Source organism: Eurosta solidaginis, chromosome 1 (genome assembly GCF_040869045.1).
Source record: "Eurosta solidaginis isolate ZX-2024a chromosome 1, ASM4086904v1, whole genome shotgun sequence".
In the NCBI taxonomy this organism is placed as follows: domain Eukaryota; kingdom Metazoa; phylum Arthropoda; class Insecta; order Diptera; family Tephritidae; genus Eurosta; species Eurosta solidaginis.
Window position 1 is genome coordinate 204,281,373 of NC_090319.1, and position 144,179 is coordinate 204,425,551.

The following is a 144,179-nucleotide window of genomic DNA, read 5'->3' on the forward strand; positions in this document are numbered from 1 at the left end:
TATGGCCTAGAAAAGTTACTTCGGAACGAAGGAAATTTCATTTGTTGGGATTTAACTTTAAATTAAACTTTCTACAGGTCTCAAAAACTTTTTCTAAATTCTGAAGGTGGTGTGACTCACTACACCAAATGACGATAACGTCGTTAATATACATGAAAGCCTGATTTGGCGAAATGCCTGAAAATGCTATTGATATCATGCGGGAAGAATATTTTGGTGCTATATTTAACCCGAAAGGTAAAACTTTCCAACGAAAAGCTCCTGGATCTGTACTGAAGGAAATTAGGTCTCTAGATTTAGGGTGAAGGGGTATTTGGTGAAAACCAAAAAAAAATCTATAGTTGAAAGGTATTTGGCTCTGCCAAATTGTCGAGCATGTCATCTATACGTGCTAGTGGAAATTTGCCGGCTATAAGCTTTATATTGACTGCTCGGAAATCTACACACATACGATACGACTTTTTGCCTGTTGGATCTTTTTTCGGTATCAAAATTAAATGACTGTTATAATTTGAAAAATTAGTTTCGATTAAATCATTCTGTAAAAGTTTTCCGAATTGTCTATTTATTTCTTCGCGTTGTGTGTATGGCAAACGGTAATTTTTAATATAGACAGGAGATTTGTCAGTTAATCTAAGTTTTTCTTCGTAGAAATTATTAAGCTTAATTAAGTGGGTTTTTAACGTAAAAATATCAGAATATTTCAAACATAAATCAATCTTTTTAGACGGGATTTGTTTTGCTAAAATTGATTTAAGCTCTTCTATGCGTATTGAATCGATAGGTGTATCATTTATGCGATAGACATTGAAGTTTTTTATGTCTTAAGTTTGAACATTGAAATTTTTTACGTACTTGACCTCGTCGGTGGTGTTGATAACTCTTGTAATAGGATTTTTTCTATCAACGATACATTTTGCTGTGAAAACACCGTTGCACAGTTCATGCGAATCTACAAAAACTGGCCTTGTCGAATTTTTCATACTGAAAACACGAAAAACTTCACATCTTGGTAGAATTACAAGTGTATTTGTTGAAATGCTATGCAAAATTGAAATATTTACATTTCCTGTCCTTTGTCCGAATGTAATTGTGTCATCAGCGTAATTGATTTATTTGTTTTTAGAGTCTTTCCCTATTATACCGTCCGAAGGAGAATATTGAAGGTGCCATTGACCACGTGAAGAGTCAGAGGAAAAATTTATTTGATGCGATTATACTTGTATTAACTGTTCCTAATGTTGTTACCGTGTCTGTTGTTACGCCTGTTATATTTATTACCTTACTTTCGTCTACGATTACATCGTTTGCCAAACTAGAAATTTTTATTAATGAAATGTTTGCCTGAGAGTTTACTAGAAAAGAACATATTTTACGAAAATCGCTACAAGCGACTTTGACGAAATCGGAAAATTTTCAATTTAGACAATATATTGAATGAGAAGTATGTAGTTGTTGCCTCTATTGTAATTGCGATTATTGCATCTGTTAGAATTGTTATTTCGTAAATTTGTAATATTGTGTTGTCTATTTGTGTTACCGTTAAATCGAAAATTACTATTGCTGTTATATCTGAAATTACAGTTGCCTCTGGAATTTACACGGAAATTACTATATCTTATCGGACGTAACCGAAACGCTAACACCTGCTTTTTTTAATTTCATGTTCTCGCTCTATAATAATAACGTCCTTTGAATCTTTGAAGTTTGTTGACGCAAGGATTGATTTCACCATATCTGACCTACTATTTAATCTGCAAACGCTAATGGTTTGCTCAACCGCCATCTCATGGGCTTTTGCCTGCGTCATACCCTCAATGATTAGAGAGCGCTCTAGCGAGTCGGAAACCTCTTCTACCTGCTTGGAAAATTCTGAAAAATTATTATTGGTTACTCGTAAGGCTGTAATTTTACCCGCGACAACTTTCGATATGTCTGGCCTAATTTTACTACATAGCGCTTCTTTAATTTGGCTGACTGATGCTATATGCGTTGGTACGGCTTCGCGAGCTTTGCCTTCGAGCTTTGATTTTATAAAAGCGATAAAAGTATTGGTTAACGTTTCATCGGATAGCTCTTCTATTAGGTTAATTTTATCAATAAAAGAGGCAAGTGATAACGGGTCGCCGCTGTAATTTTCTCGCATAATCGAGGCACAAGTACTAATAAAAGATTTCTTTTGCTCAGCTGTAGCCATTTTTGTATTGCTAATGTTTAAATTGGAACTAGACGTTAAGTTAAAATTTGAATCAGAGTCTGAATTAGAATGAGAAGTTGGAATTTGTGATGAATTGGTTGGAGTGTCAAATCCTAAAAACTCTTAAAGGAAGGAACATCTAGGCTTAGGAGATTTTATTGTGGCATTTGAAGAATGTGAAAAACTATCGGAATCTGACATATATAGGGAAGTGAGGCGAGAAATTTAACTAACGTTGTATTTTTAGAAAAAAATATGTGAAATCTAATTTGAATGGAAGGGTATTAGATTATACCGGTATTTGTTGAAAAAAAAATGATTTTACTTAGCTGTATGTGTTTCTGAAAGCTTGTAGAGGTTATAATTACACAATTGGTTAGCGAATACTTATTAGTTAGTGAATTTTATTGGAATGCAAAAGTTAGTAATTAGTTAATGAAAAGAAAGGTTCAAAAATATTGACTTTACGCTTTTGTTGTCCGCAAATCCAAACCCAATGATTGGAATTAGCTGAAAACTTTTCATGCAAAACGGGAAGAGAGAATTGGAATTCACATGCAATTTAAAAGATGTTGAATATTGCTTACGAATATATTTATTGAAATATAAGAATTTTTAATTGTACTGAAAGTGAAAGATTTGAATTTGAAATGTATGGCAAAAATTATAATTTTAATTGAATTTAAATCAAGAATTATAGAATGACAAATATTTTTGTGTCGGTTTTAAAGGGACGCACCGCTTTTATCAAAATTGTATGGTTGTATTTTTATAGATACGGGCGCACCGCATCTTTTCAAACTTGTAATATAAATGTCCTCGGACGTACCGGGATTAAAAAATTATGTCATATTTATACACGGACGCACCGCTTTATGAAAAAGTAGAAATTTTTTTTGTATTTCTTTGATGTAGCCCACTGTAGGGAAGAGTGGGACTAAAGCCAACAAATTTTATTAAAATGGTTAATTATTAATTTTGGCAACTTTTTGAAATGACCAAGTAATAAAGCTTACAAATTTTCCGTTTTTTTCCGACCCTGTCCCACAGTGCCTACCTGTAAACTTACGCATATACCTATGTGTGAAAAGAAAAAAAAAATTTTTATAAGTAATTTTTTGAAAATTTGAAAAATGAATATAATGTAAAATGTATCTACATTTTAGTAAGTAATATAGTAGATTTCGAAAATTGGAAAAAAAAGTTAATATGATACTATGAAAATTATGTATTATAGAAATAGAAATGATATTTATTTTCGCACACTGTGCGCCATTCCGAGTGCCGCTTACTGTACCGCTGCTTGTTGCTCTGCTGCTGCGGTTGAAGTTCTGCTGCTGCGCTTGATGTTCTGCTGCTGTTTGATGGCGTCACCCTTCTCCGTTAATTTATGGTTGTTCCGTTATGGTGGTGGCGTGGCTATTGCCGTTTTTACTAATTATTTTGGTACAGTATCAGTTTTGATTCTATAGTTCAAAATTTCAGTTTTTTGTATTATTTCTGCTGCCGTTTAGTTTGTATTTTATTACAGTTTGCATTTTCTTATTATTTCTGTCTTTAATTTAGTATTATTGTTATTATATTTAGCATTATTTTTATTTTTATTTTTTTTCTTTTTTATGTATTCTCAAAAATTTTCACTCATCTTTTTCCTTCACTAGCCACGGCCAAAAAATCCACCACCACTGCCATATTTTTGTTGATTTCATGAAATTTTTTTTCTGTAGCTTTTCAATGTTTTAATATTTTTTGTAGATTTTCTGAGTTTTTAATTTTTTTGTAATGGTTTTTAAATTTTTGTAATTTTTTTGCAAATTTTTCTAAATTTTTGTTTTTTTGTTGTTGATTTTATACGTTTTTTGTAGATGTGGTTTTAATTTTTTGTATTTTTTGTAAGTTTTAATTTTAAAATTTTTTTTGTAACTTTCTTGTACATAGCCCTCACTAGGGTAGGCACCTTGTCGTTGGTGTGAGGGCTTACCCGAACTCCATAGCGCCCGACTATGAGGCGGAGCTGTTTAGGACTGACATCTACGCCGTTTCGCCTCATAGGAGGGCGGCGGGATGTCGGTGACCAAGAACTGCCAACCCCCTAATCCAGGGTGTTATGCGGACCGTGCCTATTGGACGATTTGCAGCCAGGGGATAAATTCGGCTGTATTCGAACGGAGCCTTCCCGATACCGGGCCATCTCGGGAAGTATTTATGGCCTTACCGCAGTAAGGGGCGCTGCTGTGGCGGACGGTTCTTTCCCCGTATATAATACTGGACCGCTGAGCCCGCCTTGTCGGGCAGGTGGTCGTACGACCAAGATGAACAACTCATTACCTGAATGTAATAAGGAGGATGTAAAGAGGAGGACTGAGTCGCAATCCAAGGACGACAAATACGAATTAAGCGATGCGTCGGACTCGGGGAGCGAGAGTAGTGCTGATTCAATGAACTCCGTGTTGGAGAAGCACACAAATGAAAACGGAGTAGAAGAGTGGAGAAGGGTACGGAGCAGAGGAAGTAAAAGAGCTCTCTCGCAGTACCGTGCAGCACTAAGAATTGTACAACGCTTGGGAGCAGTGGTCGACCCAACAGAAGTGGAGATCGAGCGCTTGGAATGGGCCCATGAAGCGGTAGAAGTAGGTCGAAGGCAGTTCAAAAGGTTTGCTGCGAGAAACCCTCGGTTCTGCAACCGGTACGAGGAGGAAGAAGCGTCGAATGGCAGAATGAAGAGGCAACGTTCGGCAGAAGGCGACAAGCCTGCTTTCAAGAGGCAGAAAGGACCCAGTCCTAGAGCCGCGAGGCAGGGCAGTCGCATAGACAAGACAAGTAGGCCCAAAGCTGTAAGACAGATGGGTTCCAATAGCGAGGTAGCAACTACCTCGAAAGCTGCCAGTCAGAGGGAAGTTCCAACTACGGAAGTAGGAGATAAGCCAAAGGGAGATAACGCTAAGACTCCGGCTTTCTCGGAGGCGCTAAAGGGAGTTAACGCGAAGACTCCGGTGTTCTCGGAGGTTCTAAAGGGAGATAACACTAAGACTCCTGCTTTTCCCGAGAAGATGAGTGATGTGGCAAAGCAGTCACTGACTGTGGCGCTGGTTGATCGTAGCAGTCCGTTCGGACAAATGACTACTGAAAGGTGGAGATCTGTGGAAAGGGAGCTTATTAGCTTAATGCTTAAGATGATGCGGGAACAACCAAGTAAGCCCCTTCCAACCTTTGATTCGGGGGGATGGTATAATGGTGTGAAGATGATAGCGTGCGACAACATCGCGAGCTTGCGGTGGCTGGAGGAAGTCGTTCCAAACCTCCAAAGGCAAGGCACGAACGCGCGGTTTGAGGTGGTGGATAAAGCGCAAATCCCCACGGTACCAAAAGTTAAGGTATGGATACCATGCGTGATGAAGTCGGAGGATACACTGCGACTTCTGCAGAATCAGAATCCGAACATACCGACACAGGATTGGAAGGTACTTACTGTATCTCGGCCTACCGAGGATGGTCAGTTCTACATCTTCCAAATAAACAAGCAGGCGGAGGATATTTTGTACACGCAGCTTGGCAAAATGTCCTTTGGCACTGGCAAAATTTACATGCGACTCAGGAAAAGAAGTCCCGAGGATAAAAATCCTAACACGCTGGAAGTGGGCGAAGTCGAAAAGGACCTCAGAAGCCTAAGGGAAAAAAGACAGGTGGAGGTCCCCGACGTCACCACGAACGTGCTAGAAGAGGACCAACCGCTAAATGGTGCTGTGACTCGCACAGAGGAACACACGGCACAACATTCACGAGGGGCTGAAGGGGGCCTCGAATACTCTAAACCAAAAGGGCAAGAGGAGGACGACGACGTCAAGACGAAGGTGCTGGAGGGGGACAAACAGCCCAATGGTGCTGCGAGTCCTACAGATAAACCTCCAACACAGTAAAGTGGCGTCGAGCGAACTCCTCCTAACCCTTGAGGAGGGTTCGTTTGACGTGGCGCTGATCCAGGAGCCGTGGCTCTCATCGGGAGGAAAGGTTTCTGGACTTAGCGCGCGCGGATTTGGCGTTTACTACGCACAAACGGAAGGACGGGTGCGAGCTGTAGTAATGGTAAGGAAACAGCTGCATTCATATATGCTGCCTAATTACACCACCGAGGATCTCGTAGCGGTGGCCGTTGAGCAAAAGAATAAGCAGGCATTTATCGTGGCGTCCTGCTACATGGCCCATGCTGCGGAGGTTCCACCGATGGAGTGCAAAAGGCTAGTACAGGAGGAAGGGCGCAAAGGGCGGTTGGTCATAGGCGCAGATGCAAATGCGCACCACAATGCGTGGGGAGGAGCAGATACGAACGAGAGAGGCGAATCTCTATTTTGTTACATCCTGCAAACCAATTTGCAGATAGCCAACAGGGGAAATGTTCCTACATACATTGGTCCAACATCCAGCAATGTTCTGGATATTACATTGAGCTCCGAGCGTGATATATCAAGGTATGATTGGATGGTTCTCGATAGACCATCCTTCTCCGACCATGCGTATATAAGCTTCAGCATCCCACTAAAGAGGGTAGAGAAGGGAGGAACCTTTAGAAACCCTAGGGCAACGAATTGGACTAAATTCCAGAAACATGTAGAAACGAAACTGGGACAACCCAAAGAGGTTGCTAATGTAGAGGAACTGGAGGAGTCGAATGAATTCCTAACAAGGACGCTTATGACTGCGTATAACAAAGCTTGCCCTCTAAGAAGATTCAGAGGAAAAGCAAAGCCGCCATGGTGGAGCAATGAGCTGAGTCTTCTAAGAAGACAGGTAAAAGAAATGTTTAAACTCGCAAAGACCGCGGAAAGCGAAGCGTGTCGGGACGAGTACAGGGATCTACTGAGGATCTACAAGCGTGAAATTACCAGGGCGAAGAGAAACTCATGGAAAAGTTTCTGTACGGACATAGAGTGCTCCAGTGAAACAGCACGGTTGAAAAAAGTCCTAGCAAAGGGAAACATAGTCCAGGGACTAATAAAGAAAGAGAACGGGGAATGGTCACGTGATAGTGAGGAATCCCTTGAGGTGCTTCTCGATACACATTTCCCATCGGGAGACGGTTTAGAAGAACCAGCAGACATCACTCACACTTCGATCACGGAGCTAGTGGTGCCGGGCTTGGTGACCGATACCAAGATCGAGTGGGCAGTGAAGACGTTTTCTAAGTTTAAATCGCCGGGCCCAGATGGTATATTCCCGGCCATGCTACAATTCTCAAGCAGGGCGGTCGTGGAATGGCTTAAAATAATATTCGATGGGTGCATAAGACTGAATCATGTTCCGCACTCTTGGAGAACTGCTCGTGTAGCTTTTCTACCAAAGGCGGGGAAGATCGGTCACGTGTATCCCAAAGACTATAGACCCATTAGCTTAACATCATTTCTGCTCAAAACCTTTGAGAGGCTGATAGATGTGTGCATAAAGTCCAACGTGGATGGAAAGCTGCTCTCCACAACACAGCATGCGTACACCAAAGGCAAGTCGGTAGACACCGCATTGCATAGGGTGGTAATAAGCATAGAGAAATCCCTGGAATATAAGGAGTATGCTCTAGGAGTATTCTTGGACATTGCCGGGGCTTTCAATAATGTTGCAAAATGGGCGATTATGGATGGTCTTAATTACATTAAAGTACATCCTGCCTTAATCAGATGGATCGGCTGCATGTTAAATTGCAGAAAGATTACATCACAATGGGGATTGTACGAGGCCACGAAATCAGTGGACAGGGGCACGCCGCAGGGAGGGGTGCTATCACCTCTGCTGTGGACACTGGTCATCAACCAACTGCTCAGGCAATTCGATGAGGGACCCGTAAAACTTACGGCTTACGCAGATGACGTTGCAATTGTCATAAGTGGAAAATGCCTTCCAACGATTAGTTCTTTGATGGATCGGGCGCTTCGGGATATTCATACCTGGGCATCTAATGTCGGGCTGAAAGTCAATGCGGAGAAGACGGATATGGTCTTGTTTACAAAGAGGTACAAGGTCCCAAATTGGACCAGGCCTAAGTTAGGAGCGGTGACCTTACAGGAGAAACCTTGCACAAAATATCTAGGAATCATCCTAGACAGTAAGCTGTCATGGAAGCTCAACGTGGAGGAGAGGGTCAAGAAGGCCTCAACGGCACTCTATGCATGTAAAAGAATGCTGGGGTGTACGTGGGGCCTATCGCCCTCTCTTTCTCATTGGGTTTTTACAGCGATTGTAAGCCCTATTCTATACTATGGAGTTCTTGTTTGGTGGAAAGCCACACAAAAAACAACATACCTCAAAAAATTAGAGGGGGTATGCAGACTATCGATGCTTTGCATTACGGGAGCCCTGAAAACAACCCCGACGGCTGCACTGTATGCCATTCTGCACATTCCACCTGTAGACCTGGTAGCAAAGAACAAAGCATTAACGACCGCAACCAGGCTCGGTGCTTCGGGGCAGCTTGAGCGCCGACCATATGGCCATAGTAGTATAGCGTCCTCAGTCACAAGACGAACAGACTACATGATTCCCTACCTGCACTTTGAGGGAGATCTTAAGGCCACAATAGAGGTGGACGGTTGGCGCAAGGGTGCGCAAATGGCGGACGAGGCGATACATGTGTTCACCGATGGTTCCAAAATAGTGGAAGGAGTAGGGTCTGCGGTATACTGCGCTGATCCGGAATTAAGCAGATCCTACAGGCTGCCGGATTACTGTAGCGTTTTCCAAGCGGAAATATTAGCCGTAACCAAAGCAGTAGAAACCCTGGAAGAGAATAGCTTAAGCTGCAACCGTGTTAACTTTTATATTGACAGTCAAGCAGCAATTAAGGCAATAATCTCGCATAGCACAGCATCTAAATGCGTGTTAGAGTGTAAGCAGTCTCTGGAGAGAATCGGGACAGGGAGAAGCATACATCTATATTGGGTCCCAGGGCATATGGGAATAGATGGGAATGAAAAAGCGGACGAATTAGCTAAAAAGGGCGCATCCCTTGAAGCTTGCTCCGTAGACGTCCCAATTAGATTGGGCGAGATTAAGCGAAGGCGAGAGGTGCACATGATCGACCAAGCAGAAAAGGCGTGGGTTCAAGCGCGGGGCTGTAAAGTGTCGAAGATTATGTGTAGGTCTTACAACCTTAGACTAACACAGTTGCTTCTATCATTAAAAAGAGAGGACTGTAGACTCATGACGGGTATTCTGACTGGACACTGCCTTCTGGCGTCACATGCCTTTAAATTAGGCTTGGTCAGTGATAGCAGGTGTAGGAAGTGCGGGTTGGAGGAGGAAACGATCGAGCACGTTCTGTGCTCGTGCCCTGCACTTGCCAGGCTAAGACTCCAGCTATTAGGAGTGATACAGCTGTCAGATCTAGAAGCAGCAAGTGGCTTAAGTCCTAGGAAGCTTCTAGTATTTGCCAAGAGGACGGAGTTATTTTATAACATAGGTCCTGGTTTTTGATAGGGTTTTTCAGTTTGGTCGTTAAAACAAACTTCTGGTAACACTACGGACTCAATCAGTCTATGTGAGGTCCTCATGGACCGGCCAGTTCAACCTACCTACCTTCTTGTACATATGTAATTTTGTTAATTATTCATTTTTTTTTTATATACAATTTTTTTTGTGTGGGTTTTTTTCTCCCCTTGGGGGCTTCGGCCCACGGTCGACATAGCTAGCGCTCTGATTCGCTCACACACTAAACACGCGCTCCTTTCAACTTCTTGTGTATCAATTGTTTCTTCGTTCAAATAATTCAGATTTGGTTTAGTTTTCAAAGTATATTGTTTTCTTTATTTAAACCTTCTGTTCTTATGCACTTTTAGTTCGTTACAACTTTTATTATTATGCATTTACAAAACTTTCTTTTCTAGTTCTTTGTTTAATAAACTTTATTTACAGCTTTCTAGTTTACTTTCTGGTACAGTGTACTTTTTAATATAATTGTGATTTTGGCGACCTCTTAATTAATTACTTATTTTGTTTAAAGCTGGCTTCAGGTCAAATTGAGTAAATCACAATATGCTTAAGTTTGTTTACCAATATATTTCGGCTACTCTTCCGGTAACCGTCTTCAGGGCGTAACTATTGACAAAATCAAAACAAAATAAAATAAAACATTGTCAATTGCACATATTAAAAATTATAAAATTGAACAAAATATATGTACATACATTGCATTTATTTACACGTCTGCTCTGTCTGACGTGGAGCTGTGTACTGTCTTGTTGGAAAGTAAATATTTGTAGCTGTGCGCGCAGCTCGCTATATCTGTCTTATAATTGAGCCTAATGTTTGTATCTTTGTCGACGATATGTAACATTTCTAGAGTGAAACGTTTGCTATAATGTTGTTCTTGCTGGAGAATCTTTGTTTCTTCAAAATTTGGTATATGTGCTCTCATTTTACAGTGCATCATGAGTGCTGTTTTTTGATTCATTACATTATGGCAATGTTTTAAATCCGACTTGTGTTGGGCAAGTCTACTTTTCAATTTTTGATTGCTTGTTCCTACATAAACACTATGACAAGGCTCATTGTTTTTACCTCCTTTGCATGGAATTTCATAAACTACGTTACTTTTTTCCATTTCGGGTATTTCAGATTTTGTTTTGTTGAAAAAGTTTTTCAAGGTATTTATGGGTTTGTGTGCTATTTTAATATTTTCTTTATTGTAACAATCTGACGTCGCGAGTCGTTCAGAGAGTTGAGGTACATAAATAACTGATTTGAAAATTACTGGGTTTTCGGATTTTTGCTTTTGGTTTTGATTTTTTGATTTATTTAATAAGCTTTTAATAGTTTTATCGGGGAAAGTTATGCCTTAGTAATACAAATATTTCTTTTTCTATTTGGTTGTGGTACATCTCATCTGAACTTTGTAACATCCTTCGAATACAGCCCATTGCTGTATTTCGTATCATCGCCTTTGCGTGTTTAGAAAAAAAGTTGACGATTCGTCCTGATGCCGTCGGTTTATTGTACCACTTTAATTTGAGTACATTTCCATACTTGTTTATCATTGAATCCAGATAAGGTAATTTTCCGTCTTGTTCTAGTTCTATGGTGAATTGTATACTTTTGTTGAAAGAGTTTAGCGCGTTTAAAGTGTTTTGTACCTCCTTTGCACTTACTATTGCAAACAAGTCATTGACATACTTTAATTTAAGCAATCTTGGTTTGCATCCCAATTTTTCCATTGTGTTTTCCAAAAGTTTTTCCATTATTATGTCTGCAATCACTGGCGAAGCAGGTGATCCCATTGGCATGCCTTTTATTTGCGTATATATAGTGTCGTTGTATTTAAAATATCTACTTTCCTGAATACAGAATTTTACTATTTCCATAAATAATTGCTTTGGTATCATTGTGTGTTCTTGTATTATTGTCCATTTTTATACTCAGTTGAGCAGAGCTCACAGAGTATATTAACTTTGATTGGATAACGGTTGGTTGTACAGGTATAAAGGAATCGAGATAGATATAGACTTCCATATATCAAAATCATCAGTATCGAAAAAAAATTCGATTGAGCCATGTCCGCCCGTCCGTCCGTCCGTCTGTCCGTTAACACGATAACTTGAGTAAATTTTGAGGTATCTTGCTGAAATTTGGTATGTAGGTTCCTGGGCACTCATCTCAGATCGCTGTTTAAAATGAACGATATCGGACAATAACCACGCCCACTTTTTCGATATCGAAAATTTCGAAAAATCGTAAAAGTGCGATAATTCATTACCAAATACGGATTAAGCGATGAAACTTATTAGGTGAGTTGAACTTATGACGCAGAATAGAAAACTAGTAAAAGTTTGGACAATGGGCGTGGCACCGCCCACTTTTAAAAGAAGGTAATTTAGAAGTTTTGCAAGCTGTAATTTGGCAGTCGTTGAAGATATCATGATGAAATTTGGCAGGAACGTTACTCTTATTACTATATGTCTGCTTAATAAAAATTAGCAAAATCGCAGAACGACCACGCCCACTTTTAAACAAAAATTTTTTAATTCAAATTTTAAAAGAAAAGTTAATATCTTTACAGTATATAAGTAAATTATGTCAACATTCAACTCCAGTAATGATATGTTGCAACAAAATACAAAAATAAAAGAAAATTTCAAAATGGGTGTGGCTCCGCCCTTTTCCATTTAATATGCCTAGGATACTTTTAATGCCATAAGTCGAACAAAAATTGACCAATCCTTGTGAAATTTGGTAGAGGCTTAGATTCTAGGGCGATAACTGTTTTCTGTGAAAAAGGGCGAAATCGGTTAAAGCCACGTCCAGTTTTTATACACAGTCGACCGCCTGTCCTTCCGCTCGGCCGTTAACACGATAACTTGAGCAAAAATCGATATATCTTTACTAAACTCAGTTCACGTACTTATCTGAACTCACTTTGTATTGGTGTAAAAAATGGCCGAAATCCGACTATGACCACGCCCACTTTTTCGATATCGAAAATTACGAAAAATGAAAAAAATGCCATAATTATATACCAAATACGAAAAAAGGGATGAAACATGGTAATTGTATTGGTCTGTTGACGCAAAATTAACTTTAGAAAAAAACTTGGTGAAATGGGTGTTGTGTGACACCTACCATATTAAGTAGAAGAAAATGAAAAAGTTTTGCAGGGCGAAATCAAAAGCTCTTCGAATCTTGGAAGGAATACTGTTCGTGGTATTACATATATAAATAAATTAACGGTACCCGACAGATGATGTTCTGGATCACCCTGGTCCACATTTTGGTCGATATCTCGAAAACGCCTTCACATATACAACTAAGGCCCACGCCCTTTTAAAATACTCATTAACACCTTTCGTTTGATATCCATATTGTACAAACGCATTCTAGAGTCAACCCTGGTCCACTTTTATAACGATATTCCGAAAAGGCGGCCACCTATAGAACTAAGGCCCACTCCCTTTTAAAATACTCATTAACACCTTTCATTTGATACCCATATAGTACAAACAAATTCTATATTCACCCCTGGTCCACCTTTATGGCGATATCTCGAAAAGGCGTCCACATATAGAAATAAGGCCCAAGCCCTCTTAAAATTCTCATTAACACCTTTCATTTGATACTCATATCGTACGAACAAATTCTAGAGTCACCCCTGGTCCATCTTTATGGCGATATCTCGAAAAGGCGTCCATCTATAGAACTTAGGCCCACGCCCTTTTAAAATTATCATTAACACATTTCATTTGATACTCATATCGTACAAACAAATTCTAGAGTCACCCCTGGTCCATCTTTATGGCGATATCTCGAAAAGGCGTCCATCTATAGAACTTAGGCCCACGCCCTTTTAAAATACTCATTAATATCTTTCATTTGATACCCATATCGTACAAACAAATTCTAGATTCTAGAAATAAGGCCCAAGCCCTCTTAAAATTCTCATTAACACCTTTCATTTGATACTCATATCGTACGAACAAATTCTAGAGTCACCCCTGGTCCATCTTTATGGCGATATCTCGAAAAGGCGTCCATCTATAGAACTTAGGCCCACGCCCTTTTAAAATTATCATTAACACATTTCATTTGATACTCATATCGTACAAACAAATTCTAGAGTCACCCCTGGTCCATCTTTATGGCGATATCTCGAAAAGGCGTCCACCTATAGAACTTAGGCCCACTCCCTTTTAAAATTATCATTAACACATTTCATTTGATACTCATACCGTACAAACAAATTCTAGAGTCACCCCTGGTCCATCTTTATGGCGATATCTCGAAAAGGCGTCCATCTATAGAACTTAGGCCCACGCCCTTTTAAAATACTCATTAATACCTTTCATTTGATACCCATATCGTACAAAATAAATTCTAGAGTCACCCCTGGTTAACCTTTATGGCGATATCTCGAAAAGGCGTCCACCTATAGAACTAAGGCCCACTTCCTTTTAAAATACTCATTTACACCTTTCATTTGATGCCCATATCGTACAAACAAATTCTAGAGTCAGGCCTGGTCCACCTTTATGGCGATATCCCTAAATGGCGTCCATCTATAGAACTATGGCCCACTTGCTCTTAAAATACTCTTTAATACCTTCCATTTGATACACATGTCATACAAACACATTCCAGGGTTACCCTAGGTTCTTTTTACAACATGGTGATTTTCCCTTACTTTGTCTCCACAGCTCTCAACTGAGTATGTAATGTTCGGTTACACCCGAACTTAGCCTTCCTTACTTGTTCTAAAATAACGTCAAGTGCTAATTGTATAGGTATACTCGGGAATAGGGAAATAACGTCAAATGGTATAAGTTTTTCGTCATTTTTTCATTATATTCGTCAATTTCCATTGCCACCGTTTTTTTACTTTGCCCGATGTTAAAATTTTTATGTTTTTATTTTTGCTAAGAAAATTTCGTGTTTGCTCCACTGTGTCTGTTATTGTTCTATCTATTGCACTTTGCCGATGTGTTCTCGTGTGGTTTTTTATAAGCCACGAGAATTTCGTGCGGGCATCTTCTTGCTGCTCTTTGTTGTTAAGAGTTTGTATCAGTTCCTCTCCATCCTAAAATAAATAGAAAAATAGAAGAAGCAACAACAAAATTAAAAGAACAATTAAGCGAAAAAGATTTACATGAGTTTATGGAAAGCGAAGAAAAAATCGGTAAAAAACTAGCAACAACGATAAAAAACCGACAAATTGTGAAATATGAGAAGCTACGAACCAAACGAAATTCATTTTTTACCAACAACAACAAACAAAAAGAGTGGTTTATAAATACAACGAAAGTAGAGATTCCACATGACGTAAAACCATTGTTAGCAAAGGGACCAAAGTTTGCTCTACCAGTGGACAACAAGAGCTTTCCTCTCTTCAAATATATAGCGGATGGAGAGGAACTGATACAAACTCTTAACAACAAAGAGCAGCAAGAAGATGCCCGCACGAAATTCTCGTGGCTTATAAAAAACTACACGAGAACACATCGGCAAAGTGGAATAGATAGAACAATAACAGACACGGTGGAGCAAACACGAAATTTTCTTAGCAAAAATAAAAAATATAAAAATTTTAACATCGGACAAAGGTAAAAAAACGGTGGCAATGGAAATTGACGAATATAATGAAAAAATGACAAATATTTTAAATGACAAAAATACGTATAGAATTCTAAATAAAGATCCCACATCACGATTACAAGCCAGAACAATAATCTAGTCGAAAAGCTGTTTAAAAGGGAACTTATAACAAAGGCCGAAAGAAGCAAACTTACATCTAATACGTCGTTACCGCCCAGAATTTATGGCTTACCCAAAACACATAAGGAAGGATTACCACTTAGACCGATATGTTCGGCAATCTTATCGCCATCTTACGGATTATGTAAATATATTACGGATATACTCAAAAATGTAACAGCGAACTCCATATATAGCACACTAGATTTTAAAGAAAGAGTAAACAACGCCTACATAGGTGATGACGAAAAACTTATATCATTTGACGTTATTTCCATATTCCCGAGTATACCTATACAATTAGAACTTGGCGTTATTTTAGAAAAATGGACAATAATACAAGGACACACAATGATACCAAAGCAATTATTTATGGAAATAGTAAAATTCTGTATTCAGGAAAGTAGATATTTTAAATACAACGACACTATATATATGCAAATAAAAGGCATACCAATAGGATCACCTGCTTCGCCAGTGATTGCAGACATAATAATGGAAAAACTTTTGGAACACACAATGGAAAAATTGGGATGCAAACCAAGATTGCTTACAAAGTATGTTGATGACTTGTTTGCAATAGTAAGTGAAAAGGAGGTACAAAACACTTTAAACGCGCTAAACTCTTTCAACAAAAGTATACAATTCACCATAGAACTAGAACAAGACGGAAAATTACCTTATCTGGATTCAATGATAAACAAGTATGGAAATGTACTCAAATTAAAGTGGTACAATAAACCGACGGCATCAGGACGAATCGTCAACTTTTTTCTAAACACCCAAAGGCGATGATACGAAATACAGCAATGGGCTGTATTCGAAGGATGTTACAAAGTTCAGATGAGATGTACCACAACCAAATAGAAAAAGAAATATTTATATTACTAAGGAATAACGATTTCCCCGATAAAACTATTAAAAGCTTATTAAATAAATCAAAACATCAAAACCAAAAGCAAAAATCCGAAAACCCAGTAATTTTCAAATCAGTTATTTATGTACCTCAACTCTCTGAACGACTCGCGACGTCAGATTGTTACAATAAAGAAAATATTAAAATAGCACACAAACCCATAAATACCTTGAAAAACTTTTTCAACAAAACAAAATCTAAAATACCCGAAATGGAAAAAAGTAACGTAGTTTATGAAATTCCATGCAAAGGAGGTTAAAACAATGAGCCTTGCATTGTGTTTATGTAGGAACAAGCAAACAAAAATTGAAAAGTAGACTTGCCCAACACAAGTCGGATTTAATACATTGCCATAATGTAATGAATCAAAAAACAGCACTCATGATGCACTGTAAAATGAGAGCACATACACCAAATTTTGAAGAAACAAAGATTATCCAGCAAGAACAACATTATAGCAAACGTTTCACTCTAGAAATGTTATATATCGTCGACAAAGATACAAACATTAGGCTCAATTATAAGACAGATATAGTGAGCTGCGCGCACAGCTACAAATATTTACTTTCCAACAAGACAGTACACAGCTCCACGTCAGACAGAGCAGACGTGTAAATAAATGCAATGTATGTACATATATTTTGTTCAATTTTATAATTTTTAATATGTGCAATTGACAATGTTTTATTTTATTTTGTTTTGATTTTGTCAATAGTTACGCCCTGAAGACGGTTACCGGAAGAATAGCCGAAATATATTGGTAGTAAAACTTAAGCATATTGTGTTTTACTCAATTTGACCAGAAGCCAGCTTTAAACAAAATAAGTAATTAATTAAGAGGTCGCCAAAATCACAATTATATAAAAACGGAAGGCACGCCGTAGGCATATAACAAATTACAATGGGATATGCAAGTATAAAAACCAACTATGACAACACCAAAACAACAATCAACAAACTTCAAGCAACATCCAAAAAATTGGTAAAAATTAAGTGTAATACAAAGTTCCTTTTACAATGTAGAAAGTCTAAGCTAATTCCGAGTTTCATAAAAAATTCAGATAAATGTTATAAATTATTTGTATCTGACCGTGACACATACCCTGACATAGAAAAACTTCTACAACAACACACACATTACTATGAAACAAAAATATTAAACTTACTAATCAAACATAAACATAATGCAATGAGAGAACTAAATAGAACAAGTAAGGAAGGCTAAGTTCGGGTGCAACCGAACATTACATACTCAGTTGAGAGCTATGGAGACAAAATAAGGGAAATCACCATGTAGGAAAATGGACCTAGGGTAACCCTGGAATGTGGTTGTATGACATGTGTATCAAATGGAAGGTATTAAAGAGTATTTTAAGAGAGAGTAGGCCATAGTTCTATTGATGGACGCCATTTAGGGATATCGCCATAAAGGTGGACCAGGGCTGACTCTAGAATTTGTTTGTACGATATGGGTATCAAATGAAAGGTGTTACTGAGCATTTTAAGAGGGAGTGGGCCTTAGGTCTATCGGTGGACGCCTTTTCGAGATATCGCCATTAAGGTGGACTAGGGGTGACTCTAGAATGTGTTTGTACGATATGGGTATCAAATGAAAGGTGGTAATGAGTATTTTAAAAGGGAATGGGCTTTAGTTCTATAGGTGAACGCCTTTTCGAGAAATCGCCATAAAGGTGGACCAGGGGTGACTCTAGAATATGTTTGTACGATATGGGTATCGAATGAAAGCTGTTAATGAGTATTTTGAAAAAGAGTGATCATTAGTTCCATAGGTCGACGCCGTTTCGAGATATCGCCATATCAAACGAAAGGTGTTACTGAGCATTTTAAGAGGGAGTGGGCATGAGGTCTATAGGTGGACGCCTTTTCGAGATATCGTCATTAGGGTGGGCAGGGGTGACTCTAGAATGTGTTTGTACGATATGGGTATCAAACGAAAGGTGTTACTGAGCATTTTAAGAGGGAGTGGGCATTAGGTCTATAGGTGGACGCCTTTTCGAGAAATCGCCATTAGGGTGGGCCAGGGGTGACTCTAGAATGTTTGTACGATATGGGTATCAAACGAAAGGTGTTACTGAGCATTTTAAGAGGGAGTGGGCATTAGGTCTATAGGTGGACGCCTTTTCGAGATATCGCCATTAGGGTGGGCCAGAGGTGACTCTAGAATGTGTTTGTACGATATGGGTATCAAATGAAAGGTGGTAATGAGTATTTTAAAAGGGAGTAATCCTTAGTTCAATAGGTGGTCGCCTTTTCGAGATATCGCCATAAAGGTGGACCAAGGGTGACTCTAGAATGTTTGTACGATATGGGTATCAAACGAAAGGTGTTACTGAGCATTTCAAGAGAGAGTGGGCATTAGGTCTATAGGTGGACGCCTTTTCGAGATATCGCCATTAAGGTGGGCCAGAGGTGACTCTAGAATGTTTGTACGATATGGGTATGAAACGAAAGGTGTTACTGAGCATTTTAAGAGGGAGTGGACATTAGGTCTATAGGTGGACGCCTTTTCGAGATATCGCCATTAGGGTGGGCCAGGGGTGACTCTAGAATGTTTGTACGATATGGGTATCGAACGAAAGGTGTTACTGAGCATTTTAAGAGGGAGTGGACATTAGGTCTATAGGTGGACGCCTTTTCGAGATACCGCCATTAGGGTGGGCCAGGGGTGACTCTAGAATGTTTGTACGATATGGGTATCAAACGAAAGGTGTTACTGAGCATTTTAATAGGGAGTGGGCATTAGGTCTATAGGTGGACGCCTTTTCGAGATATCGCTATTAGGGTGGGCCAGGGGTGACTCTAGAATGTTTGTACGATATGGGTATCAAACGAAAGGTGTTACTGAGCATTTTAATAGGGGGTGGGCATTAGGTCTATAGGTGGACGCCTTTTCGAGATATCGCCATTAGGGTGGGCCAGGGGTGACTCTAGAATGTGTTTGTACGATATGGATATCAAATTAAAGGTATTAATGAGGGTTTTAAAAGCGAGTGGCCCTTAGATGTATATGTGAAGGCGTTCTCGGGATATCGACCAAAATGTGGACCAGGTGATCCAGAAAATCATCTGTCGGGTACTGCTAATTTATTTATATATGGAATACCACTAACAGTATTCCTGCCAAGATTCCAAGGGCTGTTGATTTCGCCTTGTAGAACTTTTTCATTTTCTTCTACTTAATATGGTAGGTGTCACACCCATTTTACAAAGTTTTTTCCAAAGTTATATTTTGCGTCAATAAACCAATCCAGTTACAATGTTTCATCCCTTTTTTCGTATTTGGTATAGAATTATGGCATTTTTTTATTTTTCGTAATTCGTAATTTTCGGATTTCGGCCATTTTTTATATCGAGATAAAGTGAGTTCAGATAAGTACGTGTGCTAAGTTTAGTAAAGATATATCGATTTTTGCTCAAGTTATTGTGTTAACGGCCGAGCGGAAGGACAGACGGTGGACTGTGTATAAAAACTGGGCGTGGCTTCAACCGATTTCGCCCTTTTTCACAGAAAACAGTTACCGTCCTAGGAGCCAAGCCTCTACCAAATTTCACAAGGATTGGTTAATTTTTGTTCGACTTATGGCATTAAAAGCATCCTAGACAAATTAAATGAAAAAGGGCGGAGCCACGCCCATTTTGAAATTTTCTTTTATTTTTGTAATTTGTTGCACCACATCATTACTGGAGTTGAATGTTGGCATAATTTACTTATATGCTGTAAAGATATTAACTCTTCTTTTAAAATTTGAATTTAAAAAAATTTTTTTTTAAAAAGTGGGCGTGGTCGGTCTCCGATTTTGCTAATTTTTATTAAGCAGACATAAAGTAATAAGGGTAATGTTCCTGCCAAATTTCATCATGATATCTTTAACGACTGCCAAATTACAGCTTGCAAAACTTCTAAATTACCTTCATTTAAAAGTGGGCGGTGCCACGCCCAATGGCCAAAATTTTACTAGTTTTCTATTCTGCGTCATAAGCTCAACTCATCTACCATGTTTCATCGCTTAATGCGTATTTGGTAATGAATTATCCCACTTTTTTGATTTTTCGAAATTTTCGATATCGAAAAATTGGGCGTGGTTATTGTCCGATATCGTTCATTTTAAATAGCGATCTGAGATGAGTGCCCAGGAACATATATACCAAATTTCATGAAGATACCTCAAAATTTACTCAAGTTATCGTGTTAACGGACAGACGGACGGACGGACGGACGACTGTGTATAAAAACTGGGCGTGGCATCAACCGATTTCGCCCATTTTCACAGAAAACAGTTAAAGTCGTAAAATCTACTCCCCCACCAAATTTCAAAAGGATTGGTTAATTTTTGTTCGACTTATGGCGTTAAAAGTATCCTAGACAAATTAAATGAAAAAGGTCGGAGCCACGCCCATTTTGAAATTTTCTTTTATTTTTGTATTTTGTTGCACCATATCATTACTGGAGTTGAATGTTGACAGAATTTACTTATATACTGTAAAGATATTAAATTTTTTGTAAAAATTTTACTTTAAAAAAAATTTTTTTTTAAAAGTGGGCGTGGTCCTTCCCCGATTTTGCTAATTTTTATGAAGCGTACATATAGTAATAGTAGTAACGTTCCTGACAAATTTCATCATGATATCTTCAACGACTGCCAAATTACACCTTGCAAAAATTTTAAATTACCTTCTTTTAAAAGTGGGCGGTGCCACGCCCATTGTCCAAAATTTTACTAATTTTCTATTCTGCGTCATAAATTCAACCCATCTACCAAGTTTCGTCGCTTTATCGGTCTTTTGTAATGAATTATCGCACTTTTTCGGTTTTTCGAAATTTTCGATATCGAAAAAGTGGGCGTGGTTATAGTCCGATATCGTTCATTTTAAATAGCGATCTGAGATGAGTGCTCAGGAACCTACATACCAAATTTCATCAAGATACCTCAAAATTTACTCAAGTTATCGTGTTAACGGACGGACGGACGGACATGGCTCAATCAAATTTTTTTTCGATCCTGATTATTTTGATATATGGAAGTCTATATCTATCTCGATTCCTTTATATATGTACAACCAACCGTTATCCAATCAAACTTAATATACTCTGTGAGCTCTGCTCAACTGAGTATAAAAATAGAAGAAGCAACAACAAAATTAAAAGAACAATTAAGCTAAGAAGATTTCCATGAGTTTATGGAAAGCGAAGAAAAAATCGGTAAAAAACTAGCAACAAGGATAAAAAACCGACAAAGTGTGAAATATGAGAAGCTACGAACCAAACGAAATTCATTTTTTACCAACAACAACAAACAAAAAGAGTGGTTTATAAATACAACGAAAGTAGAGATTCCACATGACGTAAAAGCATTGTTAGCAAAGGGACCAAAGTTTGGTCTACCAGTGGACAACAAGAGCTTTCCTCTCTTCAAATATATAGCGGATGGAGAGGAACTGATACAAACTCTTAACAACAAAGAGCAGCAAGAAGATGCCCGCAAGAAATTCTCGTGGCTTATAAAAAACCACACGAGAACACATCGGCAAAGTGCAATAGATAGAACAATAACAGACACAGTGGAGCAAACACGAAATTTTCTTATCAAAAATAAAAACATAAAAATTTTAACATCGGACAAAGGTAAGGTGGCAATGGAAATTGACGAATATAATGAAAAAATTACAAATATTTTAAATGACAAAAATACGTATAGAATTCTAAATAAAGATCCCACATCACGATTACAAGCCAGGAACAATAATCTAGTCGAAAAGCTGTTTAAAAGGGAACTTATAACAAAGGCCGAAAGAAGCAAACTTACATCTAATACGTCGTTACCGCCCAGAATTTATGGCTTACCCAAAACACATAAGGAAGAATTACCACTTAGACCGATATGTTCGGCAATCGGATCGCCATCGTACGGATTATGTAAATATATTACGGATATACTCAAAAATGTAACAGCGAACTCCATATATAATATACGAAACACACTAGATTTTAAAGAAAGAGTAAACAATGCCTACATAGGGGATGACGAAAAACGTATATCATTTGACGTTATTTCCCTATTCCCGAGTATACCTATACAATTAGCACTTGACGTTATTTTAGAAAAATGGACAATAATACAAGAACACACAATGATACCAAAGCAATTATTTATGGAAATAGTAAAATTCTGTATTCAGGAAAGTAGATATTTTAAATACAGCGCCACTATATATACGAAAATAAAAGGCATGTCAATGGGATCACCTGCTTCGCCAGTGATTGCAGACATAATAATGGAAAAACTTTTGGAAAACACAATTGAAAAATTGGGATGCAAACCAAGATTGCTTACAAAGTATGTCGATGACTTGTTTGCAATAATAAGTGAAAAGGAGGTACAAAAAACTGTAAACGCGCTAAACTCTTTCAACAAAATATACAATTCACCATAGAACTAGAACAAGATGTAAAATTACCTTATCTGGATTCAATGATAAACAAGTATGGAAATGTACTCAAATTAAAGTGGTACAATAAACCGACGGCATCAGGACGAATCGTTAACTTTTTTTCTAAACACCCAAAGGCGATGATACGAAATACAGCAATGGGCTGTATTCGAAGGATGTTACAAAGTTCAGATGAGATGTACCACAACCAAATAGAAAAAGAAATATTTGTATTACTTAGGAATAACGATTTCCCCGATAAAACTATTAAAAGCTTATTAAATAAATCAAAACATCAAAACCAAAACAAAAATCCGAAAACCCAGTAATTTTCAAATCAGTTATTTATGTACCTCAACTCTCTGAACGACTCGCGACGTCAGATTGTTACAATAAAGAAAATATTAAAATAGCACACAAACCCATAAATACCGTGAAAAACTTTTTCAACAAAACAAAATATAAAATACCCGAAATGGAAAAAAGTAACGTAGTTTATGAAATTTCATGCAAAGGAGGTAAAAACAATGAGCCTTACCATAGTGTTTATGTAGGAACAAGCAAACAAAAATTGAAAAGTAGACTTGCCCAACACAAGTCGGATTTAAAACATTGCCATAATGTAATGAATCAAAAAACAGTACTCATGATGCACTGTAAAATGAGAGCACATACACCAAATTTTGAAGAAACAAAGATTCTCCAGCAAGAACAACATTATAGCAAACGTTTAACTCTAGAAATATTACATATCGTCGACAAAGATACAAACATTAGGCTCAATTATAAGACAGATATAGTGAACTGCGCGCACAGCTACAAATATTTACTTTCCAGCAAGACAGTACCAAGCTCCACGTCAGACAGAGCAGACGTGTAAATAAATGCAATGTATGTACATATATTTTGTTCAATTTTATAATTTTTAATATGTGCAATTGACAATGTTTTATTTTATTTTGTTTTGGTTTTGTCAATAGTTAGGCCCTGAAGACGGTTACCGGAAGAGTAGCCGAAATATATTGGTAGTAAAACTTAAGCATATTGTGTTTTACTCAATTTGACCTGAAGCCAGCTTTAAACAAAATAAGTGTTGTTTTTAATTTTATAGCTTTCTACTACTTTTAATTACTTACTTACTTACTTAATTGGCGCTTAACCGTCTAAACGGTTATGGCCGTCGAACAACGCGCGCCAGTCGCTCCTTCGCTCCGCCAACCGGCGCCAATTGGTCACACCAAGGGAGTTTAAATCGTTTTTAACTTTTAATTACTTTTGCCTTTTTAAAGTGCGCGTGTCAATCAGGTGTCGGTTCACTTAAAACTGCCTAATGCCGCTAACTCAACTCTATAGCTAGGCGCCTTTTCTTTAGGTTGCTTAGCAACGAAATTCATGGTGGAGTCGAGTAACGGCAGAATCAACCAATCAGAAATTCTCCGCGTTATTCGACTGCAACATTTTCACTGATGCCAAGTGCATGTGATGAATGGTTGCATCTTGGAGTTTTCCAAAGAGGGGAGTTGCCAGCTTCAATTTAATATGACACTGCAAAAGGCCACGAGCCTAAGGGGTTAATTTCCATTGCCTATGCATGTACCTTCTTTTCCATAACAGCAAATAAGCACTAGAAAGAGTAAAATGGGTTTTAATTCTTCTACCGCGCTCATTACTGTCATAAATATATAAATTGAATAACAAATAATTACACGTGTTTAATACATAACATAAATATTTAAAATTCGTGTTTGAATTTAACATTGGCGACCCTCGAGATTTAAGTTTGTTTTAATAGCGAATCGATAACAAAAATTACTAAGTTGGTAAATTCAGATCGAAAAATACGCGCCGCGAAACTGTAAAAGTACGCCGGCTTTCATATTTCTGTAAATACGCTAAAACATTCCTAAAAATTGTGGATAAGTTTCTAAAAAGAAACTAAATTATATAAATAAAATTAAAAACCTAAGATCTGGAAGCCTACCTGGCAAGTTAGGGCCACTCTATAGCTGTACATGCCTAACAACAAATTAGCCATCAGGGCACCTTCGGCAACTACAACGGCAGCAAGTTCCTCTCAGCATAACCTTCAACAACCTTCCGTATGATCGACGCGAAAATAGCTAAATTAAAAGTAAAACGTACTACAGCTATTGGGCAACAACAACGCGTAAAAGAATTCGTTGACAAAAATTTAGCCAATGCATCGGTGGAGGAACTTGATACCAGATTGCAGGCACTAGAAAAATACTTCGCAGACTTTCTTCAAACTATTCAAGGACATTTAGAGGAGTTGGAAAATAGTGATACAGAGGCGGTACGTCCAACATATGAAGAACTCTATTTTCATTCCGACCAAAATTAATGACTGAAATAAGTACCATCACGCTCAAAACTAAAGGTCTGACTGGGAGATGATCAGAAGGCATCCTTCCATGGTAAGTCACTCAAGCTGCCTGAAATTCCTGTGCCTACATTTTCAGGAGATTACACCCACTGGCTCTCATATTACGAAGCGTTCTCGGCGCTGGTACATCGCAATGCGGCGCTTGATGACATCACCCGTTTCCATTATTTACGTTCCTCCTTACGAGTTGCCGCTCTTCGCCGAATCCAGTCAATGGAAGTCACTGCTGACAACTACAGTGTTGCGCTCAAGCTACTGGTGTATCGATATGAACGACGTAATATCATCGTACGGGAGCATATAAGACAACTTTTCAACATACCCTCTATTGCGGCAAAGGTTGGCGCAATTGTTTTGCGGGACTTAATTGACTCGGTAAGTATCCAATTAGGAGCCTTATCATCACTGGGGAGACCAGTAGAGCATTGGGATGACTTGTTTATTGAGTTAGTATTATTGAAGCTTGACAATGTCACCCTTGAAAAATGGAATGATGAGTGCTCAACTGACCGGCTTCCTACCCTAAATGAGCTTTTACAATTTATCGAAAAACATTGTACTAATTTGGAAGAACGGTCATCAGTTCAGAGGCCAAAAATGCTTTCCAACCCAACTCCAAATTCGTCTAAGTGCTCAGCACAAGTTCGCTTGACGCAGCAGCGATCAACTTTTGCTGCTACGGGGACAGCAAGCCTACAGCGGGAGTGCACATGTTGCAATGGCACAAACCATATCATTTATCGCTGCCGAAAATGTCTTGGTTTAAGCCCAAAAGAGCATTGTGATGTTATCCAACAGCGAAATTTATGCAATAACTGCCCTAAAATGGATCATACCCTTTTGAACTGTCACTCCCAAAGATGCAGAGCCTGTAGAAACAGCCACCACTCTTTACTGCATAACAACCAATGCTCCGTAAATGCAATCCCTGCTAACAATCCGGCTCATTGCAGCACTTCTAAAAATGATTGACAATTAACTTCAGCCAACATTCCACTTGCTGAAAATAAATGGAGTAGTGACAGCGCAATGACAACTAAACTCAATGTGTATACCTCTCAACCAATTTCGCTCAATAGCAGCCTCCCTGTAAATGGTTCTAAATCTTCGCACATACTTGCAAATTTATAATTCTTCTGGGTACCACACTCATTCATCTGGTTAATAAATGGAATGCCAGTAATTTTCCGAGCATTGCTAGACTCTGGATCTCAGCTAAATTTTGTATCAGAGCGCCTCGCTGTCCAGCTAGGCATAAAACGCCAGCTAACCGACGTCGAAATATGCGGCGTTGGTGAAAATAACACCACGGCTCGTTACTATCACCACAACATTAAAATCCAACACATCTTCGTTGTCAGCTGACCTCAAATTTTTGATACTACCACGCATTGGCGGGTATCATCCCGAAATTAATTTTGATATAACCCGATGGAATATTCCAGTTGACTTACAACTAGCTGATCCTACATTTTTTAAATCCCGAAAATTTGACGTGTTACTGGGTGCTGAAATATACCATGATTTATTAATCAACGAACAGATTCGGTTGACTGAGGATTTACCTCTTCTTCATAACACGAAGCTCGGCTGGATATTTACTGGACGACTAGCTACAACAACAAAGCAAAGTTTTCAGTGCAGTAAAGTCACCTCGCCATCGGTGGCATCGTTAGAAAATTTGATTCGCCAATTTTGGGAAATCGAGGCGCACACAAACAACACTAAGGTGATAACGGCAGAAGAGAGACTCTATGAGTCCCACTTTTGTCAACAGTGGCACGAACGGAGACAGGTAGATTTATCGCTCGACCACCATTCCGCGAGCCGCCAATGTCATTAGGTAACTCGTTTACAGTAGCGAAACGCCGCTTTGCCTCTTTAGAACGTAGATTCGTAGAGAGCCTTTAGTAAGAGAGCAATATTCTCAGTTCATGCGTGAGTATGAATCTTTAAATCACACGACTAAAATTGGAGATGCTAGCAACAGTATTCTAATTAAATGTTGTTATCTATTGCACCATTGCGTTTTAAAGGCCGAAAGTTCATCTACGAAATTGCGCGTCGTATTAGACCGTCAGCAAAAACAACTTCAAATGTCTCACTTAATGATATTTTAATGACCGGCCCCACAGTCCAGGCTGACCTGTTTTCAGTTATTATACGCTTTAGAACATATCGATATGTCTTTACAATAGACATCAGTAAAATGTACAGGCAAATCTAAGTTGATCCTGAAGACCGTCCATACCAGCTTATACTATGGAGGGAAAATCCACTAGATCCACTCGGAGGTTATCAGTTAAACACCGTCACTTACGGAACCTCTGCTGCAACATATTTAGCCACGTGTTGTCTAACGAAATTTGCTGAAGAAAATTCAGAAAAATACGCCTCAGCTTCTGCCGCATTATTGCCAGAAACATACGTCGATGACATTATGACCGGTTCAAATAATTTAGCGCAAGCTGCAACTCTCTTCTCAGATCTCCAACGACTGCTTGGATCAGCTGAATTTGATTTACGCAAATACTGCTCTAATACGCCTGTGCTGCTAAAACAAATTCCAGAAAACCACAAGGAACCATTTGTGCGAATCGGTGACAACGATGTTGTGAAAATATTAGTTTTAATCTGGCATCCGACCGCTGATGCGTTCTCATAACATTTTGCCTTTACTCGGCCAGAAATAACAACCAAGCGAACAGTACTATCCAATCTAGGGAAAATATTTGAACCCTCGGATTAATTGGGCCCATCGTAGTGCTAGGAAAGATTTTCATGCAGCAAATTTGGAAACTCCGTATTTCTTGGGATCAACCCTTGTCAGATGATTACAACCGGCGATGGAGGAATTATGTACAGCAACTAGAAAGCCTGAATTCGTTACAAATTCCCAGACATATACTGTCCCCAGCGGAAAGCGATTCGGTCCAGCTACATTCTTTCTCCGATAGCAGTGAAGCAGCCTATGGTGCTTGCTGTTATTTGCGCAGCATTGATGCTAATAACGAAGTCACTGTCAAATTAATATGCTCTTAATCGCGGGTAGCACCAGCATCATCAACATCTAATGCAAAGTTAGAGCTGCAAGCATATGTGTTAATGGTAAACTGGTTGAGCGCCTGCAAAACATTTTTCCCATGCCCATAAAAAAATATTTCTACACCGACTATAAAATCGTGCTGGCTTGGATAGCAACGCCTTCAAACACATGGACAACATTCGTCGCAAATCGAGTGGCGAAAATCCCAGAACTAACACGCCCAGAAGAATGGTCCTACGTAAACACCAAGAAAAATTCGGCAGATATCATATTTCGCGGTATTCTAACGGAAGAATTTTTACATTCAACACTTTGGAACAATGGTCCAGAATTTCTACACGTAGCGGAGTTGATCCGTCAAGACCAACCTCAAGTACATCAGCTTGACGAAGTCCGCGAGTGTCGACCTAACAATCTTGTGCTGCTATCAGCAAAGACAGAGTACAGCGACTTAACAACTAATATACAGCATAATATGTCGCTGCATCGGCTCGAACGAATTACTGCCTACTGTTTTCGATTTGTCAATAATGCCCGAACGTCAGCAGACGAACGCGTTAAAGGTCCATTAACCATACATGAGTTGAAAGCGGCACTTACAGCTTTAATTCTCAATACCCAGCGCAGTTATCTTGCTTCGGAATACAATTCGTTACCAAAAAATATTGCTGTAGAAAAGTCTAGCCGAACCCGAAGTTTGGAAAATGTTTTTAGTTCTTCTACCGCGCTCATTACTGTGTACACGCAAATAATAAACTCAATAAAGAATAATAACACGTTTGTGACTACATAGCATAAATATCGAAATTCGTCTTTGAATTTAACAACCTTAAAGGATTTTCCCGCGGTCCCTTCTCGGGCGTCAATTAAAGGACCTTTGATGCTTTCACTAAAGCCAACGCGCTCCAGACAAAATAAAAAGATTTAAGTTAGGTTAGGTTGAACTGACTGGCCCTCTTGGTAAATACTATAAGCTTCCTCGGACTTAAGCCACTTGCTGCTTCTAGATCTGACAGCTGTATCACTGCAAGTGCAGGGCACGAGAACAGAACGTGTTCGATGTAACGCCAGAAGGCAGTGTCCAGTCAGAATACCGTCAGGAGTATACAGTCCTCTCTTTTTAATGATAGAAGCGCTTGAACGCTAGTTCATCCGCTTTTTCATTCCCATCTATTCCCATATGCCCTGGGACCAATACATATGTATGCTTTTCCCTGTCCCGATTCTCTCCAGAGACTACTTACACTCTAACACGCATTTAGATGCTGTGTTATGCGAGCCTGTTGCTTTATTTGCTGCTTGACTGTCAATATTAAAGTTAACATGGTTGCAGCTTAAGCTATTCTCTTCCAGGGTTTCTACTGCTTTGGTTGCGGTTAATATTTGCGCTTGGAAAATACTAAGTAATCCAGCAGCCTGAGGGATCTGTTTATTTCCGGCTCAACACAGTATACCGCAGAACCTACTCCTTCCACTACTTTGGAACCATCTATGTACACATGTATCGCCTGGACCGCCATTTGAGCACACTTGCGCCAACCGTCCACCTCTATTGTGGCCTTAAGATTTCCCTCGAAGCGCAGATATGGAATCAGGTAGACCGTTCTTCTTGTGATTGATGATGCTATACTACTATGACCCTATGGTCGGCGCTGAAGCTGCCCCGAGGCACCGAGCCTGGTTGCAGTTGTTAACGTTATGTTCTTTGCTACCAGGTCTACAGGTGGAATGTGCAGAATGGCATACAGTGCAGCCTTCGGGTTGTTTTCAGGACTCCCGTAATGCTAAGCATTGATAGTCTGCATACCCCTCTAATTTTTTGAGGTAGGTTGTTTTTTGTATGGCTTTCCACCAAACAAGAACTCCGTAGTATAGAAAAGGGCTTACAATCGCTGTAAAAAGCCTAACGTACACCCCAGCATTCTTTTACATGCACAAAGTGCCGTTGAGGCCTTCTTCACCTTCTACTCCACGTTGAGCTTCCATGACACCTTACTGTATAGGATGATTCCTAGATATTTTGTGCAAGGTTTCTCCTGTAGGGGCACCCCTCCTAAATTAGGCCTGGTCCAATTTGGAACCTTGTACCTCTTTGTAAAGAAGACCATATCCGTCTTCTCCGCGTTGACTTTCAACCCGACAATAGATGCCTAGGTATGAATATCCCGAAGCGCCCGATCGACCAAAGAGCTAATCGTTGGAAGGCACTTTCCACTTATGACAATTTCAACGTCATCTGCGTAAGCCGTAAGTTTTAGGGGACCCTCATCGTCGCCTGAGCAGTTGGTTGATGACCAGCGTCCACAGCAGAGACGATAGAACCCTTTTGTGGCCTCATACAACCCCCATTGTGACGTAGTCTTCCTGCAATGAAACACGCAACAGATCCATCTGGTTAAGAAGAAGAAGATTTAAGTGTTAGTACAAATAGCTTTATTGAGTGATTCATTAACTAGCTTATAAATTAACCGGTCTAAGTAACAAGGATCCCCAACAGCAACTGCCCAAGCGCTTCTCTTTTGGCAGATTGCACAAGAAACCTCAGCTGCGGCGGTAGCGGCGCAACCCTTATGCAAGTGTCTTTGAATGCCACAGGTGAGAATGCTGCAGCGCGTGCCACCATCGATGGTAAACAAATGTGCTGACGTTGCGGCGCATGTGTTGATCAAACTTGCGAATGGCATGACTAGGCAGTGGCTGAGCGTGTTAACTTGTATAATTAAATTTTTGAAACTCAACTTTTTACTTCTGTCCATCTTTGTATTATCCGTCCCAAGGACATAAACAAAACAAAAAGTGATAAACTATTGTTTTTTCTCGTCATTGGCACAAATAAATATACGAACAAATTCGCCGATTGGACACTGTTTTTTTTAATTACATTAACACAGCACTGCACTTTAAATTCCATTAAATAATTAATCATCACATATGTGTATAAAAACAAAATAACTCCCACCTTGTTGTTTTTGATAAAAATCGCGTATTAAATTATAAGGTAAATATAGTAGCGATTTGCAATCGCATTAATAAAAACAAGTGCAAGAAAAACGAAATAAAAAAAATAAAAAGCATGGCGAATTTGCATACCTACATGCATTATAGTGAAGGATGGTGAGCGAGTGCTGAAAATCGCGGAATTAAGATAGGAAATACCGGAACGGCAAAAGGAGTGTAAATAGAAGTGAAATATTGAAATAAATTTTTTTTTTACTATTTTCAACTTTTTTCCAAATATTTAGCACGCTCTGTGGAGCACGCCAAAAACAGGTTCTGAGTCTGGTGCTGAGGGAAGCGTTAGGTCTCGGTTGTGAAGTCTTACCATTGTGAGCTATCGTCACTGGTTAGCGAGGACGATGAAATAGACTGTGAGAGAAAAGACTCTTATTGAGAAGCACAGGAAGGTAGTAGGAAAGCTCAAGGCAACTAACGCTGCTTAAAATGACGGCCGGAAAGCGCCAGACGATCATGGCAAGGACGTAATCTTCGACTACCCCTCAGGTCTACAAGTAGCCATCATTGACAAAATCAACCCTGATGGGAAGATAACGCCGTAAAGGTGCTTGCTTGTAGAGGGCAAACTAATGAAAAGGATGCTCTAGGCTGACAGCGAAGAGAAGGACGTCAAGGCCGTTGGCTGCTGCAACAAGAAATCTCTGGATTTCTTAACGAAGGCAGTCCACGGCTTGGGCGCTCTTTGGCCGCAAGCACAGTTGGAGGTGATCCCTCGCTCCAGTTTACCCCTTCGTCCGGTGGTCTCAGTGTGGATGCCACCTCCAGTAATGGCAACGGAATCCATACTAAAACTACTGGGCAAACAGAACAAGGAACTAAAGGAAGAGCAATGGCAGGTGGTCTCGATGACCCTCTCCAAAAGGAGGGTGGGCAGGGACCTACTGATCGAAATTAATCAAACGTCGCTGCAAGCCATAAATAGACCTAATGGGGTCGTTAGTTTTGGGCTGGGCTCCCTTGAAGTTTTTGTGCCGATTGGCAGGCCAGATTCAGCAACGGGAGAAGCTCGCAGTGGTAGAGATTAATTTGCAGCACTCAGCTTCCGCCTCGTTCGACCTAACAAAATTCTTTGCAGAAAACGGGGTGGACATAGCTCTAATCCAAGAACCCTGCCTGGTTAGGGACAGGGTTTGCGGATTAGGGCTAGACGGCTACCGTCTACATGCACCAAAAGCGGGTAAAATTAGATCATGCTCAGAAAAATTCTATTCTATTTATCTCTACACAGCACTGCAACGGAGACCGTGAGATCCTTTATAGTCATAAGCATTGAAAATTGCAAATGACCTACTAATGGCACGAATAGCTTCACGTCAGTTAAAGCATTGTGGAGTTGAACCTCACCGATTGTCGTCATTCGAACCATCAATATATTTGGAATTAAACCAATACCTGAATTGATCGACTGCAAGTTAATTGCACGCAAACCCTGTGGCACAAGGATCTAAGCAAAAGGGTTGCCTTTTGACTAATGTTATCTATGACGTTTTTCACATCAGTTTTGTGGAACTTTTTTCCACTTTCGGTAACAATAGCTATACTTCCGTTATCGGAGACAGTTTCTTCTTTATAAAAAGGCTTTTGTTTTGCCTTTATTTGTTTGTTGGCAATCAGCGACTTTTCTCCTGTTTTAAAGGAAAGCGGTGTTGTGCGTTTAGCGTTCAACCTAGCATTTCTGATCTCCTGTTATTTTCCTAATAAGAATTTTATATCATCCATAGTTTTTTCTCGGAAATTCACCAATTCCTGATAGCTAATTATTCAGGTACGGTTGAGGAATACATCCGCTGGCTTTCGTTTCATGACCGAGTGGACAGTATTGTTATCCCTGTCTACTGCTATAGAAATACGTCCTTTTGGAGTAAGTCTGTTATAGTCAACCAGCGGTATATCTCTGTCAACGTTGAGTGCACTCAACCTGACCGTTACTTTTGCTTCGCTATGTGGGACTTTGGTAAAACTCTATGCCAAGTGATCGAATATAATTTAAAACAAGGGGAGTCAAAAATCCCTTTTCGTTGTCCATAACTAATATTTTTGGAACGGAGAAATAGTGCGGGAGATCAGAACGCTTTCTTCGGAGGTGGACGGAAAAGCTTGGAAAATTTCTTGAATTTACCAATCACAATAAGATACTTTCTGGTTTCTATTTCGAAGAGGTGGATTTCGCATGAATAACTCGATATTGAAGTAAATTGGAGGAACGGTTTTTCCGGATGCCTTTCGTACTTGTTTGTCTTACAAGTATCACACGCCTAACGTAATCTCTGATTTGCCTGGCCATTGAGGGAAAATAAAATTGTTCGAGTAATTGTGCTTTATTCTCTCGGGGATTTCTGTGGGCTCGCTGTGTCCCCTCTCTATTATTTCGTTAACCGTGTGAGGAACCGTAACATCGTCCACCAGCCTCTGGGTTATTCTAATGCGGTATCTTTGGAAGTCGTTAACGAATACTCCTTGTAGTGTAGCGAGGAGCATCTCAAGAATTTTTGTCTCATTATCACATTTATGTTGAGGCACTTTCATAAAATAGTAACCAATGCGGCGGTACCCGATTCAGGAAATGACACATGGTGTCTGCTAGTCCACGGGATTTAAGTTTGTTTAATAGCGAATCTTTATAAAAAATATATTAAGTCGGTAAATTCAGATCGCAAAATACGCCCCGGTTTTTTCATAATTTTGTAAAAACGCTAAGACATTCTTAAAGATTGTGGACAAGTTTCTAAAAAGAAACAAAATCACAAAAATTAAAATAAATATCACTAAGAGCTGGAAGCCCAATTGTAAAGTTAGGGACACTCTATAGCAGTACATGCCTAACAACAAATTAGTCATCAGGTCACCTTCGGCAACTATAACAGCAGCAAGTTCCTCTCAGCATAACTTTCAACTACATTCAGTATAACAAACGTGAAAATAGCTAAATTAAAAATAAAACGTACTACAGCTATTGTGAAACAAAAACGCGTAAAAGAATTCGCTGACAAATATTTAGCCAATGCATCGGTGGAGGAACTTGATACCAGATTGCAGGCAGAAAAAAACTTCGCAGAGTTTCAAAATATTCGAGGACATTTAGAGGAGTTGGAAAATAGTGACACAGATGCGGTACGTCCAACATATGAAGAACCCTATTTCCCATTACGACCAAAATTAATGACTGCAATAAGCACCATCAAGCTCAAAACTAAAGGCCTGACTGGGGGAGATGATCAGAAGGCATCCTTCCTAAGTCACTCAAGCTGGCGGAAATTCCTGTGCCTACATTTTCAGGAGATTACACCAACTGGCTATCATATTACGAAACATTATCGGCGCTGGTGCATCACAATGAGGCGATTGATGACATCACTCGTTTCAATTATTTACGTTCCTCATTAAGAGATGGCGTTCTTGACCGAATCCAGTCAATGGAAGTCACTGCTGACAACTACAGCGTTGTGCTCAAGCTACTGGTGGATCGATATGAACGAAGTAATATCATCGTACAGGAAAATATATGACAACTTGTCAATATGGCTTCTATTGTGGCAAAGGTTGGCCTAATTGCGACTTAATTGACTCGGTAAGTATCGAATTAACAGCTTTATCGTCATAGTATTATTGAAGCTTGACAATGTCACCTTTGAAAAATGGAATGATGAATGTCCAACTGACCGGCGTCCTACCCTCAATGAGCTTTTAAAATGTCAGAAAACGTTGTACTCATTTGGAAGAACGGTCATCAGTTCAGCGGCCAAAAACACTTTCCAACACACCACCAAATTCTTCTAAGGGCCCAGCACAAGTTCGCTCAACTCAACAGCGATCATCTTTGGCTGCTACGGGGACTGCAAGGCCGCAGCGGGACTGCACATATTGCAATGGCACAGACTATATCATTTATCCCTGCCAAAAATTTCTTGGTCTAAGCCCAAAAGAGCGTTGTGATGTTGTCCAACAGCGAAATTTATGCAATAACTGCCTTAAAACGGGTCATACAGATCTGAACTGTGACTCCCAAAGATGCAGATCCTGTAAAAATAGCCACCACAGTTTACTGCATAACAACCAATGCTCCGTAAATGCAATCCCTGCTAACAATCCGGTTCATTGCAGCACTTCTAAAAATGATTGACAATTAACTTCTGCCATTTCAGATGAAAAAGGCTCTACGAATATCGCACCTACCAACATTCCACTTGCTGAAAATAAATCTAGTGGTGATAGCGCAACGACAAATAAAATCAATGTGTAATGAATTTTTCCGGTCAATTTATTTAAAAAAAAATAAAAATAAATGTAAGGTGCGATAACCTCTGAAGAGATCTAAGGCCGTGCTTCTCTTCCAATTTGCGTCGTGCTCCTCTTGATTTTCCCTACAAATTGGCCGGACGGGACCTACATGTTTTATGCCGACTCCGAACGGCATCTGCAAGGCAGATAAAGTTTCACTGAGAGCTTTTCATGGCAGAAATACACCCGGAGCGCTTGCCAAACACTGCCGAGGGGCGACCCTGCTTAGAAAAATCTTCTTCTAATTTAGAAACCTTATTTTTAAAATTTTGATGTTGCTTTGCCCGGAGTGCGAAACCAGAGCATACGGTGTGGTAGGCGGAGCACGCTACTATCACACCACGGTGGCCAATTTATTTATAGAAGTAAATTTTGGTTAGGCTTTTTGACCAATGTATATTAGATGCAAAATAAATGTGTTTACCTTTCAACAAATTTCGCTCAATAGCAGCTTCCAACTCTTCAGCACATACTTGCATATTTACGGTTATACCAGCTACAACACTCATTCATCTGGTTAATAAATGGGGAATGCCATTATTGGCCAGCATTGCTAGACTCTACTCTGGGTCTTACCTAAATTTTGTATCAGAGCGCCTCGCTGTCCAGTTAGGCATACAACGCCAGCTAAACGGCGTCGAAATATGCCGCGTTGGTGAAAATAACATTACGGCTCGTAAATCTACCACCACAACATTAAATTGCAACACGTCTTCGTATTCAGCTGACCTAACCTTTTTGATACTACCACGCATGGGCGGATATCATCCAGAAATTAATTTTGATATAACCCGATGGAATATTCCAGCTGACTTACAACTAGCTGATCCTAAATTTTTTAAATCCCGAAAATTTGACGTGTTACTGGGTTCTGAAATATATCATGATTTATTGATCAACGAAAAGATTCGGTTGACTGAGGATTTACCTCTTCTTCATAACACGAAGCTCGGCTGGATAGTTACTGGAAAACTATCAACAACAACATAGCAAAGATTCCAGTACAGTGAAGTCACCTCAGCATCGGTGGCGTCGTTAAACAGTTTGATTCGTCAATTTCGGGAAATCGAGGCGCACACAAACAACACTAAGGTTATGACGGCAGAAGAGAGACTCAGAGTCAGAGTCGCATTTTTTGTCAACAGTAGCATGAACGGAGGCAGATAGATTTATCGTTCGACTACCATTTCGCGAGCCACCAATGTCATTCGGTAACTTATTCACAGTAGCGAAAGGCCGCTTTGCCTTGTCGGAACAGAGATTGGCTAAAGAGCCTTTAGTAAGAGAACAATATTCTCATTTCATGCGTAGGTATGAATCTTTAAATCAAATGACTAAAATTGGAAATGCCAGCAACAGTACGCTAAATAAATGCGGTTATCTACCGCACCATTGCATTATAAAAGCCGAAAGATCATCTACGAAATTGCGCGTCATGTTTGACGCGTCAGCGAAAACAACTTCAAATGTGTCACTCAATGATATTTTAATGACCGGCCCCACCGTTCAGGCTGACCTGTTTACAGTTATTACACGCTTTCGAATATATCGATATGTCTTTACGCAGGCATCAGTAAAATGTACAGGCAAATATTGGTTGATCCTGACCTGCACCATATTTAACCACACGTTGTCTCACGAAATAAGCTGAAGAAAAATTAAGAAAACTAGTATCGCCTGTGGTCGAAATTCGACCAATTTGTATTTTTTTCAATTCTCGATTCAGTCAAGTTGCATTTAAATAATAATAAACTAATTTGAAATAAAAGAATATATAATAAAATAAACTAAGAAATAAAATAGATTAGTATAAAAGACAATATAAAAAATTTAATGTTATATTTTTGTAGCAAATTTATTATTTTTTGTTCAGTATAAGACGTACTTTATCTAAAGTGAGAATTAAATCTGCAAATGCAAAAACATTCTCGGGCAAATTTGCAATTAATTGTTAAAAATAAATTTAGTTAGTTTCAACAAAAGTTAACTCAATATTTGTGATTTCATGTTTTTTTGAAAGCAACTAAAACAAAAAACAAAGAATATGTTAAATAAAGACCTATGTATTTACGTTTAAATAAAATTTGTCCATTTGTTTGTTTGTTTTTTGTGCGCTAACAATTATTTTGGAACATTTTTTTTAGGATTTTGGTACAGACCAATATAGGTAAGTGGTAACAGTGGGGAAACAATATTTTATTCGAACTAAAAATGAGTGAGTGAGTAGTTCTCTCGCCGTTTGGTGCCTGCGAGCATTTACAGTTTTGAAATGGGAAAAAGCCGTTATGGTGCCGGTTGCCGTTTTGACTTAAATTCGAAAACGTTTTTGGGACGGTTTTTTCGTTTCATATACAACGAGAAATTTTCCGATTCAACCAAGTCGTTTTATTCCGTATTGAAAATTTATAAAGTAGGGCCCATGTGTACAGTTTCAACTTTTGTGAAGTTTTTCAGCCAAAAATTTTACATTTTCGAATTAATGTAATGGACATATTATGATCGAACAAAGTTAACCTAATAGTAAATATAGTAGAGTAATATACGGCCTATGCAATATTTCGACCTAAAATCGAAAACGTTTTTGGGTCGTTTTTTTCATTTAATATACAACGTGAAATTTTCCGATTCAATCAAGTTGCATTTAAATAATAATAAACTAAGTTGAAATAAAAGATAATATAATAAAATAAAATAAGAAATATCAAAATAAATTAGCATAAAGACAATATACAAATTTTAATGTAATATCTTTGTAGCAAATTTATCTATTTATTGTTCAGTATAAGATGTGCTATATCTAAAATGAGCATAAAATCTGGAAATGCAAAAAACATTTGGGTCAAATTTGCAATTAATTGTTATAAATAAATAAATTTAGTGAGTTTGAACAAAAGTTGACTCATTATTTCTGATTAAATTTTTTTTTAAAGCAAATAAAATGAAAAACAAAGAACCTGAAATAAAGACCTATGCTTTTACGTGTAAGTAAAATTTGTCCAAAAAATAGGCCGGTTACGTTATTACTTCTCTTTAAAGTTTTTTGTGCGCTAACAATTATTTTAGAACAATTTTTTTAAGGATTTTGGTACAGACCAATATAGGTAATTGGCAACAATGGGAAACAATATTTTATTTGAACTGAAAATGAGCGAAGCAGTAGTTCCCTCACCGTTTGGCGTGTACAAATATATAAATATGTAGATATGAAACATTTGAGCAACGCGACAGTTGAGCATTTGGAGCTATGTACTCTGGGGGGTTTGTGAACATAATGCGTCCTACAAATGGCAATTTCAATAGTTGCACAGATTTTCGAATTTACAAAAAACTTTTTCTATTAAATATAAACAAATAGAGTAATATTTGTTAACAAAAATATGCATATGCACTGCGGCTGATCAATACGAATCGATTCATATAAATTTTATATGATTTTACGTATGCTAAGTATGCGAAACAGCCAGGCAATTGATTGTATGCAAATTTTGTTAGCGTATTAATATATAGATACCCCTCAGCTTCTGCCGCATTATTGTCAGAAATATATGTCGATGATATTATGACCGGCTCAAATAATTTAGCGCAAGCCGCAACTCTCTTGTCAGATCTCTAATGACAGCTTGGATTAGCTGAATTTGATTTACGCAAATGCTGCTCTAATACGCCGATTCTGCTAAAACAAATTCCAGAAAACCACAAGAAACCATTTATGCGAATCGGCGATAACGAAGTTGTGAAAACATTAGGTTTAATCTGCCATCAGACCGCTGATACATTCTCATACCATTTGGCATTCGGCCAGATATAACAACCAAGCGAACAGTACTCTCCAATCTAGAGAAAATATTTGACCCCCTCGGATTTATTGGGCCCATCGTAGTGCTAGGAAAAATTTTCATGCAGCAACTTTGGAAAGCATAGTGTACATGAACTTTTATTTTCTAATAGCGATGAAAACATCAATATACACTACCTTAACATTCTAAGTCTTAGAAATAAGTTAAATAACTTAGAAATCCTTATTAAGGAAAATAGTGAAAATAAAGTCATTCATGTCATAGCTCTCAGTGAAATATGGATATATGAGAACGAGAATCCTTATTATAATTTAAAAGAATATAACTCATATTTTTCGAACCGTAGCTTAAACAGAGCTGGCGGATGTTTAATTTATGTGCATAAAAGTATTGCTTCAAGTAGCATCAACTGAGTTTGAATCAAGTAACTTTCTAGTAGTCAAACTAATAAAATTAGACATTAATATCGCGTGCATCTATCGATTTTGCTCTTCTAATAATAAAAAACCACACTGCTCAAATTACGTGTTTATGCTTTATTTTCCTTAAGTGAAGTAACATATAAAATTATAAAAAGTGAAGTGCTAAGTAGATAGCTGTAAGTATGTACATCTTAATATGTTGAAAAGTAACCGGTTCAGGATTACAACACGAATAGATCGTACCTTTAAATGCAACTCTACATCTTATTACTCCTTTGATGTATTGTATTTCTTATGCACAATATTCTTTTAGTCTTTCAATAAACTCAATTATAATAAAACGTGTTCTATTAATTACGCTCCAAGGACCTATCCCCAACATTGGTTATGGGCCCAGGACACAATCCGCGAAAGTAATTAAGACGTTTATAAATAAATTAAAACGGGTGTGTCGCGTTTTAAAGAAAGTTATACGCAGAAATGAACTCGCTATATCAAATTGAGAAGCTCGATGAAAAGAATTTTGACTCATGGCGGGTACAAATGAAAAGTGTCCTAATACATGCCGAACTATGGCACATAGTGAGTGAAAAAGGTGTAAAGCCTGAAAATGATGCATCCGAGTGGGAAGAGCTTGATGAGAAGGCTTTGGCCACAATTACTCTTAGTGTAAAAGCGTCGCAACTCAACCACATAAAGCAAAGCAAAACATCAACTGAAGCGTGGAAGGCTCTCGAAAATTTGCATCAACCAAGTGGACCTGTACACAAGGTGTCGTTATATAAGAAGCTTCTCGGTATGAAGCTAAGTGACAGCGAAAATATGTCTAAATATTTAAATGACTTTACATGCGTTGTAGAAAAATTAACCGAAGTCGGAATTGAAATTAAAGACGAATTAGTTACAATAATTCTACTGTCAAGTCTACCAAAGCAGTACGAACATTTTGTTGTTGCGATGGAGACAAGAGACACGTTGCCGACATTGACCAATTTGAAAGTCAAACTTCTAGAAGAGTTCGAGCGAAAGAAACAGACAAAACGCGGTGCAGCTGAATCTGAAGGAGAATCGCAAGCCTTTGCTTTGTGGTCAAAGAATGCAGAAAAAGGGGAAACTTCAACGAATAAGAGAAATAGAAATATGCAAAATGTCAAATGCTATAAGTGTGGGCAGCGCGGCCATTACGCTGCAAACTGCAAACTGAAATCCAATAAGAACGATCAGAGAGCAACGAAGAGAAATGAGCATTCATTTACGATGTTAGCAGCAGCAGAAGCTAGTGCGTTTGATAACTCGACTTGGCTTCTTGACAGCGGCGCGACAGCGCATATGTGTTGCAACAAAAATTTTTTTATTTCACTCAAACATCACAAAGAGAAAATTAGTCTAGCGGGAGACAATTTCATTTACGCAGAAGGTGTGGGTGAAGTGCGAATTAGATATAAAGAGAGTGATATTATTCTACACAATGTTTTGTTTGTGCCAAATATGGGCAGTAATTTTATATCCGTCGCTAGAGCTGTAGAAAATGGTCTACAGATAATGTTTGATAAACATAGCGCAAAAATAATTAGCAAAAATGAAATAGTGTTGAGCGCCATGAAGGTAAACAAACTTTTTGTATTTCGATGCAGTAGCAAAAGCAATAGCAAAAGAAATAGCAACAAATGTTTTTATTCTTCAAATGAAAAAGCAATTTCGTGGCACGAGCGATATGGACATTTGAACTATGGTAGTTTACAAGAATTAATAAATAAAGACATGGTGCGCGGAATTGACAAAATGACGTTCGCTAAAGACATTGAGTGCGAAGTATGTGCACGGAGCAAAATAAACGTAAAGCCTTTTCCGAAGAGTACGGAAAACCGAGCAAAAGAAATTTTAGAATTAGTACACACAGATGTGTGTGGCCCATTTCGTACAAAATCGCTTTGGTGGTGCGCGTTATTTCTTAAAATCCAGGCGCATGTTTGTTTATTTTCTTAAGTCTAAAGAAGAAGTCTTAGAAAAATTTAAAATGTTTTCAAATTTGGTAGAGCGCCAGACTGGAAAATGAATTAAAGTAATTCGGAGCGTTAATGGACGTGAGTTCGTAAATAAAGAGTTTGATAAATATTTAAATGAGAGTGGCATAAAACGACAGCTGACAGTGCCGTATACGCCGCAGCAGAACGGGGTCGATGAGAGGGCCAACCGTACCATAGTTGAGATGGCACGTACCATGTTGATTCAGAGTGGGCTTCACGAGTGTTTATGGGCAGAGGCAGTAAATACTGCAGTATTTCTGCGAAACAGATCGCCTACAAAGGCATTAAATAATATGACGCCTTACGAGGCTTGGTCTGGGCGAAAGCCAGCTGTAATTTTTTAAGAGTGTTCGGCTCAGAAGCAATTGCGTTGAATCAAGTAAACAAAAGTAAATTCAAGCCTAAAGGAAAGAAGTAAGTTATGGTAGGTTATTCACTAACGTCGAAAGCGTATCGCTTATATGATTCAGAACAGCGCATGATAGTAGAGAAACGCGATGTAAAGTTTTTACCGATGAATAAAAATGAATTGGTAGATTTTTCTGATCTCTTATCCACTGAAAATCGTGAACACATTACTAAAGTTAAATCATCTAAAGTATTGAGTGAAGATGAAGCAAACGACAGCGACGATTTGTTTGAAGAGGTGAAGACGTCTGATTCAGACAGCGACTACCAAGATAGTTTTTGTGAAACTCCGACCAAGGAGGAAGAATCTCCTGCGCAAATTGGTCGGGGTAGGCCGAAGTTTGTACGTACTGGAAAGCCTCGGTGCCCACGAAAAGTATATAATTCGGTAAATATGATGCAAAGTGCGTGCGAAATTGAAATTCCTCAAACGGTGAAAGAAGCTGAAAGCTACGAGCTTAAGGAAGAAAGGGCAAAGGCGATGAAAGTCGAATATGATGCTTTGGTGCGAAACCAAACGTGGCAGTTAGTTGACTTACCAACTGGCGAAAAGACAATCGGGTGTAAATGGGTTTTCACCGCAAAGAACGACAAAAATGGTTGCGTTGAACGATTTAAGACGCGTTTAGTCGCAAAGGGCTGTAGCCAACAATTCGGTGTAAATTACACTGAGACATTTTCTCCGGTAGTACGTTACGCTACAATTCGTATGGTGTTGGCATTAGCGGCAGAGCTCAAAATGTACACTCATCAAATGGATGTTTGTAGCGCATACCTTAACAGCTAGCTTACTGACGTAGTATATATGCAGCAACCTGAATGCTTTACCGATAAACAATTTCCTGATCGAGTACTGAAGCTCAATAAAGCCATATATGGACTGAAACAATCCGGAAGAGAGTGGAACCAAAAATTGGATGAAGTTTTAAGGAGAATTGGGTTCGAGGCATGTAATAATGAGCGTTGTTTATACAGAATGGGTAACCAAGGTGGTTTAACTCTCATTGCTGTATATGTAGATGACTTGATCATTAGCTCCCAAAGTAAAGATGATCTCTTGGCGATTAAATCACAGATATCAACCAGTTTTGAGTGCGTCGATAAAGGTCCCATTTCGTATTTCTTAGGAATGGAGATCACTAGAGAAGGCGAGACGGGAAACATCTCAGTTGGGCAATCACTGTATATGAGAGAGATTTTAGAAAAATACAGTTGACAAGCTGTCGAGAAGCGAAGACACCGTTAGACGCAGGTTTTCAAATAGGATGCACTAGTGAGTCGTGTGCTAAAGTAGATGTTACAAGTTACCAATCAGCAATCGGTGCATTAATGTATCTCGCTATTTGTACAAGGCCAGATATATTGCATTCAATTTCTAAGCTGGCACAGCGAAATCAAAATCCGCATAAAGAGGACGAATCTAGTATCAAGCATATTTTAAGATACCTGGCAAGGACTGAAGACTAGAAACTAGTATACCGTTGTACTGGCAAACCTATAGAGGGATTCGTAGATGCCGATTGGGGCAGCAATACTCTCGACCGTAAATCGTACACGGGGTATGTATTCTTCATGGGTGGTAGTGTATTCTCGTGGGAAAGTAAGCGACAAAACAGCGTAGCCCTCAGCAGCACAGAGGCAGAGTACATCGCATTGGCATCAGCTGCAAAAGAAGCAGTGTATTTACGAAGTCTTATGAAAGATATTGGCGTATGTGATTCTGGTAATCCAATTGTGGTTTACGGCGATAATTTAAGTGCACAGCTATTAGCGAAAAACCTGGTTTATCACTCACGAAGCAAGCACATAGATATTAAATATCCTTTCGTTAGAGAAGCAATTAATAATAATCAAATCGAAGTTAAATATACTTGCACTAATGAGATGATTGCTGATGTGCTTACAAAGAATTTAAATAAAACTAAACATGAGAAGTTTGTAAAATTGGTAGGTTTGAGTTCAAAGCATATGTAAATGACCTACTCGTGTTGAGGAAGAGTGTTGAAAAGTAACCGGTTCAGGATTACAACACGAATAGATCGTACCTTTAAATGCAACTCTACATCTTATTACTCCTTTGATGTATTGTATTTCTTATGCACAATATTCTTTTAGTCTTTCAATAAACTCAATTATAATAAAACGAGTTCTATTAATTACGCTCCAAGGACCTATCCCCAACATAATATAAGAGTGAGCAAAATAATTTGCAATGCTCTATAACATTGAGTACAGGATTGACTTCAAATGCCGGTAAATATATAAGTTGTTCTTATGTTACAATTAATGCATGGTCACAGTAGTGCGTAAAGAAATTAAATGCATAGATGGGCACTCTCACCCAACAGATGCGATAAATTATATTCAATATGTTTATGCTAACGGATATTTTTGCTTGAATATTTTGACGAGTGATATGTATACTAGAAAAAGCGAGTCCGGTGGAACAATTATTGCCCATATACTTTCGGATAAATAGATAAAAACTTTGTCTTTAGATGAAAACCCTATTTCAGATCACAGACTTATTTCCCTAGTTGTATGTAAAAGTAAGGAAAAAATACTATGCTGGATAAACCCGTCATTAAAATCTTTGACTACAATAAATTTGAAGAAACTGATTTGATCATGATTCAATTACTACAGGTTTGTTCTCCAATGAAGACAGAGCATTATGTGATTGGGAAATGAAATGATTGGGAGTGTCAAATCCCAAGTTTAAAAATATGAACGAGTTGCTTTTACAAAGTAATGAAAAAGGTGAATAATTTAATCCCTCTCAGTGAAAATTTTAGTAGAAAAGTATTTTTAGCAGTATATTAGTAGTGATAATAAATATGAAAATGCCAACAGGTTTTGGGAAAATAATTCTATTTCTACTAAATATTTCGTGAATTGATATAGAGTTATGTTGGTTTGGGCATTTTTTCAGAATTTGTTTGAAGGATACCGTACATCAGAATTTTATTCAAAAATACGCTATCTCAAAATTTGTTTGTAAAACTCCCTATCTCAGCATAACTTCAATGCATTTTGACATAAGGACATAAGAGGGAGTTAGTAAAATCATTCTAAGATAAGGCGTTCTTCTGACCTAATTCTGATATAGCGCGTTTTTGTGACAAATCCTGAAATGGGAAAATTTTGAAAAGTATTTTGATATAGGACGATTTCGAACTGGCAGCCGGCATGGTGTGATACTCTACTCAGTAGCCGCATTTAGGCACTTAGCGATCTTTCAACCGCAGCGTTCATGGTCTCGAGACTACTACTACTACTAGCTCCAACAGCGCTACAATTGGACTTCAAGGGATGATTCCTTACTATAGCGAAGCTATACCCTTTCCCCATCGAACATTGAAAATACTGAAGTATATTTCAAGGAGAGCGGCATGTTCAGTAGCAGCAATGCTCCTTCAGAATCTATTTTTTCTTGCTTGTTTATTAATATAGTAATATATGTAATATATGTAATATATGTAATATATATAGTAATATTAGATTGAAATTCATTTACATACATATTCTGTCAAACAATATCACTATATCAGGCCCCGAGCCTAACGGGTTAATTTTCATTGCTTGTACATGTACCTTCTTTTCCATAACAGCAAATAAGCAGTAGAAAAGTAAAATGAGTTTTAGTTCTTCTACCGCGCTCATGTGTATAAATAAATAAATTGCTTAAAGAATAATTACACGTTTTTAATACATAACGTAAATATTGAAAATTCCTGTTTGAATTTTACATCCTTTTTTCGGTAAGCACAGTGGTATTTCCTTTGTCCGCTCTCGTTTTGACAATATTATTATACTCAGCGTGCTTTGCACACAGAGTATATAAACTTTGATTGGATAACGGTTGGTTGTACAGGTATAAAGGAATCGAGATAGATATAGACTTCCATATATCAAAATTATCAGTATCGAAAAAATAATTTGATTGAGCCATGTCCGTCCCTCCGTCCGTCCGTTAGCACGATAACTTTAGTAAATATTGAGATATCTTCACCAAATTTGGTACAGTACCTTATCTGGACCCAGAAAAGATTGGTATTGAAAATGAGCGAAATCGGATGATAACCACTCCCACTTTTTATATATATAAAATTTTGGAAAACACAAAAACGTGATAATTTAGTAAATAATACACATTACTTACTTAATTTGCGCTTAACCGTCTAAACGGTTACGGCCCTCCAACAAGGCACGCCAGTCGCTCCTTCGCCTCGCCAACCGGTGCCAATTGGTCACACCAAGGGAGTTTAAATCGTTTTCCACCTGGTCCTTCCAACGTAGTGGGGGCTGCCCTCTACCTCTGCTTCCAAAGGCGGGTTCCGATAGAAACACTTTCTTGGCCGGAGCATCATCTTTCATTCGCACAACATGGCCTAGCCAGCGCAGCCGCTGCGTTTTAATTCGCTGGACTATGTTGATGTCTGCGTATAGCTCGTACAGCTCATCATTAAATCTTCTTCGGTACTCGCCATCGCCAAACCCGTAGAGGTCCATAAATATTTCGAAGAACTTTTCCCTCGAACACTCCCAAAGCCGCTTCACCTGCTATTGTCATGGTCCATGCTTCTTCCATATTGCAGAACGGGTACGATAAGTGACTTGTAGAGTATGATTTTCGTTCGCCGAAAGAGGACTTTACTTTTTGGCAAGATTGATTCTTCGCTGGATTTCAGTGCTGATGTTGTTGCTAGTGTTGATGCTGGTTCCCAAATAAACTAAGTCTTTTACTATTTCGAAATTATGGCTGCCAACAGTAGCGTGGTTGCCAAGGCGCGTATGCGCTGACTCTTTGCTCGATGATAGCAGGTACTTCGTTTTGTCCTCATTCATCATCAAACCCACCTTTACCGCTTCTTTTTCCAGTTTGGAGTAAGCAGAATTAACAGCGAGGGTGTTTAGGCCGATGATATCAATGTCATCAGCATATGCCAGTAATTGCACGCTTTTATAGTATATTTTTCCAGTGCGGTTAAGTTCTGCAGCTAGTATAATTTTCTCCAGCATCAAATTAAAGAAATCGCACGATAGGGGGTCGCCCTGTCTGAAACCTCGTTTAGTTTGGAACGGCTCGGAGAGGCCCTTCCCAATTCTAACTGAGCTGATGGTGTTGCTCAACGTCATTTTGCACAGCCATATAAGTTTTGCGGGGAAACCAAATTCAGACATAGCGGCATATAGGCAGCTCCTTTTTGTGCTGTCGAAGGCGGCTTTAAAGTCGACGAAGAGGTGATGTGTGTCGATTCTCTTTTCACGGTTTTTTTTTTTTTCAAGAAATGGCGTATTGTGAAAATCTGGTCGATGGTAGACTTACCAGGTCTGAAGCCGCACTGATAAGGTCTAATCAGCCGGTTCAAGGTGGGCTTCAATCTTTCGCACAATTCACTTGAAAGGACCTTATATGCGATATTAAGAAAGCTGGTACCACGATAGTTGGTGCATTTCGCAGTATCCCCCTTGTTGTCGACTGGGCAAAGAACACTTAGATCCCAACCGTCGGGCATGCACTCGTCCGCCCATATTTTGCTAAGAAGCTGCTGCATGCGCCTTACCTACTCCTCGCCGCCGTACTTGAATAGCTCCGAAGGCAATCCATTAGCGCCCACGGCCTTGTTTTTTTCAATCTGGTTATTGCTATTCTAACTTCGTCATACCCGGTGGGGGGGGGGGACATATATTCCATCATCATCGATTGCGGGATTGGGTTCTTCATCTCTGCGCGGTGAAATGCTGCTTCCATTTAGGAGAAAAGAGAAATATTCCCTCCATAATCTAAGCACTCTTTGGACATCAGTTACAAGGTCGCCGTTTTCGTTCTTACAGGAGTTTGCCCCGGCCTTAAAACCTTTCGTCTGTCTTCGTATTTTTTGGTAAAATTTTCAGGCGTTATTCCTGGTGGCTAGCAGCTCAAGCTCCTCGCACGCACGCCTTTCTGCTTCTGCTTTTTGCTTCCTGAAAAGGCGTCTCGCTTCCCTTTTCAACTCATGATAGCGTTCACACGCTCCTCTTGTCGCGCTCGCTTTTAACGTATGCCTGTAGGCAGCGTCTTTTCTTTCGGTTGCAACGCATTCTTCATCGTACCAGTTGTTTTTTAGTATCCGCCGGTAACCAATTTTTTCCTCGGCGGCAGTACGAAGTGGTTTGGAGATATGCTCCCACTGCTCCTTTATTCCTTCAGGATGAGTTGTGCTCTCACAGAGCAGGTGTGAGTGTCGAGTTGCGAAATCATTGGCAGTCTGTTGTGATTGAAGCTTTTCTACGTCTACTTTTCCTTGTGTTTTTTGATCCTTGGTTTTAGCCGCGTTGAGGCGGGTGCGCATAAATAATACACCTAGAATGTTGAAATTTGACATGTGGACTGATATTGAGACTTTTGAAAAAAATTTGGAAACATTTTTTAAAATGGGCGTGGCACCGCCCACTTGTGATAAAATCAATTTTACAAATATTATTAATCATAAATCTAGAATCGTAAAACCTATCGTAACAAAATTCGGCAGAGAAGTTGCCTTTACTTAAGGAATGTTTTGAAGAAAAATTAACGAAATCGGTTGAGGACCACGCCCAATTTTATATAAAAGATTTTTAAAAGGGTCGTGGACGAATAGAATAAGCTATATCTTTGCAAAAAAGAGCTGTATATCAATGATATTTAATTTACCAAGTGGATTTATAACAGTAAATAGGAAAATTTTTAATTAAAAAAATGGGCGTGGCACCGCCCCTTTTATGACAAAGCAATTTTCTATGTTTCGTGAGCCATAACTCGAAGAAAAATTAACGGATCGTAATAAAATTGGGTAGACAAATTTTCCCTATAGCAGGAAATATTTCTAGAAAAATGGACGGGATCGGGTAAAGACGACGCCAATTTTATATAAAAGATTTTTAAAAGGGTCGTAGACGAAAATAATAAGCTATATCTAAGCGAAAGAGATCTTTGTGTTAATAGAATTTTACTTTCTAAATTGAATTATAACACTGAATTGGAAAACACTAAAATTTTTGAAAATGTGTGTGGCACCGCCTCTTTTATGACTAAGCAATTTTCTATGTTTCGGGAGCCATAACTCGAAGAAAAATTAACATATCGTAATGAAATTGTGTACACACATTTTCCTTATAGCAGAAAATGTTTCTAGTAAAAATGGATGGGATCGGTTAAAGACCACGGCAACCTAGATATAAAACAAGTTTAAAAGGGTCGTAGACGAGAATAATAAGCTATAAGTTAGCAAAAAATAGTTCTGAATCAATGATATTTCACTTATCAAGTTTTATTGTAAGAGGAAATGGGGAGACATTTTTTTAAACGGGCGGTGCCACGTGTTATGTAGAAAAGTAATTTATCTGAAATGAAATGTACAATTGAAGCTCAAGCTGAGTATATAATGTTCGGTTACACCCGAACTTAGACACCTTTACTTGTTTTCCTTAGTTTATGCTGTAGATTCTTTATTGTTTTCTCTTCTGCATTAGCTTTTTTCCTTCCTGTGCTTTCACCTCCTTTTTATTATTTCCCTGTACATGTGTCTTGCGTGCTCCTGTGGTATCAATTATATTGCGATCTCCGCGTCTACAATCGCCTGCTCCGTTTTTCTTATTTTATTTCGGTCCATGATATTGTGCTTCAGGCCCTTTTCGAGAAGTTGTGCCTCTTCGTTGGTAATGGCCACTGTTGTGAGGTTAACGAACTTGCCATGAAACTGGTGAGTTTTTTTGGTTTTGGTTATACTCTCGTCGTCCTGCCAGCTTATCCAATTTCCGGTTCAGCGACCTGTATTTTTATTGCAGTTCCTGATCGACTTCTGTCTTTATGCAGTCGAAACATTCCATTAATGCAGTCGTACGTAGTTGTTCTGCCAATCTTAAATGGATAGAAAGTAACTCGGCATTTACCTCATCTTTCTTGGTATATTATTTTCAAACGCATATTTTAAAAAGTCTCTGTCCGCTTTTCTTACTGTTTTCCTTCTAGATTTGGTATTTACCTTTTTTGCTATTTGAGCGAATTTTGGTGTAAAATTCAATTCCAGGCATTATTTAATGAAACAAATGCTCGCCTTTGTTTTATTTGTTTTCAGTAGGCGTCGCTTGTAAACTGTCAGTAGTCCGTTCGTGTTCAAGTTAAAAGCCTGACAAGCATTAACTGACTTATTTTTTTTTTTTTGTTGATTTTCCGACAGGGTGGATAAATGATGTATATTGGAACGATGTCAAATTTGGTTTGGAGACAAACCGGTTTCGGCGTTGTGCCATCAGCAGTGTCGATTTTCGTTCTGATCTGTTGTTGTCGTTTGTCTTGTATTTATATTTCGTGGGTACATGAGCAGGTATCGTCAAAATTTATGGTTGTGTATATTTGTGTGTATGTGCTGTGTGTTCATTCAGAACCGAGGGTGGTTTTTACTGATCGATTTGTGTGGCAGACTGAGGCTTGTTGCTTGTTGTGGATTTGTTGCTTTGGTGCGTTTATTGTTTTGTGTTTGTCTGTTGTACCTGTGTCATTACTTTCTTTCTTGTTAACAAGTTTTAAAGGCTTGCCAGAAATTGTGTTTATCTGTTCGTTTATTATTCTACCGTAGAATGTTTTCTGTTTGCAGATTTTCATCTTTTCGAGTACGTTGAGACGTCGGTCTTTTGCTTGTATGTGAAGGACCCTAACTGTTTTATTGATGTTTGCTGGGGAACATCCATTTTCGACCATGTGAGTCGAAAAGTTAACTCCGGTATAATGTTTGGATTCCGTGTTTTCTTGTTGTAATCTGTAATGTGTTCTCTGAACCTCATTCTTATTTGCCGCCCTGTTTGGCCTATGTAATTGTGTTGGCATCCACAGGTAAGTTTGTATATGCCATGGCTCCTAAACGGATCCTCCGAGTTAGTGTTAGTTCTTAGTTTTCGCCCTAGATTGTTCGAAGATTTAAACGCTCTGTTAATGCTGCATTTTTTAAAGAAGTTTTCCTTTTCGTTATTTCTTTTTGATTCTCCATGCGTCCTTCTGAGCTTATCTACTAGTGCTTTTTTATATTATTTGTTTGCAGCAATGTTATATATTACTTCAAATTCTCTCTTATATGCTTCTTGTGTAAGAGGTGTGCTTTAAAGTCTATGTACCAAATGTCTTAATGCTGCATATTTATGCTGTTGGGGGTGATTTGAGGTGTTATGTATTTTTGTGTCGGTGGCCGTTGGTTTTCTATATATTGTAACGAATTTAGGGAAATTGCGCTTATTCCAAATCCTCTACTAACGTTCGAATCACTAAATTCTTGAATAAATAACTCCGCTATTCAATAATTCAAAATTACCTTTACTAAAGTACTTCACAATAACGCTTCTACTTCTCAATATATAGCGTGTTTAAATAAAACTGATTGCTGAATCTCAGCTTTACCTCCTTTTATATTCTGTGATTTCCTCGTTCGCATACTTCTAGGAGTTTCTATTTCTAGACTTTACTACTCGTTTACCAGCTATAAATTTCTCAGCTATAACTACAGATACACGATATTTATAGCTCCTCGCATAGCCAATGCGCGTGTATATGTGGGTGATACTTCCACAGATCATAGCCTACTCTTGGGAGTATCTCAGATATATGCATGTGTTTGTGCGTTGCTATCCGCTGCTTGTATGGACATATGTATAGACATAATGATTTAAGTCACTGCTTAGTATTGGCTTAGAGATGATAGTATCCCGTAGTGTTGCTAATATTCGTCACACTGCCCTCCACCTAAGTCTGATCGTCCTATCAGACAAATCTCTCGATCTAAACGCTGCCAGCCTTTCCAAATGAACCACCTTCATTTTGGTTCGTGGTTTGCCAATGGTTTGTTTGCGGTATACTACATCGCTGATCCGTTTTACAACTTTGTATGGACCTTCCAATTAGACTGCAATTTCGGGGACAAACCTTTTTTGTTGTGGGTTGTATAACAGCACCAAATCACCAAAAACCTTCCGAATCAATTGCTATACCGTATCTGGCTTTCATCTTGTCACTCATAATCTTTGCTCGTTGCCTTATAAGATCGTGTATCACTCTCAGCTCTTCTTCCAAGACACCGGTGGATTTCTTGGCATTTCTCTCCGCATCAGCATCTATCTCAAACTTCAAGTAAACTGACAGTCGAAGGTCATTGCCAAAAATTACCTTTGCGGGAGTTTGGCCCGTTGTCTCATGCACTGCCGATCGGCAAGCCATCAAGAATAATGATATGTGTGTATCTCACTCCTTATGGTACTTGTCTACTACTTTCCCTAAATGCTCCTCCAAGGTTCTATTGAAACGTCCCACCATACCATCGGACTGAGGATGCAATGCATTTGTCCGTGTTTTTCGTATGCCCAATGGTTTACACATTTCTTGGAACACAGCTGATTCGAAATTCCTGCCTTGGTCAGAATGTAACTCTATTGGTGCACCATACCTTGCAGCCCAATTGTTTATAAATACTTCTGCTACTGTTTCCGTTTCTTGATTTGGGATTGGGTATACCTCGGGCCATTTGCTTAAATAATCCATAACCACCAGTACATATTTGTTTCCGCAGTTGCTAATAGGAAATGGACCTGCGACATCCATAGCGATCCTTTCCAATGGCGCACCTGCGTTATATTGCTTCATCTGGCCATGACTTCGGGTTTTGGGCCCTTTCGCTCTGCTGCAATTCATTTTCGACCATGTGGGTCGAAAATTTTATGTTTGGATTCCGTGTTTTTTTGTTGTAATCTGTAATCTGTTCTCTGAACCTCATTCTTATTTGCCGCCATGTTTGGCCTATGTAATTATGTTACGCTATGTTAATGCTGTATTTTTTAAAGAAGTTTTCCTTTTCGTTATTTCTTTTTGATTCTCCATGCGTCCTTCTGAACTTATCTACTAGTGCTTTTTTATATTCGTTGTTTGCAGCAATGTTATATATTACTTCAATTTCTCTCTTATATGCTTCTTGTGTAAGAGGTGTGCTTTAAAGTCTATGTACCAAATGTCTTAATGCTGGATTTTTATGCTGTTGGGGGTGATTTGAGGTGTTATGTATTTTGGTGTCGGTGGCCGTTGGTTTTCTATATATTGTAACGAATTTAGGGAAATTGCGCTTATTCCAAATCCTCTACTAACGTTCGAATCACTAAATTCTTGAATAAATAACTCCGCTATTCAATAATTCAAAATTACCTTTATTTAAGTACTTCACAATAACGCTTCTACTTCTCAATATATAGCGTGTTTAAATCAAACTTATTGCTGAATCTCAGCTTTACCTCCTTTTATATTCTGTGATTTCCTCGTTCGCATACTTCTAGGCGTTTCTATATCTAGACTTCACTACTCGTTTACCAGCTATAAATTTCTCAGCTATAACTACAGATGCACGATATTTATAGCTTCTCGCATAGCCAATGCGCGTGTATATGTGGGTGATACTTCCACAGATCATAGCCTACTTTTGGGAGTATCTCAGATATATGCATGTGTTTGTGCGTTGCTATCCGCTGCTTGTATGGACATATGTATAGACATAATGATTGAAATCACTGCTTAGTATTGGCTTAGAGATGATAGTATCCCGTAGTGTTGCTAATATTCGTCACACTGCCCTCCACCTAAGTCTGATCGTCCTGATCAGACAAATCTCTTGATCTAAACGCTGCCAGCCTTTCCAAATGAACCACTTTCATTTTGGTTCGTGGTTTGCCAATGGTTTGTATGCGGTATACTACATCGTTGATCCGTTTTACAACTTTGTATGGGCCTTCCCAATTAGACTGCAATTTCGGGGACAAACCTTTTTTGTTGTGGGTTGTATAACAGCACCAAATCACTAAAAACATTCCGAATCAATTGCTTTACCGTATCTGGCTTTCATCTTGCCACTCATAATCTTTGCTCGTTGCCTTACAAGATCGCGTATTTCTCTCAGCTCTTCTTCCAAGACACCAGTGGATTTCTTGGCATTTCTCTCCGCATCAGCATCTATCTCAAACTTCAAGTCAACTGACAATCGAAGGTCATTGCCAAAAATTACCTTTGCGGTAGTTTGGCCCGTTGTCTCATGCACTGCCGATCGGTAAGCCATCAAGAATAATGATATGTGTGTATCTCACTCCTTATGGTACTTGTCTACTACTTTCCCTAAATGCTCCTCCAAGGTTCTATTGAAACGTCCCGCCATACCATCGGACTGAGGATGCAATGCATTTGTCCGTGTTTTTCGTATGCCCAATGATTTACACATTTCTTGGAACACAGCTGATTCGAAATTCCTGCCTTGGTCAGAATGTAACTCTATTGGTGCACCATACCTTGTTTATAAATACTTCTGCTACTGTTTCCGTTTCTTGATTTGGGATTGGGTATACCTCTGGCCATTTTCTTAAATAATCCATAACCACCAGTACATATTTGTTTCCGCAGTTGATAATAGGAAATGGACCTGCGACATCCATAGCGATCCTTTCCAATGGCGCACCTGCGTTATATTGCTTCATCTGGCCATGACTTCGGGTTTTGGGCCCTTTCGCTCTGCTGCAATTCTCGCAGTTCGCAATCCACTCAGTGACCGTCTGACGGCAACCAGCGCAATAGAATCTCTGTTGAATCTTCTCGAGCGTCTTCATGATTCCAAGATGACCTACGCTGGGACCATTATACAGCTCACTGAGCACGTCAGAAATCCTATTTATTAGAACAACTATCAGTTTCTTCTTGCATTGACCATCCTCACTTTCCCATACTCGATGCAAGCAACCGGATATCAATTCTAAACTGTTGCACTGTGCCCAATATAACTTCGCAATGGGACTCTCTGCTTACATCTCCTCTCTATTTGCTCTTTCGTTTCGTTTGAGCCCTTGCATAACATGTGACAGATCAGTATCTTCTAGCTGACACTTCCCTTGTTGTTCCTTGTCCCATTCATCCGTACATGTTATAGTCATTAGCCGGACATCTATTATTTCTTCTTTAGCCTCGGCCTTTGAACAGTGCTTGCATTCCAAACTACATGGTCTTCGTGACATTGCATCAGCATTTCCATGGGTACTACCTTTTCGATGCTCAATGGAAAAGCAATAGTTTGTAGTCACTCGATCCACCGTGCCAATTGTCCTTCCGGATTACGGAACTGCAGAAGCCATTTCAACGCTGCGTGATCTGTCCTGACGCGGAATCGCTGGCCCTAGAGGTATTTGTGAAAATGCTTAATGCACTCTACCAATGCCAACGCAGTAGTTCCTCTCTGGTTTTCCAATTGAACGGCTGTAATATGCAACTACCTTCCCCTGTCCATCGACCAGTTGTGATAAAACGCTTTCTCGCCTCCTATAGCATATCCACTCGCATCTGTATATAGAATAAATGTTGCTCCTAGAATCGGATATGCCAACATTGGGGCAGTGCACAAACGCTCCTTCAATGTTTGGAAAGCCACCTCTTGCTCCTTCTTCCATTCAAAAGCTTTATTTTTCCTTGTAAACTCATGGAGACAATGGGCTACGCTGGAAAAGTTTGTTACAAATCGGCTGTAGTATGTGCACAGCCCAAGGAAACTTCTCAATTCATGCAGGTTCAGTGGTCTTGGCTAATCCTTTACTGCCTCTATCTTTTCATTCGCAGTACAGATGCCTTTTGTTGTTACCTTGTGACCTAAATAATTTACTTCCTTTTTAAACAGCGAACACTTTTTGGGAGTTAATTTTTGGACCAGCGCCAGCTATTTTCTGGAAAACTTTCTCTAAGTTTTTAAGATGTTCATCAAAGTTCTTGTCTAATACGATCATGTCGTCCAGTTACACCAAGCATGTTTTCCAATATAGTCCTTTCAATACCTGATCCATGAGTCTCTAGAAAGTAGCTGGCGCATTACATAGTCCAAAGGGCATTACTGTAAATTGCCAAAGACCATCACCGACACTGAAGGCTGTTTTCTCTTTGTCTTCCTCCTTTACTTCGACTTGCCAGTAGCCGCTTTTTAAGTCCAGTGTGGAAAACCATTTCGTACCAGATAGGGAATCCAGAGTATCGTCAGTTCTTCTCAATGGGTAGCTATCCTTTTTAGTAACGTCGTTCAACTTTCGATAGTCCACGCAAAACCTCATTTTTCCATCCTTCTTCTTCACAATACCACAGGTGAGCTCCATGGACTACACTGAACCAAAAATCGTACGCTATATTAATAAAAATGATTTATTAATTGATTGTACATAGTCACAATTAACATTTTATTGTCTGTATTAAATATTTATTAAATATCTATAAATGCATTTATTATTTTTAATAACGGTTATCAAAAAAGTTAATTAAAAATTTCTGTGACGTATTCTCTTACAGTATTTCGGTTGAAATACGTTTTAATAAATTATTTATTGTCAGAATTAAATATTTATTGAATATCCAAAAAAATTTAAAGGACTTAAGAATATTACAATTAATATCTTTATTGTTATCATAAATAGCGTAAGTATAAGTAAGTGTTCCAATAAATCTTTAACTGTGACAATAAGTAGTTCATTAAATGTAATTAATTTCCTTATTAAATCAAATTAACACGCGGTAATGACGAACAATAAGAATAATTCGCTTCCCAAGGCAGTTGGTTCTATGTACCGGAGCGACTCGGGATTTTTCCTCACCAAGGACTGTCATTTCATTGTAACCCCATTTAATTTGTTACGTTATTTGTTTAAGAATAATTCTTCAGTGAAAAGCGAACAAAGCAGCAGTCATCAAAAAAAAAAAAAAAAATGAAATTAAAGTGACAAATTAAATAAAAAAGTTTAAAGTTAAATAAAAATTGAAGCCATAATTTTAATTATAATAATAAATAAAACAAATAATAATAAAAAAAAGCAATTTTTTCCTAGAACATAAAATGATTTGTTTCAAATGTGCAAAAAAAATTTATTTCATGTGCTCTTCTTTTTCGGCATTTTAAGACTTTTCATGGCTTAAATTATTTTAACGAAATTCGTTGTGCACAGCCATCATTTGGGCAATATTTTGATAATTTTTCTACATTTAAAAGGCATCTCTTAAAGAACATTATTCAATAATGAAATTTTAAATCAAAGTAAATTATTATGCGATTATTCCGTTATACATATGAAAATAAAGAATACCTATGTATGACTTATCTTGTTTGGTTGATTTTCCGACAGGGTGGATAAATGATGTATATTGGAACGATTTTCTGTCATCCCTTGTCAAATTTGGTTTTGAGACAAACCGGTTTCGGCGTTGTGCCATCGTCAGTGTCGATTTTCGTTCTGATCTGTAGTTCTCGTTTGTCCTGTATTTATAGTTCGTAGGTATATGAGCAGGTATTGTCAAATTGATGCTTGTCTATATTTAGTTATGTGTATGTGCTGTGTGTTCATTCAGAACCGAGGGTGGTTTACTAATCGATTTGTGTGGCTGACTGGGGTAGGTAGAAATCTGTGATTTTAGTCGTTTGACCTTCTTTGTCGGTTTTTTGTTTTGGTGTGTTAATTGTTTTCTGTTTATTTGTTGTTGTGTGTTTGTCTGTTGTACCTGTGTGATTAAGTTGTTTCCTGTAAACAAGTTTGAAAGCCTCGAATATTGTGTCAGATATTGTGTTTATCTGTTCGTTTATTATTCTACCGTCGAATATTTTCTGTTTGTAGATTTCCATGTTTTCGAGTACGTTGAGACGTCGGCCCTTTTCCTGTATGTGAAGAACCCTAACTGTTTTATTGATCTTTGCTGGGGAGCATTCATTCTCGACCATGTGATTCGCGAAGTTAGACTCGGGTATAATCTTTGGATTTCGTATTTTTTTGTTGTAATCTCTAATATGTTCTCTGAACCTCGTTCTTATTTGCCGTCCTGTTTGTCATATGTAACTATGCTGGCATCCGCAGATAAGCTTGTATACGCCGTGGCTGCTAAACGGATCTGAGTTAATGTTAGTTCTTAGTTTTCGCCCTAGATTGTTCGATGTTTTGAATGCTGTGTTAATGTTATATTTTTTAAAGAAGTTTGCCAATTTATATCTTGCTTTTCCAGTATATGTCATAGTCGTCCTGCTATTATTTTCCTTTTCATTATTTCTTTTTGGTTCTCCATTTGTCCTTCTGAGCTTATCTACTAGTGCTTTTTTATATCCGTTGTTTGCAGCGATATTATATATGACCTCAAGTTCTCTCTTATATGCCTCTTGTGTAAGCGGCGTTCTTTCAAGTCTATGTACCAAGTGCCTTAATGCTGCATTTTTATGCTGTTGAGGGTGATTTGAGGTATTGTGTATTATTGTATCGGTGGCCGTTGACTTTCTATATATGTCATAGTTAAATCTTTTGGCTTCTTTATCAATATTTATCGTGAGGTCTAGATAGTTGATTCCTCCGTCTTTTTCGGTTTCCATTGTAAATTTTATATTTCCGTGCTGCTTGTTGAGGTACTCCAGTACACGCTCTTCGTTATTAGTAGTTAAAACGCATATTATGTCATCCACGTATCTAGGATAAAATGACACGCCTAATTTGGACTTCAGCTCCTGTATGTACTTTTCTTCCAGATTTTGCATGAACACTTCCATAAGAACTGCTGATGTGGGGCTTCCCATTCCAAGACCGTTTGTTGTCTATATATTTTGTTGTTGAATTGAAAATAGTTTTGACGTAAAGTGGTTCTTAGCGTATTTGTGATTTGCATACTTTTCACTTTGTTTTTTGTGTTATGAACTATTGTTGAGCTAACTATGTCCAAAGTCTCCGATAGTGGTATAGATGGGTATAAATCTTTTATGTCAAAAGATACCAATTTGCTGTTTCTTGTTAGCTCTACGGTCTCGAGTCTCTCTATTAGTTCTGTTGTGTTAGCTATTGCATATTCGTTCCTTAGCTCCAGAGTATCTATCAATATCGTTTTTAAATATTTGGACAGTTTGTAACATGGTGCCGATTTAAAATTAATGATGGGCCTTATTGGCGTGTTCGGCTTGTGGATTTTTGGTAGCGCAACCAGTGGAGGAGCCGAAGGGTTCATTTGGACCTATCTATGTGCCATGTTAGAATCTACTATATTGGTTGCATTCTTTATAGCAACTTTGATTTGTTTTTGGTATTCATCTGTGGGATCCTCTCTCATTCTACGAAATTTCATTTCTTCTATGAGATCCTCGGTTTTGGATATATATTGCTCTTTTTCGATTAGCACAGTGGTGTTTCCTTTGTCCGCTTTCGTTGTGACAATATTGTTTTTCCTTAGTTTATGCCGTAGATTCTTTATTGTTTTCTCCTCTGTATTCGATTTTTGTCCTTCCTGTGCTTTCACCTCCTTTTTTATGATTTCCCTGCACATGTGTCTTGCGTGCTCCTGTTCTTCCTGTGGTATCAATGATATTGCGATCTCCGCATCTACAATCGCTTGCTCCGTTTTTCTTACTGTATTCTGGTCCATGATATTGTGCTTCAGGCCCTTTTCGAGAAGTTGTGCCCCTTCCTTGGTAATGGCCACTGTTGTGAGGTTAACAAACTTGTCATGAAACTGGTGAGTGTTTTGAGTTTGGTTACCCTCTCGTCGTCCTGCCAGCTTGTCCAATTTTCGGTTCAGCGACCTGTATTTTTGTTGTAGTTCCTGATCGAATGAACACACAGCACATACACATAACTAAATATACACAAGCATCAATTTGACAATACCTGCTCATATACCTACGAACTATAAATACAGGACAAACGACAACAACAGATCAGAACGAAAATCGACACTGACGATGGCACAACGCCGAAACCGGTTTGTCTCAAAACCAAATTTGACAAGGGATGACGGAAAATCGTTCCAATATACATCAATACCTATTTATCTATTTTTTTAGACCAAGGCATTACTGTTGAGGTAGTAAAAGTTATTAAGGTTTGTCATTTGGAAAAGCTGTTGGGTGATTTCAATTTGGGTATGTGTTTCGCCCAGTGCACAGATCCGAAATAGGTTCTCCATATACCTCACTATCTCCTGCAGTATCCAGGCAATGCTCACTGAGCTCAACTACAGAACCTGAGATTGAAGGTGGTTCCAAAATACAGTCCGTAGCTTTATCTACAATTTTGAGCAGCAGTAAAAAAGCACAACAATTAGAGAGGAACACCGCACCACATTAATAACGGTTATTGCTGGATATTTCGATCAACAAAACATACACCTCTCCTTATCAGGTACATATATTCTGGAGCGGGGAAAAATACAAACATTTCCATCTGAGAAACTGGTATGGAAATTATTCAGTATTAAATACAGTTAATATTTTTTTTCGTAGGATTTTTATCGAACTGGTAAACGCGGAAGAATTTATAATAAGCACGCAAATGTTAAGGCTAACTCAAAGCAGCTGTATATGACTACCAAAATACCTGCAGAGGGTAGTAAAGGTGATGGTCGCTGCAAAATGTTAGGTTAATTATAAACAATCATTAATGGTATTTTGTTTTTATAATACTGAAACTGATATGTATAATTTTTTAAAACCTGAAGAAAATGCAGAAATTGTAAAAAACACAATAAAGCACGACACTTTATCTGCCGAAGAATTTGAGAGATATTAGAAGGCATGCAGCAAACACAGGCTGTGCAATATTAAAACTGCAGCAACCTCCATCGGTGTTTGAAAGTTGGCCGGAATACAAATTGCCATCCGGATATAGACTGGTAAGTAGCGTTGCCAAATGTTCCGTATTGGCCGGGATATCCGTATTTTTCACAAATTTTAAATTTTCCCGCCGGGAAATGCTATGTCCACGCATTTTCAAAATATCAAAATTCATAAATTACAATCTGCTACGAAACTTGGTCATATTTGCGGCTTCGATTGTATTCAGCTCATTAGCATATTGCATGCAACTCTGTAAAGAAGAAAAATTCATCCCTACTGTGGTTCTGAATATTGTCAATGTTTGATATTTCGCACACCTAAATATTCATTTTGCATGGGGAAGTGTTGTGTTTTAAAATAACGTTTGAAAAATGAATCCTAGAATATTGAATTGGAATTAAATGATTGATTTCGGGGTTTTTTACTTGTGGTTTTGCGGACATTTTGGCTTGTGCTCGAGAAGAAATTGTAAGCTCTTTATAAAACAGCCACTGACCGATTAAATGGATGTCGAGAAGCTCGCGAGCCTTACGAGTAAATCTAGATTCGAGAATATGGCGAGAAGGCGAGACTCGCGAGAAATCGTAAGCTCTAATTGTTAGCCCATTTCATAAAAATATTTGTTATAAATAAAAGAGTATAAATAGTTTAATTCTATCTAAAAATTATTTCGCCGAATGAGCAACCCATACAAATATATATGTAGGTGTTTCTTATTTTTCAAATGTCCCGGTAAATTTTTAAAAATCCCGGGAATTTGGCTCAATTTTGGGGTTTGTCCCGGGAACCCGAAATAAAAATCTGGCAACCCTACTGGTAAGAGTTTTTATTATATTATTTCTTTGTCATTGAATGAATATTTTTCTAATAATTTATTTGATTTTATATTATAGATTGAGATAGACTTTACAGTCCTTTTTCCGGCAGCGTCTTCGATTTTAAATACTTGGGACCAACAAAAGTTGTATGCCGTATTCATGTCAGAGGGCCATTTAAATAACAAGACTATCAAAGATATGCTGAGCGACATCGAAAACTTGAATAAAAGCAATAGTAACCATCGCCGTTTGTAAAACTTACAATTTTTCTCTAATATCAATTACAAAAACCATTGTATAAAGCAATATGAGCAAAGCTCGCTAATTAAATACATATGATCATATTGATATAATAGTAACAGCGGAAGTATTAAAAACAAATACTGTAAAAATCCGAACAAATGTTACTAAGCTTTCAAAAAAGCACGCCTAAAAATCATATCCACACCATTAGGAATAAACTACATACAGAGTGTATGTGCCTACATGGTGATCAAAAGGAATATAAACATAAAAGGGCGCCCTCGCATCAATGTCTTGGCCGGGCCACAGCTCAGGGATGGTGCCGGTCAAGATTTAATGTAGAAAAGAAGAAAAAGTTTGGTATTAGAATTTTAATTAAATATAATATCTTTATTCGAAATAAAGATTGTGCACAAAAATTAATTATATATATATTTTTATGTTACCTTTTGGTTGAAGCTGGAAACTGCGGCGGGATACGTCCTTTCTCCTTGATGTGTGAAAACAAGTGAAGTAAAAGAACATAACAGGTCAATACCGCTTGCCAGTCAAACTGTTTATTTATTCCAGCGATGTTCATTTGTATGGTTAACATAAACAATTTGACTGGCACTGTCAACCAATATAAGAAAAATGCGAGGGCGCCCTTTTATGTTTTGAGTTTGGGCTGTTGGCCTAAACATGCCGGCCCCCTTGCGATACGCAAGATTTAATTGGACATTTTCCGCCGCTGGTTCGCAGTTTAAATTAAATTAAATTAAGCTTAAAATTATTTTCAGCTCAGGTTCCGTTTGAATTACCTAAAGTCGAAAATTGAAGAAAAACAAATAATAGATGTACATGGTTCAATTTCAGTGGCACATTCATTTTTATTTCATGTATGTATGTATAAAATATGTCATTGCTTATGGATATGCATAAGCAGTATTCAAAATTAATTTTTTGTAGAAAAAATATGTAGGTATTTACAATTCATCAAGGCACTCGTTGGAGGTAGGTGGAATGCAGGTGATTCCACTCTCCTTGCGGCGCGACTTTGATGCGCTTGCTGCTTGCGTCGATTCTTTTTGTCTTTTCCATTGTAGCTATTTTTGGGCGGTTGGAAAGTTTGCATTTCCAATCCGCTTGCGATCACCTCATGCGGAAATAGAAGACGAAAACGGCGCAGTTGGAAAGTTTTCATTTCCAATCCGCTCGTAGAAGGTGGGTGGAATGCAGGTGATTCCACTCCACCTGAGGTCTCCGGACGGAAAGCAGACGTTTCCGCTGCAGAGGACTCTGCTTCGACCTCCAATGCGTTAATGGAGAGGGTGTCGCTTTCCTCATCGGTTTTGTCGACGTAGCGAGCGCATTTCGGTTGGCGAGCAATTCTGATAAGGTAAATGTGAACTTCACCTTATAAGGGGTTGTTGGTGGAAGCAGGGTAAAGCTGGTGATATATAAAACCGCTATGGATGTATCGTATTGTAGAATAATTGATATTCATTTGTTTTGCAAATGATACCCTCGGACCCCCAAGACAGAAACAACGCCAACCCAAACATTAACAGAAAAGATTTTCATGTCTAGTTTATACATTTCCAAGCATTTATAGCATTTTTTTTGATTACTAACTGGTTTCTCAAAAATGTAAATGTCTACGTCATGCTTTTCCGTCTGTGACGCATGTAGCCTTACGGATAATTGATGATGTGTCAACACCCTTATGCTACCGTTCTAGTGAATCGATGGTTTGCAATATCGATGTATTGCATATTTCACTAACTTCAGTTCCGGATTAATTAATGAAACGAAAAGAAAAAAAAAAAACGTGCGGGAGTGAATTCTTTCTTAAAATTGTAGTTTTAATTAGTGCGTTTGCTGGCGAGTAATGTAAATCGCGGGCATTTAACTTTTCCGTCGTTAATTTGTCGTTAGTGAAGTATTTTTGTGAAACAAAATATACATATGTGTATATATAAAATAAATAAATGTAAGGCGCAATAACCTCCGAAGAGATCTAAGGCCGAGCTTCTCTTCCAATTTGCGTCGTGCTCCTCTTGATTTTCCCTACAAATTGGCCGGACGGGACCTACATGTTTTATGCCGACTCCGAACGGCATCTGCAAGGCAGATGAGTTTTCACTGAGAGCTTTTCATGGCAGAAATACACCCGGAGCGCTTGCCAAACACTGCCGAGGGGCGACCCCGCTTAGAAAAATTTTCTTATAATTGAAAAACATTATTTCTAAAATTTTGATGTTGCTTTGCCCGGGAGTTGAACCCAGGGCATACGGTGTGATAGGCGGAGCACACTACCATCACACCACGGTGGCCGCAAGGTCAAGCACACAAAAAAACCTCCACCAAAGCAGAGTAACTGGCATAGTGAAAAGTGTGTGATTGTGTTTTTTTTGTTTTTTGCAACGATCCGCAATAAAATTATGCGATCGTGGAGTGACAACATACATATGTAGTAGGGTGTGCAGGCTTTTTTTTATTGTGAAAGAAAAAAAAAAATTTTTTTTCAAGTGTTGGCTTTTGCTTCGAAAAGCAAAAACTTAATTGCAATATGTTGCATTAGGGTGAGCCGAGCAATCCGAAATTACTCCTGTTTTTTTTTTATTAGAAAATTTTTTGTTCTTTGTTTTGTATTTAAACTTTTTACTTCGAAAAGTAAAAAGGAATTGTGCTATGTGCCGTGCATTATATTAGGGTGTCCTTAATTGAAAAAATTTTATTTCCGTAATTTTTTTTTTGTTACTTATTTTATTTTTGTTTTTATTTTTATTTCGATAAAAACGGGTGTATGCAATGGAATTGGCAGCGATTTTGTTGCCTTTGCCATTGTACTATCCTTTTTTTCGTTTCCTCGCAACAAAAATAAAAAATTATGTTTATGTGAGCACCCTTATATATAATGCATTAGGCAAAAAGAACAAAGGAAATATTTATTTGAGGGAAATTTCATGATGTAATATGTGGTTTGCGAAAGCCCGAACTTTTTTTTTTGATTGCTTAAGTAGACCCGAAATTTTTTTCTTTCATGATTCCATGCAGTCCAATGCACATAGTCATTGTGTATATACCTGTGCAAATGTTTTCGGTGGCGACTACCTGATAACCTCAATTTGTAGTGAGTGTGTAAAAATCGCATTAAAAAATTGAAAACTTAATTATAAAAAGTGTTCATTAATTCTAGAAAAATATTGTTGCTTTTATAAATGAAAATCCCCACCCATGTGCGCAAGCATGTATGTACATGTACATATGTAATATTAGGCTGCATCAAAAAAAATAAATTTCTGTTTCCACTATGAGTTTGTTGAAGTTGCTTCGTTTTGGTTAGGAGAAGTTTTGATGTTGTGTGGAGATTTTGTAACTCCAATTGTAGCGTTACTGCTGAAGATTAGGGTCTGACTTGTTTTCGGTTTCCGCGGTATAGGGTGGTAGTAATATTAGTTTGACAAGTGGTCTTGTTACTTGCCCCCTTTCAGTTCTTATGTCCACAACGCGCACCCGGTTGTCTGAACCAGGGTGTAACCTTATCACAAGCCCCAATCTCCATTCGTTGGGAGGAAGATTGTCTTCCCGTATAACCACCATATCTCCGACTTGCATATTTGATTTAGGATGCTTCCATTTTATCCGTATTATGATTTCCATCTTCTGCAGAAGTTTTGATGTAATGCCTTGAGTTTCTGCCAGCGATTGACTATTGAGGCAGTATTTTCATCAACGCTGATTTCCGCTGGTGCTAATAGGTGTCCGCCAATCAGAAAGTGTCCTGGTGTTAGAGGCTCAAGGTCAGATGGTTCATTTGAAGCGGGGCTAAGAGGGCGAGAATTGAGACACGACTCAATTCTACATAACAATGTGTTAAATTCCTCAAAAGTGAATTTGTTGTTTAAGGCCACTTTTTTGAAGTGGCTTTTAAGGCTTTTCACTCCCGCTTCCCATAGTCCTCCCATGTGTGGAGCTCCTGCTGGTATGAAATGCCAATTTAATGCCTGATGGGAATATTTTGACAGGGTTTGGTTTCTTGCATCGGCAAGAAATTCCTTAAATTCAGTTTTTAATGTACGTGATGCACCGACAAAATTTGTTCCATTGTCCGAATAAATGTTTCTTGGACATCCTCGTCTAGCTACGAATCTTGAAAGAGCGGCTAGAAACGAGGAAGTGCTCAAATCACTAGTGGCTTCTAAATGTATGGCCTTAGTAGAAAAGCAAACGAACAGACAAACGTAACCCTTTGAGGTACGACACCCGCGCCCACTGTAACTCTTAATATCGAAAGGCCCTGCGAAATCTACCCCTGTATTGGTAAATGCACGCGAAAATGTGGTGCGTTCTTGAGGTAGAATTCCCATGAGCTGATTTTGCGATCATTTCTTGAAGATCGTGCAGATCTTACAATTATGAATTACGGATCGTATCATGGTTTTAACTTTTGGAATCCAGTATTGAGTTCTAATGATGCGCAGCATTAATTGGTTTCCACCATGGAGAGACATTTCATGGACAAACTGAACATACAGACGTGTAAACCTACAATTGTACGGAAGTATTATGGGATGGCGTTCAGATTCGGTAGTATCTTTGGATGCACCAAGTCGTCCACCCGTTTTCACTACTTCGTCTTCATCAAGATATGGAGTGAGCGAAAGTATTTCGCTTTTAGATCCAATTGGTGTTTTGGATTGCAAACTTGAAATTTCTGATCCGTAATATTGCTTCTGAGCAAGTTTTATTAAACGGGTTGTTGTAGTTTTAATTTCATCTGAGGAAATTAAATAAGATTCAGGTTGACTACAATCTTTCGTTTTAGAATGCGTTCTATGAAAAAACCTGAGTATATATGAGATAACTCTTAAAGCCCTAGGAAGATTTGAAAACCTATTGAGAATATCATTAATATTGCTTGAAATTGCGGTTGCATGTGCTTGTACGCGTTTTTCTTCAATATTCGTGTTAAAATCCAAATCTTGTGTTGGCCACTTTTCCTTCTCTTCTTGGAGCCAAGAAGGACCCTGCCACCACAGAGAGTTGTTGACTAAATCCTCGGCTAGTATTCCTCTACTGGCTAAATCTGCTGGGTTTGTACCTGAATCCACATGATACCACGATGTACTTCCAACTTTGTCGACGATTTTTGTAATTCGATGCGCAACGAAAGTTGACCATGAGCACGGAGGTTTTCGTATCCAAGCCAGTACGATTGTCGAATCTGTCCACAGGTGGATGGTTTGTTGACCTAAATCAAGGTTAGCGCAGATAGATTCGGTTATCTCCGCTAATAATACAGCACCGCAAAGTTCCAGTCGAGGAAGTGAGATGGTTTTGACTGGAGCTACTCTTGTTTTTGCCAAAAGCAGATTCACAAATATGCCGTCGTTGGTTTCCACTCTCAAATACACGGCTGCATCATACGCTTTCTCGGAGGCGTCGCAGAATCCGTGGATTTCGACCTTTTCTGTTGGAGAAAAGGCTACCCATCGCGGTATTCGTATTTTGTCGATCTCCTTGTACGTATTGGTAAAATTTTTCCACCTGTCTAATGTTGAAGACGAAACGGTTTCATCCCAGCCAGTACCCTCCAACCAGATATTTTGCATGATCATTTTTGCCACGATAATAGTTGGAGCTAGCCACCCTAATGGGTCAAAGAGTTTTGCGATAGTAGATAGTATCGCTCTTTTTGTGGGCTCGGTGTTTTCTTCTATAGGGTTTGCTATGAAGTAAAACTGATCGGAATGAGCATTCCACCTAATACCGAGCGCCTTTACACTACTTGAGTCTTCAAATTCTAAGAAATCTTCGCTCAGTAGATGAGCTTTGGGAATACCCTGTAATATTTTACTGGAATTTGAAGTCCATTTTCGTAATGGAAAACCAGCTGAACTTAAAACCCTGGAAATTTCATCTCTTGCTCTGATCGCAGATGCAATAGTATGCCCTCCCGAAAGCACGTCGTCGACATACATATTTTTTCGTAGGATATTTGAACCGATTGGATGAGATTTTTCGGAATCATCAGCCAGTTTAAGTAAAGTCCTTATTGCTAGATAAGGAGCACAATTGATACCAAATATCACTGTTTTGAGCTCATACAGACTGATTTGATCATCTGGACTTGAGCGGAAAACTGTTCTTTGGTATCTTGTATGATTATGATCTACTAGGATTTGCCTATACATCTTCTCAATATCGCTATTGAAGACGTATCTGAAAAGTCGCCAGCGAAGAATTAATGTTGGTAGATCAGCCTGAAGCACAGGACCAGGAAGAAGAACATCGTTCAGGCTGACACCATTTGAAGAGCGTGAAGAAGCATTGAAAACAACTCTAACTTTGGTAGAGATGCTTTCTTCTTTTATTACTGCATGATGTGGTAAATAGTAATTATCGACTGCATTGGCCGATTGAATTGAATCTAATTTTGACATATGCCCCATAGTCTCGTATTCTAGTATGACTCTATTGTACTCTTTCTGTAAATCGAGATTTTTTCTAAGTCGGGTTTCATTTTTATAGAATTGAGAGCACGCTATTCTTAATGATGGACCTAGATTTATCTCTCCTGGGAATTCTGACCTGAACGGAGGCGACACAATGTATCTTCCGTCAGAATTCCGGTGCGTTGTACGTTGATACAATTCCTCACAAAATGTATCTTCTAATGTGGAGGCTTTAGCTTTCGGCGTGTCTTCGAGCTCCCAAAATGACCTTAGCTGCTTGTCTAAAGCCACCTCATTGTAAAAGGATACCCGATTATGATTGGTTGGACTGACTGCATCAGCACGACCAGTCAGTATCCAACCAAAGACAGTTTCTTGAGCTAAAAGAGTGCTAAGAATATTTTTTTTGATACCGTCTAATATGATTTGCGGATAAATATCCCCGCCCAGAACAAGATCAACTGGCTCATTCACGAAGAAACGTTTATCCGCAAGCACTAGATCAGGGAATGCTTGTTGTGTTAATGCACTAACATCGCATGTTGGCAAATTACCTGTCAAATGTGGTAGAACTAAAACTAAAGCGTCAATAGAAATTAGTGGGTCAACTGGGGACCGCAACTGAATGACGCATGCCTCTTTTACCTGCGCAGAAACTGAATTATTGATACCCGAAACTTGAGCATGCATCTTTCGAGTTGGCAGGTTGATTCTTCGTCTGAGTCTTTCAGTGATAAAAGAGCATTCAGATCCCGAAGCTATGAGAGCTCTGGCCGAAAAATCTGTACCATTATAATGAATGGTGACGCGAGCTGTGCCTAGTAAAACCCCTTTACTGGTATTAATAAAATTAGATTTTACAGTAGTTTTATTTTGCTGCTTTTTTTGTTTTGCAGATTCATTTTGAGATTGAGCTTGCCTTGAAGTGCACGGTTGCTCATCTGATGAATCTGCAGAATTATTAACCTGTGTAAGTTTTGCCTTACTTGTCTGTAAATGCAGAAGGGTATTATGTCTTAAATGGCAGTTGCTACAATTGTACGCACTTGTGCATTTTGACACTGAATGCCCCGATGACAGACAGTTTAGGCAGAAGTGATTTCTTTTTATGAAAGCAAGTCTTTCATTGGTGTTCAAATTTTTGAACTTTGAACACGCATAAATTTTGTGATCATTGCATTGACACATTTTACAAGTGCTTTTAGCTACACTTGCTTGGAAAGCGCCAAGTTTCTTTGGGGGATGTTCAGAGGCCTGCTTTGAGTTTTGTACTCTTTGAGGTTTTTTACTCTTTGTACCTCTTAAACATGAGACTGATTCTAACGTTTGAAAACGATTTGTCAGAAACCGGTCCATATCCGCCCACTTGGAAGTTTCTGTCTTGTTTTCTACGGACTGTTCCCATAGCGAAAGGGTCACGTCAGGAAGCTTAGTTGAACATAAGTATGTAATAATTGGATCCCAATTAGATATGTCAATATGATGACTTACTAACGAGGATATGCAATTATTTATGTCCCTTTGTAATCTTTTTATTGAATTGCCGCATTCATTTTCGACTGATTGAAGGTTGAAAAGAATCTTTAATTGAGTGTTGACTAATATTCTTTTATTTTCATACCTGTCGCACAAATTTTTCCAAGCTATATCAAAACCATCATTCGTCAATTCGCATTTCTTAACGATTTCTCTGGCTTCACCTTGGGTTTTTTGTATGAGATAATATAATTTTTGTACTGGCGACAGGCTTTTATTTAGAATATAAATGGCCGTGAACATGTCACGAAAAGTTGGCCATGACAAATAATCACCTTTGAATATATCAGTATCACAAGGTGCTAAATGCAAATTGCGTGGCGTGAAGGCAGCATCGTTCTCCTTCTCTGCCTTCTCAAATTTTTCCGACAGGTCATTAATTTTTGTCATGCACCGCACAAAAACGGTATAGCATGATTTATTTTTCTTTCTAATTGCAGTAACGTCTTTAGCGGTAATGTCCTCGGCCACTAGCAGATCATCGAAAGCAGCTTTGGCTTTATCCCACATGGACTTCAACTCCTGCTGCTGAATTTTCAGCGAATTTTTGGAGTGCTCGCTTATGGGTTTGCTTAAGAATTCGATGTCGAATTCAATTACGGTGTCTGCTAGGCGGTTATATGCTTCCATATTGAAAATATTTTAAATATTACAAACAATGAATATTTTCAAAATATTATGCACAGAGTCAGTGTCTGTGGAATTACCCAATTTTCTAATAAAAATTAGTTAACGCTTTCCACCAACAAAATCAACCCAACAAATTAAATTAATTTCTGACAAATTTTGTGTAAAATTACAAACGTAAATATTTATTTTGAAACGAGTAAACTGAAATTTAATAAATTTCAGAGTAAAAAACCAGTGGACTGTATATACGTATAAATATACGTGTTAAAAAAAAAAAAATTATTGCTCGCCAACCAAATATATTTATGTATGTGCGTGTATATATGTATGTAGCACAGTATATATTTAAAATCAAACGCAAGCGAATCAACTGAGCAAAGTTGGAGGAAAATTGTTCCGTCCACTAAATAAATGCTCAAATTAAATTGTTTTAAAAAGTGAATTGAATGAAAGCTGAGTGATTTTTGTGAAACTAATTTTTCTTAAATTCAACTGTGATGAACCAAACCCAAAAGTGAGGTTAATTACACAGTGCAGTGTTGTTGTTGTGGGCTGTTAATAACAGAGCAGTGCAAGTCATATAAATGTATATTGAATTAATTTATTTTTGAAAAATTACTTGCACTTTTCTATTAAATTAATCCCAAACACTGTTTGTACAAATAATTGTGTGCAATAAAGCAACAGCGAAGACCCTTAAGCCGTGTCAAATATTATTTACCGTCGGCGGCAATCAATACTTGATGGACAAATGGGCTATTTGTACAACAAACTTTGTATTTAATTTTTTCACAATATCACTCGCGCACTTTTCACTTTCACTAATCTTATTTGAATGTGTACCACTGAAATATACCACGTACCTTTTTATATTTGTATATGTCCTTTTTGATGCAGTGGATCCAATAATATATAAACAAATGGATTGTTAGTTCCTGTGTTGTTTAAGTTGGTATTGCTGCTGCTATTGACATGCAATTAAATATTTAAAACACTGTGTGTTGTTGTTTCGCAAAATGGTCGCTTATGATGGTCGCTCAATATAATATTTAAAACACTGTGGTTGGTTCGCAAAATGGTCGCTGTGAAAAAACGGATTGAATGGACCAATGTCTTGGCCGGGCCACAGCTCAGGGATGGTGCCGGTCAAGATTTAATGTAGAAAAGAAGAAAAAGTTTGGTATTAGAATTTTAATTAAATATAATATCTTTATTCGAAATAAAGATTGTGCACAAAAATTAATTATATATATATTTTTATGTTACCTTTTGGTTGAAGCTGGAAACTGCGGCGGGATACGTCCTTTCTCCTTGATGTGTGAAAACAAGTGAAGTAAAAGAACATAACAGGTCAATACCGCTTGCCAGTCAAACTGTTTATTTATTCCAGCGATGTTCATTTGTATGGTTAACATAAACAATTTGACTGCCACTGTCAACCAATATAAGAAAAATGCGAGGGCGCCCTTTTATGTTTTGAGTTTGGGCTGTTGGCCTAAACAAATATGAAAAAACAAAAAATAAGATGCAGATATTAATTTTTTTTATCTCTTTTATTTTCAGCTAGCCAAGAGGCCTACCTACTCTGGGCGCTGCACGGTTGCCTTGTGCCGTGGCAAAAAATTATTAGAAAAGGAGCAGACGGCAAAAAAAAAAGTAACGCAATTTACAATAAAAGATTCGCAAAATGCGTTTGTTATGATACGTCCATCAATCGAGGCTCTTGAAGAGTCCATCAGAGTTTTAACTGAAGAAAAAGCCCCTATTCAGCCCTTCTTTATCATTATCGGCTAGGATATAAAGAATGAGATATTTGTCTATTTCGACGGGATAAAATTTCCTTTTTAAAGTGTAGTAAGAGCTACTGACATATGTTTTAAAATATTTCATGTTTATAATTTGGAATACCCAAAATCATGCGAAACCTTCATAGAAATGTGTTAATTTGAAATGCCTGTAAAGTAAAATTTTCCTAAAGTAAACATTTTATGTAATGCAATTAAAATTAACAAATAATGTAATAATAATAAATACAAATAATTACATAGTCGAAAACGCAGTCTTTTTATTTATATTCTACAAAAAATATTAATAATAATTAATAAAAAATTTATTGAATTCAAGAAAATATTAATAGGCATAGCGAAATTTTTATTAAACATTTATTTAATTTGATAAAAAAATTTATTAAATTCAATGACATATTAATAGGTGTAGCGAACCTTTTATTAAACATTTATTAAATTTAATAAAAAAATTAATTAAATTCAATAAAATATTAATAGGTGTAGCGAACTTTTTATAGAATCTGTGTGAAAAATTAATTAATTATTTTATTAAAATTAATAGATTGTACGTCCTGCCAATAAATACATAATAGAATTCAAAAAATAAATTTAATAAATAGTTTTATTAATTTTAACCATCGATGTGTATTGTGACAATTAAATAATTTAGTAGCTAATTTTTAATAAAATTTTAATTGTGACAATGTACAATTGTTTTTGTTTTTATCGGCCTATTGATAAATGATTCAGGTTCGATTCGAGCTCAAGGCCAGAACAAAAATTTTTTTTTTTTAATGATAATTATTAATTTTTTTGTTGGTTTTTTGGCCTTTAGTTTGTAAAAATATTTGTAAATTGTCGAGCTCGAGGCCATACAATATTAAATAACAAACAAAGAAAACTGTTTATTTGTATATGTTATATATTGTGGTTTTTTATTTATCGATATTTCGACTTCAATTAGAAGTCATCTTCAGGACTAGAAATACAAAAATACAAGTATTATAATAAAAAACATAAAAGTACATGTATACATTTGACTTACATCGTTGGATGTATCAGATCGACTAATTTAAAATTTGATATGACAAAAACGAAAATAAACATAAAAAGTAAACAAATAAAGAACCGTAATTATAAACAAAATTCTTAACTAACAACAATATAGCATAAAAAGTTAAACTGTGAGCTACACCCATAGCATAAGTATGTATTAAATTCCCACCAGGTAAATGTTGTTGTATAACACTCTCAGCATTCATTTTTGCAATTTTGCTTTACCAATTGTCGGTATGCGTGAGCGCATTGGTCTGTGCCTGACTTAAAATTCATTCTTTTATCGTTGGGTGTGCTGATTATGTGAAGCGTCTCCAAAATGTAGCGTTTCGTATAATCTTTTTCTTGTTGTAGAATTTCTACCTCATCGAAATCCGGAGAGTGTCCAGTTGTTTTGCAATGCTGAGTGAGGGCCGTTTTGTTATCATTAGTGTGGTCCCTATTTTTTATGTTTGATTTGTGAGCGGAAATCCTTGTCTTTAGTTTGGATTTAGTTGTCCCCACATATACCTTATTGCATACGTGGGACCCGTCGCCGTTGCATTTAATTTTATATATAACGTCAGATTTCTCATATTTTCCGATTTTACTTTTTGTATTTGTAAATATTTTTGTAAAGTGTTGTTATATGTGAAGGCAATTTGAAATTTTTCCCTGTCGTACAAATTCGAATGCTTTATCCTATTCGACAAACTTGGTACAAAAGTGGTGGATTTATATATTTTATCTGGTTTGGCTTTCTTGTCTCTAGTCGTCTTGAAATGGCTATGTATGAATTGTTTTATAAGTTGAGCAGGAAATTCATTATTTTCAAGAACTTTTTGAATTATTTCAATATTTTTCTTATGGTACATCGCGTCGCTAATTGTGAGAACACGTCTTACGAAATTTTTGGCCGTATTTACAATTGCAGACTTGTCGTGTTTCGAATAAAATTTTAATAATCTACCGGAGGCAGTAGGCTTTCTATACCAATCGAACGTGAGGTGGTTGTTGTTTTTTATTACCAGAGTGTCCAGAAATGGCAATTCTCCATATTTCTCAACTTCTAACGTAAATTTTATAGATCTGTTGTATTCATTTAAGTTAGCCAGCATTTTCTCAATATGGTCCGTTCTTGCAATGGCAAACAGATCGTCTACATATTTAGTGAGGAGGCGTGGTTTATATGGTGTATCTTCCTCAAATTTAGTTAGCAGTTCTTCCATCACAATATCTGCTATGACCGGAGATGCCGGTGACCCCATAGGCATTCCTGCACGTTGTTCATAAATCTTATTATTGTAGTTGAAGTACCTCTTTTCTTTAATACAAAATCGTACTACCTCAAGGAAGAGATCTTTTGTTAGATTTGTATGCTTTTTAATTTGGTTCCATTTGGACGAAATGATTTCCAAAGCATGGTCTACTGGAATGCTAGGGAATAATGAGACAATATCGAACGAAACTAGGCTCTCATCATCAAAGACATATGTATCCTTAATTTTATTTTTAAACTCAACGGAATCTTTTACATTGTATTTTGATTCTTTGGTTATATTCATCAAAATATTTACAACGAATTTACATAGGTTGTACGAAGGCGAATTGATTGAAGAACATATCGGCCTCAATGGGATACCTTCTTTATGAATCTTCGGTAGACCATACAGTCTTGGTGCATTAGCGGTCTTACTCAAGAGTCGGTATTTTTCTTTCAAGTCTATCATATTGTTTTTAAAGAGCTTTTCCACGATCGCATTGTTTCTGTCTTGGAGCTTGGTAGTTGGATCTCGTTTTAATACTCGATATGTGGAAATATCATTGACGATGCGTTGTAATTTTGTTTCGTAATCGTCCCTTTGCATTAAAACTGTCGCACTTCCTTTGTCCGCGTTTAGAACTAACAATTCTTTATTATTTCTAAGAAATATTTTTGTCGACTGTAGGGTATCTAGAACAAACCTGTCCCTCGTGCTAATATCTGCTTTGTTTTGGTGATCTCGTATAATTGTTGTAAAATTATTTCTCTCTATTTCTTGCTGTTCTCTGTCTTTGATTGTATGTATGCAGTCTTCGCCATCTGCTATAATTTGAAAAAGGGGGAGGCTATTCTTTGTTGTTGGTAAAGAGTATTTTGGGCCTAGTGAGAGAATCCACTGAACGTCTGGTGGTATGGTAGTACTTGTTGTATTATGAAACCACTGCGGTACGTTTTTTATGTTAAGTAATTGTTTTTGTTTTTCCCTAAGCTTCTCATATTTGTTCGTTTGTGTTTTCTTTATTTTTGTGGTAATATTTTGAGCTAACACTTTTTCGCCCTCGAAAAACATGTTGGAATCATCCTCACTAAGTTTTTGTTGTAATTTATAATTTAATGTATTTACCTCTTTTATTTTTTGTTGTTGTAGTTCATGTTTTATTTGTATTATGAGATTCAGGAGCTTCTTATGCACATTTTCTAAATACCTGATATTCTATTTTTGCCGATGTTGCAGTTGCTGATAAAACTTGGTATAATTCCACTCTTTCTACATCTCCCAAGGAATTTAATCGACTCCGTCAGCCTGCTTAGTTGTTGTGCGCTGCGCTGATAGCGTTTTGTACATTTGATAGTTTTATTATTATACTTATATCAATTAGAAGTCATCTTCAGGACTAGAAATACAAAAATAGAAGTATTATAATAAAAAACATAAAAGTACATGTATACATTTGACTTACATCGTTGGATGTATCAAAAAAACGACAATATATAACATATACAAATAAACAGTTTTCTTTGTTTGTTATTTAATATTGTATGGCCTCGAGCTCGACAATTTACAAAAAATGATAATTATTGTTATTTTTTAATTTTTCTAAATTTGAAAAATTGTATTTTGTTTTTGGAATAGTGAGTAGAAAATTTTTCAGACAACCTGCCATAGCTGCGCAGATAGATCCATTTCGAAGGGTGCTAAGCCTTCATCATCAGTACGCTTTAGGCATGCTGCGCTAACCATTTAGCTATACAGCGGTGGTTTGTTTGACTGGCAAATTTGCTACTTCTATTCCTTTTTACCAACTGTATTTATTCAGTGTTGCGCCATCTGGTGCAAATCACTGATAATGCTGGATTTTTTGTTTATTGTCAATTACTTTGTTTGACATTCCCAAGTGCTCATGGTTTATTAACAATTGTTTTTGTTTTTATCGGCCTATTGATAAATGATTCAGGTTCGATTCGAGCTCAAGGCCAGAACAATAATTTTTTTTTTTTTTTTAATGATAATTATTGTTCTGGCCTATAGCTCGAATCGAACCTGAATCATTTATCAATAGGCCGATAAAAACAAAAACAATTGTTAATAAACCATGAGCACTTGGGAATGTCAAACAAAGTAATTGACAATAAAAAAAAATCCAGCATTATCAGTGATTTGCACCAGATGGCGCAACACTGAATAAATATAGTTGGTAAAAAGGAATGGAAGTAGCAAATTTGCCAGTCAAACAAACCACCGCTGTATAGCTAAATGGTTAGCGCAGCATGCCTAAAGCGTACTGATGATGAAGGCTTAGCACCCTTCGAAATGGATCTATCTGCGCAGCTATGGCAGGTTGTCTGAAAAATTTTCTACTCACTATTCCAAAAACAAAATACAATTTTTCAAATTTAGAAAAATTAAAAAATAACAATAATTATCATTAAAAAAAAAAAATTATTGTTCTGGCCTTGAGCTCGAATCGAACCTGAATCATTTATCAATAAGCCGATAAAAACAAAAACAGTTGTTAATAAACCATGAGCACTTGGGAATGTCAAACAACGTTATTGACAATAAACAAAAAATCCAGCATTATCAGTGATTTGCACCAGATGGCGCAACACTGAATAAATATAGTTGGTAAAAAGGAATAGAAGTAGCAAATTTGCCAGTCAAACAAACCACCGCTGTATAGCTAAATGGTTAGCGCAGCATGCCTAAAGCGTACTGATGATGAAGGTTTAGCACCCTTCGAAATGGATCTATCTGCGCAGCTATGGCAGGTTGTCTGAAAAATTTTCTACTCACTATTCCAAAAACAAAATACAATTTTTCAAATTTAGACAAATTAGAAAATAACAATAATTATCATTAAAAAAAAAAAAAAAATTATTGTTCTGGCCTTGAGCTCGAATCGAACCTGAATCATTTATCAATAGGCCGATAAAAACAAAAAAAATTGTTAATAAACCATGAGCACTTGGGAATGTCAAACAAAGTAATTGACAATAAACAAAAAATCCAGCATTATCAGTGATTTGCACCAGATGGCGCAACACTGAATAAATATAGTTGGTAAAAAGGAATAGAAGTAGCAAATTTGCCAGTCAAACAAACCACCGCTGTATAGCGCAGCATGCCTAAAGCGTACTGATGATGAAGGCTTAGCACCCTTCGAAATGGATCTATCTGCACAGCTATGGCAGGTTGTCTGAAAAATTTTCTACTCACTATTCCAAAAACAAAATACAATTTTTAAAATTTAGAAAAATTAAAAAATAACAATAACATGACAATGTACTTTTTTATTGATATTACGTATCTTTTTGGTTCAGTGTAGCTGATGGTTCGATGACGCCGCTGTCGCTCATTTCTTGTACGATTTGACTCGCAATTTCCCTCTTGGCATTTTTCCAAAATAGCTCCTTTTGTCAGTTTGAATGGTGACTTGAACTCATTGAGTACTCTTACCGGAATACATCGATCTTGTTTTGTCATAGCCAGGGTTTTTCCTACAAGTATGTTCGGTGTTGATTTGTTTGAAGCTTTGACAACCCACAATTTGTTTGTCCCACAATCTCCATCACCCTTGGCCCAGATGGCTGCTTGGGATTTTGGTGTTATTTGCTGACTCTCTTCCACCAGCACCCGTTTACTGCTGTAACCGAAATCAAGTGGCACATCCATGTTCTTATATTGCTGCGTCTTGCTTTGCATGTCGATCTTGATGCCTTGGTTGATTAAGAAGTCCACTCCAATTATGATTTCATCAACAATCTCTGCCACTATAAAATTGTATAGTATCATGACGTCCCTAATTGCTACTTCACATGCTACTTCTCCAATTACCTGGGTGTCCCCTCCCGTGGCTGTACGTAATCTTGATCCAAGCAATGGTCTTATCTTCTTGGTGACTAAATCTGATCGAATGATGGAATGAGATGCACCCGTATATACAGCCAGTAAACGTTCCTTTCCATCGACGTGTCTCCCGACAGTAAGATTGTTTGACCATCTTCCAATTTGCGAGATAGAGATTATGGGGCATTCAATTGAGGAAGCCAGCTGTCGCCCCTTGCGGCTGACTCGCTTTAGTTTAACGATTGAGTGTACTTGGAGATTTGCTCATTTCCTTCAGCTCTGCGTTTACGTCCACCCACATTGTTGGAACTATTGGGACTGGTGCTGCAATGTCATGCAATGTGACCTGGGTTGCCGCACTTGAAACATTTCATAACTCCGGCATTTTTCTGTTGTGATCCCTTCAGTGCTTCCAAAATTGTGTCCACCCAATCTGGTCTTTCTGCTTCCACACAATGAGCCTTTTATGCTAGTTTACTCAATAGAGAGGCAGTTTCCTGACTCAATGCATGGGATACCGTTTCAGCAAATGTTAGTTTTGGATTCGCATATGTAGCTCGTTTCGTTTCCAGATTTCGTGTGCCATTTATGAAGCTCTGTATTTTTAGCCTTTCAGTGTATTCCACGGGTGCGTCCGCATTTGCAAGATGAGCCAATCTTTCAATATCTGAAGCAAACTCCTGTAAAGTCTTGTTAGATTTTTGGTAGCGATTTTGCAATTCTATTTGGTGGATTTTTTTCCTTTGTTCGCTTCCCTAACGTCTCTCGACAGCGGCCATTAATGCTTCATAACTGTTTACGTACTCTGGAATAGTCTGTAAGATTTCAGCTCCAGGCCCTTTAAATGCCACGAACAATGCAGCAACGTTATCATCCTCATTCCAGTTGTTCACTGCTGAAGTCTTCTCAAACTGTAGCTTAAAGACCTGGAAAGGAACAGAACCGTCAAACAGAACCTTTGGATTACTCGCTGAAACTGCAGGGCGATTTATTTGCACCTCCGGTATACGACCTCTCAAAGCTTCTATTTCGGCATCAATTTTATGCTCGAGCTGCACAATGTTTGTATCCTGTCCTTCCAGCTTTGATGTTACCCTTGCTTCCTGTGCTTCTAACTGCGAACACATTTGTGCCACTTGCAATGATAAGCGCTCCTCTTGTGCTTCCATCTTGGATGTAATCAGTGTCGACATTTCTGAAATACGCGCTTCTTGTGATTCTATCTTGGATGCCATATATGTTTTCTGTTCTTCCAGTTAAGATGATATATATGTCTTCTGTTCTTCCAGTTGAGTTTCCATCTCGGATGTTACTGTCGACGTTTGTGCAGATATTGCAGCCAAAATCATGTGCAAGTCTGTGCTCGTAACTGTCTACGTAACTGTCTCTTCCATTTTTGTTGGTGTCTCGTCTCTATCAAGATGAAAGACGTACTATTCAACAATAAATCCTTCCGACTCCATAGCGTCTCGTATCCGTGCTTGCAGTTCGATCTTATTACCAGTTGTACTCAACCCACGGTTATCCAACTCCTTTTTCAATTGCTGGATCCTTAATTCACTTAACTTTGCCATGTCCTAGTTGTATTCGCAATCTTCGGAATTTATTCAACAATTCCTCTTCTGACACCAATTGTAACGAATTTAGGGAAATTCGGCTAATTCCAAATCCTCTACTAACGTTCGAATCACTAAACTGTTGAATAAATAACTCCGCTATTCAATAATGCAAAATGGGATTTATTAAAGTACTTCACAATAACTTCGCAACAGATAGCGAGCTTAAATGAAACTGATTACTAATTCTCAGCTTTACCTCCTTTTATATTCTGTGATTTTCTCGTTCGCATACTTCTAGGCGTTTCTATTTCTAGATTTTACTACTCGTTTATCAGCTATAAATTTCTCAGATATAACTACAGATGCACTATTGTTATAGCTTCTCGCATAGCCAATGCGCACGTATATGTGAGTATTACTTCCACACATGATTGCCTACTTTTGGGAGTATCTCAGATATATGCACGTGTTTGTGCGTTGCTCTCCGCTGCTTGTGTGGACATATCTATAGACGTAATGAATGATGTGTTGATGTGCATACAAGTCACTGGTTAGTACTGGCTTATAGGTGATAGTATCCCTTAGTGTTGCTAATATTCGTCACAATATGTTAAATATTTTGGCAACTTTATCAACATTTAAGGTGAGTTCTAAATAGCTGATTCGTTTTCAGGTTTCCATTGTGAATTGTATATTCCCGTGCTTCCTCTTGAGGTAATCCCGTACAATCTCTCGTTATTAGTAGTTAAAGCGCATATTATGTAATCCACGTATCTTGCTTTTATTCGGATATTGGTGTGAAGGTTAGGACTTGTCGAAAAAGTATCTCTCCCACCACGAATCCACTCCGAAACTGCGCTTATTTCTTGGTTCGTACAACGCGTTTCTTGGATGGCAGTGACGTCGTTTATCAACCAGCCAGGAATCTGCATCAAACCAATTTAGCAGACTGAGATTCCAGGTGCATGCCCTCAAATCATTGTCCTTTAAATGTTTGCCATGGTCTTCATAATTTAAGGGTTGCCCTCTTATCCGATACTTTGTTGAGTTTTCCATTGGAGTGTAGTTTTACGTGACGGATCCCAATCCCAGCGCACAACCCTCTCAGCGGGGATTAAATTATTATTTGCAAGTTTATATAACGAACGCCATTCACGAAGCTTTCCACACTTGCGTGGGGCTCCACCCTCTAGGTCCAGTTTTTCAGTTCGAGTTTAAACTCGAGTTAAATTTGACTAGAGTTTAACCCAGCCACTTCGGCCGCTTTAACTGAGATTTGCAGAAAACTTTTTATGTTGTCGAACAAAGTGGCAAAGTTAAACTGTTGTCAACTTTAACTGGAGCTCATACTGCTACGATTATGAAAATTATGCAGTCAGTTGCCTATTGGGCATATTGTAATAGCAATAAAGGAGTATTACATATATGGTTAGTTTACTTTGCGAGCTTAGCTGAGCATAAAAATATTGATTTCAAATACAGGCACTGGCGACAAAGCAACTGCTTTTGATGGTTTGAGCCGGCGACAGGTGCCGTAAAATTCCAGATTCCAACAGCATATCGATATGGATAATATGTGATTTTAATAGTTTGTGTATCAATGCAAATGTTGCGAAAGTTTTCATAATCACTAAAACGATAAAAAATCCTTTGGCATATTGTTAATAGGCTCCTAAACTTTGTAACATATTTAAAATATTGAACACTGATACCCGTATTTAGGTTACAAAGCAATATTTTATCAAAGACTTTTTCAACTCATCACTCGCACGATAATTGTTGTGATAGGCTAGGTTAGGTTGAGGTGGCTGCCCGAGGACAAAATTAAGCCAGTAGTATTAGGCCCGTTGGGATACCACGAAAATACATCGTTACGTTTCCTCTTCGAACCATTTTGAGGACCTGAGGAAATCTACCGGGTCATTGATGTCATGCTCCACAACCTGGCTTAGATTATCAAGACCAGGGACCCATGTGAGGTGTAAAGGTTCTGTTGAGCCATCTCTTGAAGAGATCGGCGACAGTTTAGTGCTAGTTCAGAATTCTACGAGTAGGAGCCAAGAGATTTTATGGCAGCTTGGCTGTCGCCGAAAATAAATATTACTTTGCCGACGGTGTGTGACCGTATCCTAGCTGCGGTTTCCATTATGGCTGCAACTTCTGCCTGGAATATACTGTAGTGGTCGGGTAGTCTGAAGGAGAGCTGGATGTCCTTGAGTATTCTCCACCTCCAACTCTACCGTTTACCTTGGAGCCGTCCATGTATATGGAAATGCTGCTGTCAATAGCAAGGCAGCTATCCGACTACGTCCAGTCATCCCTGCTGGGGATGTTTATCTTAAAGTTGGTTTCCGCAATTGTTGTGTTCGCACAGCGATCCGTACTAGGAGGAAGAAAACTCTATTTGTTTAGTATACTTGAGTGTCCTGTGGTCTTGTTCCAACACGACAACTCCCTTAGGCGCAGGGCTGACGTTGCCGCCGCTCGATAACCAGCTAGATACAATGGAAGGATGTCAAGAATGACCTGAAGAGCTTCGCTAGGTGTTCTTCTTAGAGCCTCGCTTATGATTATCACACTGGATCTATGGACTTTATCCAAAAAGTTTAGGTTTGACGCCTTGCTCAAGCCTGGCCACCATACGACTATCCCAAACAGCAGTATGGGACGGATAATTGCGGTATAAATCCATCTGCATATTTTGGGGGCGAGTCCCCATTTTTTGCCAATGGATGTTTTACACGTATTTAATGCAATGTACGTTTTTTTGTCGCTGAATGACATTGTCCTTTCAGTTCAGCTTTTTGTCTAAAACTACGCCTAGAAATTTGGCCTTATCTGCCAGACTTAGACGCACCCCATTTAGTTCTGGTAAGTTTAACGATGGTATTTTGTATCGTTTGGTATATAAGACAAGCTCAACTTTATCGGAATTGACGCTGAGTCCACATCGGAAAGCCCATAGGGAAACCTCTTGCAATTTTACCTGCATCAAGTCGCATAAAGTTTGAGGGAACTTGTCTCTATAGGCAATCGCTAGGTCATCAGCATATGCCACAACCGTCCCGCTCCCACAACTAGTATCTCTTAATAGCGAGTTTACCGTTAGGTTCCATAGTAGAGGGGAAAGGACACCACCCTGGGGCTTTGCGACAAATCGTGTTATATCAACCTTCCCCAGTGAGAAAGCACTTTCCGTCCCCTGAGCAGTTGATCAATCAGTCTCACTAGGGGTTATTTACGTCCAGATCAGTTAAAGCATTGTTAACAACGTCTGGACTTATATTGTTGAATACTCCTTCAATGTCTAGGAAGGCTACAAGACAGTAATCCTTTTCACACAAGGATGTTTCGATAGTAGAGACTAGGCTGTGTGGCGCAGTCTCCGCAGATTTCTCTTTAGTGTACGCCTGTTGATAGCCCGAAATGAGGTTCCTACCAATGTTGGTAGTGAGAAAATCGCTAATTATTCTCTCTATGGTCTTGAGTACGAAGGATGAAAGACTGATAGGTCTGTAGTCCTTCGGCTCGTAGTGAGAGGCTTTGCCTGCCTTAGGAATGAATATGACCGTGGCACTGCTCCATGCACGCGGAACATAGTTTAGAGTCAAACAAGCGGTATATATGTTCCGCAGCCAGTTGGCCGATAACTCCAAAGAGTAGATAAGTTGAGCGGGGAAAATCCCGTCTGGTCCAGTAGCCTTAAATGGTTTAAAACACCTAGCCCTCTCCTCAGTGATGAGTATATTCACAGCTTGGTTTGCTGCAGGTACTTCCGGTGCGTTGGCCATCTTTCCCGGTAAGTGTGTGTCTAGGAGCAGCTCTAGGGTTTCCCCTTCTCTGCTGGTCCAGGTACCATTTGGTCTCCGCAGAAAGCTAATAGCTGTTTGCATCTTTGAAAGCACGTACCACAGCCTTGTTGCGTCGGAGACACTTTCGACTCCAGTGCAGAAATTTCTGCACGATGTTCTGTTCGCTTGTCTCCGGACTTTTTTGTAGGCCCTTAGTTTGCCCTTGTATTCCAGCCATTGTGGCCCATCATCGAGGCATTTGGCTTTGGTGAATTGCTCTTTACAGGATTTACGAAGTAAGTCCAAATCATGGAAGCACCAGAGAGGTTTACGCTTGCCGCGCGGTTTTGGCATTGGAAAAGCGTGTTCTAGGGCATTTGAGAGTGCCATCGAGAAGGTTTCTACCAGACCGTCCAGTTCCTCCGTTGATGAAGGACTTTCTCAATTCCTGTAGACAGCTCATTTGCACTTACAAATATTCGTTTGAATTTGCACCATTATCGATATGGATACATGTGTGACAAATACATTCTAAAAAGGTTTTGCGACCGTTGCATACATCCGAGATGGTTAACGACATTTACGCTTGCGCTTTCTCAATTTTTAAATGAAGCAAAACTAAAAGGTTAAATTATTTACAGGCACAAAATTTGGGATACTTTTTAAACTTTTGTATTTTTGGTTTCATTTTCTGCTGCATTCTGTTGAGTTTTGAGCTCCTTTTCCTAGTTTTTGCATTTCGTATGTGCGCAGTTTACGCTCACAACGATGGCATTTCACAAAACTATATGCAGTTTAAATACTAGGCTAAGGCCCATTATTAAATGGCAAAATTGCAAAAAGTTTTTTCCCACATATCATAAAGCTACCTGTTGCATGGTATTTTCCAGAAGGCGCCGTTTAAGTGACTTGATCACTGCGCACCCAATATGCGGTTTTTACAACATTGGTATCCGATGACGCCATCGTGTCTGCCTCTCACAATATCTTTGGTGGCACATCTTCACAAGATGGATCGTATAACGAAACTCGATGAACCTAAAGAGCGTGTTGAACCAGGTTTACCTCTCAATAGTCTTCCTAGCGCCACTAATTCGGGATATTTTCCGAGCTCGGAGGTAAAAAAAACCACCAAACAGCGTAATAATAATTAAAATTCACTCCGCGGTTGACCATAATAGAACACTTCGACCTTCCCGTTACTTTAGAAAGAGAACGGGAGCAATGGTATCATTAGATGCAATCGGACTTAACGTCGAAATCGAAAAATTTTGCAGGAGGCAATAAAGTTAAGACGAGCAGGTGCTCTTGTTTCTACATTCACGGTGCGTGGATCTATTTACATAAGAGATATTTTCATTCGTTCATTCATTCATTTTATTCATTATTATCTTGTGCAATCTTAAGTTTATACAATTCATAAAACAGAAGTATACTTATATATATAAAATTAGCAAAAGATAACAGTTAATGGTGTTTAGTGTCCAAATAACAGGACACAGATAACACCATTTCCTTAAATAACTATAAATCTATGTTGTACATTGTGGGGTGCAATACAAAATCTATGTAATGAAGACAAAAAAAATTTACAGAAGTTGAAGAATGAAACAAATTCGAATTTACAAGTGTGCTTACTACGAAATAATTATACAGAGGTAGTGAAAGACAAAAAATATAATGGAAATACTAGTAATTATATTATATTATATTATATTATATTATATTATATTATATTATATTATATTATATTATATTATATTATATTATATTATATTATATTATATTAATTAATTATAAAATTTGTTAAATTTAAAAATTTTTAAAGGGAAATACTTTACGTAACAGGCCGCAACAGAACTTCTATATCATCATGATTCAAACAAAGGAGCCATAATTTCACCTCCTTCAAGAAAACGGATAGTCTCCTAATGCTTTGTATAGCTTCGGGAAGCTTATTGAAAACCATGCAGGACACTGTTGTGTAGAAGTTGCGAAACAGGGTGGTACGAGAAGCAGGAACTACAACATTTGAATGTGAGCTGCTTCTTAGCCTTTGTGGGGGGTATATTGGACTACGTAGATACCCACACCTCATAAAAAATATTTTTAAAACTTTATAGAAATACAAGTGCCTCACAGGCAGAATATTTAACCGTTTAAAAAGGTGCATAGTGTGTGATAGGCGGTTCGCGTTACATATTCTTCTTATGAGACACTTCTGCAGAATTAAGAGCGGACGAGTTTTACTATTATACGCACTTCCCCAGCAACTTATACCATATTGTAATTTAGATTGTACTAGTCCAAAATACACCATTTTCAGCACACTGCGTGAACATAGTTTTTTAAGACGATAAAATGAGCGCAGAGTGGATAACAGATATTGTTTCATAGTAGAGATATGGGACGACCAACTAAAATTTTGATCTATTATAACATCCAGGTACTTAAAATTGGATACCACTTCGATCTTAAAGCATTTTCCGTCGCAGTCAAATTCAGGTGCATAGCCAACTCGAGACCCCTGATAAATACAAGTATGAGTATAAAGTTCATACCGCATACAACTTGCAGAATGAAAAGTAATATCACTGCTTGGCACTTCCTTGCCTGAGAGGCTGAAATACATCAGCTTGGTCTTATTGCTAACAATCAGCTTATGAGAAGCGAACCATTGCCTCAGCAGGTGCACATCATGATTTATATCCACAAAAAGATTGAATGCATTGTTTGTCGCATATGCAATAGCCAAGTCATCTGCAAAAGCAGTGACTTTACCCAGGAAAGGTATTGAAAATATAGAATTTATATAAATTAAAAATAAAACTGGACCAAGGACTGAACTTTGAGGGACCCCCAAATCCATCAATCTAGCTGTGCTTAAAGAATTGTCTATTCTGACCCTTTGTATTCTTGTATTTAAATATGATTTAAACCAATCAAGAACATTTCCACGGATGCCAGCTGAATGTAGTTTACTTAGAAGAATATTATGGTCAACCATGTCAAAAGCTTTTGTTATATCAACAAAAAGACTACCACAATACTTTCTTTCGTCCATGGACTTATACATAAAGCAACATAGGTCAAGAAGAGCATCTTCAGTAGAAGCTCCTAACCGGAAACCGAATTGCATAGGACTGAAATATTTAATTTTTTCCAAATATGCCATGACCCTACATTTCACAGCTTTATCAAAAACTTTCGAAATTGATGTCAAAAGAGAAATTGGTCTGTAGTTGCTCTTATCTTTCCTATTTCCCTTATTCTATAGTGGTAAAACAACAGCACATTTCAGATCCTCTGGGAATACTCCTGAGACTATACTACAATTAAATAAATACTTTAAAATGTCAACAACATAGAGAGCAATTTTTTTTAACATGCGATTCGAAATATTGTCATTTCCAGATGAATTATTGTTTTTCAAAGAGTTTACTAACCTCAGGATCTCTGCGCCAGAGATAGGGTCAAAAAAGAAGCTACTTCCTGGAGAAGTATTTCCAGAATCAAAATCGTTGATGTTTCCGATTGTAGCAAAAAAGTCATTAAAGTGATTAGCAACGTCCACTGGGTGAGAAACATCCACCCCGTTGATATCTAAAACAATAGAATTAGCATTGGTGACCTAATTCCGATGAAGGATGTCATAAACCACATTCCATTCTTTTTTAAGGTCACCATATGCAGCTATTAGCCTATTTTTATAAAAAAGTTCGTGACTTAAACGAGTTTCTTTATGCAACCTGCTTGTAAGACGGTTCACGCGCTTCCGGAGACGACTGTTACTGGAATGTTTGTAACTTTTAGCTCGTAGTTTATTTTTTAGCTTAATTTTTTTGAGTAAATTATGGTTAATCCAGGGCTTGAGAATCACATCCGAACGCTTTGGAAAAGTTACAGAACTGGATTTACTTAAGTGAGCTTCAAGCGTAGACAAAAATAAATTGTACGCCTTGCTTATGTCCTGTTCTGCGTAAACATTTTCCCACTTTTCATAACGAAGTGATATCAGAAGATCTCTGAAATTAATTTTCCTGACAGCTGTCATCCTCTTACGGTTATTATTACGAATAAAAAAGGACTTTCCAGCAATAGCTGTAACTGAGCTCAGTGAACTACAGAAATACACCCTACCTGGCACACAACCTTAGCTATGACCACCCAAGCACAGTCTCTTTTTTTTTATGTAAAGGTGACCATTCAAGGTTTGGTTAAGTAATTTTATACAATTCTTTTTCATTTATTTTTATTTATTTTATATATTTTTTTTATTTTTGTCTTCATATTAGCCTTCAGTTTACTCAAACCATGTCATCCGATTACAGTCTGCAAAGGGTTGCAGATAATAGTCGCATTCTGGTTAATGTATTGTGCCAGCAAACGAGGGAATTTAGGATTGTAGACTTCAATGCTAGGAGTTTAAATGCTGAAAAGATGAAAATTGTTAGATACGTATTTGAGTCAGCGGGAGTTGACGTGATATGCGTAACAGTGACATGGTTTTTAATGCATTTTGAAGATGCCCATTTCGGTATTAATAACTATAAGTTGATGAGAAATGACAGTGTTCATAATAAATTAACATAAAAACCTAGGTGCCGTAGAGATAAGATTTAATAAATGCATAACTATAAAAAGTAAAATATTGTCTTCTTGAATAGACGAGCATGCACAATTATACATACACATAAATAAAAATATACAGTCCACTAATCGTCAAGTATCATAATAAATAAATAATTGCCTTTCTATACATATGCATTAGACGCCCATAAAATAAACCTTAAAATAATTTAATGATCAATGCATTGGAATCTTATCTCATGAAAGTGCATTTAATAAAAATACATATTTACACACATATGTATGTATGTACACACATATGTACATACTTAAATCAATACACTGCGAACCGTTACAGTTACTTTAAATATTATTTATTTATTTATTTATTTAATTTAATTTCAAAAATAGTCTAATGTTCTTACAGACTACTTGAGTTTGTACTTAAAAATACAGACCTTAGCAATACAATCAAAAAATTATAACACTCAACAAAGATTTGAAGGTGGTCTTTGGCAAAAAAAAGTCAATGGCCAAAGAATTTGAGATAGTATTGAACTCCCTCAGTGCTCTAAAAATGGGAGCGTTAGAGGCATAGAGGGTCCGGGCGGAATCAATATAAAACATATCCCAATTTCGAAGTGATCTAGGGGGTATATGGAAACAAATACTCTCCAGTAAACGTGGTGAATCAATCACAGCATTAATAATATCATAGACAAAAGTAAGCGAAAGAATGGTCCTCCTACTTTGAAGTGATTGAAGGCTAATTAGTGCACATCTGGCATTATAAGAGGGAATCGGCTCAGAAAAGTTCAGAGACCGCAGGCAAAACCATAAAAAGGCTTTTTGGACTCGCTCGAGCCTTTTGATATTCCAACTTAGAGCGTACGAGAGACGTAAACTTAAGAGTATAAGGATCTGTTAAGTCAGAGCTAAATCGCCGAATAAAAGCCAAAACCGAGTAAGATTTAGCAATTATCGAGGTTATGTGAGTGGTAAACGAAAACTGCGAGTCGAAAACTACGCCTAAGTCAGAAATCCCAGTACGTGTGGACAGACGAGAGCCGTCAATATAATATGAAGTGGGAATTGTGCCACGAGACTTAGAGAAGGTTACGTGAAAGCACTTACCAATATTTAAAGGCAGATTATTATTACCGCACCAATCAGCAACGTTGTTCAGATCAGATTGAATATTTTCTGCATCAGAAGGAGTAGAAACAGTTGTAAACACCTTCAGATCATCAGCGTACAGCAAAAAATGGGAATGCTGAAAGCAGGCTGAAATGTCATTAATAAAAATTACAAAAAGCAGTGACCCCAAGATACTGCCTTGGGGTACTCCTGAGGATGCAATAAAAGGCTTGGCGTGAGTATTGTCAACAACAACTACACATTTGCGTGAGTGAAGGTAGGACTTAATCCAAGACAAAAATATAGAGTGAAAGCCCAGTCTGGCTAGTTTGGATATCAAGATTTGATGACTGACTTTATCAAACGCTTTGGAGAAATCCGTATAAACCGTGTCGACTTGAAGACGGTTGTTGAAGGCTGCAAGGCAAAATTCAGAAAAAATTGCTAAGTTAGTAACCGTGGATCTACCAGGCATGAAGCCATGTTGACTATCACTAATTAATTGCTTGACAGCAAAACTAATTGTTTGTTTTGCAACATACTCAAAAAGTTTAGAGATAGTAGATAATTTCGTAATTGGTCTATAGTTGGCAAAATTTGTTTTTATTACCACTTTTAAAAATGGGGGATATGAAGGTTATCTTCCAAGCATCAATGAACTCACCACACTCGAGAGATTTGTTGAAGATTAAAAGAAGCGGGGTGGCTAGAATCGGACAATTTTTAAAGAGATAAGACGATAAGCCGTCAATGTCTGTCTGGGAAGACGACTTGAGGTTCCGGATTACATCAACAATGTCATCTAGAGAAAGAGTAAGAGCCCCAAAGTTGATGGGAGAGTCTACCAGGAGGACTCAGAAACACTAACTGGCTGAGTAACAAAATTGGAGTGAAAAAAGTCTGCAAAAAGGTTAGCCGACTCCATAGGTGAAGAGGTATGAAACCCAGTATAAAAAACTGACGAGGGAATACTCGAGGTAGCTTTCTTGGATTTTACATAATTCCAAAAAGCTTTAGGGTTATCTTTGATACACGATTCGAAGTTTCGGGTGAAATTACTACGCAGCCTCTTACTTAACGCTTTAAATTTCCTGGTGTAGCGAATGTACTTGATTTTAAACAAGGAGGAGCTTGGGGTCGCCAGAGCCTCGTCTGTTAGTGAAACAGGATTCGCCGCGGATAGGTGAGGTTGACAATTGGGTTTGGAGAAGCTATATATTGCGCTGGCAACCTGAAGGGTTGCGCTACACAGCCCCTTGAATCTGGTATTTTAGTCGCCTCTTACGACAGGCATACCTACCGCGGATATATTCTGATCCCCTAACCCGCTGGGGGGGATCGACACCATCTTAACGCGTCGTGTTCATTCGTTTTAGTCAATCGGCAGTGTGCGGTTTATCGGAAAGCGTGAATAATTATTTAATTATTTTAGTGCATAATTATAATTATTATAAGTTATTGTAATACGTAAGTTATTTTTACTTTAATAAGAATAATGCTGAAAAATTATGTGCATTGGCAGCAAAACGCCGAGCATAAGTGTAGCGTTTGTGGCTGGTGTTTCGATAGCGTTAAATCTATTTTCCCTCATTTGCAGGCTCATTTGCGTGATAACATTTCAATTAGGAAATTGTTAACTATTTCGGGAAAAACCAGATTTTCTTTTTATGGACTTTGAGGCAAGTTTTTGGAACATGGTAAAATAAATAATTTTATAATACATAATTCTTCTTTTAATTATATTTCCAGATTGGAATCACAATGGATACAATAATAAATAAACTACCATCGAATTTGCCTCTCATAGCTATGTAAATTACTATTTATTATTATAAGGCCTTTCTACACGGCGACCTGTTACGTAAAAATTAATTAATTTTGATTCTATTGCATTTTTACAGAAACTGAAAGGGCTCACATTATAATTGAGAAAACACCCGTTGCTGAATACGGAGAATATGACTTTATAAATGGTGGTGCAAAAAAACATAAACAGTTTGCAAAAAGTGAATAATCTTATTTCAAAAATTAGTAACGTGGAATATTTTTAAATACATAAAAAACATACGATGAGTGCCACCACCTTAAAATTGCAAGTTTCGCAAGATATTTTTCTTTTCAATAATTTTGCTAATTTCTTATGAAAGTACAAGTAACAATGGAATACAGTACAAAATTGCCGAAATTATTTAAAAGAAGTCTTCCTGAAAATTGTTATTTTAAGGTGGGCCATTTTGGGTGTTACTCACTGCCTGTATTAATTTAGGATAATATAGTATATGCTAATTCAATTAAAGTGCCTGTATGAACTGAACTGAATTCTGACTGAAAATAAATTTTATTAAAATATCAAAATAATATTCGTATTGCAACTACATAAAATGTATATGTTTATAATTAAACACCCAGGATCAAGCAAAATAAGTATTTTATAATACCTGTTTTTTAAAAAATGTAAATGCATTTAAACATATACATGTTATTAGCTGAAAATACAATCAAATATTTTCAAAAAGGTGGGAAGTGGGTTAGAGGGGCTAAGGGATATGTGGCATTGCGCATATGATAAGTAAGTTCACTAAAACCGTTGTATATTTTACGCATTTTGAATGGTGATCATTGCGCATAAGGTTGGTAAATTCACTAAAATCGTTGTAAAATGTTACGCATTTTGAATAGTAGTTTTTACGCATGTGTTTAGTAAGGGCTTTACACAGTCTGATAGTAGATATACAATGTGTGTAAATTTGCAATAATTAAGCGAGGCAACTTTTTTGCTGGCTTAATGTGTGTAAATTTACATGCTTTTTTTAAGAGTGTATGTACACAATATTTTTAAGATGATGCCAACGGATTAAAGCGCTGATTTATTAATACTTATACTATTTGTAAACACATACATATACATGTATACTAGGCCGGGTCGATTTGTGGGGAGGCAAAAAAATCGCCCATTTCTCTGCGAAAATCATATTCTAGGGATCAAAATAAGAAACTTAGCCGAAGGAACCATACCTCTAAAACGAATTCTGATGTCCCCCCCCCCCCCCCCCCCCCCCCCTTTGGGTCGTAGGGGCAAATTTTGAAAAATCCCACTTTGAAATGCCTATGTTTTTTCTTTTTGGAGTTTATTTTTCTCTTTAGAAATTTATTTAGTCAGAACATATGTAAATGAAAAAATGAATTAAACTTAGTAATAGAAAAGAAATTAAAAAAATTATTAGAAATTAGCGTTTTTACAACCCCCTTTTAAAACCAGGCATCACTGTGATGCATTTGCATGTCGTAAACATAGTTGTGTGTGTTTTTTATTCAACCGTTTTAAAAAATGAAGGTATCACTGTGACACAATTGCAGATCCTAAAATTGCTTGTGTTGTTTTTTTTAAGCCACCACAAGACACAGCAGGTAGATTGAAATTGCCCCTACCCAAAAGTTCGACCCAAAGGGGGGACATCAGAATTCGTTTTAGAGGTATGGTTCCTTCGGCAAAGTTTCTTATTTTGATCCCTAGAATACGATTTTAACAGAGCAATGAGCGATTTTAAAGCGACCCGCCCTAATGTATACTCATACCTCCACATTTAGTTAAGTGGTACAGGTTTAAGAATGTTCTATATAAGTTGAAACATTTTACGAATAAAGACAGAATGTACAAACATCTCAACCCAACCTATTAATTTTATAATAATCCCTTTCTCTCACCAGCGGTAAGTTTGGGAATTGTTATAATATTTACATTTGGTCCATACGAGCCTTAGAAAGAGCTCTAAAAAAAGTATTGTAAGCCTCTGAGAATAAAAAGAGCATTACTTAGAAAAATTAAGTTATGTAAGCCGGAACAGAAAAGGTTGCCTGCATTAAAAGCATACATAAAAAGTTTGTTTTTGACTTAAAATCAAAAGCGTATCCGTGGCTTACAACAGAGATCTAAAAGCGTATCCGTGGCTTACAACGGAGGTGTTAAAAGCTTATCCGTGACTTACAACGGAGGTGTCAAAAGCGTATCCGTGGCTTAGATAGATAGATTAATTGAGGATCGCACTCCGACCATTGGCCTATTGTGCCCTCAACTTCTTCACAGCACCTCATCCAAGCCGACTTCTCTGATGAACCCTAGTGGTTCACCTGGCTTGAGGGATTTGATGTGAGAATGCTCTGGTCATGGTGAGCCCATAAACTTAACCCTACGTCTTAAGGTTGCGCCACACTCCAGGAGTACATGTTCCGCCGTCTCCGCTGACCGATTACAAAGTCGGCATGTATTGTTCGATATTATATCCAGCTTCTGCATGTGGCTGTTCAGTCTACAATGTCCTGTAAGAATAGCTGTTAGAATCCTTAGGTTATCTTTCGAGAGGCCTATTAATGCCCTATATCGAGTTGTGTTGTAGCCCCCTAGCAGTAACTTAGATTGTCTCAGGCCTGGCATAATGCGCCAGTGTTCTTTTCCCTTTCTTATACTAGTAGATGTCCTCTGATTTCTGCGGGCCTACTGGCAGGAACGGCTCAGGACCAATAGGTCGTGTCGTTGCTGCCTCTCTTGCCAGGCTGTCCGCCTGCACATTACCCTCAACTCCCCTGTGGCCAGGAACCCAGGCCAACAGCAGTTCCTTGTATGCTCCTAGTTGCTATAGCTTTTCAAAGCACTCAAGGGCTAGTGCTGATTTTATTTCAGACGCCGAGGGCCTTGAGGGCGGCCTGACTGTCACTGAGTGTTCCGGCTTCAAAATTATCCTACGAGTCATGCAAAGTTATCTAATTCCCTCATTTGTAATATTTCAATTGGCATCACTGTATTTGTGTTAATTGCTTGTTGTCTTCTTCTATGTCTTGTTCTGTTTTAATAAATCAGTTTCATATCAGCAATCAAACTACCAGCTTGTGCTCGTTATTTTTCGGTTGGTTCGATTCGCATTACCTGCTTTGGAAATTTACAGTCCACTTAGCAAACATCTCAACATTTTAGTGGTCCTTACGAACCGGATTATTTCTACACATTGGAAAAATCTTCAGTTATGCACATACATATGTACATACTATAAATGCAATAAATCCACCATCTACAGCAAACGATAAGTTGTGACTCAACAGCAAAAGCGGTAAAATTAAAACATACTTACATACAAACAAATAAAAGGTACAATCCAACTGTTGTTATTATATTTGTTTGTACAAAACATAAAACGGTGTGCAGTTATCAAAAAACGAGAATCCCAAAACCATGGAGGTAGCAAATTTAATTCGTACGCGGGGTCAAATAAAGGGCTCCTTTACAAAATATAAAAGTTATATCTTAGCAGCCAATGAAGCTACAACATATGAGGCTCTAAAAATATGGTGTGATCGGCTTGACACCTTATGGCAAGAATTTGTAGATGTTGATACAAAAATTGCGTCAAATGTTGACCAAGTATCAGAGTATTCTTCTCAAGAAGATGTATATTTGGACTTGAAGCAACGTTTTCTTGTGCTGCTAGCTACTCGTTCTGCTCCACCAGCTCTCATTTCAAGCACTGGGGGAGAAGACCTAAATACAACACTCAACAGATTAACGGAAACTCAGCGCAGCTTGATCGACCAATCTCGTACCTACGACACGCGATTGCCAAAATTGGACATTCCTGCCTTCCATGGGGAATATTGCAAGTGGCCTACCTTCAAAGACTTATTTTTAAACACCGTGCACAACGCAGCAACAATATCTAACTCACGAAAATTTCAATACCTGCAAATGTACCTGAAAGGTGAGGCTGCAAGCATTATTTCGGGAATGGTTTGTTCAAATGAAGCCTACGACAGAGCTTGGAGCAAAGTATGCGATAGATATGACAAACAAAAACCAATTGTTATTTCATACATAAAATCATTTTTTGACCTCAAATATGTAGTAGAACCATCCGCTGTGGCAATCCGTACACTAGCAGACAATACAGACTGTATCTTGAGAGGGCTGAAATCTTTAGGAGCAGACGCAGAAAGCCGAGATCCTTGGATTATATACATGTTATTGAACAAATTGGATGATGACACCAAAAGACAGTGGGCCGAGAGCGTTGGAGGATCTAAGGATCACCCCAAAATCGAAGAATTGATAGACTTTTTAAACAAACGATGGTCAGATCTTGAGTGCATGCAATCTTATAAAAATGGAAACTCCACTTCCAGCCGTACTCGATGCTTTATCGCAACAGAATCAAGTCAAGTTTTAAGGTGCTCCATATGTCAAGGTGAATATTTTGTTTACAAATGTCCTCAATTCAAAGCTTTTGAAATAACAAAAAAAAGAGAATTTGTCAAAGACCACAACTTGTGTTACAATTGTCTGTCTGCAGAGCACAGGGTCGGCAATTGTACCTCTAGGCAAAAATGTCACCATTGAGGACGACTGCATCATTCATGTCTGCATGTTGACGCCTTCAATAGAAATGATACATCAGAAAATCAGCCTTTTTTGTCAACATTTTCAACACAAAGCAACATGGTGAATCAAATGGTTGTTCTCCCTACAGCTGTCGTGAACGCTTCAAACATCAATGGCACTGGAGCCACGCTTTGCAAAGTGCTCATGGACTCAGCTTCAATGGGAACATTTGTGACAGAAGAGCTAGTTCAAAGGTTGCGGCTACCTCGTGGAAATGGCCGAATAAAAGTAGGAGGAATAGGTGGAGCAAAATCAGTATTCACTAAGGGCATCGTTTCGCTGCGGCTCACATCGCGGTTCGACAGCAGCGCATCAGTCAATATTGAAGCATTTATTTTAAATCGAATTTCACAACAAGAAAGGGGAGCCTCAGTCTATGGGTATCATTGGGATTTCCATAGGAATCTGGATATGGCAGATGATGGGTCGCTTACCTCCCAATCAATAGATGTACTCGTCGGATCACAACATTTTTTCAACCTTCTCACGGAAGGAAAATACACTACCAAATCGGGATATCCAACTTTTCAAAATACAATATTTGGTTATGTATTGGCTGGAAAAATACATAACGGCGGGGAGAACATCTCTGCATACACCACCACTGTCACTGCTAACGACTTCAGGGTTGATGAAGCGCTACGGCGCTTTTGGGAAACAAAGCACGAACCTGAAGTGTTAAAGAAACATTATACAACAGAAGAGCAGTTTTGCGAAAACCATTTCCAAAATACGCATGAATACGATGATACTGGTCGGCATATGGTACATCTACCTTTTAAGGACACGGCGCTGCAATTAGGCGACTCTTATGCTTCGGCCTACAGGCAATTCGAGATCCTTGAAAGGCGCCTTCTGCGTAATGAATCGCTCTCAAAGCAATATAAAGCCTTTATGGAAGAATACCTGTCCCTGGGGCATATGGAGAGAATTCCTGATTCTGAAGTCAACAAGGACTGTGAAAACGTATTTTATCTACCACACCATCCAGTTTTGAAACCTGAAAGCAGATCCACCAAATGCAGAGTAGTTTTTAATGGATCTGCAAAATCAACATCTGGAGCAGCACTCAATGATTTACTTGCAGTTGGTCCCACAATACAACGTGACTTGAGATCATTGTTGCTGAACTTCAGACAATATCGTATTGGACTCAGTGGCGACATTGTCAAAATATACAGACAAGTCCTTGTTCATCCTGACGATAGAGATTATCAACGGATCCTGTGGAGAGATGACACGAAGCAACCAATTGCACACTATAGACTCCGCACGGTCACTTACGGTACAGCTACAGCGCCATTTCTAGCCACACGAAGTCTCTACGTAACGGGCGAGGAAACTGATTCAACAGAAATAGGTTTGCTAATTAAAAATAATTTTTATGTTGATGATTTAATTGCAGGTGCAAACAGGGTGGAAGAAGCTGTAAATGTTAAAAACCAAAATAGCAACGTACTAACCCGAAGAGGGTTTCTGCTGGCAAAATGGGTGTCAAATGATCTCAGAGTAATCAAAGGTCTAGATGTGGAAGACTGGGATGTTGACCTGGCAGACATTGATCCAGAAAGCAGTTTAAAAATTTTGGGTCTCCATTGGCAACCAATATCGGACTGTTTCACCATCTCGGTCAGGCCAGTGATAAATGTTTGCACCAAACGGGCAATTCTGTCAGAGTCATCCAAAATTTATGATCCACTTGGGTTTCTGTCACCTTGTACAATATTGATAAAAATCATGTTTCAACAGCTGTGGTTACATGATATTGAATAGGACGAGGAGATTCCTGTCCAGTTATCGCAGAAATGGCTCATATTTCGTCAGAACTACGAGTGCTTCAACACGCTCAGTATTCCACGATGGGTACACACCAGCCCTAACGACAAAGTCCAGCTTTGTGGATTCTCTGATGCTTCAGAGTTGGCTTATGCTGCTGCCATCTATTGCCGCATTCCTGTCGGTTCCAAGATTGGAACTTGCAGGCTCGTTACTACTGGCAAAACTCTTTAAGGCGGTGACGATGGCAATGAAACTGAATAATGTTGAATGTATGGCTTGGACAGACTCGATGGTTGTACTTGGGTGGTTATCATCTCACCCACGGCGCTGGAAAACATTTGTTGCCAACAGAGTTGCAGAAATCATAGATTTAATCCCACGATCATCATGTCGCATCAGCAGATAACCCAGCAGATGTCGCGACTCGTGGATTAGAACCAAAAACGCTTTTGAAATGCAATCTTTGGTGGCACGGGCCCAGTTGGCTTGGTCAACCGCAGCACACCTGGCCACGCTGTAATTACGATGCATCAGATATAAACCTCAAAGTTGTCGCTGAAGAACGAAAAACCACCTGTCTCGCCTTAATAGCTACTGAGCAACTTGACGTCATCAATTGTCTTTTCAATCGTTACTCAACCCTACACAAGATACTCTCCACCATTGCGGCGTGGAACCGTGTCGTCCAAAGAAGGTGGGGCATCTGCATTGACCGGGCAACCAGCTATACCTCTGCCGAAATTTATAAAGCTCTCTTGCACTGCGTGCGTTGGGCCCAAGCGCAATACTATTCCGAAGAGATCAAACAATTGTCAACAAACAAGCCACTTTCGGCTAAAAGCACAATTTCTAAACTTGCACCATTCATTGATTCTTCATCGGTTCTCCGGGTAGGCGGTCGACTTAAAAATGCACAGTGTGCTATAGACACAAAACATCCAATTATCGTGTCCAAGGGCAGCATTTTTGCTCGTCGAATCATTGCAACAGAGCATTTAAAAAACCTCCATGCTGGCCCAACACTGCTAATGAATATTTTACGTCAACAATTTTGGATCACCAATTGTCGTCGCCTGGTCAAGCAACATATAAACAAATGTGTAATCTGCACTCGCTATCGTGGCATAACCTGCTTTCAACAAATGGCAGATGTTCCAGCTAGTCGAGTTATTCAAGCTCGACCGTTTCTTCGCACTGGCATTGACTACGCGGGCCCGTTTTTGATGAAACCACACAAAGGTCGCAATGCAGTACTTATCAAAGGATACATAAGCATATTTGTTTGCCTTTCTACACGAGCTATTCATATTGAAATTGTATCAGATTTGACTTCTGATGCATTCATTGCAGCTTTAAAGAGATTTGTTTCTAGAAGGGGTTTGCCATGAGACATATACAGCGATAATGGCACCAACTTTGTTGGGGCAAACCGCGAGTTAATGAAGAGTTTCAAACAGATAGTCAAATCTCGAGATGTCGGTTCATACATGGCCTATTCGTATATCAACTGGCACCTAATCCCACCAGGTGCTCCGCATTTCGGTGAAATTTGGGAGTCAGCAGTTAAAGCAACCAAATTCCATATGCGACGCGTCTTAGGTGAAACCAAGTTAACATATGAAGAAATGGCGACTTTGCTTTGTGAGATAGAAGCTCAACTCAATTCTAGACCACTAACAGCTCTTTATGATGACGACGTCGACAACATCAATGTTGTAACACCTGGTCATTTTTTAATTGGTCAGCCTCTGGTACAAGTAGCTGAACCTAATATCCAGCACATTCAAATATCACGGCTTTATCGGTGGCAACTCCTCACGCGCTTGCAGCAAGACTTTTGGCGCCGCTGGCAGCATTAATACCTAACGACACTTCAAAAACGAACCAAATGGCATACGGAAAGGGAAAACTTACAACCTGGCGCAATCGTTCTTGTTTATGACGATCGTGCTCCGCCCTCTGTCTGGCAAATGGGCCGAGTCAACGAGGTACATCCTGGTAAAGACAATTTGGTTCGGGTGGCAACAATTAAGAGCAGTCATGGATCCATGAAGCGTCCTATTACAAAACTCTGCAAACTTCCTACTGATGGTTAAGGTGTCCCTTAACAGGCGGGAGAATGTACCGGCTTCAAAATTATCCTACGAGTCATGCAAAGTTATCTAATTCCCTCATTTGTAATATTTTAATTGGCATCACTGTATTTGTATTAATTGCTTGTTGTCTTTGTTCTATGTCTTGTTCTGTTTTAATAAATCAGTTTCATATCAGCAATCAAACTATCAGCTTGTGCTCGTTACTTTTCCGTTGGTTCGATTCGCATTACCTGCTTTGGAAATTTACAGTCCACTCAGCAAACATCTCAACACTGAATATGGCAACTGTTTCATTGGAGTATTCGCGCTTAGGTTCAGGTCAGCGCACTGGCTTATATAGAATACTTCCGATTGAAAAGTGCTCGGGTATGCTCCCAGAGGTGTTGATATCTTGGCTCTGGGTCCAACGATTCCAGATCCAATCCCCTCTGGCGTCTTCGAGCCATCGGTATATCATACAATTCTATTTAGCTGATGAATGTACTCAATTTTGCTTTCCTCCCACGTACCCTTGTATCCCAGGTCTACTTTATACCTTTTCTCATAGACTTTCTGCTTGAGGATATCATCCCTCGGTAGTTGAGAGATTGGGCTCTTCTCTCTCAGTTCCTCCATGTTCCGGGGCGATATGACTTTACCTTTGCCTGAGCCCTCCTTGCGTATGCATACCATGATGGACCTCGTGGCCCTAGCTCTCATGGAGTCGAAGTGCAGTTTCCATAGGAGCTTGGTTTCAAAAATGACCCCCAAGTATTTCACAGCGGTTCCATATTCTAGTGCCACGCCATCTATTGTTATTGCTCTCAGTGCTGGTAGGGCCCTTCTTCTGGTGAAGGGGATGATGGTCGTTTTAGATGGGTTGATGTTAAGCCCCACACTGGCGCACCATCCCCTTGTAATATTCAATGCTCTCTGTATTATGTCACAGAGCGTACTCTCGAATTTAACCCTTGCAATTATGAAGATGTCGTCAGCATATCCTGGGCATCTTATGCCACTGTCAGATAGCTTTTGCAGGAGTTCATCCACTACTAAGCTCCACAGAAGGGGTGATAGAACACCTCTTTCAGGGCACCCCCTCGTGATATTAACATTAAATGCGCTATTGCCTACATGGACTTCAGCAATTCTTGTGCGGAGTAGATTGTGAATCCATATCTGGATAGGCATCTAAATTTCTCTTCTCTGCAGTGCTATGTTTACGATTTCATGAGATGTGTTGTCAAAGGCACCCTCGATGTCAAGGAAAGCGCAAATCACTGTTTCCTCTGTTTAGAATGCCCTCTGTATTTGAGATGTTAATTGGTACAGAGCTGTGTCCGTGAACCTACCCGCTCTGTACGCATTCTGGCTATTGTGTAGGGGCCACCTCTTCAGGGCATTCGACCTAATTTCTTGGTCTTTTATCTTTTCCATTGCCTTCAAGACAAAGGAAATTAGACTAATTGGTCTGAAGGACTTTGCTTGTGAATAGTCCTTTTTACCTACTTTTGGTATGAAAACCACTTTTGCTCTTCTCCACATCATGGGTATGTATCCCAGTGCCAGGCTATCTCTCATGCAGCCCCTGTAGCAAGTAGATGCTGTCCGTAATTTAAGCATCCACGACCCACATCGAGGCTGCACCGAAGGAATACCTACCCAAGATAGGGAGGCAACTACGCGGCGAGGGATACAAATTCAGGAAGGAAAAAAGCTCAATTCTTAATTATTAAGAAAGATTATATTTGATAGCATATTAAGACTGAGCCCAGTAAGGTTTTAATTAAGGTATACTGGAATAACGATTTGGATATGCTTGCTAAGGGCTGGTGAGTGTACATTCGGAAATCTTAGTACACGGCTTGACACCCCGTCAAAACGACTTTCCGGCTAATGTGACATTCGTGTCCGTCCCGTTAAAACCTTGGCAGGCCTTGGGGTACGTTCGAAGTCCAGCACCATTAAGTTGGCGGTGCAGTTTCGGTTGAGATTCTCCTGATTAACGCTGATCTGACTCTGAACGTAGTTTTCGTAAGGAACTGCGTCAACCTTCGCGTGGCGTACCTGCCTTCGCATAGATAACCACGGTATCATTACATCCGGACTAAGATAGCGGCCCCAAGTGGGGACCCAATCACATAAATGAGTAACCCAAATTAAAAATAAAAATCAAGATAGGGAAGGTACGTTCAACCCATTTATGGGACAGAAGCTACCTCGCTCCCCAGAAGGACCTGGTCTATCGGTCGAAGGTCAAAATGTTTCGTCGCACACGGGGACAAAACCAAAAGGAGAGGAAGCCAACGGTATAAAAGAAGCTTCTCCGGCTGTTACTCCAAGGGCAAGAGAGGAGAAGGCTAAAACAGGCACTCCTTAATTAAGTAACCTCATTAAGAAGGCTGCAGAAGATCTTCAAAATTCTCAGGCCTCAGGAGGGATCGAAAACAAGATGACCAGGCTTGGGAGATCAATTGATGATCTGTTTGAGTTTTTTTTAATGGCGTAATAGTATACACGCTGAAGTTAAGAGCTTAGCCTCCATAATCAGGGCATTGTACATTGAGTCCGCGCTGGAGGTAAAGAACCTAAAGAAGAAAATAATTTCGAATGATACGGCTAAGGATGGAAGCTCCTCACCCCCAGGAAAGAGACCGAGGAAGAATTCGACAAGGGAAAATCAAGTAGCCAATCCCACGCCAAGGACATTACGCCAAGACATGAGGAGAGTCACAAGCGAGTAAAATCTCAAGCGTTACTGAACCAGAAAAAGGTTGAAAGGACAGAAGATGCCACAACTCAAAAGTCGGGAGAGTGGCAGGTAGCCAAACCCAAAAAGGCGATTAGGGAGAAAATGATTAAAGCCAGGCCAGATGCAATCATAATTTCGAAGGCTGGAGATGCTACGTATGTTGACATACTGCGAAAAGTGAGGAGTTGCGATGAACTAAAAGCCCTAGGGGGTGATATCAAAACTATTAGAAGAACGGCAAAAGGAGATTTGTTGCTGCAGCTTAAAAGAGCCCAAGAGGGAAAAACAAGCACGTACCAAGCGGAGATTGAAGCAGTGCTAAAGGAGTCAGCGAAGGTCACAGCAAAATCTTAAATGATCACGCTACAGTTATGAGACCTCGATGAAATAACTACGCCGGATGAGATTTGTGATGCGATCCATCAGCAATGTAGGATAGAACGGTCTGATTCCACTGCCATAAAAAGTTTACGTACAGGGTACAGCGGTACAAAAACGGCACTTGTAAGCCTTACAGCGGATGATGCTAAAGTTGTTCTAAAGGCGCAAAAAATAAGAGTAGGATGGGTATCTTGTCGAAGTAGAGAGGTGAAACAGGAGAGATACTGTTATAGGTGCTGGGTCTATGGGCATATAGCCCAGAAGTGCAAAGAGACTATAAATAGGTCAAAACTTTGCAGGAAATGCGGCCAGAAGGGACACAAGGCCGCGAACTGCTCCAACGTACCAAAATGTGCGTTATGTGGGGGAGATCATTCGGCAGGCAGTTTTAGATGCCCACAACGGGAAGGAAGCAGCCAGATTGCCCTATGAGATTGTTGCAACTCAATTTAAACCACTGTGAAGCGGCCCAAGACCTCTTATACCAAACAATATTTGAAGGAGGATTTGACTTAGCGGTACTCTCTGAGCCGTATAAAAATAAGCAGGAGCAAGGCTGGCTCACGGACTCGACTGGGAAAGCCTCAATTTGGATATCAGGAAGACTTCTTCCGCAGGAAAAGATGGCACTAACAGTTGCAGGATTCACATGGGACAAAATTAAAGGAATATACATTTTTAGTTCCTATGCACCTCCGAGCATGAGTACCACAGAGTTTGAGAACATGATTCTTGGGATTACCATAGAAACACAGGGTAAACATCCGCTTATAATATGTGGAGACTTCAATGCATGGTCAACTGTATGAGGTAGTAGTAGAACTACCGATAGAGGTAGAGCCTTACACCCCTGAGGCTAGAATTTCTAAATGAAGCACGGAAATATACATTCGACACTGGCAATAGACGCTCCATTATAGATCTCACGTTTGGTCTATCAGTAACGTCTACACACACAGCGACCACAAAGCTATTAGCCTAGAGCTAGTGGAAACTGCACCAAGGAACTCCTCCAACCAACTGCAAAGAATAAGATGGAAACAAAACCTTTTCGAACCAAAAGTATTTGATGTTGTGTGGAACGATCCCGTAATACGGAGGACACATGCGGAAGATCTTTCGTTTCAAATATCTAAGTTATTAGGTATGGCGTGTGATGCTGCCATGCCCAGAAGTCGCGCAAAAGTAAATCGGACTCCGGTATATTGGTGGAACGGGGAAATAGCGGAGGAGCGTAGAAAATGCCACAAGGCACGGCGAAGGACACAGAGGGTACGCTCGCCGCCACGATATGATGAGCTACACAATACCTATATAGCCCAAAGAACGGCGCTTAAAAATAATATAAAAAAGAGCAAGAGAGCTTGCTTCAAGGAACTGATGGATAGTGCTGATCTTGATCTTTGGAAAATTGGCTTAGAGAACGGTGATGGCGAAAATTAAAGGGCGGAAATCAGAGCAGCCTACTTGCCCGATACTAATGAGAAGAATCGACACAAGGTTACCGGACCTATCAAAGTGAGGTTCTGCAAGGAATGGAAATCCCAGAAATAACAGAGCAGGAGGTACTAGATGCAACACAAAGAGTTGCGGACAGTAAGTCTCCAGGACCTGATGGAGTGCCAAATATAGCTCTTAAATCAGCGATAAAGTCTAGAACATCGGTATTTACGGATATCTTCAACGCCTGTTCCAAGAAGGTGCCTTCCCTCGCTCATGGAAACGTCAAAGACTGGTTCTAATGCTGAAACCTGGTAAGATTCCCGACCAGCCATCTTCATACAGGCCACTTTGTATGCTGGATTCAATAGGAAAGATTCTCGAACGTATTATTATAGGGCGTCTGCAGCAGACCCTGGAAAGCACAGGTGGCTTGCCAAATAGTCAGTTTGGATTTCGAAAATCGAGATCCACGATAGATGCAATACAAACAGTTGTCAATATAGCCCACGGAGTCGTAACCGTAGGCCAAAGTAAAAGGAAGCTCTGTGCACTGATAAATTTGGATATTACTTACTTACTTAATTGGCGCTTAACCGTCTAAACGGTTATGGCCGATTGGATATTAGAAAAGCTTTTAACACCACGAACTGGATGCAGATAATGACAGCGCTACGAAACTTTGGCACACCTGCTTACCTGCTCCGAATAACTGGTAGCTATCTAAGCGACAGAGTACTCCTTTTTGATACGGATGAGGGACCAAGAAAACTCAACATCACGGGCGGTGTTCTTCAGGGATCTGTTCTAGGTTCAACTCTCTGGAATGCGATGTATGACGGGGTGGTACAAATCGACCTTCCCGGAGGCACGGAAATTGTCGGCTATGCAGATGATATTGCCGTAGTAGCAGTGCCCAAGAAACTTGATCTGCTCCAAGCATTATGTAATGAAGCCGTGTGAAAGAATGAAGGAATGGTTGACGAACACGGGGCTGGATATGGCTAGCAATAAGACAGAGGTGGTTCTGGTGAGCTCAAAGCGGAATGTGGATGAGTTGGTCCTAACCATAGTAGATTATCAAATAAATTCAAAGCCTTCCTTGAAATATCTAGGAGTAATCATTGACTCAAAACTAACTTTTAGGCAGCACTTCAGGACGGTGGGGGAGAAAGTTTCTAGAGTTAGTGGAGCCCTAACGCGATTAATGCCCAACATCTGCAGCCCAAGCGAAGATACCCGTAAGCTATTATCCAACGTAACCAGCTCTATAATATTATATGCAGCACCAGTATGGCACGGATCTAAAATGGTCCACCAAAACGATATACTAGCAGCCTACCGCATTACTGCTATACGAATAGCATGTGCTCATCGGACGTTGTCCGACGACGCGATCCATGTTTTATCCAGGAAAATCCCACTAGATGTACTCTCAGGTGAAATGGCCGATCTGTATGGCATTGGAATCAGCCGACCATCTGAAGATGCTAAGAAAAGCGCAAGGTCACGAACAATAGTTAGGTGCAAGAACGGTGAGAAGATTCGAGAAAAGGGCGCTGGACCTTCATGCTAGTCCGGAATATAGCGGAATGGTACCAGCGAAAACACGGCGAACTAAATTATCACCTCACACAGATATTGAGCGGGAACGGCGGCTTCAAGAAATATCTACATAAGCGTGGGATAGAGGAGGATACTTTCTGTCAAAAGTGTCCCTCCGAAATGAAGAGCGCAGAACATGTAATGTTTCACTGTCCTCGTGTTCACGGCGAAAGACTGTCTGTAAACAGAGTTTTTGGAGAGGAGCCTTCCATTAGGAATTTAGTTCCATGAATGTACGGACAAATAGATTGTTGGATTGCTGTGAGCAAGATGGCCTTTATAGTAATGAAGAAATTGATGCATGCGGACACATGAACAGGATTAGCCTGGTTTCATTGGGCCACTTGAGGGTAGTGCGCTACCCCAACGTCCAATAAAAAAGGGCTATCTCTCATGATCCTGGCAAGATCTTGGATAATCTGTGTCCCTTGCTGCATTAGCGCCGGGTCGATGCCATCCACCCCCGGAGATTTGTAATTCTCAAAGGATTCCACTGCCATCTGACTCTGGCCTCACTGAAGAGGGAGTTGGCCAATTGCCAGTCTAATGGGGTTGGCTTCACTCTGGGGAATACAGATTCCGGTACTTGCCTTCGCTTGCTCCACCACCGTTCCGGTATAAGTACCGTCTGGGAGCCTAATCTCTAGGTTAATCTCCCTCTGTTCTTAGACTATGGCCTTGTGGAGCCTTGCCACAGGTGTGCTAGAAATGCCCTCACAGAAATTTCTGAAACTTTCCCTCTTAGCTTTCCTTATCTCTTTATTGTACTTTGTTAGATTCTGAGCGTATTCCTTCCAGTTGCCGGTAATTCTTGCCCCGTTAAAGGGTTGCCTTCTTACCCTTAACTAGGGAGACTCGGCAACTGGAGTTTTAGGCATCTATCATTATCTGATTTGCTCTATCCACTCTGCCCTCTAACTCAGTACAGTTAGTGCTTCTGCTCTTATTCCTGAGACTATCCGCGTTAGCATCTATGATACTTTTGTAGCTGCCCCAGTCTGTTTTCCTGGGATTCCTTTTAGGACTGGCTTGCCCCGATACAGCACCCAGCTCAAACCTTATGATCCTGTGGTCCGAAAGGGAGGGTTCTTCTGAGACTCTCCATTTCGAGATCATATGCTCAGTTAGGTTGTTGCCAAGTGCTATATCCAGGACCTCTGCTCTGACTCTCGTAACAAACGTCGGTTTGCTCCCGACGTTATATATTCAAATCGTTACTGACTATATATTCTATTAAACACTCACCCCTTTGGTTGGTAGCACTGCTGCCCCCACTCCTTGTTGTGGGAGTTAGCATCGCTTCCTATGATCAGCGGAAGTTTCGCTCTTCTGCAGTGCTCCACTAGCTTCTGCACGTTGTCTGGAGGGACTGTCCCCTGAGAAGTAGGCTGCGGCTAGCACAATGCCGGTGTTGTCTCCATTCACCTTTGCCTCGATCTGCACCGCCACCATATCCCAACTTAAAAATTCTGTAATGCAAAAATTGTTAATATCTGCTTTAAGCATTACACATGCTCTTGGTCTCTGCTGTGAGAGATTCCAAATAACTTTGTTATTACTCACATTAAGGCCCCTGATCTGTCCCTTGTAAGCCCAATGTTCTTGAATGAGGGCGATGCCCAGATCATCCGACGCGAACCTCCTCGCCAGTACAGCCGAAGCTGCAATGGCGTGATGGAGGTTGATGTGGGCTATTTTTATGCTTGTACCGGTCATTTTGGCCCGGCCGGCCTCATCGGACCATAGTCATACGACAATCCGCTATCGCTTTCGTCCAACTTATTCAGCGTCAGCCCCTGGAGGTTGAAGCCCTCGATGAGCTCATGTGTGGTGGGGGTGTCTCCTTCATCCCCAGGCTGCACGACTGTGTCATTATTTCTTGCTGCTCGCCTCTGTCGGCGCCCTCTGCCTCCGCTTTGTCTTCCGGCTGCTCATTATTCCCTGGTTGCCTCTGCCTCTAGGGTCTCACTAGGACTAAGCCGTACCTATAGTGGAGCTTGAATCCATGTCTGCGTGTAATTTGGTACGATTCCTCGTCTATGCCTACGTCGATACGTATGCCTGTTTCCTCTGTGCTACAGTTAATAACGCGCCATCTCTGCGTCCTGAGGCCCTCATTTTGGTTGGCGAGGAGCCGTAACGCAAACTCTTTGGGGCGTTCCGCACTTCTGGGGAGGAACATAGTCACATTATGCGTTGGCAGTATTTCATCCCCCGTCTCGTGCATTATTGTGGCCCTGTTCACACCTCAAGCGTCGGTATCATTTCAACGAGCCACTCAACAGTTTTCTCGTTCTCGCAATCTACGAGGAGGAGCCCTGCTCGGAAGTACACCCCATAAAAAGCTAGCGCATGCCCACGCCCCCTGAACACTCCGTCCATTATGAGCTGTTGGGGATTCGTCAGGTCCTCCTGATTTAGGGTCTCGGCTGGGTAGTTACTGGACAGAATAGCTTTGCTGCCTTGGCGCTATCTCAGCGGGTACCCCAGTGGCCCTGGCTAGATCCTCCCTGCCCGTGGGTGCAGTGCTTCTGGGAGCATGGGCCCGTTGTCTCTTTGAACTTGGAGTTTGCTCTGGCGTAATTTGCCCGATCCTACGATTTTCAGCGGGAGCGGGGGTATGCTGGTAAGCTGCCGCTGGCTGTGTTCTCCTCCCTTCTTTGCTTCCTCTTTGAGCAGTGGCTTTTCTTTGCCCGTGGTCTGGTTCATGCCTGTGCATGCCTGGCTCTTGCCTCCCTGGGTGATAGGCCCTCATCGAGGTAATGGAGATATCTTTTTACTCCAGCCCCACATATTCCAAAGCGCCTCTTATAATCCAGCGCTCCTGGACTGCCCCGTGGTGGAAGTGCAGGTTGTCTGCCTCTGTTGTGCCTTCTGTTAGGCCGCTTCCACTTCTCCCGGTTCCGCTCTTTACTGTTCCCTTCCTGGGACTTTTCATAGTTGCTCTGTGAGTTGCTACCTGGTCATGCTCCGACGGTGAGTGCGTAGACTTACTCGTCCCTCTAGAGGGACTGCTAGGGTGGTAGTTTTCGTGCTTGGTTGCACCATCGTAGCCTCTCTTTGTCACCTTTTCTCGCTCTTCGGCAATCAATTCTTTTGTTTTTGTTGGCGGCCCGCGCTGCACATTGGAGGTACTGGGCCCTCCATGGATCGCGGGGTTTTTGCTTGCCGCCGCCTTCTGCTCTCCTTGTTTATCTTGCCCGCGCTGCTCACCAGTGGAAAGGGGTCCTCTGGGGATCGCGGGTTTCATTGTTTCCTAGCTGCAATGCTCTTCGGGCCCGCGCTGCTCTGCTTGGGTTTTGGTTTTGCCCTTGGGGTTCGCGGTTTTAAGAGCCGGTTCTCTGTACGCTCCAGTGCTTGTGGAGGGGGATTCATCCCTCTAGGAAGAGCATTGCCTCCTCTCTCTTGAGGCGCTCCAGGAATGGCCTGGAGTTTTTGTTGTTGTTCATCATGTAATTCGTACGACAACTTGCTTGACGTGGCAAGCGTTGTTGTCAATGTTTTAATTTGGGGAACTCGGCTGGTCCGCCGCGGCAGAGCCCCTTCATGCGGTAAGGCCATGGTTACTCCCCAAGATGGTCCGGTGTTGGGGAGGCGCCGTTATAATACAGCCGTTGTTGTGGACCTCCTAGCTGCAAACCAGTCCAATGGGCACGGTGACGCATGACACCCTGAATTAGGAGGTGCCAGTTCCTCGTTATCGATCCCATTCGACCACATATGTCAGGTGAGCGCGGTTGTCCCGCTCCCAACTGACCAATTAGTATCGCATGCGATCGGCGTAAGCCCCTGCACCGCTACAAGGTGACTACCTTCGCAAGGGTATCCGTGGCTTAAAACGGAGGTGTCAAAAGCGTATCCGTGGCTTACAACGGAAGTGTCAAAGAGAATATATGTGGCTTAAGTTAGACCCGCCATTGTTAGTAAAAGCAGGGGCACATCGCGTAGCATGTGACAATTAACTACGTGTGGCAATTTGTCAAAAAAAGACAAATAACGGAGTAAAATAATCAACAAAAAGAACCACCATGAAGAATTTACTGAAAAGACAAAAGAAATTGGGCGATCTTGTTGGGCTAGAGGAAAGAAAAATCTTTAGCGGCAAACTAAGGAAAGCCTCATGTCAAGCATACAATGAAAATATGGAAAAAATTTATTCCGAGTTCGAGGAATATAATGCGAAAATTATAGCTGAAAAAATTCAAGAAGCAGAAGAATGCATCAACAAAAAGTACTATGAGAACATAGTTCAAATAATATAAAAATCTTTTCAACAATTAAGAGCAATACAAATTGCAGAAGAAGATTTGCCATAAGCAGAATGCAAGCAATTTAAGCCTGACTTAATGGGAAAAAATAGTGGGGTCGAATAATCAGATACCCCTTCCGATGTAGAAAGAAGATTGCAACGTCAAGTAGAAAATGTAAATAAAAAAAGACCATAATAGGAATTCAACAAAATAAACTGGATTCTGTAGAAGAAAATAGAGAATTCAAAACTAAGCTTCAGACACAGATTGAATATGTGGAAGAAGCTTTTTCTGAAACAATGTTCATTTGACAGCCGAAACGAAAGAATCGAAGATGAAATAGAATGCGTAAGATAAAAATATGGAGTAATCATTGAGAAACTAACAGACAAATTAAAAAATTGCACGCCAATACAAACTGTATCATCCACTATGAAACTGCAAGAAATTAAGGTTCCGATGTTTTATGGCGAAATGAAGCAATGGTCATAATTTCGCGATCTTTTTCAAGGTTTAGTGAATAATTCAAAAAACTTTACTGAAGTAGAAAAAATTTTCCGACTGAAGTCACCATTGGGAGGAGATGCTGGAAGATTAATTCAGCATTTACAAGTTACTGAGTCCAACTATAAAGCAGCATGGCAAATCCTCAATGAACGATATGATAACAAGAGGCTGCAATTTACAACTCAAGCTGACAGATTACTTGATCAACCAACAGCGAATGGTGAAAGTGCTGCAAGTATGAAGCAGCTTTTGGAGGATACCATCAAAGAGTGCGTTTACGCTTTGAAAGGACTCAACTTGAAATGAGACGATGAGCAATCAATAAAGCTCGAATAATAATTCGGAAGCCAGATAAGGAAAGTCTTCGAATATAGGAGCAAAACCTAAAAAAACTAAAGATATTCAAAGCTTCAATGATGTTTTCCAATTTCTGGAGAAGTAGTACCAAGCTCTGGAAGTCATACAAGAAAGAAGAACAACAAAATTTAGTACCCAAAACAACTACAACGAGCACCTACATTTTATACCTCAACGCAAAATAAATTGTGTTTATTGTAAAATACGTGGACATCAAATTTTTGAATGCAGAAAGTTCCAAGCATTAACCACTATGAATCGTAGGAGTTTCGTAGCAAACAATATACTTTGTAATAGTTGCCTCGACCATGTATGTGAAAAAAAAAGTAATAATATGCAATAAGTGTGAAAGAAATCATCATATTTTACTACACTACAATGAATTCCAAAAGAATAATGGAGCAGGTGAAGAAAATGCAGTAAAGAAATCATCTGTCGATGAGTTTGAGTGGGTAAGACGTGATTGTGCGGTGCTCTTAAGTTTTTCTCGCTTTTTTACCTAAAAACAACATCTGAATTTCCTCAAATTGGTGCTGTATTTGCATATTTGTATGCTTGTTTAATTCGCGCATTTGTGTTGAGCGGTTTCATCTGATACGTGCAAAATTTTTACATAATGTCTATCGAAATATGCCGAAGAAATCCTCCGCGCAAACCTTCTACCCCGCCGAAAACATCAAACACGCCACTTGTAGGCGTAGATGACAAATTCCAACGCAAGATGGATGAGCAGAGAATGGCTATTGTTAATGAGTTGACAGCAGTAATGAAAAAGACAATAGCCGATTCCGAGGACATGGTGATGTAGAAAATAGGTGAGTTGGCTGCAGAGACAGCAGACCTCAAGCAAATCATCACAAGAATTGAAACAAGAATAACTACCTTAGAAAACTCTTATCGTGAGGTTGCAGCTTTGCGCAGTAAAATTATTGCTGTTCGTAGTCAGCTTAACGAGCTGGAGAGCAGCGCAGTCGCTACTGACATTATTATTAATGGTATCCCACTTGATTCCGAAGAGAGTTTGCTTGATATATTCGCCAACATATGCAAAGCTGTGAACTCACCCCACCACCATTGCGTGATGCTTTTAGAATAAGAAAAGCAGAAAGCAAAACGCAAAACAACAACAACAACACGAATGTCATGCCTATTGTTGTAAAGCTGTACTCTGCGCGTTGAAGTCTATTGCTGCATTTTGTAAACATAAGCAGAGATCGCTTCCGCTGTCGCATGTTAATATACCTCGCTATGGATCTCTTTATGTACATGAGAGTTTGCCAAAGGGGCTAAGAGAAGTTATGTCTTATGCTACGAAAATGAAGAAAAAGACCGATGCTTTTTTAACTTCTTTTCGCAGATTTATTGCACGCCGTACATACATATTTACATATGTATACCTATCCCTATGTACATAAAAAGCGAATGCAGGTTCAATGCCAAAAACATCATACGATTCTACCGCTAAGCGTTCAATTATTACAGTCCGCTTATTGGTTTCAATATTTTCTATTAGTTTATTGTTTATTTATTTCATTGTTTTCTAAGTTCTTTTGTGAAACTCTTTACTTATGTAATTTATGTGGGAGTGACAGACGGACGTAGAACAAGAAGTGGACGCAGCTTAAACACAGTGACAGCAACGTAAAGGAATGCAACCCTGTAACGAAAAGAGACGGACAAGATAATTGGAGAGATGGGAGGACGAAAGAGCGACTGACGATGACCACGTTATGAGAAGACAGCAAACGAACGAACGAACAGTTGACACTTTGGCACCAACCAGAACGCAGCTCATAAAGTTATACTTATACAAATACGTGTTATATGTTATATGTAATACATACCTAAATCTTTAATAAAGATATATGAACTACATTAAACCAAACCGCGTATTAAACAAATCCACATTTTGGGGGCTCAACCGGAATAAGCCAACCGAAGAAAAAATCATCTGCGTCTCAGGCAAACAGAGCTAAGGCAAGCGGAAAAGTAGTGACTGCGTGCGAAATAGACAAAACTGCAACAATCAGGAAGAGGGACGTCTGCGTTTGAAGTCGGCAGAGTTAAGCTAAAGAAAAGAAAATTTGCGGCTGCATAACCAATTTAAGGTAACCAAATTCATAAAATCCGGAGAAATGTGACATTTGCGTTAGTTGCACCAACAACAATACGCATTTGTGACCAAAGGTGACACGATTTTTTTTACCGTTACATATATGCCCACATACATCGAAATATATGTATATGTAAGAACACATAAAATCAACGGAGGTATGCAAGCACAGTTACGTATAATAACCGCATGAACGCCAGCAGATCAGAACCTCAGCGGCGTCAACAAAAACGCAGTTCTGCTTTAGCAACGACGCACTCAAACAACAGAACAGAGCAGCAACTTCGTCATCATACAAGTTGTCACTCAAAAATTATTGGTATACCAACTACAAAAGCTAACGCATATAATTCGAACGGCACAACTGCTGTGGCAACTTTGTCATCATACAAGTTGTTACGAGCAAACTTTATTGGTGTACATACGAATTTTGTCACGAAGCGAGCGTACAAATACATATGTTAATTTGGCACGAGCGGAGCGATCACAGCAGCAACTTCGTCATCATACAAGTTGTTATGAACATAGCTCAATCGTAGACGGCAGCGTAGACAAATCCACCACCATTGCGACTAAAACGTTCACTTCAACAGCGAAGTTGGTAGAAGCAGAGAACAATCTCATACATACGTTAGCGGCAGCAGCAGTTGTATACCAGTTAGGAGAGTTGGAAGCAAGCAGCAATAAGGCGAAGCGAAACAAACGAGAAGTTAAAGTTGAGTCGAATAAGAAGAAGACGAAAATTCCTCAAGTGAAGGAAAGACGAAGGTGATTTAAGGTAGAAAGAACGCGATAAGAAGGTAAAGAAGTTAAATAGAAAGAAGAATAAAGAGATTATATTGAGAAGCAAAATAAAAGCTCAGTATAGAAGTTTAGAGAAATTTGTAAAGAAGATAGTGCAGTGTTGGAAGTCGAAAAAAAAACAATTCTAATTAGAAGTTGACAGTGTAACTAAAGTAGTAATATGCTGCAAATATAATTGCAATCCGATTATTTATGTGTATTTATCTGGCGTGAATGTTTTGAGAGTAAAACCTTTTGGTTCTTATGCACATATGTATGTGCAGATGTAATGCGAAATTGAAGCCGTAAAATCTAACTGAAGTTGGTACGCCAATAAACAATTGCATATAAGCATACCAATTAGAAGCATAAAATAAAAAACGAACAACTGTGGAATGTAATTTCTAATTAGAAATGTGTTATCAAAAGATGTCTATGCTTTAATTGATGTTCGAATTGATTAATTTTGCTTCATAAAATACGATTTAAACTGTATAAGATCTCAGGTGTAATTAAATTACTTACGTATGTTCATTTATGTGTAATTTGTCGATCATTTAAGTTTTATTCACGACATTGTATGTTGCTTATATATCGTTTTATATGTTTGAAAAGACTGTCGATGGTAGCAGAGCGAAATTACTTTAATCTGTAATTACATTCAACAATAGAAAACTACTATAATCATACGCCTGCAAGAAACACTTTTAAATCAATACATTCATATTTAAGGCTTAAAAGTAATATAATCGATAAGTTTATATTAAAAGTACAGCAAAATGGACACAGGGGCCATAGACGCGGACGCAGTCCTAAAAATGACAGTAGTGACTCTAAAAGAGAGATTAAGAGAACTAGGGTTAGGAGTGGTTGGACGCAAACACGAACTTAGGGAAAGACTACTCCAACATTTAGGCCTGATCGATGATGGGGACGACGAAGATGAAGATGGTGATTCCCAGCCGAATCAATCCGTAATTGAAGTTCCATCCAGACCATCGCCTGCGCCGGCAAGTACTGCGCACTTCACTTTTAAAGATATTCAGGAAAGCCTGTCAACTTTCGACGGCTCCGACACATCCGACATAAAGAAGTGGATTGAGCAAATAGAAGAGAATGCCGAAATCGTAAACTGGAACGAAGTTCACAAATTTATATATGCAAAACAATTGTTACGTGGTGCTGCTAAACTTTTCGTAAGTAGTCAAACTGGGTTACGGGATTGGAGTTCCTTGAAACTGTGTCTCAGTAAAGAGTTTGGTAGTAAGCTGTCCTCAGCTGATGTTCACAAAATATTAGCGAAAAGACACAAGAAGCAAGGCGAATCATATCGCGAGTATCTGTATGCGTTAATGGAGATAGGCAAATCGGTTCGATTAGATGAAGAAAGTTTATTGGAATACTTTATTGATGGTATTCCTGGTTCTAAATTCAGTAAGGCTGTACTTTATCAGGCAAAAACCATAAGTGAGCTAAAAGAGCAAATAGTCATTTACGAAAAGATTAAGCAGGAATCACGACTGGATAATTTTAAGAAGGTCGAGCCATATAATAGACCCAAACAAGAAAACATAAATTCTACTTTGCCAACAAAAATCGAAAAGAGATGTTTTAAATGTGGCGAATTTTCGCATTTAGCGAAAGATTGCAGACATAGAGAATTTAAATGTTTCAAAAGCCAACAAATTGGACATAGGTCTTTTGAATGCAAAACACAACAGGGTATAGGCACAAAGCGTGAACATCAACAGGGTACGGGCACAAAGCGCGAACAGGGTCACGTTAATTCAATTGGTGAAGCACCAAAAACTAACTTAAAACTTAAAAAGATAAATGTTTGCAACATGGACGTATGGGCTCTAATCGATACAGGCTGTAGTTTATGTTTAATGCGATGCGACATATTTAACAAGTTGGATAAATCTATTCAACTGGTTCCAGAAAGACGGCAACTGTTTGGTATTGGTGCATCCAGAATATCGACTAGGGGTAGTTTTGAAATAAAGGTACTAATAGATAAAAGCCCAGTAAACTTGACGTTTCACGTAGTAGAAGCAGGTGACATAAGCTATGAAATTATTCTTGGTACTTCCATTTTTAAATATTTTGATATGCTGGTTCGAGACGATAACATTGAATTTAGAGATAGAACTGTGGCGTCGAGTAACGTCGATAATGAAGATGTAGCAGTAGCTGTTGTGCCAAGAGACGACGATCCGATGGCAAATATTTTTTCAAACTCATGTTTTAATGTTATCGGGGAAGAAACAGATTATGATTTAGCTCACCTTAATAAGGGATTGGCTAGCGTGGTAAGGCAAATGATAGAAGAGTACAAGCCAAAGAAAGATAATAGCCCTCCAGTGAACATGAAAATCATCCTTACTGACGAAGTTCCTGTCTATCAACCGCCGCGAAGGGTGTCATACGAAGAACAAAAAATTATAGACAAACAGGTAGAACAGTGGCTGGATGAAGGCATAATACGCCCAAGCTCTTCGAGCTATGCCTCACCTGTGGTACTCGTGTCAAAGAAGAACGGCACAAAACGACTTTGTTGCGACTATCGTAAGTTGAATTCGAAAATTATACGCGATAACTTCCCTATGGCTTTAATCGATGACGCACTAGAGAGGCTTAGAGAAGCGAATGTATACACGACTTTAGATTTGGCAAATGGGTTTTTCCATGTACCAGTGGATGAAAATTCCCGCAAATATACAGCGTTCGTAACTCATAGTGGCCAGTATGAATTTCAGTATGTACCTTTTGGTATCTGTAATTCACCAGCAGTATTTTGTCGCTACATTCATGCAATTTTGAATGATTATATTAGGGATGGGACAGTAGTTGCCTATATGGATGATTTGGTGATCCCGGCTAAGACTGAGGAAGAAGCTGTAGAGAAATTGAGGAAGGTATTGAAGCTAGCGAGCGACAAGGGCTTGAGGGTTAATTGGGGAAAATGCCAGTTCCTGGCAAAAAGGATACAATTCCTTGGGTATATAATCGAGAACGGTACGATTAGACCTAGCACCGACAAGACCAAAGCTATAGATAATTTTCCGTTACCCCAGACGAAAAAATCACTACAAAGATTTTTAGGCTTAATGTCTTACTTTCGCCGTTTCATCAAAAACTATGCCTTGATTGCGAAACCGTTGTCAGACATGCTGAAGAAAACCGAAGAGTTTAAAATATGCGACAAAGCCTTAGAATCTTTTAAACAGTTGAAAAAAGCCCTGATCCAAGCACCAGTTCTCACGATGTTTAATCCCAAGGCAATTACCGAAATCCACACCGATGCTTCTATGTATGGATACGGAGCCATTCTTCTCCAAAAGAACTCCGAAGATCAGCAACTACATCCGGTACAGTTCATGAGCCGCAAGACGTCAGCCGCCGAACAAAAGTATCATTCCTACGAATTGGAGGTACTCGCCATAGTCCAAGCGCTTAAAAAATGGCGCGTATATGTATTGGGGTCAAGATTTAAGCTAATCACTGACTGCAACGCATTCACAATGACGTTACAGAAAAAGGACGTTCCGCTGAGGGTGGCACGATGGGCTATGTACCTCCAAGAGTACGATTACGTGATCGAACACCGACGAGGAGCGCAAATGAGGCATGTAGATGCGCTCAGTAGAGTGCAATGTATGGTTATAGAAGAATCGTTGCGACATCGACTTAGAGAGGCACAAATGAAGGACCCTTGGACGAAGACAGTACGTAAGATTTTGGAGGCGAACAACTACGAAGATTTTTATATATACAATGATGTTCTTTACAAAGATTCGGCTCGACAGCTAATTGTGGTACCTACGCAGATGGAGAGAGAAGTAATTGAGATGGCGCATCGTCAAGGACACTTCTCTGTTAAGAAGACCAAAGACTGCATTGAAAAGGACTTTTATATATCTAGCATAGAGGCAAAGGTCGCAGAAATTGTTAACAGCTGTATAGCTTGTATAGTAGTTAATGCCAAATCGGGCAAAAAGGATGGGTTTTTAGTACCCATAGAGAAGGCAGATAAACCTTTGTTGACTTTCCATATAGACCATGTTGGTCCACTCGCGGCTACTCGGAAACAATATAACTACATCCTCGTTGTTGTTGATGCATTTTCGAAGTTTGTGTGGCTCTACCCCACAAAGGACACGGGTGCTGATGCAGTGATTGACCGATTAACGAAGCAGGAAGCTACGTTTGGAAATCCCAGAAGAATCGTTACCGATAGGGGTTCCGCCTTTACATCGCACGCTTTCGAGGATTATTGCAAGAAAAACCATATACAACACGTGCTAATCACAACCGGTGTACCGAGAGGAAACGGACAGGTCGAAAGGATACACAAAATCGTCATACCCATGTTAGCAAAGCTGTCGCAGGATAATCCCGAACATTGGTACAAACATATTGGGAAAGTTCAGCAGTTCATAAACAATTCTGCTCCGAGAAGTACGAAAGTAGCTCCGTTTAAACTATTAACAGGATGTGACATGAGGTTGTCGGAATCACCACCGTTAGACGAAATCTTGGAGAATGAAGCAATTGAGTCGGTAGAAGCCGATGGCAATGAAGCTCGAAGATTGGCCAAGCAGGGTATTTCAGCAATTCAAGAAGAAAACCGTCGGAATTACAATCGGAAACGCAAGGAGAATGTAGATTACGAAATCAACGACGTAGTGGCTGTAAAGCGCACTCAATTTGGTACGAATTTAAAATTGAAACAGAAATACTTTGGACCGTATAAAATCGTTGAGAAGCTGCCACACGGCCGTTACAGAGTGGAAAAGTTAGACGAAGTGGAGGGACCTAATTCTACCTCCACAGTGGCAGAATATCTCAAGCCTTGGCGTCCAGGATTCGGGTCGAACCCTAAGTCAGGAGGGCCGAATGTGGGAGTGACAGACGGACGTAAAACAAGAAGTGGACGCAGCTTAAACACAGTGACAGCAACGTAAAGGAATGCAACCCTGTAACGAAAAGAGACGGACAAGATAATTGGAGAGATGGGAGGACGAAAGAGCGACTGACGATGACCACGTTATGAGAAGACAGCAAACGAACGAACGAACAGTTGACACTTTGGCACCAACCAGAACGCAGCTCATAAAGTTATACTTATACAAATACGTGTTATATGTTATATGTAATACATACCTAAATCTTTAATAAAGATATATGAACTACATTAAACCAAACCGCGTATTAAACAAATCCACATTTATTTAAGAAGTAAATATACACCTTTTTTGTAATTGAAATATTAAGGTAAAGTCTGTCAATTTTTGCGCTCATATGCATACCGACGCGATATTACCGTCGGTAAATCAATAAAAAGTTAAAGTCAGCTGAAAATGCTAAGAGTTTTATTTTAAACGGACTTAGTGAAATAGGTTGCTGGAAATTAGCAGACGTGCTAAGTATTGTGTTTATTGTTCGTAACCATTCTCAATTCGTGGAAAAGTTTTTGTACGATTAAAGCCCAATAAAGAGCCTAAAATGATAGCTAACAAAGGGGAAGTGGATTCTCTTTTAAGCACCGGAGATGGAAGAAGAGCAGCTAATTATTATGTCCATACTTTTAGTTATATTTCTTTGTTTTTTTTTTTTTTTTTTTTTTTTTAATTAGGAATATTTATTAATATGTACAAGTTTTTATTTTATCCTTAATTACTTTTCATATGTACTATCCTGTTACCCCTTCTCTGTTATGCACTCTAGTATGTTGGCAATTTGAAACCCACACTTGTGGATTTATTTATGAAGGTAAATAGTTCAGCTGTTGGCTCCAACGAATGTAACACCCCTTCTCTGTTATGCCCTCTAGTATGTTGGCAATTTGAAACCCACACTTGTGGATTTATTTATGAAGGTAAATAGCTCAGCTGTTGGCTCCAACGAATGTAACAGTAAGATATTACTGAAGATTTTGACTGAATGTCATCCTGGATTTCAGGTTTGTCATTTTAACTCGAGAAGTTTGAATCAAACAAAACTTGATTACTTAAATCACGTTTTTAGCTCTGCGTGTATTGATGTTCTGTGTATTGCTGAAACTTGGTTTCAGAATGATATGGCTGATTGTAATTGCCAACTCCTTGATTACTGTATTGTAAGGAAGGACAGGCAGCAAGCAAGGCAAGCGCGGTGGTGGTATCGTGATCTATTATAAAACGGAATTGCAGGGAAGAGTAATTGACAGGTCAGATCATCTTGATCCTCTGGAGTTTTTGATGTTTGAATTCTTCAATAATTCTGAGCGTGCCTTGTTGTATGTGTATATAATCCGAAAAGGTCGTATGATTTGGGTAATTTTTTAAGAGTTTCGATAAATATAGTGCAATTTATTAACACATACTCTTGTGTGCAGACCTTAATATAGATCTGCTTGTGGAAAACGATCGGTCCAAACATTTTGTTGATAACGTAGGGTTGGAAGTTGTAAATAAACTTGCTACTCGTTTCGGACCCCAGTGTAAACCTAGTTTACTAGATGTATTTTGTGTGGCTGACATGAGCAGTGTCTTACATTTGATCAGCATTCTCTGGGAGGTGTTAGCGACCATGACTTAATTTTTTGAGTAATAATTTAGTTTTGCAATCTACGAATACTATCTCCATTGGCAACCTGTACGTTCGTGATTTCAATAGAATCAATGTCAGAGCTTTAGCTGCTGAATCATCCTCACTTCCTTGGAATGACAGTTGGTTTGATGCAGACATAAATAAAAAGGTTGAAAATTTTTCAAATTTGGTTAACTACCTATTTAATAAATATGTCCCACTTAAGAAAATTAGAGTGAACAAAAATAGGCAATCATGGTTCAATCGAGAAGTACTTCAGGCAATAGAAGCAAGCAATAAAAGCTATTCACTTTGGAGGAAATCCTCTTGTGAAGAAAACTGGCAGGCTTATAAGATATTGCGAAACACAGCTACGAAAATTACTAGGGATGCCAAAAGGGGTTATTTCCAAAGCAAACTTGATGTATGCCTACCACCAAAGATTCTATGGAATGATGTATATTGGAACGATTTTCCGTCATCCCTTGTCAAATTTGGTTTTGAGACAAACCGGTTTCGACGTTTTGCCATCATCAGTGTCAATTTTCGTTCGAAAGAACGGTTTGTCTCAAAACCAAATTTGACAAGGGATGACGGAAAATCGTTCCAATATACATCATTTATCCTCCCTGTCGGAAAATCAACAAAAAAAATCTCTGGAATAATCTAAAACAACTTGATATTAAGAATGATTTAAAATCGGAATACTCGATTGGGGCTGATGTAATGAATGATTTTTTTGCCACCAAGTTACCGAATGGGAGTGAGTCAAATATTTCCAGCGAAGATTCTTTGCTTGATTGGTGCAGTAAATTTAACTTTCCTAATAACACTGAATCTGAAACAATACAATCCATGCTTTCAATAAAATCAAATGCAACAGGGGAAGATAAAATAAATCTAAGATTTATTAAACTTATATTACCATATGTGATTTCGCCTTTGAGGCATATTTTAAATGTTGCTTTAACATCTATATTAAGTTTTCCTGATGCTTGGAGGGTGTCTAATATTATACCTATTCCAAAAAAGGGTAATGATTCCCAACCATGTGATTTTCGGCCAATAAGTATTCTTCCATGTTTATCAAAAGTTTTGGAAAAGCTCTTATCGAACCAGATTAGGAAACATCTGACTGAAGAAAATCTGCTTCGCAAAATTAATCAGGTCATCGCATTGGACATAGTTGCTCAACCGCTATGCTCAAGGTTTTAGAAGACATACGACCAAACTTTGACAATGGCGACCTCACAATTCTTACGTTTTTGGACTTTTCTAAGGCATTCGACACGGTCTGCACCGAATTTCCCTGCATAAGCTAAACAAATATTTTGGACTCAGTAGCGATACTGTAAAGCTACTTGAAAGCTATTTGACAAACAGGTACAGACTGGTGATATGTGGAGATAGTGGATCCAGGTTATTACCAGTAAAATCTGGGGTACCACAAGGTTTCATTCTTGGTCCAATTTTATTTAGTTTGTACATTAATGACATAGAAAAATGTTGTCGTAATGTATCCATTCATCTCTACGCGGATAATGCTCAGGAATACCTTTCTGCCCCTCTTGGCTTAATGGAGGATTTAGTTTGCCGATTAAATGAAGATTTATAAGCTATATTTCAATGGTCTAAAAAGAACAAACTACACCTTAATGCATCCAAAACGCAGGCGATTGCTATTTCACATTTTTGCTACAATCTGGATGGCATTTCTCCGATAGTTCTAAATGGATGTGTTGTGAAATATGAGAAGACTGTCAAAACTCTTGAATTTATCTTAAATAAGCATCTTACTTGTGTTGATCATGTGAATTCCTCAATTAGTAGGTTATATTATATTTTAAGGCATTTATGGAAAACGGCTTCTTTTATTCGAGAAGATATAAAATTTAAACTTGTCAAAACTCTATTAATACCAATAATATCTTACCATACTGATATACGGTTGCCTGGATAAAGCTTCCATGAACAAATATTAACTACTGGTTAATAATTGTGCCAGATATATCTATCTTAAACGGAAGTATGATCATATTTCAAACATCTCAAAAACTATTCTCGAATGCAGTTTATCAGCGTTATTTCACCGTCGTTTACTAATATTTAGACATAAGATTATCTTTTCTCGTACACCGGAATACCTTTTTGTAAAACTTACTTTCGCACAATCATCCCGTACTTGCAATCTAATTGTACCGCATTTTAAATATTAACTACCATCGAGAATGTTTTTCGTTAGGGCTGTGCAGTTGTGGAATAAAGTAAAGTTAGAATCAAATACTAAGCGCTTCAAATTAGCTGTACATCATACCCTTTGTTTTTAAACATTCTTTGTAATTTTTTTGTTGTTGTTGGTGCTGTTCGGTTTAACGCCAGATGTTGCTACACGTTGACCCCAGGTTTGAGCCACCCGTGGCAACATTTGGTGGCAGTTAAATCGAAACATATAAAGGTCTTAAAATACGCACCGAGATTCTACGAGGGTGGGTTTAAGGCGATTCACTACGATATCACCCAAACTCCACCTTAATCAAGGACGTTAGGCTCTTCCTAAAGTAGAAAAGGAACCGGATGTAACCGAGAAGAATTCATACCGGAAATCTCACATATGTTGATCGTCGAGAACGAGGGCTATCGGGGCCCGTCTTTGCAGCAAGCAAGCAGTGGTTGGGGTGGTTCGCGACCTCTTCTCCAAGGTCGGTGTCATTACATTATTATTATTACAGAGCCCCTATTTTCTTTTAGGTATCACACAAAAAATATATATCCCTGGTTAAAGAGATAAAGAGAATAAAAAAAAAAAAGTTTTAGATCGAGTGAATGGATAAGACTGAAACTAAAGAAAGCGAAAATCACAAAAACTAAGGTGGTTTACACGTTAAGAGCAGCGAAGATGAATTCGCGCTCCCGCTTCCATGCCCACCCTACCATGGCCTTTATTGCGCAAAAAAAATGTTTATAAGGCCGTATTGTCCCTCTTACATCTTCACAGTCCTAACCGGAAAACAATTTTTACTAAATTAACACGCCAATTTTTAGATTTTAAATTTTAAATGCTGTAATATTTAATTTTTGTAATTTTTTTCCACAAAACTTACATAAGTAGTACATAAGGTGCACTTACTATAATATTACTAATCTTACCCTTATTTTAGGTGAATAAATTTGCAGGAAAGTATTTAGAAATTAATACAAACGAAACGTTTCAAAAATTCCAAATATAGCTTTTGAGGCGATTTACAATAATAATGTTTAATAGAGTTATTCTCCTTATACAAATGTATTTTCCAAAAAAACAAAATCGATCTAACAATGAGTTTAATTATTTATTTTACAGTGTTATTCTAAAATTCAATTAGATACGATTACATAGGCTAGGTTGAACTGGCCGGTCCATGAGGACTGAATAAGTCCGTAGTGTTACCAGAAGTTTGTTTTAACAACCAAACTGAAAAACCCTATCAAAAACCAGGACCTATGTTATAAAATAACCCCGTCCTCTTGGCAAATACCAGAAGCTTCCTAGGATTTAAGCTACTTGCTGTTTCTAGATCTGACAGCTGTATCACTCCTAATAGCTGGAGTCTTAGCCTGGCAAGCGCAGGGCAAGAGCACAGCACGTGCTCGATCGTTTCCTCCTCTAGCCCGCACTTCCTAAATCTGCTATCACTGACCTAGCCTAATTTAAAGGTATGTGACGCCAGAAGGCAGTGTCCAGTCATAATACCCGTGATGACTCTACAGTCCTCTCTTTTTAATGATAGAAGCAACTTTGTTAGTCTAAGATTGTAAGACCTACACATAATCTTCGACACTTTACAGCCCCGCGCTTGAACCCACGGCTTTCCTGCTTGGTCGACCATGTGCACCTCTCGCCTTCGCTTAATTTTGCCCAGTCTAATTGGGACGTCCACGGAGAAAGCTTCAAGGGATGCGCTCTTTTTAGCTAGTTCATCCGCGTTTTCATTTCCATCTATTCCCTTATGCCTTGGGACCCAATATAGATGTATGCTTCTCCCTGTCCCGATTCTCTCCAGGGACTGCTTACACTCTAACACGCAGTTAGATGCTGTGGTATGCGAGATTATTGCCTTAATCGCTACTTGGTTGTCAATATAAAAGTTAACACGATTGCAGCTTGGGCTATTTTCTTCCAGGGTTTCTTCTGCTTTGTTGGCGGCTACTATTTCCGCTTGGAAAACGTTCCAGTAATCCTGCAGCCTGTAGGATCTGTTTATTTCCGGATCAGCACAGTATACCGCAGACCCCACTCCTTCCGATTACATAATGGCTAACATAATTTTTTTAAGTTAGCCCAATCCTTGATCCACCTCAACATTGCTTCTTACACATATGTGATATATGGCCTAGTTTCGGTTGTCATATGTATACATGCAGCGACATTACGCACATATATATGTACCAATAAAAAAATAAAGAATAACTCAGCTGTTTTGATTTATATATATAGAGAGGTTTGCACGTTCAGAAAAAAATCCGATACAGTAGCGTCCAAGAAAAAGTTATCGAGATAATGTGATATATAGAGAATATAAAAAATGCAAAAACTTTGTTAACGATCTTTAAATATGAAGACTACTGGTCATACATAAGAAAAGTACTGTGAATAGTACTCGGAATTAAAGAAAATAAATTTGAATTACCTCGCTGATTAAGCGAATGGCATTCTAAGAATATCTATTCACTGTATTAAACAATACAAACTGTGCTTTTGAAACTAAAAATAAATTTGTAACGTTGCAAAATGCTACGTCACAATAACCTACTCACAGCCCTAACATTAAATATATACATACCCTATGATCGCCTTGCACAGCGAACAACCATCCGTACATAATTTGCCAATTAAATATACATACCCTACGTTCGCCTTGCACAGCGAACAACTATGTGCGGGTGCATAGTATGCCAAGTACCAACAGTGAACAACCAAACATACTCAGCACGCGTGGTACTGACTATCTGACATCCATTTTTCATTCGCTATCATAACGAGGAGTTGTTGGTTTGCTGAATTCCTAACAATTTTATACGCTACCAAGTATGAAATAGCAAACGCCACCACTTACTGCATACTTCACCTAGGTAAGTAAGGCTGAGGCCAACTTACGATGGTAGGTATCAAAGGGGTCCCAAGGTGAACGGGGAAGACTCTCAGCGAACCCATCGGGCTCATGGATCTCTCCCCCCCACCCATGGGAAACCAACCTTTTGCACAACGTCCCACGGGGTAGGAGGGGATACGCTCCTGCGTCCAGGACTAATCCTGGGCTCCACTTGAGGGACATGCCAGGCCCAATAAACATCAATACGGGTGGCGTTTGTTGCGGACAGTTCACCCAGGGTTGCCGAGGATCATCTCGTTCCCCCGCTCCCTGGTTGAAGTGAAGAGCCATATGCAACGGTGGACTTTACTACACCACTCATGGTCGCTAGGACTCTTGTCCGACGCCCTCTCAGAGAAGTACTGAGTCTACCCAGCAACAAATGGGAATGGCATGAAGCGCGGACAGTTCAATCAGGGTGGCCTAGGAGCATCTCCCTCCCCCGCCTCCTGATTCGGGTGTCGAGCCGAATAAAACGGTGTACTTCACTACACAGCTCATGGTCGCTAGGCCTATTGTCCGAGGCTCCCTGAGAAGAGTACTGAATCTACCCAGCACCCATGTATACACATATATTTATACGTTGGGTATTACTAACCGATATACTTCACCTAGGTCAAACCGCTTCCCAAGGCAGTCGGTTCTATGTACCGGAGCGACTCGGGATTTTTCCCGACCAAGGACTGCCATTTCAGTGTGACCCCATTTAATTTGTTTCGTCCCTCCCACAAATTGTCATCCTCCCAGCAGCTCCTTGCAGCAGGACTGCTACATATTCTCTTACTCCGGGAAGGTATCGAACCCAATCCGGGTCCGTCTCCTGACCCCGGTCCTGAGAAATGGTTTTGCTGCATTTGCCAGAAAAGAATCTTTTTAGGACGGTCATACTCTGTTCAGTGTGTCTGGTGCAAGGGATGGTTGCATCGGACAGGTTGTTCTGGGCTTGATCCCAAAACCCGACGTCCACGTAACTTTTATAAATCTTTTGTGGCTCCTTGCTGCTCACGCCCAAGGGCGTCCCGTAGTCTACGCCTAAGCGTATCCCCACTACCTTCCAGCAGCTTCGCTGCTCAGCAAGCCACAACTAGTACCCGCTGCTGCTCGCGCCCCACGGCGCCAACAACTCAAACAGCTGATAGCACTCATAACTACTACCTCCGTAGTAGAGCTGGTAGCAATGCTGAGCATCAGCCCCTGCCCCCGTCTTCTTCTCCCCCCCCCCCCCCCCCCCCCTCTTTTCTGGCAGCAATCGCGCAGGTCAGGGAAACAGACTCTTAGTCCCTGCCTCCGTTTGCACCGTCTGCCAGCACAGAATATATAGGTTTGCTACATCCGCTCAATGCAGCTCCTGCCTTGGGTGGTGCCACTTTCCTAGATGTTCTGGTCTCCGCGACGGCAACCCCTCGACGGGTTTCATCGCGCCATGTTGCCAGGTCGCAAACCCAAATCATCCGGGTACCCCAATGCTTGCCCAAGGGCGCCCAGTCCCAAGGCCACAACAGCAATTGCGTCCTGGCCTTCCACAACCTAGGCGTAGTCACCCCTCACTTACCCCTAGAGTGGCGGCGTCACCCCTCATGCACTTCAGAATTCTGCAGTTCAACTGTAATGGACTAACTGGGAAGATTACGGAGATAGTCGATTTCATGAAGCGGCACAACATCCGCATTGCTGCGATTCAAGAGACTAAACTCACAGCAAGATCTGCATTGCAGACCTGCTCTGGTTATAATGTCCACAGGAAAGGCCGCGACAGTGGAAAAGGAGGCGGCCTCGCGTTTATTATACACCACTCTGTGCAATATCATATATTTGAACCTGGTATCGACCGCTGTGACAATGTCTTAGAACGTCAAGGCCTATCTGTCCGGTCAGGCGATGCAAATCTAGAAATCATCAACATCTACATCCCTCCTGTCACCTGTTGCCCCAGTGGATACCGCCCTAATATCGAGGCCTTACTCACTGGCAACAATCGCATTATCTTAGGCGATTTCAATGCCCATCATGACCTATGGCATTCAAACTTGCGGGCGGACAGTAGAGGTGAGATGTTCGCGGATCAAATAGACGAAACGACGTTCTGCACAATAAACGGAGACGCCCCCACACGTATGGTAGGAAGCTGTCATAGCTCGCCAGATATCTCAATCGTGAGCGCAGAACTCGTAAACTGCGTCAACTGGCAGCCGATGGTAACATTGGCATCCGACCACCTGCCCATACTTATTTCGTTCGAGCGTACCGCCGACTTCATCGTCACCGAAAAACGCACTTTCATAAACTTCAAAAAAGGAAAGTGGGAAGAATATAAATCTGCAACAGACAGCAGCTTTGCTGCCCCCCCTATCCCGACTGATGCCCGCCAAGGGGAGCGTGCCTTCCGTAAGGTCATTGAATCCGCCTCGGCACATTTCATTCCCGCCGGGAGAATTCCCGAAATCCGGCCCACTTCCCGGCGGAGGCCGCGAGCTTAGCGAGGGAACGCGACCTTATAAGACAGCTTGATCCAGGCGACCCCCAAATAAGGGATATAAACCAACGCATCAGATTGCTTGTGGACGAACACAAGCGGGCGAAATGGGAAGAGCACCTAAGAGGTTGTAACCTCTCTACCGGTGTAGGTAAACTTTGGCCCACCGTAAAGTCCCTATCGAATCCGACTAAGCACAAAGACAAAGTTTCCATCGCCTTTGGCGATAAGGTGCTGTCGGATGCGAAATAATGCGCGAGCGCCTTCTGCCGACAATATATAATGCATCCTACGGTCGACAAAGATAGACGGAGAGCCAATAGACACGCACATAAACACAAACTCAGCGCGTCACCAATTACCATCACCGCTAGAGAGGTTGAGGACGCCATTGGTCGCGCTAAACCAGCCAAAGCAGTGGGCCCAGACGGCATAGCCATGCCGATGCTTAAAAACCTAGGGAAAGAGGGTTTCAAATATTTAGCGCATGTCTTCAACCTGTCTCTTTCCACCTTTGTCATACCCGAGAAATGGAAAATGGCCAAGGTGGTCCCGCTACTAAAGCCTGGGAAACCAGCTAACGTAGGTGAGTCATATCGTCCGATATCTCTCCTATCGCCAGTGGCAAAGACGCTTGAAGCCATTTTGCTCCCTTATTTCCAAGCACATTTGCAGCTAGCCCCTCATCAGCATGGCTTCAGAAAACTCCATAGCACTACCTCCGCGCTAAATGTCATTAGCACCCAGATAAATTGCGGTTTGAATCAATATCCCCACCATAGAACAGTACTCGTAGCGTTAGACCTATCAAAAGCTTTTGATACGGTCAACCATGGCTCGTTACTGCAAGACCTGGAAGGGTCTACCCTCCCCCCTTGTCTTGAAAAGAAACATCAAAACAAAGGAGAATTAAACAAGGGGTGCCACAGGGTGGTGTCCTATCCCCGCTTTTGTTTAATTTCTACATATCTAAGCTACCTTCACCACCGGAAGGAGTCACAATCGTTTCCTACGCCGATGACTGCACAATAATGGCCACAGGCCCAGGCCCAAAGATCGATGAGCTATGCAATAAAATAAACGGCTATCTCCCTGATCTCTCCAGTTTTTTCGCCTCGCGAAACCTGGCATTGTCACCGACTAAATCTTCCGCGACCTTATTTACAACATGGACGCCCCAAATGTGGACCATATTGAACATCCACGTCGATGGCACTACGCTACCGACTGTCCTACACCCCAAAATCTTGGGTGTGACGTTTGATCAGGATCTACGTTTTGGTGCGCACGCAACCGCAATTGTTCCAAGAATTCAGAGCCGTAATGAAATCCTCAAATCCCTTGCTGGCAGTACCTGGGGAAAAGATAAAGAAACGCTCTTGACCACATACAAAGCAATTAGCCAGCCGATTACGTGCTACGCGTCACCCATATGGTCGCCAAGCCTAAAAACCACCCACTGGAAGAAACTACAGGCCTGCCAAAATACTGCTCTCAGAATCGCCAGGGGCTGTCTTCTTATGTCCCCAGAACACCATCTGCATAATGAGGCGAGAATACTCCCCATCAGGGAGAGAAATGAGATGCTGACCAAACAGTTTCTGTTGAATACCCAGAAACCTGGGCATCCCAACAGACATCTGATTGACGAACCAGCAACGCCTAGGGGCCTAAGGAGTCATCTCCGTAAGCATTTTGAGGAAATACGGCACCTGAGAACCCAGCCGTATGAAGCGGAAAAACACAAGCAGGTCCTTGGTGAACTCCATAGACAGGCGTCGGACCTTTATGTCGGGAATTGCCCGGTGAATCCAGTACTTGAAGAAAAATATCCAGAACTCGCAGAAGAGGAACGCATACTCCCCAGGGAAACGCGTGCCACTCTTGCTCAACTTCGTTCTGGATACTGTAACAGGTTAAAATCTTACCTATCCAGAATCAACCCCGACATACAAAATGTATGCCCTGCTTGCAATGTGTCCCCACATGACACCAACCATCTCTTTAATTGTAATGTGGAACTAACGCCTCTAACACCCCTTTCCTTATGGTCCACCCCTGTTGAAACGGCAAGTTTCCTTGGACTCCCGTTAGAGGATATTGATGACAATTTGTGATCGGTCGCGGCTATTAGGTGGGGCGAGCATTGCTACAACAACAACAACAACCTAGTTCAAACTGCGCCATTACTGCCCGCCGCCGCCTATCTTTAGCATAGGAGTACCACCGCTACCCGCCTGAACCAATCCCTAAGCTTTCTCTGATGTAAGATACTTGAGGATTATCACCACCGTTCCCTGAGAACCGCGACCCGGACTGTCATATTTCCGCCGCTCCTGCGCTATCATCCGTGGCATCTCTCTCTCTATCTCCCTCTATCTCCCTCTCTCTCTGGGATCAAAGGCTGCCGGTATGGAAAGGCAAAAGTCGCATCGTATGTGTGTGCGTGTTCGGAACAAAACAACAACTACTTGTGTTATTAATTGGTAAAGGTAAGTGGGACCTTCGCCTGACCCTGGAGCGACTGAGCTTACCTCAGCCTTCGACAAAACCCACCTCACAAATGGCGCCCGAGCAGGCACCCATCTCCGGAGAGAAAGTGTAAAAGCAACAACAAGCACCAGCCTGCCGGCAGTTGGGCCGCCGAACACGAAACCACCACCAGAGGACAACACCAAACTATTGAATACCGACAGCTTGAACTGGATATATTGGCTGAAGAAAGAGAGACTCATCGAGGAGTGCAAGAGATACCGGATATTCGTTAACGGCAGCACTGTCGCTGAGCTACGCATGGCGCTCAGTGCCTACGTCAAAGCAAAACGAAATCGCAAGTCGACTGAGAATCTATTGAGAGAGGTTGAAGACGAAATCAAGGCAGAAGATAATAGCCAAATTAAAACCCCCCTCGACAAAACTCGCTCCATCCATGTGACTACACCGTCTGCAGTTACAAAGGCCAATCAACGACCGTCACCATTCCGTACCGAGTTAACCGACGCCGAAGTAATGAATACGGTCCGCCGATGGTATGTCCATTTCACGGGTGAAGAAACGCTTTACGACTTTTTGGAGAGAATTGAGGAGCTGGCCGAGTGCTATAGCATTCCATTAGACAGATTGCTCCCAACGCTGCCAGAGACGTTGCGCGGTAAGGCATTGCAATGGTTCCGTGTACGCAAAGCCGACATACTCTCGTGGGTACAGTTCCGCACAGCAGCCGAGCAATTCTTCCTACCCAGACGACATCCACACCAACTAGAGGATGCCAGAGGAGACAGCAGGGGCGAGAAAAGGCTAAGGATTATATTCTCGCCATGCAAACCATGATCCGACAACATCCAATTATGTCACGAGAGAACTACCTAGAACGCATTTACGACGGGCTTCGTGTCGAATACCGGTTATCCGCAAAGCGTAGCGAGTTCCGAACTATTGAAGAGCTGATGGAGCTCACCGACGAATTCGAGCTGCTACAATTGGAGGCCACCAGACAAAGCAGACAAACAGCGCATTCTTTATCACCGTTAACCGAAAAATATAGCCGAGAGGAATCCTGTTGGAGATGCAAGGAGCGAGGACATATGCGCCACCAATGCCGAAAAGCCCGAAGATTATTTGCTCCAGATGTGGCCGGGACAACGTCCAGTCCAGATATTGCAGGTGCGATAAGGCGAGCACCTTGACTACCGTCAAGCTACGGCACGGGAAAATACCATAATCAGCAGCCATCGACGACCAACCGCCGAATGAAAAGATGGACGGCCGTCACTACGTCAAGCTCACCATCGAAGAGTTAAACGTCCGAGCCTTAGTGGACACCGGCGCAACGTTCACCTACGTAGGTGACACTATACGCAAGCATCTGGAAGGAAAGAAAATAGCATGCGCACCCAGCCGCCCCCCCCCCCCCCCCCCCCCAAAGTAAAGCTCGCCGATAGGACGTGCGTTGTTAGTTCGTACACCTACCAAATAACCATACTTTGTAACAATAAACCGACCCACATGCGAGTGTCCAACCTGCCTAATTTGGCCGAATACATGATTCTGGGCATGGACTTCCTCAGGGAAAGGGGGCTCGCCCTCGGCTTAGACGAAAACTTATTACCGCCAGCCACGCCAACCCAGAACACCATATAAGTACCGTGACAGAAAAAAAGCATTTAAGAGCAACTCAAAATGTCGAACTCGCAGTTTTTTTAAACCACCACCAATGGATATTCGGGGGAATAACTGGTCCAGTAGGGCAGCAGAATATGTAATCTCGCTGAAACATGATTGCCCGCTAAAACAGCGATATTACCCACGGAACCCAGCGATGCAACAGGTAATAAATGCTGAAGTCGACGAACATCGAATAACCAACAAATTCACAGCCGCATACGCACCCCACGAAAACCCGACCAAAAGAGCTAACAGGGTAATCAAGACCATGATAGCGCAGCGCTCAAAAGCCGATCACTGCACCTGGGACAGGGAAAAATCGCTATCGCTATGAAAACAGCACAGCACGAAGCAACCCAAGCATCGGCTGCTGAAATCAACTTTGGAAGAAACATCGCGACAGCCCAGCCGCCGACGCACCGAAGCCGCCGTCCCCGAAGAATCACACATGGTATCCCCAACGATAACCGACCTATGGGAAGAGATCAAGAAGAATCTGGCTAAAGCAGCCAAGACACAGAAAAAATACTACGATCTGCGCCGTAGACCCTGGAAACCACAGGTTGGGGAAAAGGTGATGAAACGAGAGCATTCGCACTCCTCCGCGGTCAATCAATTTACAAAAAATTAGCACCAAAGATCTCCGGATCATATGTGGTAGAAAAATACATATCATCCAATACCGTCCAGCTTACACACACCAAAGAGCACCACAAAAGGACAGCGCATACACATCTACAGGACTTAAAACCCTACGCTGACGAACGCTCACTCACTACCGAACAGTAATATCTCCACCTTACACAACACGTATATAACTCTGCTCATATCATTACAGAATACGATGCGTCAGCCAGCCCCACAGGATTCGCCACAAAAGGTAAAATAATGGGTATCGCCCTTCAAGGCAAGGCCATGGCCGCCCAACAAAGCGATCATACAGCGGGTACAAATATTTCACGGGCCCCCGCTTTATCCCAACTTGACGGAAACCATACACCCACTGCTAAGCATAAGCGAGTACGCAGACGACGCAGCAAACTGTGAGAAGGAAATAGGCAAAACAGCTCGGCCCACCGAAACAAAAGAAAACGAGGAGAACACCAGCAAGGCACCAAAAAAATTAAGCAAAGAGGAAGCACAGAAAATTTTCAATAAAATAGACTGCGTGAAGCGACCGAGGAAAAATACACCCCGATGGCACTTCCGATATGGAAAACAACATTTGTACTGCACACAGATGGACGCAGACCACGCGTTAGTGATGATTGCGGAGCAGAAGAAAATAATGAGATTTAAGGAGTGACCTGGGCATCTGTACATACAATGTTTTTTATATATGTATATTTTTTTTTTAAGTAAGATTTCTGTTTTTTTTTTTAAAGAAAAACAAAGTCATACACATAGGAATTTGTTTTTGATACATATATATACACGCTAGTGGTAAGAAGAAAATAATATACTTCTATATGAATGATTACTACCAAAAAAAAAAAAAAAAAAAAACTCACTAATGGAGAAAGAAATTTTTTTTTTTTTGAATAATGAAAAATACACACCATTCTTCAAATCGCATAGTATTTTTGTTATTGTTTTTTGAGCAAATCATGTTAACAATTGTAAATATAAGTTGAAAACAAATTTTTTTTATTTGCTCTAAAAAAAAAAAAAAAGAAGAAAGAAATACTGTTGAAATAAATACGCATGTTTTTATTTTACCTACCAAATACCAAATACCTGTCAGAGTGTTCAACTTTATACAAACACTCATATAATTTAGAAAAAAATTATATATACAATACAATGTACAATGCTTTTTTTTACTTACGCTGAATTCTTGTATATAATGTAGACTTCAATTAATTAGTATTAAACTAAAAGAAGATTTTTCTTATACAATACAATGTACAATGCTTTCTTTAACGCTGAACTCTTGTAGATAATTACATAATTTAGAAAAAAAATAAAAGGGAAAATATATATAAAGGAATACATAAATAAAAGAAAATACCGGACAACAAACACACACACGTACGTCGGCGGATGCAACGGTGGACTTTACTACACCACTCATGGTCGCTATGACACTTGTCCGTGTCTCTGAGAGGAGTGCTGAGTATACCCAGCAACAAATGGGGATGGAATGAGGCGCGGACAGGTAACTGAGGGTGGCCGAGGAGCATCTCCCTCCCCCGCCTCCTGATTGGTGTTCCGAGCCGAATGCAACGCTGGACTTCACTACACAGCTCATGGTCGCTAGGACTCTTGTCCGAGGCTCCCTGAGAGGAGTACTGAATCTACCCAGCACCCATGTATACACATATATTTATACGTTGGGTATTACTAACCGATATACTTCACCTAGGTCAAGCTGCACCCTTACTGCCCGCCGCGGCCTATCGTTAGCCATAGGAGTACCACCGCAACCCGCCTGAACCAATCCGTAAGCTTTCTCTGGGGAAAGATCTTTGAGGATTATCACCACCGTTCCCTGAGAGCCGCGACCCGTACTGTCATCTTTCCGCCGCTCCTGCGCTATGCCCGTGGCATCTCTCTCTCTATCTCTCTCTATCCCTCTGGGATCAAAGGCTGTCGGCATCGAAAGGCAAAAGCCGCATCGTGTGTGTGTGCGTGTTCGGATCAAAACAACAGCTACTTTTGTTATTAATTGGTAAAGGTTACTGGGACCTTCGCCTGACCCTGGAGCGGCTGAGCTCAGCCTTCGACAAAACCCACCTCATAAATTTTTTAGAATCACGTATAAAAAAAGACAAGTTACGTCTTACGAGATTTCACCACATTTCACTTTTATGCCACTCATATATAGACTAATTGTAAGATTATGGAAAATATAAATGCGATACATAATAATAGTAAAAAGTACTTACATTGGTTATCGATGATGCGTAGAAGGCCTTCCATGATCGTCGTTGTTGCTATGTTACGGTAAAATTTTCCGGGAAATTTATTATTATGGTAACGCATGACTTTTCCATAACTGCACTTTTGAGTTTTTTGTTGTTAAGTATAAAAAAAAAAAATAAATGTAAGGCGCGATAACCTCCGAAGAGATCTAAGGCCGAGCTTCTCTTCCAATTTGCGTCGTGCTCCTCTTGATTTTTCCCTACAAATTGGCCGGACGGGACCTACATGTTTTATGCCGACTCCGAACGGCATCTGCAAGGCAGATGAGTTTTCACTGAGAGCTTTTCATGGCAGAAATACAATCGGAGCGCTTGCCAGACACTGCCGAGGGGCGACCCCGCTTAGAAAAATTTTCTTCTAATTGAAAAATCTTATTTCTAAAATTTTGATGTTGCTTTGCCCGGGAGTTGAACCCAGGGCATACGGTGTGATAGGCGGAGCACGCTACCATCACACCACGGTGGCCGCCGGTGTTGTTAAGTATAATGACCAAAAATAAGCTTTCTACGAAACCAAACGATTTCGAAATCACAAAGTAGCTCTAATGAATTTTTTTCGAACAGTCTAATATACGTAACATTAAATGTATATATGAAAGGGTGTATACGCTCGCAGAGCTCGAGAGGAATTACTTAAAGACAAATAATAAGATCACATCTCTTTTTGCAAATTATTAAATATGACCTTGACCATGAAAGTTTTATGAAGTAAATTTACAGAAGAGAGTGCAAAGAAAGAAAAATAACAATGTTGAGTAGATTAAGTGGGAACACTTGGGTGAACCAAATATTTCCATACATGTATGTTTGTAATACAGGCTTAAATTTTAATAGGTATGCATTCAATTTTGCCTAATCCTAACACTAATGTGTATATATACTTTTTGCTGTAAAAATTGGTTTGTTAACGCAAATTAATTTTACATCCAATGCATATGAGCAAATATCCCTTAATGTTTTTTAGGTACCGATATATATGTAGGTATGAAAAAGGACAGACCTAAATTTAATTGAAGGTAAGTATTGCTCTCACGACTATTTCAAATAAGCTAAATTTACCACGATATTTTTACTTTATATAGTTAATTTAAGCAATTTAGGTATGCAAATGCAAGTATAAAAGAAAGAGGCCATTCTGATTGACAGCGCACTCTACATCCTGTATAAAAAACATATCCGCCATATGATAATGACATTTGCTCTAGGTTAGGTTAGGTGGTAGCTGCCCAATTTTTTTTTTTTTCCTTAGGTCTCTACACGCTAGCCGCCTTTCGAGAAAATGTATTATTTCTTTTCTTGTAGCTTTTCATGTACATAACTTTAATTTAAAATTATTATAACTTAATATATACATACATGTGAGTATAGTTGGTGATATGATTTTATGAAACAATACTGTCTGCAACTGGATACAGACGTGAGTTTAAATTTCAAGTATTTAACTTCGCATACAGTAATGAATATTTGTTATTGCAATGAATTAAAGATTTTTAGTGTACTAAATATATTACTAATAAATTTCTTGAAAGACTCGATCAATTCTTGATTCCGTGAAATATCTATTATGTTGTATGGTTGTATGTTGAGCTCCTTGCAAAGGGTTTCATAAATTCTTCTCGCATTCTGGTACCTGGGATACGAGTAGTAAGTGACTAATTGACTGTGCTTCTCCTTCGTTGCATGGACATAAGTCTGTATCAATAATATAGAAGCTCTTCAAGTAGGCTTTGCAGAAACTGTGACCAGTTAAACACTGCGTCATTTCGAATGAAATTCCAAACCTTTCACTGTATATCTCTGCTTCTTTTGGCGCCTGGAAGAACATTTTTGTGGTTCTGCCTGTCGATTCATCTGTGTATTCACGACGCCATGCTTCTTGCGTTTCTTGTTGTGTAATTGCTTTAGTATAGCTAATTGGAAACTTTTTGTAAACAGGACTTGTAGTCTGACCTTCCGCTTCCTTGACTGCTTTATGTGCTTTCTCATTTCCGTCGATACCAGTATGAGCTTTTACCCAAGAGAAATTAATTTGGTTTTTTGACGTAGAAAGCACAACCGCTTATGTATTGACGCTATTAATGGCGTCGTACTGCTTCTATTTTTGATAGCTTCAAGATATGATTGGCTATCACTAAAAATGTGTAGGTTTTGTGTTGCCATGTACCTTTGAGCCCAGAATAGCGCAGAATCGATTGCATACGCTTCAGTTTGGAACACGCTGCATACATTGTGAAGCTTAAATATTTCTTTTTCAGAAGTTCCATCTAGATGGATGATAACAAAGGCCGATCCGCATTCTTCCGTTTCTAGTTTGTTTCCTTCTGTAAAGATCTGTGTGGCTATTAATTAATTAATTAATCTGTATGCTATTAAGCTATCAATTTCGACCTGTCTACTGATTTTGCTATATCCAATGGCTTGCCGATCGGCTGGGTGTAGCAAGTCTTTCGGACGTATATCTCTATCTAAATCAACTTCTACTGGTAACGCAGGTTTTGCGCCTTGTTTCTGACCTCGTATACTTTGCTTATTTCTGTAACTTTAAGATGGAGTGGCGTGAACGCAGCTAGTGCTAGTGCAGAAGTTGCGGACACAGTGTGAAAGCCACGTATCGCTCTTCTTTGAAAAAATCGGAAAAACTTACGGAAACAGTAGTAGTTAGTTGCTCCTCCCCAGGCACTTGACGCGTAAGTAATCATGGGCTCGACAACTTGTCTGTATATTATCGCAACATTTTCGGCATGAATTCCCCATGTAGGTCTCACATATTTGCATATATTATTAAAAATTCGTTGTGTTTTTCCAATGATATAGCGTGCATGGCTGATAAAATTTAAATTGTTATCTATTACAACTCCGAGAAGTTTTATAGACTCTACGAACGGCAAGTTAGTTCCATTTAAGTAAATTTTTGCTGTTCTTGATTTTTGTGTAAACGCTATTGCCTTCGTTTTATCATCACTAAATTTTAGGTTGACATCGTTTCCCCATTGATGTATTTGGCATAAAGTAGCATTAGCTATACATTCGAGCTCCGCGCGTGTTTTTGCGGCCACGGTAAGGAGCACATCAGCGGCAAATGCTTGAATTTGGCATCCGTTTGGTAGTGGCATGGTCAATAGGCTATCTAAAATTATGTTCCAAAATTGAGGACCACATATGGAACCTTGGATACATCCTTTTGACATTGATTTTTTGCCAGTGGCATCAGCATATTCTAATCTAACCGATCGGTTATCTAGATAGCTTTTAATTAAGTTATAAATATTTGATAGAGTACGTTGGCACTCCAGCTGTTTTTTAAAAGTATAGGCCATTATCAAAAGCGGCTTTGATGTCAAGAGAGAAGCAAATCACCTGCTATTTCTTGCTTCTTCTTTCTTTTATATGATGGATTGCGTTGTATAATTCGTCGGTTGTCGACGTTTGCTGCTTAAAGCCAAATTGCTTATTAGACCACAAATGTTTGCTTTCTAAGTGCAAATTCAAACGCTTAGTGAGTAGTTTTTCCACACTTTGCCTAATATTGGTAAAAGCCCTATTGGTCTATATGATGATACATCTCCAGCCACTTTATTGGTTTTTGGTATCACTTAGACATACGCTTCTTTCCATGCCTTCGGAAAGTAACAAATTTTTAAACAAGCGTTGTATAGTTTAGTTATTAAATCAGGATAATCTTTGATTACCTCCAAGCATATATCCGATGTCAGGTGATCTAATCTATGAGCTCTATTAGGGTTCATTGAATTAATAGCCTCGACGACCTCGGCTTCTGTGAAGTCTTTGTCGTCATGTGTAATTATGCTATATTTTACCTGACTGCGGATTTCACGCTGGCTTATGGTTATGTCTTCGCAATCGTCTGGGTAGAAGTGCTGCAGTAGAACGTTTGCTGTTTCGATACTGGTCTCTGTGGTATTTCCTGCATGGTGAATTGTCGTGGGCGGACGCTGTACGGGTGCATCTTTTATAATTCTATTTGTGACCGACCAAACATCTTCTTTACCCTGGTTTTTGCAAAAATCCCCGAAATGTTGTACTGAAGCTGCCTTCTGTGTTGCTGCATATTCGCGCTTTGTATCGGAGTGCATTTTAGCAGTTTCTTCTAATGGCCTACCTTGCTTGGACAGCCTATTCAGTCTGTGGTGAAGTTTTATACACTTTTCTTTAAGCACTTTGTTCCACCAAGGGTTGTACGGTTTAGAACCGCGCCTTATCTTCATTGAGTTATCGCATGCAAATTTTATACTATTGGTTAGACTTGTTACAACGTTATCTATGACGTGGTAAGTGCAGTTTTGAAAATTGGTGTTAAGTATATTTGATTCTTCAACGCAGCTTTTCAAGGTGGCATTAAGTTGATCCCAATGGGCGGATTTAGTATTATACATATAAGTCGAATTGCTTGTTGATGCTTGAGTTTTATAATTTTTTATGATTTTAAATATTATGGCGTTGTGGTCTGAATTTTGCATTGCTTCGACATCGACGCGCCAGTCAACAATACGCTGTACAAGGCTCTCTGAGGCAATGGTTATGTCTACAATTGACGTGGCAGATATGCCATGACGGATAGCGTTGAATGTGGCTACGTTACCCTCGTTACAGACTGCCATACTTCTAGAAGAAATCATGTTTGCTAACAAAGTACCACGTTCGTTATCATTATTTGAGCCCCATGACGTGTGCCAACCGTTAAAGTAGCCTCCAAGTAGCTGCAGTGAAGATGCTGTTTTCTCGGGAAAATTGCTGATTGAGGTCATTGTGTTAAATTTGTCTACTACGGGCTCCACGTAAGCGCTTCCAACGAATAACTGGCGATTGTCAATATGAAGCCTTATGACACTTAAATTTGGCGTTGAAAACTGGGACATGCCCAAAGATGTACTTAGAGACTCTTTCACTAAAATGCAAGATTTGGCTCTTCTGTTCTCTGCAGGAAATTGAAAAGTTAAGATACCACTTGTGGAGCTAATTGTAATATATTTGTACATTGGCGGTTCGCTACATAATGCTATATCTATAGAGTGGGACGTAAAATATTGTAGTAGCTCTTTGTATGCAGTATAGCAGTGGTTTACATTGACTTGTATGCATGGGCTTAACACCCATAAACGGTCCGTGCGTTAATACGCTGTTGAATTGCTTTGAGTTACGGGCAGTATTTAACGCTGGCCGCGAAATGCTTTACATCAACTTTTGTGTTTGATGATTCATTTCGCTCTAAGCAATTGAAACATTTTAGCTTTTCGCAATCTTTTTTAAAGGGGCAATTCACGAATTGGTGTTCCTTGCTTGCGCACTGGGAGCAGGGTGCGCTTTGAGAAGTACATTTAATCTTGGAAATTGGAGACATTGGAAACATTGTAGAAAGGCGCTAAAGTCGAATACGTTAACACGCTGATAGTCTATGTTAAGACGCTCAGACACAAGCATTGTTTTACGGACTAGGCAACTTACTTCAAGGACAGCATTGAATATACAATCAGGGTTTCGGCGATTTCGCTTCACAAAGCGCAGTTTTATATCGCTGTCTTCCATCATGGCTGAGCCTACATTGGGGTTTTGGTTTCTGATAATCGGAACGAGTTCCTCTACTTGCACTTCTTTCGATATTCCTTTTATAATGACTAATGGCCTTCTAGTTTTTAAATTCTCTGCTCTAATTTCAGATACATTTGATAACTTATTCATTGTTGTATCGCGTTGCCCTAAGCTGTCGAACTCGATTCTAACTTTGTTATTTGACACAGGGGCTATTTTTAATGCAGCAAAGTTGGTATCTTCCAATGATACACTTTTTTTTGAAAACTATTTAACAAAGCCGAGTGATTTTGATTATCCTTAGTTGAGCTGATTACAATTGCTGGATTGCATTTTTTATCTCCTGATTTGGCTACATTTGCATAACTTGCATTAGGGGACTCATTGTTTGAATTCAAAGATTGTAGTAGCAGAGAGAACTCCTCTCTTATTGTGGCACGTATATTGGCCGAGGTGTTAGCAGGAGGAGGGTGGAGCCGTGTGTACAAGTCCACGAAAGTGGGGAAAGCTTCTGACCGCCGTTCACCTGGGAATGGCCAGAGCGATTTTTTGCATGCGGTTCAAGCAGCTCACTACTGCCGGTCGCTTGCGGCCAAGTATCCTCTGGGTAGCTAATGTGAGAAGGCGACAACCTGGCTAGGCCACTTTGACATAATCGGTTTAAGGGCTAGCCGTGGGAGATCTCATCGGCAGCGTCTGTACACCCCTAGGTGCGGCTGCAAGCGGGAGACTGGCTAGGAGCAAGCGGCTCGCTATATAAACGTGCAAGTAACATTTACACCCCCGCTGAGCGGGTTGTGCGCTGGGCTTGGGACCCGCCACGTAAAATCATACTCCAATGAAATATAACAACTAGCCTCGGATAAATACACTCTCTATTGATGACAACCATAACAAACGTTTGAAGGACAATGAATTGAGGGCGTGCGCCTGGAAAGTCCGGCCCTGAATGGGATTGGTGCAGATGCCCGGCTGGTTGATGTCCTCGTCGAAGCAAAATCTAACATCACCGCCATCCAAGAAATGCGTTGGACGAAGCAATGAAGAAAGAAGATCAAAAATTGTGACATCTATTGGAGTGGCCATACGAATAAGCGCAGTTTCGGCATCGGATTCGTGGTGGGAGAGAGAAATTGTCGCCAAGTACTGGCGTTCACGCCTGTGGACGAGCGTCTCGCCGCTATCCGAATAAAAGCAAAATTTTTTAATGTATCATTCATCTGCGCCCATGCGCCGACAGAGGAGAAAGACGATGAGGTGAAACCCACTTTTTATGAACAATTAGAACGCACATACGAGCGCTGCCCCCGTCATAATATAAAAGTCGTGCTTGGCGACTTTAACGCCAGGGTGGACAAAGAAGGTGTTTTTGGCCCTACAGTCGGAAAATTCAGCCTACACAATGAAAGTTCTCCTAACGGACTGAGGCTGATTGACTTTGCCAGTGCTCGAAACATGGTCAAATCCAGCACGAGGTTCATGCATAAAAAGATACATCAAGCTACATGGCTGTCTCCTGATCGAAATACTCGCAATCAGATCGATCACGTTGTGATAGACGGACGGCATGCATCCAGTGTTTTAGATGTGCGCACGATCCGAGGACCTAACATCGACTAGGACCATTATCTCGTTGCAGCCAAAATTCGCACCCGCCTCAACGCGGCTAAAACCAAGGAACAAAAAACACAAGGAAAGCTAGACGTCGAAAAGCTTCACTCACAATAGACTGCCAATGATTTCGCAACTCGACTCTCACACCTGCTCGCTGAGAGCACAACTCATCCTGAAGGAATACAGGAGCAGTGGAAGCATATCTCCAAAGCACTTCGTACCGCCGCCGAGGAAAAAAGTGGTTACCGGCGGCCACGAAAAAACAACTGGTAAGATGAAGAGTGCCGCGTTGCAACCGAAAGAAAATACGCTGTCTACAGGGCTACGTTAAGAGCGAGCGCGACAAGAGGAGTGTGTGAACGCCATCGTGGGATTAAAAGAGAAGCGAGACGCCTTTTCAGGAAGGAAAAAGCAGAAGCAAAAAGGCGTGAGTGCGAGGAGCTTGAGCTGCTAACTACCAGGAATAAAGCCCGAAAATTCTACCAAAAAATACGGCGACAGAAGGAAGGTTTTAAGACCGGGGAAAACTCCTGTAGGAATGAAAACGGCGACCTTGTAACTGATGTCCAGAGAGTGCTTAGATTATGGAGGGCATACTTCTCTGCTCTCCTAAATGGAGGCAGCAATTCACCGCGCCGAGATGAAGAACCCGATCCAGCAATCGATGATGATGGAATATATGTCCCCCCGCCCGATTATGACGAAGTTAGAATAGCAATAACCAGATTGAAAAACAACAAGGCCGAGGGCGCTGATGGATTGCCTGCGGAGCTATTCAAGTACGGCGGCGAGGAGTTGGTAAGGTGCATGCAGTAGCTTCTTAGCAAAATATGGGCTTACGAGTGCATGCCCGACGGTTGGAATTTAAGTGTTCTTTGCCCAGTCCACAAGAAGGGGGATACTGCAAAATGCACCAATTATCGTGGAATCAGCCTTCTTAATATCGCATATAAGGTCCTTTCAAGTGTATTGTGCGAAAGATTGAAGCCCACCGTGAACCGGCTGATTGGACTTTATCAGTGCGGCTTCAGACCTGGTAAATCTACCATCGACCAGATTTTCACAATGTGCCAAATCTTGGAAAAAACCCGTGAAAAGAGAATCGACACACATCACCTCTTCGTCGACTTTAAAGCCGCCTTCGACAGCACGAAAAGGAGCTGCCTATATGCCGCTATGTCTGAATTTTGTTTCCCCGCAAAACTTATACGGCTGTGCAAAATGACGTTGAATAACACCATAAGCTCAGTCAGAATTGGGAAAGACCTCTCCGAGCCGTTCGAAACTAAACGAGGTTTCAGACAGGGTGACCCCCTATCGTGCGATTTCTTTAATTTGATGCTGGAGAAAATTATACTAGCTGCAAGGCTTAACCGCACTGGAACAATATACTATAAAAGCGTGCAGTTAGTGGCATATGCTGATGACATTGATATCATCGGCCTAAACACCCGCGCTGTTAGTTCTGCTTACTCCAAACAGGAAAAAAACCGATAAAGATGGGTTTGATGGTGAATGAGGACAAAACGAAGTACCTGCTGTCATCCAGCAAAGAGTCAGCGCGTACGCGCCTTGGCAACCACGCTACTGTTGGCAGCCATAATTTCGAAATAGTAAAATACTTCGTTTACAGTATCAACACTAGCAATAATATCAGCACTGAAATCCAGCGAAGAATCAATCTTGCCAATAAATGCTACTTTGGACTAGGTAGGAAATTGAAAAGTAAAGTCCTCTCTCGACGAACGAAAATCATACTCTACAAGTCACTTATCGTACCCGTCCTGCTATATGGGGCAGAAGCATGGACCATGATAACAGCG